The sequence below is a fragment of the Macrotis lagotis genome, chromosome 8 (genome assembly GCF_037893015.1).
Source record: "Macrotis lagotis isolate mMagLag1 chromosome 8, bilby.v1.9.chrom.fasta, whole genome shotgun sequence".
Classification (NCBI taxonomy): domain Eukaryota; kingdom Metazoa; phylum Chordata; class Mammalia; order Peramelemorphia; family Peramelidae; genus Macrotis; species Macrotis lagotis.
The window spans coordinates 30,688,645-30,810,540 of NC_133665.1; the positions used below are offsets into that span (position 1 = coordinate 30,688,645).

Sequence of the window (121,896 nt, forward strand, 5' to 3'; positions counted from 1 at the left end):
TAAACCTGGAGGTCATTCCTTTAAGCTGTACAAAATATCATTAAAGAATATCAGTCTTCTATAATGCTATCTTGTCCAAGGGAGGACCCAGTCTTTCCTGGATTAAAGGAAGGCAGGACAAGTGTTCCTTCCTAAGTCTAAAGCACATACATTCCATTACTCACAATACCTAAGAAAATCAACTTTTGATCAGGAATAAAGTTTTGACAAAATTAAACTTTGACAACACTTTTGCAATGTTTATAAGGATGGTTTGAGGATCTTTGGAATTTTGATGGTTTCAAATGAAAGAATTATATAGTTTTACATCTTCACTAAACTTCCCCTCCAAAGTCTCATGTGGAAGTGAGTTATTGCAAGCCTTGGAAGGAGGTCTGTGTACCTGATGACCTAGAACCACTCTGGCTCTTTCTGAGAAAGTAGGTTGTTTTTAAAAATTTTATTATCCATAATAACTAATGAAAACCTGTTGCTAAAATAAGTGTTGAATATTTGTGATCTAGCAGGAATACAAATACTGACAAAAATCACATCTTTCAAAGTATAGATTTATTAGTCTCAGTCAAAATAAAGCCAACATGGGGGTGGCTAGGTGGCATAGTGGATAAAGCACAGGCCCTGGAGTCAGGAGTACCTGGGTTCAAATCCAGTCTCAGACACTTAATAATTACCTAGCTGTGTGGCCTTGGGCAACCCCGTTTGCCTTGCAATAACCTAAAAACAAAACAAAACAAAATAAAGCCAACATGGTGCATTTTATTTAATCTAGTTTCTCTTTTACTCTGATTCTTTTTTCCTATCAGCTAATGTTGTTGAGGATTTTGGGGCCACTGAAAGACAAAAGAATTTAAGCTCTCTGGGATGTCAAAATTACTCAGGATTTTATTATGAAATATAGCAAAGTAAACTGGTTTAAAAACTTTTCCTCTGGAAGGATCAACAAGCACTTTATGACAGGGTGAATAACAAAAGGCTAGATGAGGTTACTTGGTAGACAGAGAGAGAGGGAAATAAAGAAAGACAGAGAGAGCTGACTGAACCAGAGAGAGAGAGAAAGAAAGAGAAAAAGAGAGAGCTGGCCCTGAGTGGAGGTCTAGTTCAGATTTATAGCCTTGCCTCTTATCTGGACACTGAGGGCAAAAGTGAAAGGCCTCCCCACTTATGTGACCAGAAATCAGATGGAAGGGTGGAAGGTGGAGGTTGGGAATGAGGAGACAGTATACAAATTTTATATTAAACAATTAAACAAAAGGAGTTAATTTACATCTCAAAAGCAAAGATCTTCTACCCATTTAACAAGATTTAACAGCATTTAAGATACAGAATTTGTTTCTATCTATAAATTTTTACATTCATAGTTCTATCACTAAGACTCTAGTATTTATGTATGATGTCAGTATTCACAGATTTAGTGCTTCTATTTTCAAAGAAAGTTATTCACAAAATCTCTAGCTTATTCTATTTGAAGAGCCAATAATTCAAAGGAAAATTGATAATTCTACTCTCATTCCTCCTTTATTTTCATTCTCTTCCTCCTTTTTTTCTTTTTCTTCTTTCCTACACAAATGTGGTCCTTCTTCTTGCATGTAGGTGGTCCATAGGAATGTAATTTTTGGTTACATATTTTGTAAGCATTTTGGGTCTTGAGGCTTAGATTTTTAAAAATTTATTTCTATTTATAATTATTATTATTTTCTTTTTCAAAATGTTAGGACAATTTACTTTCTTTCCTGTGCAGTTTTCATATTTGGTTTATTGAAATATAGCTCTGAAAAAAGAAGCAAAAACAGTCCATTGCATTACATATGGAGCAACTTGACTAAGCCTTTAAGCCCAAATCACCCTAGCTCTCATAGAATGGCCAGTAATAGCCCCCAACCCAAGCCTCTGTGGCTCATTACTTAGGTTTTGATGATTTAGAATATGTAAATGGAAATTGTTTTCTGTTTAGACTAGAAACTAAGGATCTTGATAGTTTTGTGATGGTAAATTGAGCCAACTTTTGCCTCAATTATTACTTAATCCTTAGTCACAGAATGGATGTTGCCTGAGACAAACTGAGACCTGATTTTGAAAGGCTAAGGTCAGTCACTGAATTCTAGGTGATTGCCAGTCATTTCTGAAGCCTAGAGAATGGTTGGGGGTAGGTGGGTGGAGTGGGAGGGGGGAGAAGGGTCTTTCAAGGATCTATAGGGATTCTTTTTATCAATGAAGAAATCACAAGACCATGAATTTTAATTCACTGGTTACTATAAAGAGTTACAATTCACAAAATTCTTTAGTGAGACAGTAAGATAAAGAAAGCAGATTAAAAATAGTAAAATAAGAGAAAAAGTAAAGTCAGTTAAAGGAGTAAAGGTAGCAGCAAGCAGCTGCATGGCCAACATAAGTCTCCAAGAGAGCATGAGCAATAAGGAAAGGTATAGGGGCATGAGAAGTTACCTGGGGAATCATGCTCCCCAAGAATGGACTAGCTTCCCAAAGCTTTTTACTTCCACAGCATCATTCCCAAAGGAAGACAAGCATTCAGGAGATAAGTAGTTAAGGAGGGAATAGGATAGGATGTGAGATTATTTAGGGGAATCACTCTTCCCCAGAGCAGGGTGTTCTTCCAAAGAAAGATGAGCAATCAAGGGGATGAGTAGTAAAGAAGTTATAGGGGTGTGAGAGGTTATTTTAGGGAATTACTCTCCCCAAGAGTGGGTTGCCCTCCCAAAGAAAGACAAGCAACTCAGTTGAGGAGTGAGCATTTAAAGGGACAGGAAGATATACATTGATGGGGTAATAACTCAGAGAGCAGAAATAAGGTAATTAGAGATATGTAAATGAGGAGTAGTAGGTGAAACACTTAATCCTTTTAGGCTAAGGCAGTGATCCATGATTTTGTTGATAGGGGCTTGTCTTGTGCCTTGGGGACAGGGATTTACCAGGAATCCTTGGAGGGGCAAGGCTTCTTCCAAAAGTTCATTGATCTCATCTCTTAACTTGGACAATGGGATGGAGTCCAGTGTCAGTGTTAATGTGAGGTACATGGTGAGTACAGAGGAGCACAAAGCCAGCTGAGAGGACACTTCTTACTGAGACATAATGTTTTTGTTCATCCTTTGTCTACAAAGAGGACCATTAACAACCTGGAGTGATATCTTGACTCATGTGTGAACTAGATTTAAATGAAGCAGATTTCAAAAAAGTTGTCAACCTCATTTTCTCCTTTAGTCATCTAAAGTGCAGTAGTAAGAATAAAGTAAAAAATTGAAATAGGGGGAAAATGTTAAAAGATATATGTTCTATAATTTGTTCCTCTGTAATTTTTGGCAACTGACAGGAAATGAATGAGTTTGGAAGGATTAGATCATTAGATCTGTAATGAAAATTATAATTTATTCACATCTGATTATCTTATATGATTCATTCTGTACCACCTAAAACAAAAGTATTAAGGAGGAGATTCTTATTCTTCAGTAACTCATTCATTTCCTGAACTTCCCTATTACTGTCAATTGGTCCATTATCTTTCCAGGCACCCATACTAACAATCTCAGTGATATCCTCAACTTCAAATTCATCCTATACATCCAGTCAGTTGCCAAAAATTGTTGTTTTTACCTCCATAGCATCATTCACATTCATCTTCTCTCTAATCATGAAATCACCACCTTTAGGCCCTTATCACCTCTTTCCTGGTTTATTACAATAGCCTATAAATCAGTATCCTTACCTCAAATTTCTCCCCTCTTCAGTCTATCCTTCATCTAGTAGCCAAAGTGATTTTTCCTAATATACCGTCCTAACTATATCATCCTGCTGTTCAATTAAATCCAGTGGTTCCTTATTGTCTCTAGGGTTGACTATTATCTTCTTTTTAAATTCATAGTTTTCAATTATTTTGTATTTTTATAATGTACCTAAAATTAGTGTGGAAATATCATATATGTAACATAAATAGTAAACATACATGGATGAGGAGTGTGCTCAAAACTTTCTTATTGAAGGATATGTGATCAAAAAAATTCTTAACCACTGCTTTAGATAGATAGGACAACTTGTTATCTCCCAGTTATATTGACCTCTCTTGCTTCTGTTCCTTTCCTCCATGTTGGATCCAGGCCTAAGTTTCATTGTTGCCCAGTAGAGCCCATTGATTATCCTTTCCTTAGGACATAAACCTAACCTTTGTAGAAACTCCAAACAACACATAATATCACCTGGGTGAACCTCCCCATAGAAACTATACCACCCTTCCTCCTGTATCCTATATCCTATAAAAAGACTTGCCCCAATTACCCACTGTTGAAGTCTGCTTAGACCCAGCCTGTACCTTCCTTCAATAAACAATTTTTAATTTATTTTTCATCTTCCTTTTTACCCTAGGTTTACCTTTTGACCTTTCACTCATGTTCTTTTCTATGTCTGATATATTCAAACTCTCCCCACCCCCCATTCTACTCATTCAGTCTGTAAGTTAACAAGCATTTATTAAGTGCCAAACACTAGGAATGCAAATAAAAATGAAAATGAGTCCCTGTTTCAAGAAACTTACATTCTAATAGGGAAGATAGCACATAGAAGGAAGCTGAATGGGGTGGAGGGAAGAGAAGGTAACTAACTTCGAAATGTGATGGAGTAATCCAGGGAAATGGGAGATGGCTGGCCTGAGTGCCCTCACTAAAATAAAGGTTCTAGGAGAAGGAGGCCTCCTCTTAGAAGAAGGAGCTCCAAAGGCAGGAGGAATGGGTTTCTGGGACATGGTGGAACAGTCTAGAAGAAAGCAATCAGATGCACTCTTGAATTCTCTTCCCTTTGAATTCCCATCTATACACCAGAGCACAATTCCTAATTTATAAACAAAAGACACTCTGATCCTCTGATCCCTTTCTCTCCCTCTGTCTCTCTCTCTCTCCTCTGTCTCTCTGTCTCTCTCTCTCTCTCTCTCTCTCTCTCTCTCTCTCTCTCTCCAGGGGTTCCCAGGGGTAACTCTATGGATATCTCACTTCATGAGCCCCCAATATACTATTCTCTTCCCCAATATAGAATCACCCCTCAAAATGTTAATGTCTGTTCTTTCAATCTGGTCTTTCAATTAATTCCAAGTCCATTTAATGTACTAATATCCAACCCATACTTCACCATCTTTCCTACAAGATTAGCATGAGATATATGATAATATACTTTGCTAAAATTTCTCAATTGCTTCTGCCTCTGATTGGAGAGCAGAGCAAAAAAATCCTTCCATAGTTTAGCTATTCAAGCCTTCTGACTTGAATTGCATTTTGCAATTGAAAACATTAATCACTCCCCCCCACCAACTCACAATATAATCAATGAAAGAATTCTAAGAGATGGAATAAGAGTACAATTTTCCACTCTAAGCATAAATCTTCTTTGTGGTAGCAACCCATTCTTCCTATAAATATATCCAGGAACAAGAAGCTCACTACTGGGAAAAGCTCATTTGACTTTGAGATTGCTCTGTTATCAGGTTCTTTCATTTAGCCTAAATTTCTCTCTCTGTAAACTTCCCTGCATTTATCTTTGTTTTGTTTTGTTTTATTCTCTGGAGTCATATAGAATGTCAAAATATAATAAGTTTTTCAAAACTATATTCCTGGTCAAAGGTTAATTTCTTAGCTATTGTGTGGAATGGAACATATGTATTAGAAAGAGTTTGTATAGAATGCTATTCTATAGGGATTCTAAAAGGATGATACTCTTTGATGAGATTTTGTGCAACCTAATAGAATGACATTCAAGAAACTCAAATGCTTTGTTTTTTCTTGTTTATGTATTAAATATCCCTATCTTCCTCTACTTTAGGTAGTCATCTTAAATAAATAATTTCCACTTCTAGGTTTCTAGGTAAGTTCTAGAGAACAAACTTCATGTCTCATTTGCTTTCTGTCATTTTATTTTAACTCTAAATTTTTAAGATGTACAAGAATAAATCCAATTCATCTTCCACAAGACAACTCAGAAAATCGAAATCACAAAAATGTTAAAGAATTTTAGATTTGAAAGAGACCTCAGTGGTCATCTATCTAGTCCAGCATATAACTTGAAAAAAGAATCTCATCTCTACCTACCTACTAGGTGGCATCTAGCCTCTGCTTGAAGACCTCTAGACAGAAAGCCTACCACCTCCTAAGGGACTCTTAAAATCTCTTCTTTTGCTCCTGCAAAACAAAGCCAGTTCTTAAATGATAGACCTTTAAACATGTGAAATAGCTCTCATGTCCTTCCAGAGTTTTCTTTTCTCCAGGCTAAGTATCCCCAATTCCTTCAATCTATCCTTATGTGGCAGGAATATAAGATCCTTCATCATCTTGAACATACCTCTGAACACTCTCCAGTGGTCAACCTAAATTGGTACTGAGAACTGAACACAGTATTCCAGATATGACCAGGTTCAAATATAGTAGACTCCCACTTTCTTATTCTTTGAAATGGTGTCTCCCTTAGCTAATTTTACATATTCACACTACTGATTCATATTGAGGGAATAGTTCATTAATATCCTGTGAACATTTTCAGAAAAAAAAATTTAACTATGCTTTCTTATCTTATAACTATGAAGTTGACTTTTTTTTACCTATGTCTAAGATTTTAAATTTATGTCTATTTTATTTCATTTTAATTTATTCAAACCTAGTGATCTGGCCTGTTAAGATCTTTTTGGATTCTGAATTATCTGATAGATCAAATTATCCCTTCTAGTTTTTAGGCATTTGCAAATTTGATAAGTATTGGGTCATTGCCTTTTACTCAAATTATGAATAGAAATATCAAGCACCAAGGAGTAAGGTGTAGTTCCCTGAACTACTCCACTGGAGGCTACTTCCAAGTTGAGATGAAATTAATGATCATTATCCCTTCTTTATTTTCTTCCTCAATAAAGAACCCATCAAAAAATGTTAATTTCTACTCTTTGAATCTGGTCCCTCAATTAATTCAAAATCCCTCTAATATACTTTCATCTAACCCATACTTCATCTCATCTTTCCTACAAGAATTGCATGATACATGATCATATACTTTGCTAAAATCCCTCAATTGTTTCTGTTTCTCTGATGGGAAGGTAGAGTAAAAAAACTCCTTCAAGAGCCTCCCTTTATAGAATATAATAAATATCAGTCATTTCTTCATTTACTACTAGCTGCTCTGCTTGGTTTTCAACTCAACCATCATCTTCATTATGCCTCTAAGTCACTAAGTAACTAACAATCCCTCTACCTGTTCAGATTATTTTTGAATATTGTTTCCTCCTGTTAGATTGCAAACTCCTTGAGAGCAAGAACTTTCCTTTTTTTCTTTTTTGTATGTTCAGTAGTTAGCACTATGTCTGGCACATAATAGGTGAATTCTATTTATATTTATTCTATTGTTTAATATCTAGGTAACTTTATGTCTTTTCTTTTTTTTTCTTCTTTTTTTTTTAGGTTTTTGCAAGGCAAATGGGGTCAAAGTGGCTTGCCCAAGGCCATACAGCTAGGTAATTATTAAGTGTCTGAGACCAGATTTGAACCCAGGTACTCCTGACTCCAAGGCCGGTGCTTTATCCACTACCCACTACGACACCTAGCTGCCCCTTATCTATGTCTTTTCTTGATTTCACAATTTTGTAATCCTATCAAAAAAGGAAAGAAAATGTTTGGTCTAATATGAACTGGTTTGTTGTTTGGGTTTTTTTTGCAGGACAATGGGGTTAAGTGACTTGCTCAAGGTCATGCAGCAAGGTTTTATTAAGAGTCTGAGGCCAAATTTAAACTCAGGTCCTCCTGACTCCAGGGCTGGTGTTCTATCCATTGTGCTACTTAGCTGCCCCCATATGACCTGTTCTTAATGAAGACATACTGGGGTTTTTTTAAGCCATTAATTCCTTTTTACACATTAAGCGTTTATTAAGTGCTTGGTTGTTGGTTGTTTTCTTTCATACTTGAAGAGGACCAAAATATCACTATGTTAAAGTCATTATAGAATATCTGACTGTGACTGATCAGACCTTTCATTTTTGAATTTCACATACAACTCTTGTTTGATCTAAGGTATGTATACCATTATAGTGATGGCGTTGGTAGACTGGTGAAGCAAACTGATTACTCCCTCTCACTTACCTTCACCTTCATGTCAATAGCACCACTCTTTCTCAGTCATTTCCTCTGTCTTCCCTTTTGAGCAGAATTTTTTCTCCATTCACTTCCTCAGCTCTGTTTATCAGATATTGTTGTCAGTGATTTGTTTCTTGGGTTGGGTTCTGCCCCCAAGATGAATTGTGACTCAGACTTGGGAATGCAGGTTTTGGAAGAAAATACTCATTTGTTGAAGGAAGTTACAGCATATTAAGAAAGTAATAGAAAGGCTAAAAAGAGTTTAAAGAGAAGACCATGTGGATTGCTGATTGAATTGGCCAAGCCAGTAGACCAAGGTTCAGCAGGAGGCTGGAAGGTGAAAGAGATGGAACCCCTTCCTTGATCACCTTAAATTCTCCCTCAGAGTCCATGGGAGGTGTGTTGATCTGAGAGTGACCCAACTACCACATTGGAGATTTTGCCTTTGGGGGAGGGGTCTCTTTTGGGTGGTCTTGGGTGTTTCCAAGGCCTATGCTCCCTGGTTTCCCTACTAGAAGACAATGCAATCCAAATCAGGTATAAGGTCAGGCCCTCAGGGGTAGCCTAAATTTGATATAAAGGAAGAAGGAAGATTCCCTTTACAATGACTATTTCATTTTTTTTTCATTTTTTTTTGTTTTTTTGCAAGGCAGTGGGGTTAAGTGGCTTGCCCAAGGCCAGACAGCTAGGTCATTATTAAGTGTCTGAGGCCGGATTTGAACTCAGGTACTCCTGACTCCAGGGCCGTTGCTCTATCCACTGCGCCACCTAGCCGTGCCCCTCCCCCTTTACAATGCAAAAAAAAGATTTACAAAGTTTGTCTCCAACTGATCTTTGGTTTCTCTACTTCAATATGACCCAAAAGACACTGAAAAATAAACAGAGCCAAAACAAAGTCTCAAAGCAGCTAGAATGCTGGACTTGCAGGTAGATGACCTGAATTCAAATCCAACTTCAGACACTTCCTAGCTATGTGACTCTGGACAAGTCACTTATTTCTATCTATCTCACTTTCATCAACTGTAATAATAATAATAATAATAGCACTTACTTCCCAAAGTTGTAAAATGCTTAGCAAAATGCCTGGTGTATATCGTAGATGTTTAATAAATGATTATGCCTTCCCTTCCCTTTCATATTAGTACCAACTAGTCACAGCCTTTCCTCAACTCCATAACCTAGTGACTTCTTGTTGGTTAGCAAGTTCTATCCCATCCCCAGTGTTCATGGTATTCAGAGAACTCTTTGAAATTAACTGGCTATAATTCCCCAATGGTTATATAGTTAAAGGATGTGAACAAGTAGTTTTCAAAGGAAGAAAAATCCAAACCATCAACAACCATAAGAAAAAGTGCTCTATCACTAATTATTTTGTGGTTCATTTGCTTCAATTATGTCTGGTTCTTCATGTCTCTTTTTCAGATTTTCTTGGCAAAGATATTGGAGTGGTTTGCCATTTCCTCTCCAGTTCATTTTACAGATGAGAAAACTGAAGCAAATAGGGTTAAGTGACTTGCTCAGTTATACAGCTAATAAATATCTGAAGCTGGGTTTTGAACACATAACTTCCTGATTCCAGGTCTAACACTCTATCCTGCACCACATAGCTATCCTCATTAATTATTAGAGAAGTGCAAATGAAAGTTATCTGGAACTCCCACCTCTCACAGATTGCCAAAGGTGACAGAGGAGAAAAATTACAAATGTTGGAAACAACGTGGGGAAAAAAGGCAAACAAAGTAGATGGAATTGTGAATTATTAGTCCAATCAAAGTCATTGGAAATATGCCCGCCATAGTTACTAAATTGTTTATAGTCTGCAACCCAACTATAGTACTACTAGACTTGTGCCCCAAGAGAGATATACAAAAATATTTATGGCAGCTCTTTTTATAGTAATCTAAAATTAGAAACTAAACGTGTCCTGCTATTGGGGAATAACTAAATAAAGCATGATATTTGAATGTAATGGAATATTATTGTATCATAAGAAATGATGAAATAAATAGTTTTAGCAGAGACTGGGAAGACCAGGAGTTAGGTGTCCCCTAACTAGGATGAGATGATATAACCTTATGGTTAACTGCATGCTTAGTTGGAGAAAAGGCATTGCAAATGTGGAGGATGGGATGACTGGATTGTAGAACTGGATGATACAGAATCATAAAAGTCCTTTTGTCAAAGGGACAGGAACCATTTAGCTTAGTGAGTGTTGGAGGAGACTGTCTGGGAAAGTCAAGAAGGTACCCAAGCCAGTATTTCTTGGTGGTTGTTGCTGATTATCCTGCCCAAGTTTGACTACCAAGCTCTTGACTTTTAAGGACCATATAAGAAGAGCAGAGGAGCAGCTAATGGAACTAGTGGTCACACAAGTGAAGGGATGGTTTCTGATGGAGTGGGGACTCAACAGGCCAAACCTCCATATAGTCTCTGACCCAGAGCTTCTAGTTCCCATTGAGATCAAAGCTGTGAGATAGGGGAGTGATAGTGAAAATGATAAAGAAACTTGAAAATTGCTGGAATTATTATTATTATTGCTCCTAGGAGAAAAGTGATGCCTTTCCCAGGAGTGGGTGGATTGCTTTTTCCACCAGAGATATGAAGGTTGTTCCAGAAGAAGTTCTAACAAAAATCTAATGAGACATTGGAGCAATGGCTACTGATGTTATGGTCTAATGGAGCTGATGCTGAGAAACTTTAATTTTCTGATTTCCATAGGTTGGAAAAGCTCTCTGAAGACTTTTACAGATCAGATACATCTATTAGAGCCTCTAGATAGGAATGTTCTTTGTCTCTTTTTAGGTGATTGAGATAGGGAGTTATTCATACCTGGCCCAATAAAGATGAATACCTAGGAGGCTCCTTATGGTAAGGGTGCAAGATAAGGGGTGAAGTTCTTAAAGCAAATGAGGAGAAATGAGTTTGATAAATTGAATTTATGCCTCGCTGATATTTAGATCCTGTCTTCTGGATAAAGTCATGCCAGAATGATTTTAAACTTTAGCTATAGGTCTCTCCCACCATAACTATACTGTTATAGACTAATCAGTTGGTGAAATTTGAGCAAGAGTTTGGGACAGTTATGGCTTAGATAAAAAGTGCTATACATATGAGTAGGTGCTTTGGAAAGGGGCAGGCAAAGGTCACAGAGCCCTCAGAGATTCTCCATAGGAAGAGAACAATGACACCCTTTCCTTTAGGAATAGTTGAGAAGGGCTTCTGAAAATTGGGAGTCATAAGAAAGAAGCTAATAACCAGTTCAAGGTAGTGCTAGTGTTGCCACTGATTCGTTTCTTGGGTTTGGTTCTGCCCCTGAGATGAATCTCAACTCAGACTCGGGAATGCAGGTTTTGGAAAGAAAACAGAGATTTATTAAAGGAAATTACAGCATATTAAGAAAGTAACAGAAAAGTTAAAAAGAATTTAAAGAGAAGACCACGTGGATTACTGATTGAATTGGCCAGGCCAGCTGGTCAGGGGTCAGCAGGAGGCTGGAAAGTAAAAGAGGATGAACCCCTCCCTCTTTCTGCTTAAATTCTCTCCCTGAGTCTGTGGGAATGGGTGGTGACCTGAGAGTGACCCAAGTCCTTCATTGGAGATTTTGCCTTTTGGGGAGAGGTCTCTTTTGGGTGGTCTTCCAGGACCTGTGCTCCTGGGCTGCCCCACCAGAAAACAATGCAATCCAAATCAGGTTGAAGGTTAGGCCTCAGGTGTCGAAGGAAGAAGGAAGATTCCCTTTACAATGCAAACAAAAAGATTTACAAAGTTTGTCTCAAACTGATCTCATCACTCCCATGTCCAGGTTTCTCTGCATCACTAGTAAAATTGTAGAGAGAAACTGAGCATCAGAGCTGTAGGGACCTTGAGTTTCACCCAAGCATTGGAAATCTACTGCGAATCATTCAGGGGACACTACAGAGGACCATGAAGGATACCAGTTTCATGAGATGAATCTTGAGAGTTATGTGTACAAATTCTTCCAAAGACCTTCATATATATATATATATATATATATATATGTATGTATGTATGTATATATTACTGTAGCTAGGACCAAGTGGAAACCTTGAGAATTATCCAAACTATTCTATATAATTAACATCAAATAATTATCTGGTCTCTAGGTAAGGGGAGAGATGAAGGAAGCCATAGTACTTTGTTATACCATCTCCCTTTGCAACAATACTGTGTTTCCTATTAAGAAAGGAATCTAACATCTGTCAGCCTACAGTGGACTCCAGAGAACTGAACAGTCATTATATCTTAACCTTGTCAACATTGTAAACCAAATAACTAGGTCTAGGATCAATAATATGGTATTATTGACTTCACTAATGCTTCTTTCTCTAATCCTGTGGCTAAGACTAGTCAATATGCTAAGAATAGAGCAACTTGCTTTTAACTTGAGAAGGAATCTGGCTTATTTTTACCATCCTTCCCCAGAACTACTTGAATTCTTCCTCATTCAGTTCAGTTCAATCATTTTTCAGTCCAACTCATTATGACTCTATTTGGGGTTTTCTCAGATACTGGAGTGGTTTGCCACTTCCTTCTCCAGCTAGGGACACAATTAGTAAGTATCTGAAGCTGAATATGAATTCAGACTTGACTCCATATCTGGTGCTTTGTTCACTGAGCCACCTAGCTGCCCCTACTCTCCCTTAGACTTCCACATTATGTTAAGCAGAGATCCCTGAAGGAAATCTTCCTTCATGAAGACATAAATATGGAGCACTGCATCAATATCATATTTGAACAGGCTAGAAGAATTCTCAGTGACAGTTCAACATTAGATGGTGGGCTATATAAGAGTCAATGAATAAGAAATAAGCCCTAAAAAAAAAATCCAAGGTCAAGTCCCTCAGGAAAGTTTTGAGTAATATATGGGTGAGGAAAACCCAGAGGATTCCAGGCACAGTCCAGAATAAGCTCTTAATGTTTATTTTTCTAAGATCAACACCACCAAGATGGTTCTAGAAATATTATATCTCCATTGTTAGGAACTGTTAAAACTCAGGGAGGATTTTATGTGGCCATCATTCTTTTATAATATGAATATGGAAATCCTGGGGTTTTTTTTAAAAGAAAGAAAGAAAGAAAGAATGGAGAGCAATTTGAAATTATGCCCAAAGGGCAATAAAAATGTGTATACCCTTTGATCCAGCAATACCACTGCTGGGTCTATATCCTGAAGAGATCAAGAAAAAAGGTAAAAATATCACTTGTACAAAAATATTCATAGCAGCTCTGTTTGTGGTAGCAAAGGATTGGAAATTCAATGAATGTCCATCAATTGGGAAATGGCTAAAGAAATTGTGGTATATGTTCATTATGGAACGTTATTGTTCTATTAGAAACCAGGAGGGATGGGAATTCAGAGAAGCCTGGAAAGACTTACACAAACTGATGCTAAGCGAAATGAGCAGAACCAGAAGAACATTGTACACCCTGACAGCAACATGGGGGTGATGATCAACTTTAATGGACTTGCCCATTCCATCAGTTCAATAATCAGGGACACTTTTAGGGTATTTGCAACAGAAAATACAATTTGTATCCAGAAAAAGAATTGTGGAGTTTAAACAAAGACCAAAGACTATTACCTTCAATTAAAAAAAAAAGTCATCTTATGTATTACATAATTTTGCTATCTCTAATATTTTATTTTTGCCTCAAGGATATGATTTTTCTCTCAACACATTCAATTTTGATCAATATGTAGTATAGAAATAATGTAGAGATTATCAGACTGCCTTATGTGGGGGGAGGAGGGAAGGGAGGGTGGGGGAAAAATGTAAAATTCAAAACTTTACCAAAAAATTATAGGCAGAAACTACTATTGTATATAACTGGATAACAAATAAAATATATAATAAAAAAGAAAGAAAGAAAATTAGTTTTTTGTTAACATTGAGAGAAGCTCCCTTCAAGAATAAATTTTCTTACTATCTCCTCCATGAAAAGGGATTCTGTAACAGAGGCTTAATCTTAAAAAGAAGATTCAGAAAACCAGAGGTGAAGAGATTAATTGCCTCTAGAATAAGCCAAACAACAGAAACGCTGTAGTAAACATATGCAGCAGGTAAAGACCAGAACAGCAACAGAATGCTGAGACCTATTGGAGACTTCTTTCTAAATGTACACAAGGAGACCAGGGTGAAGGCAGAAATTTGGTAGAGATTCAGTTGAAGAAATGAGCAAGGGTTTTTAAGGCAGACCCTGGTAATACCCTATCTAAAGCTGAATCAATGTTTTAATCTTTGTGGAGCAACTTTATCACAAAAGAAGGCTGTGATGTTGGGGGAGAGGACCAAGGGTATAGAGACTAATGAATGATGTGCTAGAGTCTAATCACATGCTAACAAAGAGGGAAAGGTGACCTCTATGGTCTCAAAAAGAGAAGAGCCTACAGGGGAGTGGGTAAGGAAGAAATGAGAAAGACTAAAAATGGGGGAAAGGGAGGAAGGAACCCTTATTTTTGATGCCACTAGTGAATGCTTCTATAAGTGAAAAGAGATGGTCCATGAAAGAAGATAAGGACCTTACACTGATGGGAATTTGTTGATTAAAAAGCCTACTTTACCAGGGAAAGGGGAGGTGGAGTTGTAGTCCCTGGGAACAACTGGCACCTGGAGGAGTTGGGGAGCTTGGGCACAAGGAGGAAATAGCAAATATAGATATAGCAAATGTGTGTATGGGGGAGTCTTCATGAGAGAGATAGAGATCTGTGGTGGGAAGCCTTATTAGGTATGTAGTATGGGGTGGGGAGGAGGACACCACCTTGAGGCAGCATCCTCTCTAATAATAGTCATTGTTTTGGAAATGGGAAGAGAGGAATCAAGCTCTAAAAGACAGTGACAGAAATTGCCTACAGGAAAAAGTTTAGAATGCATACCTTGGGAGCTTTGATTTTCTTGAAGGATAGAGAGAAAAGAGAGAGACCAGATAATTATAGGACTCATGATTCAGAGAATGAGAGTCTAGATTAAACAAAAAGAGAATGCTGGAGTTTAGTTTTGGGATTGAGCAGAATGAAGAATTAGAAGACTCAGAGACAGGGGCCGCTAGGTGGGTAGTGGATAAAGCACCGGCCCTGGAGTCAGGAGTACCTGGGTTCAAATCCGGTGTCAGACACACCTAACTGTGTGGCCTTGGGCAAGCCACTTAACCCCATTTGCCTTGCAAAAACTTAAAAAAAAAAAGATTTATTCTTGAACAAAGATGAAGCTTGTCCAGTGGGGCTGAGGTCTAATAACTAGCAACATGTAGGATGATAAATAGAACTTTGAAAGGAAAAGTTAAGGAAGGAAGTGAGCTGGGAAGGAGTCTGAAGGGCTGTGCAAGGTTTGTTCAGAGAATTGTGTCAGAAAAAAACAAGGTTAGTTTGCTCATTAGGTGGATAACATTGTTATCTCAACATTTTTTGTGTCCCTCAGTGGACCAGATGGTTCTGGTCCTTGTCCTGGTTACAAGATACAAAATATGTGATGTGGGGAAATTTCTGATCAGATATAAAATTTGTGAGACAATCTCTCTAGTAGCTCAAGGAGAGGCACAAAACAAGTTTTCCCAGATGTTAGAAAAACATAACATTCCCTTAAGTTACACAAGATGGAGTCTGTAGGGAGAAAGTCAGTATAGAAAAATACAAGTTAACTATTTGCTTTCTGTCCAGTATTTCCACTTCATCAAAAAGGTAAACAATGAAGAGTGAAAGAAATCTTTTTTGTTTGGGATGCAAAAAATTAAATTTCAAAATTAAGAAAGATGTCTAGCTGAAGAGATGAAGGAGAAATCAACTTGACAGAAAAAGGGGGGGAAGAAATATATTACCAGATAAAAGAAGGAAAGAAAAAGGAACTAATAAACAAAATCCTGAAGGAAAAGGGATATCAGATAAGAAGTGGGGAACAGGGCTGAGGCGGGGGAAGAGAGCCAGTGAGAGGAGGGAAAAATTTTGAAGTAAAATAACTGAAGAAATATAATACTGTATTTACAGAGAAGAGAGAACTTGAAACTAAAAAGCTTATTCTAAGTCAACAATTTATTTGGAATAAAAAGGGAATTAATCAAATAGGAAAAAGTCTTTGTTATCAAATGTAAGGGCTTGATATCAAGATACATGATCTTCACACACACACAGTGAACAATAAATTTTGCCCTTTTAAAAATATTTATTTTAAACATATTTCTATAAATAGGGTTTGAAATTTACCTTTCCAATTAAGCCTCCTTTTTAAAGAGATCCAAATTAGAGAACAGTGGATGAGGTCCAATTTTCACTTAGATACCTTTAATCAAACCAATTGAGCAAACAGAACAATGGCTTGCCTTATTGGTCCCAACATGTGTTCCACCAGCTGTACTTTTGCTTTGAAGGTTTTTTGGATGATCTCAGTTTCCTCCACCTCTTCCCAGATTGACCCTTCCTCTCATCCTAAGATTGGAAACCATATCCTTTTTTGATTGTAGTCAGAGATGACTTTTAGATGACATCTTCTGATGAGAAGGGCTTTTTTAAGGACAATAAAACTTCATTACTGGCTCTCTAGCTAGATTCTACAATTCCTCCCTATTCATACTGGTAAAGTCTGTGACTTAGAGAATTATCAATAAATGTGTTAACTTTTGCCCCTGATTGGGACAAACTCTGGGAAGGTTAACAAATATTTATTTCCAATGTGAGAAAATTTAATGAAGATACCTCGTCATTTTGAGAAGTCTCACAACGCATATATGTATATATATATATATATATATATATATATATATAAAATATATATATATATCAACCACAATCAAAAGATAGGAACAAATATTTCTCAAGAGAACTGCAAAATATTCACAACCATTTGAGATAATTGCACTAAATCACTTATAATAAGAGAAATGCAAATCAAAATTGCCCCAAGGTTTCACCTCACACCCTGCACTTTTGCAAAGATGACCCTACACAATGGCAACAGTTTATATTGGAAGAGTTGTGGGAAAAGGCACTAATACATTATTGTTGGAGCTGTGAAATGTACAACCATTTTGGAAATCAGTTGGGATTTATGAAAATAAATTGACTGAAATGTCTAAACCCTTTGAAGCGGATATTCTATTACTGAGCTAATACACCAAGGAAGCCATTGATGAAAAAAAGTCAAGTAGATAAGATTTATTTTTTTTTTAATTTAAGGCAATGGCATTAAGTTAAGCCCAAGGTCACATAGCTGGGCAATTATTAAGCATCTGAGTTCAAATTTGAATTCAGGTATTCCTGACTCCAGGGTCTGTGCTCTGTCCATTGCATCACCACCTAGCTGCCCCACAAATAGCTAAAATTTAGAAACAAAGTAGATATCCATAAGTTGGAAAAAGGGTAACATTGTTATATTGGAATGAAACTGGATTGTAAAAAATGTGTGTCTAAGAGAAGCCTGGAAAGATCTACAATTGAAGAATGAAGTAAACAGAACAAAGAAAATAAAACACACAGTAATACAACAATATAAATGAGAGAGAGATGAGAATCTACATCTTTATGGAGGTGGTAGGTCCACAGGTATTACACAATGCACATGTTTTCAGACTTTTGCAATGTATCAATCAATTGTGCAGATTCTTTACTCTCCAAAAAATACTATTTGTCATAAGGGATGACTCTCAGGAATAGAGAGACAGAGAAGGATACATGAGATCCTATGGTAATTTATTATCAGTTAAATATCAATTAATAAAACATTTAACTTTTTTATTTAACATGTTAAAAAGAAGTGTAAGAATCGAAAAACTTTAAATCAAGATACAATTATTTTTCACAAATCAAATTTCTCTCCCTATGACAATGCATATAAGATTAATACCTTGTAATCAATCACATTGCATCATTTTTTGAAGTGCTTAAAAGCACTTCAAGTTTTAAAGGCAATGTAAAAGTTATGAGACACTAAATTATAGTACTTTTATGAATTGTACATACAGAATCTGGTTCTGCATGAAGGTTGGGAAATGGAGGCCCATTGGTTAAAAAAATATAAGCAGAGAACTAATAATTTTCCTCTATTCTCAGTTCCTTCTGTCTATTCTAGACATTTCACTAGACTGCAGCAGTTTCTTTCTACTTGAGGAACATTTAGGACCAAAAATAAAAGAAAAAAGAAACATTTAAAGTCTTTTGATGCGCTGAAGCAAGAGAGTTGTTAGTTTTAGGTAACTATCCTAATGCCATAGGTAGATAAGACTTCTTGAAGTTTATTAATAATATTGTAATTTAGAAAGAGATTCCCTGAATGCAAACCTGCACCTTCAGAAAAATCAGTTGAGATTTGTGATAAGCCACTTTAAGGAGGACACAATTTTCCACAGAAAATGACATTTCATGTTTGCTTTGGGTTTATGAAACCAATAAAGAAGTGGTCAGCACTTAATTTATCTTTGTGTTGCGGGAGTCATGACTGTGACAACCTTAAAGAATTGCCAATAGCTTGTTATAAGGCTGCAGGTTTTTATCATGAATCATTTCTGAAGTTCAAAGTGGTTTGAGAGATCACAGGGACAACTTCTGAAGAATAAGATCTGGTGAAGACTCAGATCAGATCATTTATCTCAACTGTGATTCCCATTCTGGGCCTGGCAGTCTTCTTGACTGGCAACCACTTAGATGGAAAGTTCATTTGAAAATAGCATAAGGGGCAAATTATTTCAACTCAGAAGGAGCAAAATTCCTGTTTGGTTGACCAAGACCCAAGAGGAAAGAGTTTTGAATTTTAATTTATGTGATCCTATATGCAACCCAAGTAGAATTTAAATCAAATATATTTATAAGATTTTGGTTTTGTTTCATATAGATATCTTTTAAAAATTAAGTTCAAATTTAAACTCAGGTCCTCCTCACTTCAGGGCCAGTACTCTATCCACTGCACTGTCTAGCTGCCCCTATATTGATATTTTTACATACTTTTATTAAGTATCTACTAACCAGTTCAAGTATTGAAGGAGGGCAGAGGGAAACGGTATAAACTTTTGCCTCTCTGAACTTGAAGGTCATGCCTTTTGGGACAGGAAAGACTAGTATGTAGAATGCCACCCACACTCAGTGAGTACTGTCTTAACCATTCCTTGGGGATCACCCCATGGCATAGGCATTGGAGAATACCTGGAGTCAGGTGCTAAACCACTCCCCAAGTACCACTCTTATCCCACTCACCATGGAAATGTATTTAAACAAAGATCCACTGGGTGGCAAGTCTTTTCTCTGGATTCTTGGCAGCATTACTATTTTTTTCCTCTCTCTCTCTATGTTGCTGGAATAATATGGGCCTAAGCTCTATGTCGTCAGATCCATGTTGATCTAAGCTTCTCCTCTTTTGCTCTCCGGGTTCCTGGCCATTTCTTCTCCCTTCTTTCCTCCTATGTTAATCTAGGCTTTTTCTCTCTCTTTTTCAACAAGACTATTTCTATGGACTCAGTTCCAAGCTGGACCAATGCAGTGCTAAGCCCAGTCATTTCTTATAAATGTTTTCCTATTCCTTTCCTCTTTCCCTCAAGCATTCTTGCTCTTCAGTCTATCATTAAGTAGCTCTCTTTCCAGGTGAATTTAATCTGTGAACCACTTGTGGTTTGTAATATATGTGAACTTAGCAGACCTGAGAATATAAAAAGTCTGGGTTTTTACACCTCTAGGGACAGTTGTGAGTTTTTCACTCAAATGAACCCTGATCTTTGGGATGGCACTCCCCCCTCCCCCAATTTCCCCCATCATCTGTATGAAAATCTGAGATCTAAATTCAGATTAATTTGCATTAGAATTCTATTCAGTGTGGTTTCTAATACTTTGACCCATCAGAACTCAATCTTTTTCTTTTTAGTTTTTTTTGCAAGGCAATGGGGTTAAGTGGCTTGCCCAAGGCCACACAGCTAGGTAATTATTAAGTGTCTGAGGCTGGATTTGAACTCAGATACTCCTGACTCCAAGGTAGTGCTGTATCACTGCACCACCTAGGTGCCCTGAAATCAATCTTTTAAAGAAATATATTGATATATTTTCCACCAATACATTCCTGCCCTTCCTACCTACTAAGCAACCAATTTTCTTGTTAGAAAGAATAAAAAAGATAACAAAAAGCAGTTCCACAAAACTAGCCAATACATGCACAATACATAATCCTTCACATCTATAGTCCTCAATCTCTGTACAAAAGGGAGTGATGAATTTTCTTATCATTTTTGGCCTTTTCATTTAAGCTGTCACAGTGATAGTGTATATTATTTTCCTGAGCTCATCTTACTTCATTTACAACACTTCATATGTCTTTTTTCAGGTTTGTCTCTGTTCTTTATAATTATTAGGTTTTATGGTAGATTAATTTTCCATTTATATATAGTACATATATAACTGTATATTTGTACCATAATTTGTTTAGCCATTCTCTAATTAATGGGCATTTACTTTAATTCCAGCTTAATTCACTTCAGCACAATGAAGATCAAAACAGATAGCTTCTAAATAGGTCAGTAATTCTCAATTTGTCTAAGCTATTTTGGAGGGAGGCAAAGAAGTTAATGCAAATAACTATTTCAGAACACAAATCTATTTTAATATGGACTTATTAAAGCACAGTAAAAATATGAGTTGTTATTATTGAGTATCTGGTAGCTAGGTCTCATACAACAGGGGATACAGAACCTCCAGAAAGTCTTACTTTATTATATTACTTTTCTCTTTTAAAAAAAAGTTTTATTAGATACAATTTCCCAGTCCAAGACAACTTAGAAGTTCTGCAGGAAAGGTCTGTTTCACTGGGATGGGGGGTTGGAAAAAGCCCCAGCCACAGCTCAGCAGCAGCAGCAGCTGCAGCAGCACAGCAGCAGCAGCACCCAGAGCAGCTGGGCCCGGTGCCTGGGTTTGTGGTAGAGGGAGCGGTTGATATCCAGGTATCACCAGGGACAGCTGCAAGGGGTAGTGAGAGAACTCTTATACCAGAGTGGAGCGTCAGGCTCAGAGCAGCCCTGTGGTGAGAACCTGCAGCGGGAATCAGCAGAGCTACCTAGCACTTCCAGAGCTCTCAGTCCACAGACAGTGAGGGGGTCGGGGGGAGACTGCAGAGAGCTCTCTGCTCTTCCTGAGGCAGGACTCTGCTGTATTCCCACACTCAGATTCATGTTGCAGTCGGGGAGCCCCCCACAACACCACCATAGCTGAGCAGGGACTCTCCTCATAGCTCCAGGGCAGAGGGGAGGCCTACGGTCATGCACATCCCAGAGCACAGGCAAGAGAGCAGTCAAAGCCTCTCATAAGACCTTGAAGGAATTAAGGTACCTGTGGACTGTCCCCAAACCCCACCCCCCAAAGCCTTGGAAGTGCGGTAAATCAGTCATAGGCTAAGGAAATGAGCAAACAAAAGAAAAAGAAGAATCTGAACATAGAAAATTACTTCGGTCCCATGGAAGATTCAGAAGGTGACAAACTTGAAGCTTCTGTATTGAAAGCCTCCAAGAGAAATAGAAGATGGGCTCAGGCTGTGGATGAGTTCAAAAAGGACTTTGACAAGCAATTAAGTGGGGTGGCTAGGTGGCACAGGAGATAAAGCACTGGCCCTGGAGTCAGGAGTACCTGAATTCAAATACAGCCTCAGACACTTAATAATTACCTAGCTGTGTGGCCTTGGGCAAGCCACTTAACCCCATTGCCTCGCAAAAACCTAAAAAGAAAGAAAGAAAGAAAGAAAGAAAAGCAATTAAGGGAGGAAGAGGGAAAATTGGGAGGAAAAATGAGAGCAATGCAGATAAATCATGAAAACCAAATCAGCAGCTTGGTGAAAGAAATAAAAAAAAATGAAGAAAATAATATGTTAAATACTAGTTTAGATCAAATGAAAAAAACATACAAAAGGTAAATGAGGAGAATGCCTTAAAAAGCAGAATTGGCCAGCTGGAAAAGGAGATAAAAAAGTTCTCTGAAGAAAATAACCTATTCAAATATAGAATGGAACTAAAGGAAGCCAATGACTTTGCGAGAAATCAAGAAGAAATAAAACTGTACCAAAAAACCCCAGCATTAGAAGAAAATGTGAAATATTTCATTAGGAAAAACAACTGACCTCAAAAACAGAACTAGGAGAGATATTTTAAAAATTATTGGGATACCTGAAAATCATAACCAGGAAAAGAGCCTAGACTTCATTTTTCAAGAAATAATACAGCAAAATTGCCCTGAGATCCTGGAAGAAGAGGGTAAAATAGAAATTGAGGGAATTCCCCAATCATCTCCTGAAAGATATCCCAAAAGAAAAACTTCCAGGAATATTATAGCCAAATTCCAAAACTCCCAAATCAAAGAGAAAATACTAAAAGCTACCGGAAACAAATAATTCAAATACTGTGGCTCTATAGTCAGAATTATACAGGATCTGGCAGTGTCTACATTACAGGCTTGTAGGGCTTGGAATATGATATTCTGGAAGGCAAAAGATCTTGGTTTACAACCAAGAATCAACCACCAAGCAAAACTGAACATCCTCTTTCAGGGGAAAAGATGGACTTTCAATGAAACAGGGGACTTTCAAACTTTTCTATTGAAACAACCAGAGCCAAACAGAAAATTTGGTTTCTAAGTACAGGACTCAGGTGAACCATAGAGGGAGTGGACAAGAAGGACTAATTATGAGGAAATTAATGATGATGAACTGTTTGTATTCCTGCATGGGAAGAAGATACTGAAAACTCATGAACTTTCTCATTTATAAGAGCAATTAGAAGGAGTATATATATATATATATATATACACAAGGCCACAGGAAGGTGCTGAATATAATGGTCTAGTGTAGTAAAAAGATGGAGTCAATGGGTGATGGAGGGAAGTACTGGGAGGAAGAGAAAGGGGAGGAAGAAGGGGCTAAGATATTTCACATAAGAGTCAAGAAAAAGCTTTTACAATGGAGTGAATGGGGGAAGGTGGGGGGTGGGGGATGAGTGAGCCTTCATTCTCATCAGAAATGGCTCAGAGAGGAAATAACATACACACTCAATAGAGTATAGAAATCTATTTTACCCTAGAGAAAAATGAGAGCAAAGGGATGGGACAAGGGGGAATGGGGGGAGAGGGAAGGGGGGAGTAGGTGATAGAAGAGAGGGGAAAAGCATGGGAAAGGGTACTCAGAACACATTTCTGAACAGGGACAGGATGAAAGGAGAGAGAGAATGGAATAAATGGGAATGGTGAAATACAGCTAGTAATAGCAGCTGTATGAAAAATATTGAAGCAACTTTTCTGGTGGACTTATGATAAAGAAGGCAACTCATCCCAAAGACAAAGCTATTGGAATCTGAACACAGACTGAAGTACACTTTTTCCTCTCTCACTGTTCTTGAGGTTTCTCATCTTTGTGGGAGGGGAGGGTGTTTATGTTTACTCTCACACCAAGATTATTGTAATAATATAAAATAAATAAACTAAAAAATAAAAATAAATTTAAAAAACACCACTTTTTCCAAGATACTGCTGAGATTTTAGTTTTCTTAGATTTTAAAATTTTGAATATTACCACTAAATAAAAAAGATATGTACATATGCACAGAACAAAAAAGAGGATTATAGATGACATTACAAATCTCTATTATGTATAACTTGCTTTTAGTATATAAGTATAATATAATAAATTATATATGATATTTGTTATTACATATTATGTAATATATATCATGATGACTTGACAGAATATATGGTGATTTAATTATTTTAATAATGTCAAAGCTGTCCTACTTGTCTATGATTCTTTCTGGCCCTCTGTATACTTTGGTATATTTTAAAAAAATATGTTGATGACCTTCTTTTCTCTTTTATTTCTCTGAGATTTAAAACTTTTATCAAAAATTTCAAGAAATCCAAATATTCTAAAAAAGTTTTATTAAAATCTTTCTATATATATATTATCTCATTTGATCCTCCCAACAACCCAGTGTGATGGAGTCTATATATGTAAAGTATAAATGTAAAGATGCAAATATAATGACCCTATTGATTTGTATGCTTTATTGGATAGTATTTTTTATGTTTTTTAATTTTAATTTTCTTTTTTATTTTGAGTTCCAAATTCTCTTCCTCCCTCCAGTCCCTCTCCCACCAATTGAGAAGACAAATAATACATCACATTACATTTCAAGTAACTTGTAAAAGATTCTTTCCTAGCCTCATTATACTTTTTTTTCTTCCTATACTTATCATCTGTTCAAATTGGCCTTCTTGCTGCTCTTCACATTTTATATTACATCTCTCATTTTCATGTCTTTCCACTAGTAGGATTCCATTGTGGGAATGCACTCCCTCCTCACCTCCACCTAATGTTATCTCTTTTCCATCAAATCCAGATCAAAGACCACCTTGAAGGCTTTCCTGATGCCTTTTACCATTCTGCTTCCCTAAACTGTCTAGTATTTACTTTGTACTTCTTCCAAATGCACTTAACAGGGTGTGAACAGTGATTTTTGCCCTTCTAATATTCATATATGTATAAATACACACTTGAATTTATACATAAATGGGTGTGTACACATATAAAATCTATCTATCTATCTATCTATGAATTATTTTTATAGGTCTTTAAGAGCAGTGTTAGTAGGTAAAGCAATTTCCCCATAGACACTATAAAAGGTTTGCTTTTACAAAACAATTATAAAAGTTGCTTTGAGAAAACCTCCACAATTGTAAACAGATACAAAGTCTGGTCTTCTTAATCCCATCAAGCCCCTACAGTTATCTCCAAGATTTGAAGGTTTTTAGGACAACTGATAAGGTACTCCTTTTACTGGAATGTCTGATGATCCTCTCCCCAACTTCTTTCTGGGTTGGGTGGGGGGGAGGCAGAGGGGGAAGGGCATACTCTTCTTTGATTAAATAAACTGGAGGTAATGTTTCAGATCCTACCTTCTATTAGTCAAAACTATAAAACCCCCTCCACTATAAAGCTCCATTTTGAGAAGTTTGGCTCTCTAGCCACCACCATCCTGCCCCCAAACACCTGTGTAATCCTCAAACTTGAAGAAATATCAATAAATATGTTAACCTTACCCTGTTTTGCTTTCTCTTAAGGCTAAAACTGGTTATGTTTTTCCCTGATTAGGAAAAACCATGTAGTTGAAAGTTGAATTTTTTTCCCTTTCTCTGCCTAGCCCGAATGATTTTTAAAACAAGACCTGGGAGAATAAACAACTACTAACTAAACCTAGCATTCAAGTCTAGGGAATCAAGGACTCTTTTACTCATGATAGTTGACCTCATTCAGTGAGGGAGGAGGCCTTACCCTGGCTCTACTCTTCCCTTAGGTCATTTGGACCTGAAATAGGTTAGGGGATTTTACTTTTGTACCTTTGCCCTTGTTCTAGGTATAAGGAGTAGAGTTCTGACTCTAAGTTCCTGAGATGAAAGGATCTTGAGTCCGGATTCCTGGCTGATGGTACAAGTTGCCTTGAAGGAAAGACCTGTGAAACTACAGTCCCAGAACACTGGCCCTAAAAGACTTAGATTTGAACTTGATGGGACCAATACTGTGTAGAGACAGAACCAAACCAATCATATGAGGAGAACTATCCCCTTTTCCCCCTCTTTTCCCTTCAGAAGATGAAATATTTGAATGTTTGTTCTTGTTATATTTTTGAAGCAAATATTCCTTTACAAAAGTTAACCTGATAGTTCTTAAATGGGACTGGAGTGCTAATTGCTGACCCCTTAAAATGGACAGAGCACAATCAATAGAATCTCATACCAATGACTGAGAACAGAGAGGCTACCCCAAACTCCTTCAGAGTACCAGAAAACTCTGGGAGCCTGGAAAGAGAGGGAGAAGGATGTAATAGTCCTGCTAAAGCCAATTCACATTGTTCTTACAGCACTGCCTGTTAACTCTGCTGATAGAAGGTAAGCTAGTGAAAGGAAGGGCTATTTCATTTTCATCTTTATTTCTCCAAGATCTAGCACAATGCCCAGCACATTGTAATAGTTGATTATTGATTGATTGATTGATAAGATCAGGAAACTGGCAAGGGTAACTCAGATAATACCACAATGAGATATCTTCTTTATAATTTTTTTTCAGGTTACAGATTCTGCTTTGGGGAAAAATGCAAAATGGAATAATTTTCATTTGATATAACAATTAAAATGACTCATACTGAAACCGATCATTCTCTTATACAATTTGCATAAAAGAATATTGCATTTATGATTAAAATTGTTAAGCCATTTAAAATTTTTTTTCCTCAACTCTTCCTGTGTTTTCAGAATTCTCACACTTACTCTCCCTAGGCTTCTTAGTTAACTAGGTTAGGTACTGATATAATTAGTGACAGATAGACAGGCCTGAGGGTAAATCTTGCAGAAGTACTATAGCCTAACTTTGCTGGAATCATAGATAACCTTGTGAGAAAATATTTTCCTAAGTCAGTTTCAAGCTCAAAAAATTATATTCCTGAAAACAGAATCTTCATGGATCTTTTAACTCCTAAAATAAAATCCAAAACAATTTTATTTCAAATATTTTTCAAGTATGTTATCATCTCCAGAAAAATTATTGTTGTTCAAGAGATGCAAAGAAAGGATTAAGTATGGGCAATGTAATTTGAGTCATGCACAAGCCTTTGTGACCCTATTTGAATTTTCTAGGTAAAGATACTGGTGGGGTTTGGAACTTCCTTTTTATGTTCTTTTTACAGATGAGAAACTGAGGCAAATAGGGTTAAGTGACTTGCCCAGATTCACACAGATAATAAGGGCCTGAGACCACATTTGAACTCAGATCATCCTGACTACAGATCCAACATTCTATCCCCTGTACTTCCTAACTGCCCCATGGATTTATAGATAATTCAATTAAGAAGCAGCTAGGTGCTGAGTTGAGTAGAATGCTAGGTCTGGAATCAGGATAGACCTGAGTTCAGATGTGTTCTTCCTTCCTTCCTTCCTTCCTTCTTTCCTTCCTTCCTTCCTTCCTTCCTTCCTTCCTTCCTTCCTTCCTTTCTTTCTTTCTTTCTTTTCTTTTTATTGCAAGACAATGGGGTTAAGTGGCTTGCCCAAGGCCACACAACTAAAGTAATTAATAAGTGTCTGAGGTTGGATTTGAACTCAGGTACTCCTGACTCCAGGGCTGGTGCTCTATCCACTGTGCAACCTAGCCACCTCCTCAAATGTGTTCTTTTTTTTTTTTATTTAGGACAAATGTGTTCTTTTTTCTTCTTTTTTTTAAGATTTTTTTTAAAGGTTTTTATTTTTTGCAAGGCAAATGGGATTAAGTGGCTTGCCCAAGGCCACACAGCTAGGTAATTATTAAGTGTCTGAGACTGGATTTGAACCCAGGTACTCCTGACTCCAGGGCCGGTGCTTTATCCACTGCTCCACCTAGCTGCCCTGACAAATGTGTTCTTAAAGATATTTACTTGCCATGTGACCTAGGGTAAATCTACCTCCACCTGTCATAATTTCCTCATTTGTAATATGGGGATAATAAGAGAACTTTTCACAATTGTTGTGAGAGTAAAATGAGATAGTATTCATAAAGTATTTTGATGACCTCAAAGTGCAATATAAATGTCAGCTGTAATTATTATGATTATTAATTGATTCCATAGAAAAACTTGCAAAATGGAGTTTTTCTTTTTGGGAGATGTTTTTTTTGTAAATTTAAATTTTATTTTATTTTTTTGTAATTTCATGCAAAGGTAGTTTTCAGCATTTATCCATTTGCAAATTTCTAAGTTCCATATTTTTCTTTTTTCTTTTTTTGAAATACCCCCCAGCTACATGCAAAAGCAAGTTTCACCATTTACTTCAAAATCTTGAGTTCCAATTTCTCTCCCTTTTTCCTACCTTACTCCCCTCATTGAGAAAGCAAGTTACTTGCTATAGGTTAAAAATGTGTATCCAAGAAAAACATAACTACAATAGTCATGCTGTAAAAGTAAACATAACCCCATACACATAAACAAAGAAAGGAATCTTTTTTTAATTTTTTTATTTTTATTAAAGATTTTATTTGAGTTTTACAATTTTCCCCCAATCTTGCTTCCCTCCCCCCACCCCCCACCCTACAGGTAGCACTCCATCAGTCTTTACTTTGTTTCCATGTTGTACCTTGATCCAAATTGGGTGTGATGAGAGAGATATCATATCCTTAAAGAGAACAGAATTCTCAGAGGTAACAAAGATCAGACAATAAGATATCTGGTTTTTTTTTCCAAATTAAAGGGAATAGTCCTTGTACTTTGTTCAAACTCCACAGCTCCTTATCTGGATACAGATGGTACACTCCTTTGCAGACAGCCCAAAATTGTTCCCAATTGTTGCACTGATGGAATGAGCAAGTCCTTCAAGGTTGAACATCACTCCCATGTTGCTGTTAGGGTGTACAGTGTTTTTCTGGTTCTGCTCATCTCACTCAGCATCAGTTCATGCAAATCCCTCCAGGTTTCCCTAAAATCCCGTCCCTCCTGGTTTTTTCTAATAGAACAATAATGCTCCATGACATACATATACCACAGTTTGCTAAGCCATTCCCCAATTGAAGGACATTTACTGGATTACCAATTCTTTGCCACCACAAACAGGGCTGCTATAAATATTGTACAAGTAATGTTTTTACCCTTTTTCCTCATCTCTTCAGGGTATAGACCCAGTAGTGGTATTGCTGGGTCAAAGGGTATGCACATTTTTGTTGCCCTTTGGGCATAGTTCCAAATAGCTCTCCAGAAGGGTTGGATGAGTTCACAGCTCCACCAACAGTGTAATAGTGTCCCAGATTTCCCACGTCCCTTCCAACAATGATCATTATCCTTCCTGGTCATACTGGCCAATCTGAGTGGTGTGAGGTGGTACCTCAGAGAAGCTTTAATTTGCATTTCTCTAATAATTAATGATTTAGAGCATTTTTTCATATGGCTATGGATTGCTTTGATCTCCTCATCTGTAAATTGCCTTTGCATATCCTTTGATCATTTGTCAATTGGGGAATGGCTTTTTGTTTTAAAAATATGACTCAGTTCTCTGTATATTTTAGAAATGAGTCCTTTGTCAGAATCATTAGTTGTAAAGATTGTTTCCCAATTTACTACTTTTCTTTGATCTTGATTTCATTGGTTTTATCTGTGCAAAAGCTTTTTAATTTAATGTAATTGAAATCATCTAATTGGTTTTTAGTGATGTTCTCCAACTCTTCCTTAGTCATAAACTGTTCCCTTTTCCATAGATCTGACAGGTAGACTAGTCCTTGATCTTCTAATTTGCTTATAGTATTGTTTTTTATGTCTATGTCCTGTAACCATTTGGATCTTATCTTGGTAAAGGGTGTGAGATGTTGGTCTAATCTAAGTTTCTTCCATAATGACTTCCAATTATCCCAGCATTTTTTATCAAAGAGGGAGTTTTTATCCCAATGGCCTGACTCCAAAGAAAGCAATCTTAAGAAAAACAAAGTGAGAAACAAAGTATGCTTCAGTCTATATTCAGAAACCATCAGTTCTGTCTTTGGGTTGGACAGCATTTTTTTTTATCATTAAGTCCATCAGAAAAATTGCTTCAATATTAATTTTTCTCACAGTTACTATTGCTAGCTGTATTTTCCTTAATCTTATTGCTCCCACCCTCATTTATTCTATTCTCTCTCCTTTCACCCTGTCCCTCCTGAAAAGTTTGTTGCATCTGACTTCCTTCTCCTACAATCTTAAGTCTCTTCTATCATCTACACCCCCCCCTCCTCCTGTCTCCTTTCTCCCATCCCTTTCTTCTCCTATTTTCCTCTAGGATAAGATAGAATCTATACCAAATTGAGTGTGTATATTATTCCCTCTCTGAGCCACTTCTGATGAAAGTAAGGCTCATTCACTCCCCTTCACCTTCCCAGTCTTTCACTCCATTGCAAAAACCTTTTCTTGCCTCTTTTATGTAAAATGACTTAGTCTGTTCTACCTCTCCTTTCCCTTTTTCTGAGTACATTCCTTTGCTCCCCATTAACTCCATATTTTTAATATCTTATACCTTCAAATTCAACTCCCTCCTGTGCCTTGTCTATATATGCTCCTTCTAACTGCCCTAATAATTGAGAAGGTTCATATGAGTTATCAGTATCATCTTCCCATATAGGAATACAAGCATTTTAAAATCACTAAGTCCCTCATGATTTGTCCTTCCTGTTTACCCTTTCTATGCTGAGTCCTGTACTTGAAAAATCAAACTTTCTGTTCAGCTCTGGTTATTTCATCAGGAAAGTTTATTCATTGAATGTCAAGCTTTTCACCTGAAAGAGTATGTTCAGTTTGGCCATTAATTGATTCCTGGTTGTAATCTAAGCTCTTTTGCCTTCTGGAATATCAAATTCCAAACCCTACAATCTCTCTCTCTCTTTTTTTTTTTTAGGTTTTTGCAAGGCAATGGGGTTAAGTGGCTTGCCCAAGGCTACACAGCTATGTAATTATTAAGTGTCTGAGACCGCATTTGAACCCAGGTACTCAGGGCTGGTGCTTTATCCACTGTGCCACCTAGCTGCCCCCTATAATCTCTTAATGTAGAACCTGCTAAATCTTGTATTATCCTGATTGAATTTCCATAATATTTGAATTGCTTCTTTTTTGGATGCTTATAATATTTTCTCCTTGACTTGGGAGTTCTGAAATAATATTTCTAAAAATTTTCATTTTGGGCATCTCCTTCAGGAGGTGATAGGTAGATTATTTCAATTTCTATTTTACCCTATGCTTCTAGGATATCAGGACAGTTTTCCTAGAGAATTTCTTGAAAAATTAAGTCTAGTGTCTTTTTTTTATTCATGACTTTCAGATAGCCCAAACAATTTTTTAATTACCTCACCTGGATCTGTTTTCCAGGTCAGTTGATTTTCCTTTTTTTTAAAAAATTTTTTTTAAAGTTTATTTATTTAAAGTAATGGGGCTAAGTGACTTGTCCAAGGTCATACAGCTAGATAATTATTAAGTGTCTGAGGTCAGATTTAAAATCAGATCCTCCTGACTCCAGGGTCGGTACTATATCATTGCAGTACCTGGCTACCCCTCAGTTGATTTTTCCAATGAGATATTTCACATTTTCTTTTAGTTTTCATTTTTTTTTTGTTTTGTTTTATTGTTTCTTGATTTCTCACAAAATCATCAACTTTCCATAGCTCCATTCTACCTTTTAAGGAATTATTTTCTTCAGAGAGCTTTTATGTCTCCTTTTCCATCTGACCAATTCTGCTTTTTAAGGCATTCATTTCCTCATTCGTCTTCTGGACTGCTCTTTCTATTTGACCCAAACTGGTTTTTAAGATGTTATTTCTTCAGTATTTTTTTGCACCAAGCTGCTGATTTGGTTTTCATGCTGCATCACTCTCATTTCTCTTACCAATTTCTTCTCCACCTCCTTTACTTGATTTTTAAAATCTTTTTTGGTCTCTTCTATAGCCTGAGACCAATTCATATTATTTTTGGAGACTTTGGATGCAGAAGCTTTGACTTTGTTATCTTCTGAGTGTGTATTTTGATCCTTCATAAGCAAAGTAATTGTCTATGGCTGGATATTTTTCTTCTGATGTTTGCTCATTTCCCCAACCTATGACTTGATTCAACTCTTTCTTAAGGTGGGTCTGCTTCCAGGGTAGAGGATGCACTATCCTAAGCTTTTGAGGGTTTATGTAGCTCTTTTCAGGACACCCCCAGAGACCTGCAAGTTCTCCATTCCTCCAAGGTCTTATAAGAGGCTATGACTGTTCTCCTGACCTGTGCTCTGGTTTGTGGGTGACCACAAGCACTCCCCTCTGCTCTGGAACCTTAAGGAGAGTCTCTGTTCCACATGCAACTGATTTCATAACATCAGTGTGATAAAAAGAAATCAAAGCAAGGAAAACTTTGGTTAAAGATGTCACAATATATGAAATGGTTGGTGAATTTGGCAGTTGTTGTATCTTGACAATAAGTGAAAGGTTCTGCCAAATAAATGAGTCTCAAACATCTGAAAGTTTTACTGGAATCTTAGAAGGCTTGAAAGTTTCAGAAGCTTACATAAAATATCAACTACTATGTCCTTTCTGAATATCTTTCTCAAATACACAGGTAGAACTAGAGTGAGATATATATGAAGAAGATATATGTGAAGCCTCTTTCTGGGTGAGGGCTTGCCAAGCCATTTTCAGAGCTGTTCATCCACGTGTCACCCCACTCTCACCTGTGATTCCAAAAAACTGTAGTTTTGGCAGCAGCTGCACCCTGAGTAAAGTCTCTTTGCAGAAGAGTTAAACCATGTTGAAGGGAACTGACAGATCTCACACTTGTTGGTGAGTTAAGGGTATGAATATCCCAAGCATGTGAAAACTTTACCTGATGGAAGAGGAGGATGAGAATAACTTGTTTCAACCTCCATGAAGGTGACTGAACCAGATGTTGTGGGAGTGATTAGAGCCTGGTCAGACACTGAAGACACCAAGATCATCTGTTGCATCCTGGACCATCACAGATGTTTTTTGTTTTGCTGGACTTCCATGACCCTAAAAGAGAGAGTGAGTCTGATGACTTTGTTCAGCCTCATTTTAAATCCATTTCACTCAGAAAACTCATCATGATGTCATTGGTCTTCTCTAAAAACAAAAGATGAACAATAAGAATTAGAATAGTATCTGTTAAAAAAGAAAACAAAGGGGCAGCTAGGTGATACAGTGGATAGAGCACTGGCCCTGGATTCAGGAGGACCTGAGTTCAAATCTGACCTCAGATACTTATTATTACTTAGCTGTGTGGCCTTGGGCAAGTTGCTTAACACCTCCCCACCCCCCCCACCCCCAAAGAGGTCAGTTTGCTGTTGCTTACTCTGTTTCATCCAGGAACTCCTCTGTCCCTTTTTCATGGTCAATCCTGGAGGGTTTCATCTTAGAAGCTCTTGCTCCTTGCTGAGGGATCTCCCAGAAATCTCCTCTTATTATTATTGTGGTGCATTCTCCTAATAATCCTACTTTGAACATGTATCTTCTGACATTTGCTTTTTGGAAAATGAAGTCTTTTCCTTTCAGGTCTAGTTCTGTTACTAGTATTGATGCTTAGTAAATAAGTTCTAATAATAACCAGTGCTTTAACATTTGCGAGGTGCTTAACAAATATCATTTCATTTTATCCTCACAACAACCCAGGAAGGTAGGTGCTATTATTTTCCTTTTATAGATTAGAAAACTGAGGTAGGTAGAAGTTAAGTAACTTTCCAGATGCCTCATTGTTCCATAAAGGTGACTGTAGGGTCCCAAGGGTTATGTTAGTAGAGCACAAGTACTGTAATTCCTACCATGCTGGAAAGGTTTATTGACATACTATCTAAAGATTGACCTAAGTTTACTTCCAGTTTGGATACCAAGTGATTTTTTTTTTTTTTTTTTGCCATAGCAAGTCATGAAAAATCACCTAGAGAAACAAGGAGGGGTTATGAGCTATGTTGGTAGAAAGAGTATTCATACTGACAGGGTCAGGATGTCACAATGAAAAACACTTTGGCTCTATAATCAGAGGACCTGGGTGCTCACTACCTGGGAGCTTGGACAACAATGGAAAAGCACTCCAATGTAAAAGAGGACTTGACATCTGTTCTGCTTGTGTGACGTTGGACAAGCCATTCAATCCCTCTTGGCCTCAGTTTCTGTATCTATGAAATAAAGAGGTGGGATTAAATAGCTTCTAGGATCTTTTCCAGCTCTAGATCTATGAACTCATAAATGAAATCATGGATCTAAAGCATTTAGGTTACAATGATCTTGCTTAAGTAATCCTTAGGTCTCTTCCCTACCCCCTTATACCTGCCAGAGGTCTAATATGAACTTACCCTGCCCCTCCCCCAGGGAAGGGTAGGACCAACCAAACACAATTAATGTTACATTGGGTTTTTTTTCTCTGAAACATACCATATTAATCTTTATTAAAAAGTCTAGAAAATGAACTGATAATAATTATTAACCTTTCTCTTTATTATAACCTAAATTGTTTTTGAAAAGTTTTAGGTGACTAGGTTAATATGGAAATGAATAAATTTAATTTGATTTATTACTAGATTAGACTGGGTTCTAATAAAATGTCTTCCTTCTCTGTTCCCTTAAGAAATAAAGAAAATCTATGACTCTAGGTTTGTTAATTGAGCCAAATATATCTCCTGACTCTGGATTTGTAGGTCTTTAAGTTGTTTCTGTAAGTCAAAAGGTAGGGAGTTCCTCAAGCTGAAAAGAGAATGAAGTCTAAAATAAATTATTTCAAAAGACCCCACTAGAAATGAAAGACAGAAATTAAATAATTATTGAGAAAGGTTGTTGTTTTTTATTCATTACATAAGATAACTTTTCAGGTAACCAAGCACATCAGTTGTTAATGTTATTTTGCACCATTCTCTTGTTTTTGCTCATTTCATTCTTCATTATTTCATGTAAGTCCTCCCATGCTTTTCTTTTCTTTTCTTTTTTAGGTTTTTTTTTTTTTTTTTTTGCAAGGCAATGGGATTAAGTGGCTTGCCCAAGTCCACACAACTAGGTAATTATTAAGTGTCTGAGGTAGGATTTGAACTCAGGTACTCCTGACTCCAGGGCCAGTGCTCTATCCACTGCGCCACCTAGCCACCCCTCCCATGCTTTTCTAACCCACTCATCATTTCTTATACTTCAGTTATATCTCATCATAATCATGCACCACAACTTATTTAGTCATTCCCCAATTGATAGGCATTCCCTCAATTTTTAGTTCTGTGCCATCACAAAGAGTGCTGTTATAAATAGTTTGTAATAAATTCTTTTCCTTTTATCCTTATCACTTTGGGAAAATAGACAAAATAGTGACATTGCAGACTCAAAGGGAATACACAGTTTTATAATTCTTTGGATATAATTTCAGATTGCTCTTCAAAATGGTTGGATCACTTCAGCGTTCCATCAGCATTGTATTAGTGTCTCAATTTTTGCACATCTCCAACATTTGTCATTTTTCCCTTTTTTCATTTTAACCAATCTGATAGTCTGAGATGATATTTCAAAGTGGTTTAATTTGCCTTTCTCTAATCATTAATGATTTAGAGCATTTTTTCATATGTATATATATATATATATATATGATTTCTTCCTCCAAAAAACTATGTTTGTATTCTTTTACCATTTATCAAATGAGTATTAACTCATAGTCTCATATATTTAATAAAATTCTCTATATATTTGAGATCTGTGGCCTAAATCTAAGAAACTATCTATACATTTTCCCCCAAATTTTCTGCTTTTAATTATAATCAAAATTGTCACTTTTACATCTCATAGTGTTCTTTATCTCTTGTTTATTCATAAAAATCTCCTATCCATTAATCTGATAAGTGATATGTTCCATCTTCTAATTTACTTATGATGTCTCCCTTTCTATCTAGGTCATGCATCCATTGTAACCTTATCTTGGTCTATATGTAGTTTCTGCAAGACTTCTTTCTAGTTTTTCCAACGATTTTATTTTTATCAAACAGTAAATTCTTATCCTGAAAGTTTAAATCTTTACATTTACCAAACACAAGTTTACTATAATCATTTACTACTGTGTATTGTATATCTACTTATTTCACTGATTCACCATTCTACCTTTTAGCCAGTACCAGATAGTTTTGATAATTACTGTTTTATAATAAAGTCTAAGATCATGTGTTGCTAGACCTCCTCTATTCATATATTTTTCATTAATTCCTTTGGTATTCTTGACCTTTTTTCTTCCAAAAGAATTTTGTTATATATTTTGTTGTTCAATAAAATAGTTTTTGGTAATTTAATTGGGATGGCACTGAATAAATAGTTTAATTAAGGTAGAATTATCATTTTTATCATATTGGCTAGACCCACCCATGAACAAAGAATATTTCTCAAATTATTTAAATATTACTTTATTTGTATAAAAAAGTATTTTATAATTATGTTCATGTAGTTCCTGGGTTTGTCTTCACAGATATACTCCAAGGTATTTTATATTTCTATGGTTATTTTATATGAACTATCTTTTGCTACCTCTTCTTGTGGTCTTTTGTTGGTGACAAATAGAAATGTTGATGATTTATGTGGGTTTATTTTATTTCTACTAATTTGCTAAATTTATTGTTTCAATTAGTTTTTAATTGAATCACTAAGTTTTTCCAAGTATATCATTATATTGTCTTGCTCATTCTGATTCCTTTGATTTATTTTTCTTTTCTTATTACTATAGTTAGTATTTTAGTACAATATTGAAGTCTTTTGTTTATTGATATTTTTATTTCATTTTTCTGATTAAATGTTATGAAAAATTTTCAACTTTTATCTACATGCATATTTATGTAACATAATTTTCTTCCATCCTCCCTTCCCATTCCTCTCCCTTCAGCAGTGAATATTCTAGTGAACATTTTACATGTACATTTCTGTTTAACATGTTTACATATTAGTCATTTTCTGTATAAGGAATTAGGACTAAGGGAAAAGAAGGAAAACCATGGGATAGGAAGGAAAAACATAAGAAGTGAAACATAATGGTAATTAAAAAGTGAACATAATGTTCATTCAGATTCTGTAGTTTGTTGTTTTTATTTTGTTTGGTTTTCTTTCCCTGGATGTAGATGTCATTGTCCATAACAGGTCTCCCAAGGTTATCCTAACTCTCTGAATTGCTGAGAGGAGCTGCATCTATCAAATTTGATCAACTCACAATGTTGTTGCTAATGTGTACAATGTTCTCTTGGTTCTGTTCCCTTTGCTCAGCATTAATTCATGCAGTTTTTTCCATGATTCTCTAGAGTCTGACCATTCATGGTTTCTTATAGAACAGTAGTATTTTATAATATTCATATACCATAACTTGCTTAGCCATTTCCAAATTGATGGGAATATCCTCAATTTCCAGTTTTTTGCCATACAAAAAGAGCTGCTATGACCATGGGAGTCTTTTCACATTTTTAATGATTTCTTCTGGATATAGGCCTAGCATTGGTATTGCTAGTCCAAAGGGTATGAACAGTTTTCTTGATCTTAGAATTGGATAAATAGAAACTAATGAATCTATGAGATACCAAGATTTCCTAAAACAAAATCAAAAGGCTGAAAAAATTTGAAGACAACATAAAGTACCTTTTAAGAGGAAACAAACAACCTGGAAAATAATTCAAGGAGAAATAATTTATGAATTATTGGTCTACCAGAATGGTAGATCAAAACAAGAGACTACAAATTATCAAGGACTTATCAGATTCAACATTAAAGGATCAGAGGGTCTGGGATATATTTTGAAGGGCAAAGGACCTTGGATTACAACCAAAAATTTACTACCCTGCAAAATTCAATATATTTTGTCAAGGAAAAGCTAGATGTCCAATAAATTAGATAACTTCCAAAATTTCTTGATTAAAAAAGACTAGAACTAAACAGAGAATTTGATTTTCAGAATGAAGACCCAAGAAATACATATAAAAAGCCAATGGTAAGGGGGAAAAAAATAAATGTTAGTTGAGAAAATAAGTGTATACAACCCTACAAGAGAAGATAACACTTGTAATTCTTGAGAACTGTATTTCTCTTAGGATAGTTAAAGGTTTAAACATAATTGCAGAGACTGTACTTAGAGGATATGGCTATGGCTGGTTCTTCTTCCTTATTAGAGAAGATCAAAATGACATCACTATGAGACAAATTAGAGTGTCTGATTGTATTTGATCAGAACAATATGAGCTCAGAATGCTGTACCACAGATCAGGCACAAATAGTCCAGGTAAACACCTGGGGTATTTACTCTAAATTAATGTTTCTAATATTTTCTTTGAGCTAATTTAATATTGCCTTTCCTCAAAGAGTTCAGTTCTTTCTCTGAAGAGGGTACCCTAAGCTGGGGGGTCCTATGCCAATGTCTCCCATGCCTTACAATCAATTATAAAGTTTTTAAGAGAGACCTTTGGGGTGTCCCAATTTTTAGAGTACTTAGAGGCTCTATAGATAATTAAATCAGAAGTGACCTTACTTTACTAGATACCTAGAAGCTTGTAGTATAGGAGGGGTAGAGGGTAGGAGCATACTTAAAACAGTTTGACATGAAGGATTAGGAAATGATTTTTTTTTTTAGGTTTTTGCAAGGCAATAGGGTTAAGTGGCTTGCCCAAGGCCACACAGCTAGGTAATTATTAAGTGTTTGAGGCTAGATTTGAACTCAGGTACTCCTGACTCCAGGGCCAGTGCTCTACCCATTGTACCACCTAGCCACCCCTAGGAAATGATCTTACTTTAACCCATACTTTAGTTATTGAAGATTTTAGTATCAGGGTTGGGGTGTTAAAGGGAGAGAATATACTTAGAGGGACTAGACAGGAAAATATATGAAGAGATTTTGCTTTTTTGACACTTTGCCTACAATTGGAGGGAGTGTGCCCTCCCCCCTGCCCCCAGGGTATAAATGGTTCATGAAATGATTGTGTTTTGCATGATGCTTTGCCTCATGAGGATTGGTGTTCAGGGAGGGTACTTGAAAAGGGGGTAATGTATAGAGTGATTATAATTTGGTGTGATTCATTACTCTTGAGAAATATATTTCTAATGAGACAGAAGTGGAGAGGGTACTTAGTGACTGTGAGGCAATGCTGTTTATCAATCAAGCAAGCAATTAATCAATTAGTCCTTGAGAATAATACTTCTATCAGGTCAGATAGATACATTTTGATGAAGGGGATATAAGTATAAGACAGGGTGAAAGCAATAAAAACATAAAAAGGACTATACTAGGTGAAGGCTAGGGATTATTGTATAAATAACACCATGTGAAGAAGTAGAAAGAACTATTATAGCAGAGAGAAAGAAGAGAGGGTGTGAACACTAAGTAAATCCTACTCAATAGATTTGGTCCAGAGACTGGGAATAACATACATTCCCAATTGGGTTTAGAAATATATACTATCCTACAGGGAAGTGGGGGAGAGAGTAGGTAAAGGGGAAAAAAGAGAAGAAAGGATTCATAAATGGGAAGGTAAAAGTAAACATACAATAAAATTTTAAAGAAAAGTTAAAAGGAAAAGGGAGCAAAACATTGGTGAAGAGTAATAAGAGCAAGGGAAAGAGAAAAGTACAAATGAGGAAAGATAATATGGAGGGAAATACATAATTAGTAATCTTGACTGTAAATGGCATGAACTCTCCCATGAAACAGAAATGGATAGCAGAATGGATTAAAAACCAGAATCCCATAATATGTTACTTACAAAAAAAAACACATTTGAAGGAGAGAGATACACTTAGGGTAAAGGTAAAAGGTTGGGGTAAAATATATTATGTTTCAGTAGAAGTAAAAAAAATCAGGGATAGTTATCCTGGTCTCAGACAAAGCAGAAGCAAATACAGATCTCATTCAAAGGGATAAGGAAGGAAACTACCAGAGGCAATGAAGCTATATCATTATTAATATATCATATATATATATATATATATATATATATATATATATGTATGTATGTATGTATGTATAGCATCCAAATTCTTAAAGGTGAACCTGAATGAATTACAAGAAGACATAGACAGCAAAGCTATAATAGTTGGGGACTTCAATCTCCCGCTCTCAGAATTAGATAAATCTAATGATAAAATAAGCAAGAAGGAAGTTAAGAAGGTGAATAAAATCTTAGAAAACTTAGATATGATAGACCTCTGGAGAAAATTGAATGGGGGATAGAAAAGAATATACCGTTTTTTTTTCCTGCAGTCCATGGTACCTATACCAAAATTGAACATGTATTAGGGCATAAAAAAAACCTTACAATCAAATGAAGAAAGGCATAAATAATACATACTTTTCAAATCATAATACAATAAAAATTCCATGTAATAAAGGACCATGGAAAGATAAACCAAAAATTAATTGGAAACTACATAACTTAATTTTAAAGAATAAGTTGATCAAACAACAAATCATATAAATAATCTACTATTTCTTCCAAGAAAATGATAACATTGAGATATCATACCAAAATTTGTGGGATACAGCCAAAACAGGTGAGGTTATGGGGAAGAGGAACTATATGAGGGATGAGAAAGGATGAAATGGTTTGGAAAACCTTTGGTAAAGAGTGGGATAGTAAATTGATAAGAGAGGTGCTGAAAGATTTACCTAGTCAAAATGAATATCCAGTTGAGGTTATGTAACATTTTGGAATTGGACTCAGAGAAATTATATGATTTTCTTCACTTAATTCAACAGTACTTATATAGGAGGGAAGGCAGATGGTGGAAGTCATCCAAGCTTAAGGAATGACAGGGTATAGTTAACAATATGATAAGGGGGCCAGGGACTCAAGAGGACAGTATAGAGTTAAACTTTCACCAAGAGTTCATGATGGGAAAAAGAGAAAAAAATGGGCAAGTGCAGAGGATATGGCCTGTGTTAGATGCAGACCTGAGTTTCACTCTTGCCTTGTAGAGTCCTGTTGAATATTCTTTTCTGAGAAAATGTATCCTAACCTCCATAGAAACTCCAAACAACTCCCAATCTCACCTTGGTGATGCCAAGAAAATATATTCTCCATGGAGACTCCTAATGACTCTTAGTCCCTATAGAAACCACCCTGCTTCCTATATCTCATATCCTATAAAGGCATGTACTTCCCAGGACCCACTGCTGGAGTCTGTTCTGATCTAGCCTGTTACAATTTGGTCACTTCAGAAGACAATACTAATTCTGGAGTTAAGACTCTTCCTGGGCACCTCCCCCTTTCTTCTTGCCAGGACACCCAGATGTTCCTTCCAAAATCCTAGCTAGGTAGGGAACTGTCTCTAATCAGAGAATTGGAACAGAGATACCTGTCTCTCTCTTTAAATCAGAATGACACAATGGGTGGAGACATATGCAGTCATACCACCCCTCCTCCTCCCCTTGTGGGTCTTAGTCACAGTCCCTGAGTTACTCTGGGATCATCTCTAGTAATACTTTATGGGGACCTGGAATTCCAAAAATTCCCTGACATCCTTGCTGACCTGAGCAATTTGTGTCAGCAGCAAAGCAAGTGGAACAAAATCCCATATGTTCAAATGTTTTTTGCACTAAGGCAGCACTCCCTCCCTTTGCCACTCCTACTCTGCTTCTCAAATTCTCCTCCTCCATTATCCTGTCCCTCTCAAAATGAGTCTAAATCCCTAAATTACACCACACATCCCCTGCCATCCCTGCCCCACCTGTCCGACAACTCCTGACCTCCCATTTTCTGGATTGTACACTCACTCCAGCCCATTCTTTGCTGAACCCCAAAGAAGTGGGAAAAATTTTCAGGACAGAATTTGAGGAAACATCATATGGTCCTTTTTTTATACCACCTGGCCCCAATTTAGTTTAGAAAGTCAGGAAAAATGAACCTTTAACAGGTGAATAAATAAAAAATATCATTTTTCAATTAGGAAAAATCTTTCTCCCTCTGGAAAATCTACTCCCTCTGAGAATCTCTTGCTCTTGGTTTTTTCCTTGATGCCTCTTTTCCTTTGCTGTACAGCTAAGAGAAGGGAAGATTACTCATCCTTGATCATATTACCAGCAGGTAATATTTACCTGGATATTGTCACCTTGAAAGGGGATAGTTTACCCTCTCATTCCTTGCTCTAGTTTGGATCCCATTTTGGGAATTCTTCTATACTCAACCCTTCCTCTTCCCTTCTTCAAGTTTTTCTCAGAGAAAAATTGCTATCAAATCCTGCATAATCTAAGATTTATCCCATTCTGGGAATTAGGCCAACAGAAATCTCTCAAGAGAAAAGTCTTATATTAACAATATGATCATGATATAGCTACTAATAGAAAAAGTAAAGTTTTTAACAGTTATGATTACACATAAGGAAAAATTCTTCCATAAACTAGAACACTGGGAAATTGGAACTAAATTGTTGAAAACAAGATGACTTTTGGAATTCATAAGATTGCTGAGTTACAAAGAAAATATTGAAAGAAAAAAGGGATTTTAGAAACACCTGATCATAAATCTTCCTCAAAAGTCAATTTGGAGATCCAATCTGATGCTTTTTCTAAAGACAAATAGATTTGAAATTTGTTAATTTGTTAGCTGTAAATTTTTAAAGACATTAAAGGAAAAGAAAGAAAAATCAGTGAAGAAATGTTTTTAAGTCCGTAATGTTATCAGCCTTTGTTTTGTAATTGCTGAATTTTCTTCTACTTTTGCATAAAGTTAAGAGGAAGTTTAATATATATATATATATATATATATATATATATAATATTTAACTTTTTTTATTACTAATGAAATAGTAAATTGTTTGACCTCATATTATAATGTTGACATCTAAAGGTTAAATAATATATAGCTCACCATAGAATAGATGGATGGGCAGGCAAAACCAACAAACCAAGCTCTCTTTTCTGAGGTCCCTGTTGATTCGGTATGGGCAAGATCGACTAGCCTTGGGAAATAAACCAAATTTAGTCATGCAGTTTCTAAACAGTGAACTTGGCTTGTTGCAGATCTGCAAGTTCTTGTCTAGTACAGAAATGATTTTTAGGGATTTTTAGGACAGATTAAAACTGGAGAAGAAGAAAACAAAGCAAGTGATGAATTTTAAGTAAAATTTCTTATATATGTTTGAACTGATAAACTTTTATTGCTTATAGTAACCCACAAAATAAAATAGTTATAACGAGCCTTAAGCTGTTACTGATAGAGTTGCTTTATGTGGTAAAAGACTTTGGAACTGATAAAATTCATTCTGATGTTTGACTTTAGGTATTGTCTGATGGATCTTTAAGTCAGTAAGTAATGTACCATTTGAAAGAACTTCTGCAGGCTAAGGTCACAAGCTACTCAAAAGAAATGTGAATCTAAATTGTCAAGAATGGAGGTGTCCAGAAACAGACTGAAAAGACACTCTTTGGGCTCAGTCCAAGACAGGTTCTTTCAGGAATAGTTTCCCATTATATTATATTCCTTGAAAAGGAGTGTTTCCCACCTGATGATTCCTGAGCCATGACTACATAACTGACTATTAACTATGATTCTTATGAAAAGTCAAACAGAGCTAAGGATCTGGCTGTATGTGTATTGAGTTAGTCCCTGGTAACTCATTTAATTATGTCCCAGTGTTTTCTCTCTTTAATGATTTCTACAATCAGAGCAAGTAGCCAAGATAAGGGTGCATGCCTAATATACCCTAGTACCATGCAGTGTTCCCCTCCATACTGAAAAGACCAATGCTGCCTGTACTGGGTCACTACCATGTGATCTATGCTAGATACTTTGATTCAACTATACCAAAGTCATTGAATACCATTTTGTCCTCCATACTTCTCTGTAGTATTATTATTATTATTTTTTTGTTTTGCTATTGCTTATGCATATTATCAACTCCCAAATGGTTGGATTCTAAATTAAAAGTATCATGGAAAAGACCAGAAGTTGCAGACCTTTGTTTTCTCTTCAAAGAGAAAATGCCTGTCTTTGATGACCTCTGCTAAGTGCTTCCTGGTGCTTTTGTTTTTGCTTGTCCTCTTGTTTGTCATCTATTCCCTTGGTCATTTCCTCTTAGTTACTCTTTATCATCCAAAGTTACTGTCTAAAGGTTATTTAGGCCCTTGCATACAATATTATTGCAAACTGACTGTCTCAAATTAAAATTCCAACTGCTCTTCTATACCCTGTTTCCCTAGATCAAGCTACTTTCTTCTTCCAGTCTACAAGCCACCACTTAACTTCCTGTGTACCCTACATTGCCCTTCTTCAACAGGAAGCAGCCACCAAAGACTGGGCCATCAGCCTGATTCCCATGAAGCATCCTCCTATTCCTTTACAGCACCCCATCTCCTTTACAGCTAGGAAATCCCCCTCATGGTGTGACCAGGAGAGCTATAAACAATATTTTTCTACTTGTTTAAAAAAATTAAATATTAGGCCTAAATTACTAGGCCCAGGCATTGGCAATGAGCTGGTTCACTGTCTACATCATCTTCTTTTTTGGACATATTGGGCCTGTTACTCTATCCAGTTAATGACTCTAAAGACCTGGTTTTGAAAGGTGGAAAGATGTTATAGAAAATAAGTTGGGACTTCATGATGGCCCTTAAAAGAAATTAGCAGGAGTCCTAACGGCAGACATTCATCTTGACTTTCTCTCAGTGGATATAGTATGTCAGCATCACCATCATCCTCAGAAAGCTAAGAATCATATAAAAAATAACATCAACATTCTTTAAGAAAGCTATAAAAATTTGGAGTTTTAAGGGAATTGTGGAAGATAGCAGAATAAGGTAGGAAACTACCTGAATATCCACAATTCTCTCAAAAATAACATAAAGTAATGCATCAAAGTAAATTTTAGAGCAGAAAAAATAATTAAAGTCTAGATTAACAGTGGTTCAATTGAAGACTACTTGGGAGAACTTTTGAAAAGATTTGACCTCTCAGGTTAGTGATCTGGCCTGAATGAAGATCGGGTGCTTCTAGGCAGAAACAACCACATCAACAAACATTAAGCTCTGTGGGCAGCTATGTATAGTGGCAGCTTTAGCTTCAGAAGTATTTGCTCCACTGAAGGCACTGGGCTTAGGTGACTGATCAGGGGGATATTGTGGGGCCCTCCACTGGTGCTAGGCTTGGCACAGGTGAACCTATAAGAGGGGATGCCCAAGTTGTAACTGAGGGTGAGAAGGACTGAGCACATTTCGGTGAGTGTAATTGCAAGGGGAAGGACACTGCTGGTTGTAGTCACCAGTAGGAGAGTAGAGTCTCTGGTTTCAGTGCCAGGGCAGAGGGGTGATCTGACACTGCAGCTGTCTGAGAGGCCTAAAGAAGCAAGAAAAGGCCCTGGGTCAGGACAGGGTGGAGAGGAGCACCTGAGGTCACTTATAGACCAAGACATAAGCAGGAAGAACAGTAACCTACTGTGGATTTTAGAACATTATAAGAACTGATAGGTCAAGGGTCCTCAGTTAGACCTCAGAAAAAATAGCATGAAAGACCTGAAGCCTGAAATATTAGGCTCCACACTCCAGGAGCATAGCCCAAATATAACATAAAATTCACAGCCAAGAAACAGATCCTTTAAAAAATGAGGAAAAAAAACAGATTAAGAACCATAGAGAGCTACAATAGTGATAGAGAATATCTAGGTTCAAATTCAGAAAAAGATAGCTTTAATAACAGTTTCTCATAAGGCTTTAAAGAAAAATGTAAAATGATTACAAGCCAAAAAAAGGGGGGGGTTAGAGGGGATTAAAAAGGATTTTAAAAATCAAATGAGAGGTTAAAGAAAATTTGGAGAAGAAAGAAAAGTAATGTAAGAAAAACAAGAAAATTATAAAAAAAATCAACCAACTGGTAAAAAAAGATCCAAAAACTTAATGAAGAAAATAACTTCTTAAAAATTAGAATTGGGCAAGGGGAAGTTAATGACTTAGTAAGACACCAAGAAATAAAAAAAAAACAAAATATAAATTATGAAAAATAGAAGTAAATGAGAACTATCTCATTAGATTCTACATTAAAATACCGAAGATGTGAAGAGCAAAAGAGCTGGGTTTGCAACCAAGAATAATTTACCCAGCAAAGTTGAGTAAAATCCTGAAAGGAAAAAAATGGATATTTAATTAACTAAAGAACTTTCTGGTATTCTTTTGTTAAAATTTTTTTTATTTAGGGGAGGCTAGGTGGCACAGTGAATAGAGCACCAGCCCTGGAGTCAGGAGTACCTGAGTTCAAATCTGGCCTCAGAGACTTAATAATTACCTAGCTGTGTGGCCTTGGGCAAGTCATTTAACCTCATTGCCTTGCAAAAAACCTAAAAAAAATTATTTATATAAGGCAATTTGGTTAAGTGACTTGCCCAAGATCACACAGCCAGGCAATTATAAAGTGTCTGAGGCCAGATTTGAACTCAGGTACTCCTGACTCTAGGGACTGTGTTCTATCCACTGCACTACCTGGCTGCCCCTACTTTCTGGTATTCTTAAGGAAAAGACAAGAACTGAATGGGAATTTTGACTTAAAAAGAATAAGGAGGAATACAAGAAAGTAAATATAAAAGACTAATTATGAGAGATTTAATAAGGTTAAACTGTTTACTTATATGGAAAAATGTCATTTGTAAGCTTATGAATGTTACTAATTCTAGGGTAGTTTAAATTTAAATTTAAATAGTATTTTTATTTTTCTTAATTACTTGTAAAGACAATTTTTTAACATTCAGTTTTTGGTATAAGATTTGAAGGCATTTCCTGGGAGCTTCCTCTTTTCCTCTCTTCCTTATCTCTAATCACTCAAATGCCTTCTGCTACTCTCTTTTCCTTCACCAATCACATGAAAAGCTGATTCTGCTTCTTGGCAAGGTATACTCCTCCATTGACAAAAGAGATCCCATTTCATCTTTTCTCCTCCAGCAGATTGCCTGCTCTATCATCCTTACATTATTATTTATTTTCAATTTCTTCCTTTCTTACTGACTCTTTTTTTTCCTGTCAACAAACTTGCTCATGTCCCCATTCTTAAAAAAAAAAAATCTGTCCTTTCTTCATTGCTAACTATTATCCTTCATCCTTTGTGGCTAGATTCCTTGAAAAAGGTCTTCTACAATAGGTATCTTGCATTTTCTCCTCACTTGCTTCTTAACTCCTTACACCACAGATTCTCATTCATTCATTTTCCAAAATTATCAATGATCTCTTAGTCAAATCATATGGCTTTTTCTCAGTGCTTATTCTTCTTGACCTCTCTAAAGTCTTTGACACTGTTATTCCCCCCTTTTTCCAAAATAGTCTCTTCTCTCCAGATTTTTGGAACACTGGTTCTTTCCCTATCCATTAATTATGTTGTGAAAAAAGAAAGTTTACAAATAAAAAAAGATCATAGTTTTCAGAAGGAAAAAAACACAAAAAAATAAAGTGAGAGTATGCTTTGATCTGTATTTAAACTTCATCAGTTCTTTTTCTGGATGTGGATAATGTTTTTCATCATGATGCTACTAGGCTTCAGGTTCCTCAACTTTTGCCTCTTAAGATTCCAAGAAATCCTTGATTTCATCTTTCATTTAATCTATTTGATTTTATTATTTTTTTTAGGTTTTTTTGTAAGGCAAATGAGGTTAAGTGGTTTGCCCAAGGCTACACAGCTAGGTAATTATTAAGTGTCTGAGGCCGGATTTGAACTCAGGTACTTCTGACTCCAGGGTTAGTGCTCTATTCACTGTGCCACCTAGCTGCCCCTCTTTCATTTAATCTAATCTAGGATAAGGAATGAAACTATTTCTAACAATTGTCCTGGAGGAGATGGCAATATATTATTGTCTTGTAGTTTGATTAATATTTTCTTTATGAATTTAGATTGGAGCATATGTGTTAAATATTGATACTTGGGTGTTGGCAAAGGTTCTGTTTAGCACATTGTAATTTCTGCTTATGTTCAAATTTTTAAAGTGTGTTTTCTTCCTCCTGAGATTTTTGATAAATTGTCTTTTTTCTTTATTGCTCCCCTTTTGACTTTTTTGCTTCAAGGGTGGTTTCCCTGGGGCTAGACATCAAATCTGTCTTAACTTCCTTCCACACTAGGCAAGTCATGTTTCATTAGCCTTAAGTGATTTCTGGGGGAAACAGAACTGGTTTTTTCCCTTTCAGGTTTGGTGGGGTAACATATAACCACAGTCATATGTACTGCCTCAGTTTCCTCTGTTCCTCAGTTTTCTGACTGAACTCCTTTGCACTCCAGGACAAGCTTCTGTCTTTTGATTTGATTTTTCTTGTCACTGAGAGAACAGAGTTGAGTTTTATTGCAAGTGTGTGGGTCGAATTATGCAGCCCTGCTGGAACATGGTGGGCAGTTGGGAAGATGGTTCTGAATATGCTTGCTAGGAAGTAGGGATTAGTGTTCTTTGTTGTTCATTCATTGGATTATTATCTTAGAGTTTTTGGTTGTCCTAGGTTATGGAGATGGATGAATTTATTTTATCTCTTACACATAATTCCTGTTTTTGAGAGGTCATGAGGTTTGGAGGAAATGTCAAGTTTGCTTCTTGCTGGTCACATGATCTGAATGTTTCCTCTTTTATAAAATGGGGACAATAATACCTTCATTGCCTAATAGGATGTTGTGAGAATAACATAGTTAAGGCCCGTTCTATACCATAAAGCACTATATAAAAGTCAGCTAGTATTATTGTTTTTCTGATTGGACTTTACTTGTCAGGGGCTTCTTAAACGTTTTTTTGGTGTGTGATAAGAATATTCAAACACAGATGAAGGGGTTGGGAGAGCAGGTATCAGCTGATATAAGTGTCTGCTGAGCTCCAAGGGTTAGTGTTTTCCTATCATCCAAGGTTAACACTTTTCTCTGCCACAAAGTTCATGCTCCATGAAGCTGCCTCTGCTCAGGATTTGTTCTTGGTGTGTCTCTCCACTTCATTGTTTATACTTCTCCTATTTTCTAATACTTCCACTTGATGGTTGGTGCTGATATTTAGTTCCATCTCATGATAAAATATCTGGATATTCTAAATTTGTAAGTTTACTTTGACAGTTCCTTCCCAGAATACATACTTGCTTAAGATAAGAAAACATAAAAACAAAGAGTCAGAGATGGCTAGGGGGCCAAAGCTATGATAGCCAGGAGAGTGAGAAGTTGACTTTTCCATCCTCCTTCCCCCACCCTCATTTGGTTCTTTGGTAGGCAGCTCAAAACAGGTCTTCCACTTCAATTCAAAATGAACAGAACGGTAAGCAGAAGACATGGCTGGGTTACCTCTTTTTGTATGCACACTGAGTTCTGGTTCAAGTGATCATTGGGAAATCATTCAATCATTCAATCATCACACAGTACAAATGTTTGATTCATCATGGGCAAGAAATAAGTTCATCTTAAACTAGGCAGGGGATAACTATGAAATTTCTAAGGACTAGTTCCTATAGATAGATACTACATAGGCAAGAACTTTTTTTTTTTTGTTAATAGTACTTTCCACTCCAAGTACACAATAATATATTGCCATCTTCTCCAGGACAATTGTTAGAAATAATCTTAGTCCTTTTCCTAGATTAGATTAAATAGAAGATGAAATCAAGGATTTCCTGGAATCTTAAGAGGCAAAAGTTGAGTAAGCTGAAGCCGAGTAGTATTAAGTAAAAATGCTTCACCTAATGTAAATTGTAGCAATTCTGCCAGGACACTAAAACAATCCTAAAACAAAATGCCTAACAACAAAGAGGTCTTTGCACTAGATTTCAGTGTACTTGGAACTTGGAAAAGAATAAGATGTAAGGAGATTGGGAAAATGGGAGGGGTGGAAGTGGAGCAGGTGATGAAAAGCTTTGAGCCCCAAAAAGAGAATTTTATAATTGATCCTGTCAGGAATTACTGGACTTTATTGAATAGGTTAGTGAAAAGACCATACCAGTGCTTTTCTTTTCACAAAACAAATTAAGGCATTAGTAAATGAAAGAAAGAATGATTGAATGAAGAAAGTATTAAGTGCTCCCCACTATGCTAAAGGCTGGGGATGCAAGTAGAAGTAAGTTCACACTGCAATTAAGGAAGACAACAAAAGTGAGAGAGTCAGTTGTGCAGATAGAAAGAACCTGTGTCCAAGTTGATATTTTCCATCTCCTGTAGAGTTACATGTCCTCTTTAGGCAAATACTATAACATATGCATTGTTCTCAGTTCTTAGTTTCCTGTATTATTTTAAAATAATACTTTCCACTGATAAACCTCAGAAATAGTAGAATTAGTTATTATTTTTGTCCAGTGAACCTAGAATGCCCTCTAAAGTGGAAATAGCGTATCTTATCCTATTTGTTTATCTCATAATAGTATATGGGCCTGGAATATATTAGGGATGCAATATTCATTTATGTGATGTAATAAAGTCTAAGAATGAAAATACAATTGATTTCCTAATTGTTTTTAAAATGAATGATTCCAGATGCAGACATCTTTATAGTTTGACATTCTCAATTAAAGGTGGCTTAGGCAAAATACTAAGGAATATTCAAGAAATGAATGGAATAATGAAATCTTAAAGTAAAAAAAAAATGTAGATATTTTAAGGGAGAGGACTAGTAAAAATGTTTCTGACACATTTATAAATATTTACATTTACTAAAGCAAGTGACAATTAGGTAATAACCTATCCTAAAGGTAACTTTAGAGAAATTTATTGTATAAATAATTACAAGTATATTTTAAGAGAGGTCAAGAACAGTTACTAAAGAACAACCTCCCTTAAGTAGAAAGCAGTTGGAAATTTTAGAATAGGTGGGTGACATAAAGTGCAAAATATTTGTTCATCTCCTGACACCTAACAATATGGTAATATTTCACCATGTATTATAATAGCCTATATTCTACTTTACTATATCTCCTCTACAATAAAATGGACTTGCTCAATAAATACTGGTTGACTGATTCAATTCCTTTGAGATTTTTTTCATGTCTTGATTACTTTGTTTTGGAAGGCTGGATTTTTCCATTTTAGATTTCATAAAGTTGGATGTGGTTATATTTACTTTTTTTTTAGGTTTTTGCAAGGCAAATGGGGTTAAGTGGCTTGCCCAAGGCCACACAGCTAGGTAATTATTAAGTGTCTGAGACCAGATTTGAACCCAGGTACTCCTGACTCCAGGGCTGGTGCTTTTATCCATTTGGATATGTATATGCAATAGAGTATTTTTCTTTAAGGTCCTTTAGACATATTTCTAATCTCACAAAACTCTTACAAGCTAGGCTACTGAAATTTTTTAAAATTAAAAATCAGAAAAAATAGACAAAAAATGAACAAAATGCAATTTTCAAGGGGAAAAAATTGGAAGAAAAAATGAGTACTGAGATTAGCTCTGAATTTTTTACTGTCTTTGTTGTCACTCTGAGTTAGCATTGCTACAAAATTTCTACTCCATCCAAAATGGTTAGTAGAAGAAAGTAGTATGGACTGGTGCTCAAGTATTCCAAAGACCTTGGTTCTTGTGTAGTTTTTGTGACTAATATATATGACCTTGGGCAAATCATTTCACATCCTGGGATTTTAATTTTCAGGGTGGGAATAAAGAATCTTTAAGATTCCTTCTAGGTCTGTAATTTTTCCATATGTTGGAAACTCGAGAAATGTAACAATGGTAACAAGCACGGTTGCCAGCATCACCATATGCTGATTCTATATTTTGTTTTGATTTAAAGTGAATTAAATGAGTGGTTGACTAGCAAAAAGTAATCAGTCCCTAGTTTGTGCCTTTTGATTCAGAGGCTAGATTACTGCCAGTACAAAATATGATGTCTATTTGAGACAAATACTATAGTATTTGTTAGTAGAAATGTTAGAAAGGGAATAATATTTTATTTATTTATTTATTTTGAAGTTTACAATTTTCCCTAATTTTTCTCACTTCCCTTCCCCCACACCTCACAGAAGGCAGTCTATTAGTCTTTACATTGAGAAAGGTAATATAATGATCGAACCAAAATATTTTCCATGTTTTTGCTGATGATTTGTCAATCTATATTTGTAGAAATTCCAACCTTTTTCCTGTAGCTTTCCAACTTTATTACAATTTAATTCAAGAAGCATTTATTGAGTGGCTAATATGTGCAAAGCACTATGCCTGGGGCTAACACACACACACACACACACACACACACACACACACACACACACACACACCCCAAGATCAATAAAACATGATTTAGTGCTTTGAATGTAGGAGGACATTCAATAAATATCGATCAACTGATTTCTTCATAGTGCTTAAATCAAAAGGACAGTAAATTACAGTTATGCCTTCCAACATGTTGCTATCATTCTTTTAGGTCTATGTATTACTTACTCTCATATTTCAAAGCAATATTGTAATTCTGCTATGATATAACTATAGTGACCATGACCTCAGGCCAAAATAACTAGCCTTAAGCTGGCATGAATAGCTTAGGAACAGAAATATGTATTCTATGATTTGTGATAAATATTGAGTGTCTGTATTTTATTTTATTTTTTTTAAGGTTTTTTTTTTTGCAAGGCAAATGGGGTTAAGTGGCTTGCCTAAGGCCATACAGCTAGGTAATTATTAAGTGTCTGAGAACGGATTTGAACCCAGGTACTCCTGACTCCAGGGCCAGTGCTTTGAACTCCAGGGCCGGTGCTTTGATTCCAGGGCCGGTGCTTTGGTGTCTGTATTTTAGAATTATTTAATCTTTGTAAATTATATTAAAAATTTTCTGTCAAACATATCAAAGGCAAGTTGATTTATCCTTGTGGATCGAATGAGGAAGTCTGGGCGGGTAGAAGTCCCAATTCCCTCTAAGGGACTGAATTAAAAAAACTTACTTTGGAACCTATTACCATGAATAGAGGTTATACCTTTCTTATTTAGTATAACCAAACCAACAATGAAGATACTATCATCCTAACCTTTACCTCTGTTACCATGGAACTCTTTCACTCAGTTTTCCCAAGAGGAGTTTGTCACTGTCCAGTCATTTCATTTGTGTCTGACTCTTTGGGATGCTTTTCTTGGCAAAGATTTTGGACTTGTCATTTCCTTCTCCAGATCTTTTTACAAATGAGTCAACTGAAATAAACAGGGTTAAGTAACTTGCCCAGGTCACAGGTCAGTTTTAACTTCATGAAGATGAGTCTTCCTGATTCCAAGTCCATTCTTTTTTAATTATGCCATTCAGCTACTCTCACAAGAGGAGACTGAACTAGACAATCACCAGGAGAAAATGAGGGCCAGGTAGATGGTGGCAGATTGCAACATGTGGTAGAAGAACCTGTTCTACCTTGTGCCTCCCAGTATAGTCTACGACAAAACGTTTGTTTGTTTTTCCTCACAAGGGTTAGGCCTGTCTCTGACAAAGATCCCCTTCCTCCCCCATTCAGAACCTTTTTCTTCCTTCATCATTTCTGGACCAAGTCTAGTCTGTATCTATCTCTCTCCATTCCCATCATATACTCCCTCTCTCTCTCTTTTTTTTTTAAGATTTTGCAAGACAATGGGGTTAAGTTGCTTGCCCAAGGCCATACAGCTAAGTAATTATTAAGTGTCTGAGACTGGATTTGAACTCAGGTACTCCTGACTCTAGGGCTGGTGCTCTATCCACTGTACCACCAAGCTGCCCCCTCCATCATATACTCTTGCAATCCCTATTCTATCATTAAGGAATTGCCCTTCATCTTTCATCTAAGACATTTCCTATTACCCACTTTCCATTTTCCTGAATTCATAAAAACTTGGCTTTCTCTGAAAGAAATTATTTCTTTTCTACTCTTGAAAAAGAAAACCCTCTCAAAAAAACCTATAATAGTTTAACAGTACTCATCAATACATCAATTAAATGTAATGGTATTTGAATTGCTCTATAGTCCTTACTTCTATAAAAAAGGGATAAAGATGCATTCTTACATTTCTTCTTTGGTGCCAAGTTTGGTGATTATAAAAATACAGTATAGTTTTAATTTTTGCTGTTTTCTTTCCATTTACATTATTCTAGTCATTATGAATATTGTTTCCATAGAATGTCTTCTATGCCTAACATATTCATTGTTTCTTACAGAGTAGTAGGATTTTAGGATGAAAAATTTAAAACTGGAATGGATCTTAAGAGTTCAATCATCTTTCTTCATCTAAATCATCATTTTACATCTAAAGGAATTGAAATGCAGAGAGGTAAAATTTATCTATGGTCACACAACTAATAAGGATCTGCGGTGGGATTTAAATTCAGGTGTTCCTGATTGCAAGACCAGCATTTTATCCATTATACCATATTCATTGCCTCCAAGTAATCCTCTATTATGTAATTTCAAACCATTTGCCAGAATGACAGCTCCACCAAATAGTGCACTAATATGCCTCCATAGCTCCACCACTGATTATTCCCATCTTTTTTTCATCTATGTTCTATGCATCCTCTCCCAATTTTCACTTTCCTCAGATGAGCCTCAAGTCACTTGAATTATCTCTAATATCTAACTCCTCACTGGTATACTTCCCCCTAAGAGAATCATTTAGTCAGCAAGCTCTAAGTAGTTTTAGAAAGGGGCTATTTACTAAGACAATACACTAAAAAATTGTTGGTATAAATATCTCCCCCAAAGTATGTGATGCTCTTCCACAAATGCTTATAGAACCCAGGATAAAGTGAGATCAAGGTTAGAAAGCATCTATGGCAAAGGGTATCTCACTATTTTGTTGCTCAAAGTTTTTTCCTCCCTTTTCTGAGGTGCTTATGAAGTTTCCCTTAGTTGCATCCCATGATGAATCCCAAGCATGTCTTAGATTCCTAATGCAGATGAAGCTAGGACACCTATGCAAAGAAGTCCAAAATCCTCTGAACTTTTGAAGCTCATATTGTCCTCCTCTGGTCAAAATCTGGGGGGATGGTCAGGCTAAAGCTGGAGCTGAACTTCTTCTATCCTCCCCCTTTCTCCATTAAGAGATTTTTTTTCATGTGGTTTAACTAAATGTCATATTTGCTTCAAGTTTCATAATTGATCTGTTCTCAACTAGCTTGATAATATGTAGACAATAAATATATAGATAGTATATGGGGTGTCCAACTTCTGGGTCACATCACCCAGCAAAAACTTGTCAAGGTCTGCATATAGAATTCAATATTTAGAATATTCATAAATAAATATTAAATAACTATTCAATTTAGTTATTAATTGGACACTCCTGCTACAGGGTGTGGTCAAGATTCCTTAATCTATCCAAATAACATGATGAAACCTCATTCTAGTTTAGATGCCTTTTCAGGCTTAGGCTAAGGCCTGTGATTGTATTTGATTGATTGAACTTTATGGCTTTTACTTTAAATGATGTGGGGTTGGATTTATAAATCATCCCATTCTTACATTTGTCAATTTGCTAGGCGAGCTGAAATCTTAAGATTATTTTAATTTGTATGTCTTATTAGAGATTTGGGGCAATTTTTCATATGGTTGTAAATTGTCTTATTCTTTTAAGCAATCTGTCCTTTAACAATTGGGAAATGACTTTTGGTCTTATATATTTCAATTAGATGGCTGTAATTAATTGCCTATAACAATGGATATCAAACACTTATTAGAGTTATTTAATGAAAAGTTTTTTTCTTATTCAACTACTTTTTTTCTTATGCTAGTTGGGTAGTCAATTCACTAAATGCTTCTTAAGTGACTAAGAAGTCCCAGACACAGTTCCTGAATCCAAATGAAGGAAGACAATATACATAAAAGGAAACTGGAAGGTGTCTGTCTGCATGTGGCTTTCACTCTTTTGGGGGTTCTCTGGGCATTACCTTTTGACACATAAAACTGAGGACAAACAACACAGAATAGAGACACTTTCCCCACTCCCCACCTCAATTTCTCAGAGCAGACCTGGTTCCAAAGTCTTTAACTCTTTTGGGGGTCCTCACTCCCTACCCCACTTCTCAGAGATTAAAAAAGGGATAAATAAAAGTCCTTCCTCTCTTACCAGCTTAGTTCTGACTTGTGAGCAGCAGACAAGAGTTAACAGAAGGAGAGTAGTGGAAAATAGGTGGCAGAAAGGGATATAGCCAAAGAAGAGAGGCCAATAGCTCAGGTTCACCAGGTTTAAAGAGGCAGGTAGCCAATCAAAGGCTACCACATTGTAGGGGACCTAAAGCATTCCATGGGAAGCAATCCAGATATGCTCCAGAGGCCCTTCATGTTAAATGAAGAATTATACTATCTTTCCAGACATTTCATATTATTCTCCTTTGCATAAAGTTCCTGTCAAACCAATGTATTAAATATTCCTAGTAATCCTGTTTCTGCTTTCAGTCTGTGGGACCTTCCTGAAATGCATACTCCCTCCACACCTCTGCCTATTATTTTCTCTAAGCCTTTCCTTTTGATTTTAATTGTCAGAGCTTGCTCTTTTTAAATTCTCTTTTACTTACTTATCTGTATACATTTTATATTCCATGTAAGGAAGGATATGGACTAGAGGTATGGATTGTTTAAATTTTGTCTTTTTGGCATAGTATCATGCACATTATAGAGTTCAATGTTTATTAAACACTGTTCAGTTGAATAGAACTGATATAAAGATGAATAAGAAATGATTCAATGCTTTGCAAGAAGATACATTATTGATCAGTTGACATACTAGAAGGCAGAAATTTAGGTGAAATCAGTAAGACCAAATTGCAATTCATGTCTTTGAAACACATCGCTATCATTTTCTCACTTTCCTTTTGGTTAACCTCTGAAGCTCTGCAGCATTTTTCACCCGAGTTGCTCTGGCAGCATTGCTTTGGCAAAGCAAAATAACGCTGTTATTTTTTTTTTTTTAAAGCGGGAATGGAAAGGTGAGATGTATGGAGAATGCTTGGATTAAATAAACTTTTTTTCTTAGAATTGGTTGTCTCTGGTTTGCAAGAAAACTTTTTTTTTGTCAAGCTGTTAAAAGTACCAGAAGAAAATGAAAATCTCAGAAATTTACTCATCTATTTTTAATATGCATCCTTTAATTTGCCAAGAAAGATGCAGCCGCAACTTTGTTGCTTCAGAACCAGGCCAAGAAAACAGCAGCTGATCCAAGGGCGTGGACAAAGCCAGGTCACTCCGGTCCCCCCGGGGAGCCCGAGCTGTTGGCTCGGTCAGTCTTAGAGACAGGGATGAGCGGTGGAAGCGGCGACAACAAATCCGCGGCGGGGGCGAGCGGCGGCCGCTCTTTCAACACACGCGTGGCCTGATCGGCTTGACCAACCAGGGTGGGAGGATAAGGAGTCTTCTCCGTGGGCCGGTTGCGTAAGGTCGGGGCGCAGGCCTTCACGGCGCCCCTCACCCTCGCCGCGCGGCCCCCTTAGGACGCCGCAAGCGGCCAGGAACGCGCTTCTCTTCTTCTATTGTAAAAATAAACCGGGCGGGGACGGGCATCCTGTGGGCGGGGGAGAGGCGTAAAGCGCGGGCATCCGCGGGCACCGGGGGAGGAAGACAGCTGGGAGAAGACCGGCGCAGGCGCAGGCGCAGGCTCGCCCGCTCCGCCGCCCGGACCAGTTCCCTTTCTAGCAACTTCCCCGGCCCCGTGACGTCATCGGCGCGCGACGCTACGGCGGCTGGCAGGGTCATTTTTGTGCGATTGCCCACGCGAAGAAAACCAGCCCTCGGGCCCGCGCAAAACGATCCCCAGCTGTCAGGCCGCGCTCGGGGAAGGGCCCCGCTGCGCCGGGGCGGGGGTCCGCGCGGCCATCGGCCCGTGCGGGGCGCGGGGGCGAAGGGTCCCTGACGGCCCACGGTGACTCGGCGACTTCGTTTCCCGGCAGACCTCGCGCGGCGCCGCTGAGGGCCGAGGGGAGGGGGGAGAGGAGGGAGGGAGGGGGCGGGGGATGAGGAAGCGGCGACGGCGGCGGGTGTCGCGCAGCGAGTGAGTGTGCGAGCGGGTCGGAGCGCCGAGCGGCGGCGGCAGCAGCAGCGCCGAGGCCCGGGCCGGCTGCGCCCCCGACAGCGCCTCAGCCGCGGGGGGGGCTTCTGCCGCTCCCCCCTTGGTCGCCCTCCCTCCCCTCCCCCACCCTCGCCCAGGCCCGGAGCCGCCGCCGCCGCCGCCGCAGCGAGGCCTCGCGCCTCGCCTGAGTCAGCGCCGCCGCCATGGCCGAGAGCGGCGAGAGCAGCGGCCCCTCGGGCAGCCCCGCGGCCGACGGCGCCGCCGCCCCCGCCGGCGACCCCAAGATCATCAAAGTCACTGTGAAAACCCCGAAGGAGAAGGAGGAGTTCGCGGTGCCCGAGACCAGCTCCGTCCAGCAGGTGAGGCCCCTGCCCGGGCCGTGACCTCCGCCTCCCGCACGGGCGGACGTGGCGGGGCGGCCTCCATCCGCCGCGGGCCCTTCGGGGCCCCGCGCCCCCGCGCCCCCGCGCCCCCGCCGCACAAAGGAAGCGGCCGGACTGGCGCCGGGCTCCCCGCGGGCCCCGGGCCGCCGCGCCGAAAAGTTTCATTGTTAGGGCCGAGTCCCGAGCCCGCGGGGCCCGGGCAGCCGGGGGGAGCACGTGTGCCGCTTTGCCTTGCGAGTGCTGGAATCGCTCCACTCCTCCACATCTTTCGTGGGATGACGTAGAAATTGCACCCGGCCACATTTGAGGAGTAAATACCGCCGCCGGCCTCTTAGAGAAAGGCGAATAATTTCCGTTCACCGCGGTGTTGCTTTTTAAAAACATTTCTTTGAGCCTAGATAGCGATCTGAGAGATGAACCCGTTTTTTATTAGGTAGTATTTGGAGGTATGAATTCATCCCGAATAGAATTGGATAAGGAATTTTTTATCTGATTTCTGTTTTATCTAGATGCTAAGTTGTTTAGGTTTCACCCATTTAGTTCCAGATTACTTTTGAATAAAACTAAAAAAACCCCCAAAACAAACCTTAACTTTAATTTATATATATATATATATATATACATATATATATAGCTCCAAAGAACTTAGAGACCATTCATTCACTGACTGAAGAAAGAAATTAGTTGACTGCTTGCTCCCAAAAGTTTTAGGGAACCCTAGCTGGATATTTGTGAGGTATGGATTTACATTTCCCCAAGGTGTTCTTTACCCTGGAGAGATGAAATCCATATCTACTTAAGTGCTGTGTGCCACCTATTGAATATTCAAATTACTGTTTTCAGTCTCCAGGATTTTCTTTGCAGTACTCTGGACTAAGTTTGGTAATTCCTTTAAGCACTTTACTGCAGGTTATTCTTTTTAACTACAGCATAATTTTACACTTAAAATTATAATAAGCTGGAAACTCCATTTTAGTCCATTTTTGACATTGAGTCTTTGAGACTCCTATTTTCAGTGTAAGGGCATACTTGAAACTAAAACTTTAAAATCTGTGAACCTTTTTTTTGTGTAAAAAAAGCAGTGTTAGCTTATATGAAAATTCACTGATCTTTGATAGTTGTCAAGACTACAAATAACATTCCCTTTAAGACTTAAAGAGTTTTACAGACAGTAGAATTCTTTCAAAGGTGAAACTGCTCTACAAAGTCAATGTACTTATAATGTACCTGTTCAATAAAACTGGATGAAATTGTAGAATAGGATAATTTTTTGGTAAAGTACATAAGAGTAAAATTTGCAGCTATTCATTAGAAGTAAGTGTTCTCTTTTAACATCTTGAAATAAAATATTTGTTAATCTTGGAGCTTTTACATTTAATTATTAAAGAAATATATCTTCTGGTTGTTAAAAACAAATCTACCTCTTTTTTTTTTTTTTTTTCAATTGCACTCTAGGAGGCAGTATAGTGTTGTAGTGTAGTTTAAGGAGTACCAGATTTGAAATCCATTCCTCAATCAGTCCTAAAAATATGCATGTTCACTTGGAATGCTTCTTTTCTGTACATAGCCATCATTAGTTTAATTACTGCAGTAAAATATTATGAAAAACATTGTTTGACATACCTGGAACCTTTAGGATAAAAATTGCACCAAAGTGGAAATGGCTACTTGCCACAGGTTTTTGTCTTTTTTGTTTTTGTTTTTGTTTTTGACATTAGGGAGACAATCAAAAAAATGAGATTTTTAAGAAAGAAGTTAGGCTTATTGCAATTCAGCAAATATTTATTAATCACCTACAATATACAAGGCAGCTGGGGATTCAAAGACAAGATACTTGTCTTTCTTTCAAGGAGCTTACATCTAGTAGAAAAGGTTAAGACAGGGACACAAATAACTATTGCAGATTATCATGTGATATGTTCATGGGAGAGGAACAAAGAAGTGCAATGTACAGATCCAAGAAGTGAAAGAGACAATAAAGTTTCTAGGTTAGGTATGATAAAATAAAGGGTATTGTCTCCTGTATCTCAATTTTTACCTCAAAAATTTCTTGTCTTGGCGTGGGAAAAAAGATCAGAGAAGGGACTTGTAAGTTGTAAAGCTTTCACATGTTAATAAGTAAATAAGATTATATAAAACTTAAAAATTGCTAGACATCAATGGTTCTACATAATACTCTTTATTTTGTATTTATAAAATAGTGTCATGTAGATGCCTACCCCTTTACCTTTATTTAAAAGCAAAGGGAAGAAACTTTAATTTTCTATATGATGCTTTCTGTGGATAGAATACTGACTTTAATTGCTGCTATTTTGATGATGGCATTTACTGTTGTGTGCATTATTGAGGTGGGTGTTAATTTGCACTAAAAAAAAGAGAAGCAAGTATAGTTTTCACTGAATCTTGCAGAATCCAAAATGGATAGTTTTTTGAATGTCAATTCTCAGTGCACAGTTGTTAAATTTTAAATTTGACAAACTTTAAGGGGCTTTGACTACCACAAATTGCAGTCTATTTTTGAGTATGACTTTGGGAGATAAAATGGTTTCCAAAAAAATCTTTCATTCTAGTACCTAGCACCAGTGCATTGCATTTGATAGGTGTTTGATAAATATTTGTTATAGAAAATATTTTGCAAAAATGTTATAAATTTTCTTGCTTTGGTAAAAATAGATAATATACTTTTAATTCATAACTCATATCTAGAGCTGGAAGGGACTTAAAAGACCATTATTTTGTGATTTTACAAGTGAGGAAAAAGACCTTAGGAGGTTAAGTGACTTCCCTGAAGTCTTACAGATAATGTTTACTAGTTGGGTTCATTCAACTTGTCCTTTGACACTAAAACTAATACTCTTTACAGCTGTTTATAATAATGGTTGACATAATGCAGTTTGTATAGTACTTGATTCACAACTACCCACTGAGATTTTGGGGAGCAAATGTTTTCTGAATTTTGCAAATGAGACATCTGAAGCCCTGAAAAGCTAAGTGGCAGACTGTCATTAAATTACTAGTAAAAGACCAAATGCTACCTGGGACCTGGAATTCAGTTTATCTGTTTCTTTCCTGTGCCCTCTATATTACTCTGCTTTGTGCTTGTGATAAAAAGTTTAGGTTGAATCCCTTTCAGCCCTAGGGGTTTATCCATTAATTTGATTTGAACCTGAAAGTCATCTTTTCTTTTCATTTGCCTTTGACTAGAAATTGGAGTGCTGAAAAAAAATTATCAGGACTTTATGACCTAGAATTTAAACCCCTGCCTTAAATTTTAAAGCGTTCTTTTTTAGAGGACTTTGTAATTAGTTTAGAATTGAGTTAATAAAGCATCTTTGAAATGCCTAATTTCAAATTCCACTAAGGTTTATTTTTTTAAATATTGGAAAATACATTTTTTATATGTGTTTGGGAGTATTTCACCATTAACTGAAGATTCATGTCAATATTTCAGTTTTTTTCAAAGCTAGCAGCTTTCAATGAAAAACTAATCCTTTAGAATGAACTATTTTAAATAAGTGGACATTTTGCAAAAACTTGTAATAAATCAGTCATTATAATGATGAATAAAAGCTTTATTTCTTAGTTGGGAAGTATTCATAGTTGCCAAAGTGAGATTACTTTTGTTTAGATGTTCATGGTTTCCAACCTTTGCAAAAAAACCTTAGGTTTAAAACCCCTCTGTTACTTTATCAAGTGAATTTAGATGTAAATTACTTAGTATTTATGGTTTTATTTTGATTTTGAAGTATTTAGAGTCTAAAATAATAAAGATTGTTTTGCACTGATATTTGGGATATCAGAAAATCAGCCTGGAATAGTAGATAGTCTGACTGGTCTTGAAAAGACCCTGGGCAGGTCATTTAAATTTCTCTAGCCTAGGAACTCTTTCCTACTGAAAATTATAAGTGAATTGCTGCTCTATATTATTAAATAGTTTTTATACTAGGAATTTGCCACAATGCATGAAATGACAAATCCAGATTAAAAAAGTAAACAAATGAGTTATAGAATTTCTATGGTTTGATTAAAATGATGTAATTTAAACTACATTTTATAGATGTTTATGGCATTCTGCATATCTGTATCTTCTAGAATATTTTGTGAGGAAAAATGTTTTGGCATTTTGGTTAGAAATTCAAGTATATTGAAATGTGGCTTTGTTTGAATCATTTTTCAATTCCAGTACAAAGGCAAGAGTATTGTAGATGAGTGGTGAAAAGTGCTTTATAAGCACTATATAAATTATTGAAAATCCTTGTAATCAGAAATACTTGAGCACTTTTACTTCTTTCTTAGTATGCAAATACATTGTGGTATAATAGTTGAGAAGTCAGGTTTAAAAGAAAAATACAAAATGAATTTTCTGTTTCTTAGGATAACTTTTTTTTTATACTTGGTATAGGTAAATTGTACTTTGTAAAGATGAGCCGCTACTTTTGAATGTTTTCTTCACCAGCTGCCTTCTGACCATTTTTACCTTGATGTGTCATAGGCATCTCAAAACTCAACATATCCCTAAGGAGAAGAACTCATTTTCCTTAGCCCCTTTGACAGTCTGGTGAAGTTTATGTAGTTAGGATGTTTTTAAATGCCTAAAATAAAATATGTAGGATCACAAAGGAGACCAATTACATTGAAATGTATTTATCAAAATATTTTTAAAAGTTCAATAGCCCGTTTAAAAATCCTTACTCTTTGATAAAATTAGAGATTTCTTGGTGATAAGGTATCATACCAGACTGTAATACACATTCTCCCCCCCCCCCCCCCCCATATTTCTGTGTTCTGGTTGAACTGACCTATTTGCTGTTACCTGTACACAAAATTATCTCCCTTACTCCTTGTTTTTGCTTAGACTGTCCTCTCTGGTTAGAATACTCAGCCTCAGCATCATCACCTCTTAGAGTTCCCTAGCTTCCTTTTAAAGTTCAGCTCAAGTGGTGAGACCTCTAGTGAGGTCTCACCAAATTCAAACAACCTCCCCATCATCATTACTTGTAAGGTATCTAGGTATTCTATCTAACACAGTGCCTGATACATTTGGAGCACTTAAAATTTAAGCTTGTTGGAAATTTCAGGTATTTGAGAGAACTTATATACTGCTCTTAACTGGGAGTGGGGTGGTAATAATATCTTGTACAAATGGATTGTTTATAATGTAGTGATCATTATTGTTTTTTTTAGGGTTTTTTTTTGCAAGGCAAACGGGGTTAAGTGACTTGCCCAAGGCCCCACAGCTAGGTAATTTTAAGTGTCTGAGACCAGATTTGAACCCAGGTACTCCTGACTCCAGGGCTGGTGCCTTATCCATTACGCCACCTAGCTGCCTTGTGAATATTATTTTAGAAGAAAAAAAGATTTTTTTTTTTGAGCCAGGAACATAGTTTTTAACTAAATAACAGACTACTATAGCTTAAAGTGGCAAATATTTTAAAAACTTTTATTTGACCCTATTACCTACAAGTGGAGAGCCAAGCTAATAGTAAAAGGTTATGAACATTTTTTTGCTTCACTAAAGCAAAGAAAAGCTGTGATGGGACTGCAAAACCTTTTTTGAGAGAGACCTAAACCAGATCATCCCAAGAGCAGTTATCAGAACAAACAAATTGGTTTACCAATATTTCTATAGTATTATTGAAAGCATTGATAAGTGTGAATATTAAATTTGAACTTTCAGCATCTGATATAAGCATTTATTTAGGACTTTGTTTATACATTAGCATGGAGGTGGTACAGAAAGAGGCAAAAGACCTGCCTTTAGGAGGCTCAAATACAAATGTAGTATACCAACCCCAGGACAACAGCACATGATGGACATACAGGAAGACAGAGACATATAGTGAACCTGGAGTCAGAAGATGATGAGTGTCTTGTTCATGGAATTTCCTGGAGGTCAGTTACTGAATTGAGGAGGCAATAAGGAAATATGGGAATTTATTAAATATGGGTGATTACTGTCAGAAGAGAGAAGGAGGCATTCATATTAGAAAGAAGTATTTAAGGTGGAAGTGGCAATTATTAGCAAGATTAAAAAAAAAGAGTTCAGACATTCAAGAAACTTTTAAGATAACTCAGAAGAAAATACCATATCAGTCAATAAATATTGTTTGCTATGTGCCAAACTATTCGGCAAAAATGGAAAAAACACCATGGGTGATATTACAAAATGAGAACAATTAAAATAATTGCCATTTATATAGTGCTTTAAGTTTTACAAAGACTCTTATAAGCATTTTCTCATTTGATCCATACAGAAAAATTGTGAGGTAAATTCTAGGGGTAATATCCCCATTTTCCACATGAGGGAACTGAAACTTAGATCATTCCATTCTCTTGCTTTTTGCTTTCATCATGCCAACTTTCTCACCTCAATCATTCTGAATCCTTTGTTACCTCTAAGGTTCTACTCTGGTACCCTTTTCTGGAAATTTTTCTTATCCCCCTAGATGCTAGTATTATTTTGGCCCTCAGCTTTCCTTGTACTTGGTGGTTGGATTTACATTTTCTGGCACTTTGTGATTTTTGTTAGCAAAGAATTGAGAGAAGCATAGACAAAATTCTTTTTGAGGGACAAAGATAAATTTGACCACATCATAAGTAATAATCTTCCATTTCAGGGTACACTGAGAATTAAATGGGACATAGGTATATTTTATTTTGCTTTTTACCATTTTACTGAAATGTTTTATTTTTTATACCTCCCAGTCTAATAGATTCCATTTTAGTTTTAAAAAAAAGGAAGTAAAGCAGTTTAAAGCAACAGTCTTCGCTAACAGAATATGTAACAGATTGTGTGCAAAACTCTGAGTTGAAAGGACTTGGTGGTGTTAGTTTTTGCAAGGCAATGGTGTTAAGTGGCTTGCCCAAGGACACACAGCTAGGTAATTATTAACTGTCTGAGGCTGAATTTGAACTCAGGTCTTCCTGACTCTAGGGTCAGTGTTCTATCCACTGTGCCACCTAGCTGCCCATAATATATTGTTAGTAATCTATAAATAGGTTCAATCACTCTAGGGGGAAAAAATTGAAATTGTATAAGAAGTTATTAAACGTTAGTTCATCCTTTGTGTTTAATGATCATATTTCAAGGTCAGATAGAAAGTTCCATGTATAAGATATTCAGAAAGGAACACTTGGTTATAGTACAAACTAGAAATGAATACAGTGGGACCAAAGAATGGCTGAATAAATTCCCATATATAAATGTAATGTTGCTGCATAATAGGAATGTTGCATATAAAGAACTCAGAAACAAGAGAGCCCTCATATGAACTATGGAAAACATTTACAAGTACTACAATAAAAAAAAATGAAAGCAGAAGTGAGATTAAATGTAATGATCAAAGTAGGGTCCAACAATTAATGGGGTTTTTTTTGCAAGGCAAATGGGGTTAAGTGGCTTGCCCAAGGCCACACAGCTAGGTAATTTAAGTGTCTGATATGGATTTGAACCCAGGTACTCCTGACTCCAGGGCCTGGTGCTTTATCCATTGTGCCACCTAGCCACCCCAACTACAATTAATGTTAAAATACCAAGTCCTTTGAGCACCGGCCCTGGAGTCAGGAGTGCAGGTCACTTAACCCCATTGCCTTGCCAAAAAAAAAAAATCTGAAAAACCAAAACAGTCTTAATGCATCTCCATCATTGTACCTTTTATTGTCTTTATCAGAGTGCTAGATTTGAGATAAAAATCTCACAATCATTTGAAAGTCTTTTTCATGTGGTTTAGTTTGTCTTTTTATGGTTCATTTTATTTAGATTACTTATGCTTTTGGAGTTTATTGTATGTGATAATTATATAAGGATTGTCTAAGTATGTCGCCTTTGAATTTCTTTCTACTTTTCTCAGTAGTTTTTTTCCTAGTAGTTTGTGTACTAGGATTTTATCAAATTGGAGTACTGTTTACTTGCCAATGAGTCATGTTTACTGAGTTTGCTTTTCCCTGTTTTTTAGTTAGTATCAAGTACTCCCCCCCCATCAGTCCCAATTCACTTTCTTCTCCCTGCCTTTTCTTTAAGTGATCTTAAGTATTCATTGTTATTCCATAATCTCCCATTTCCTTAATTCTCTTTTAGCGGTTTCCAACATTTATAGTAAAAGTTGGAGATCTGGACATGAGATTATTTATGATTCCTTCTTTCTTATTAGTTATTTCCTTTGAAATGCTTGACTTTTCCTAATTATTCATCCAGATATATAGAATAAAATTAGGTAGTGTTAAATTTGTGGTTTGATATAGTGTCATTTTTTTTATTGCCATGGCACAGCCTTAAACAATGAACATTCTTTATTTTTATGAAGAATATTCTGTAATTTAAAAATCTAGACACCTACATATAGCTTGGTAAGTTAACTCTTAGATATTGTAGTTATTTTAGTGGTATTTCTTTCGTTTATTCCTGAATTTTGTTAGTACTTTATAGAAATCCTTATGATTTTGTTGAAATTTTTTTTGTTGTTGAATTTCTTTTTTTTTTTTTAAGGTTTTTGCAAGGCAAATGGGGTTAAATGACTTGTCCAAGGCCACACAGCTAGGTAATTATTAAGTGTCTGAGGCTGGATTTGAACTCAGGTACTCCTGACTGCAGGGCCAGCGCTCTACCCACTGCGCCACCTAGCCACCCCATGTTGTTGAATTTCTTGTATAATAAATACTTAGGACACAGCACCTCACTGTCTACTTTTCTTCCTACATTTGTTCTTACTTCTAGGTAATTTAAATGTCTTGTCAATTCCTCAGATCTCTTCAAGGGAATTTCATCTTTCATAGTGATATATTCTCTAACTTAATATTTACTCTCTTCAGATCTGACCATTATTTTGATCAAAGTTTCTGACATTTGTCTTAGTGAGAAATCTGGGAGTTTCCTCTTCTAATAATAAACAGGTATAGTTCCATTTACTATATAGGTTTAAGTTTATATCTTCCTTGACCTCTCTGCTGTATTTAGCATTGTTGACCACCCTCACCTACTGGATACTCTGAACTTTTCGGGGTTTTGTGGCTCTAATCTCTCCTGGGTTATTATCTCTTATCTGCTTGACCATTCCTTAGTATCCTTTGCTGCTTTAAGGGTTCTCTGATTCATTGTCCTGGGCTCTCACTTTCCTTCTCCACATTAGTCTTGGTATGGATCTCTCAGTTAACTATATCATCTTATAGATGACTCCACCTCATTTTCAGTCCATTTTCTCCCCTGAGCTTCAATCCTGCCTATTAGGTATTTTAAAACATGTTTCAAAAGCATCTCAAACTTAACATGTTCTAAACAGAATTTAGTGTCTTTCCTTCCTAACTTCTGTATTTGCCTGAGATAGCACTAGTCTTCTGGGTTCTAAACCTCAATGTTATTTTATCCTTAACAAATCTTTACATTTTCTTACCTCAGAGATTTAGCCCTCTGCCACATCTCACTTTTTCTACTTCCAGAACATTTATCCCATCTGGCCTCCTTCCCTTCTCATACATCTGCTACTTGAGTTCAGACCTCACATCCTCATCTCTCTCTCTCTTATCCAGAGACTAATAACTGCATTCATTTTCTAATTAGTTTGCTTCTCTCCAAGTTGTTCTCATCCTAGACCATTCATTCACACTGTTGCTAAAATGTTTATTTCTTAAGCATATGTATCTCACCAGTTCATTCCCTAATCAGTAAAGTTTAGTGACTTTTTCAAACTGCCTTTAGGATAAAATAAAGCTTCTGTTTTACTTCTCTTGTCCTATACTATAATCTAGCTAGAGTGTCCCTTCCCTCTGCTGCTCACACTTGGCACTCCTTTGTTCTTTTTGTATGTATTTTCTTCTCATCTCTGCTTCTTAAAACTTCTTTTCTTCCTTCAGGACACAGCTTACATCTCACCTTTCTACAATGAAGCCTTGTCTGAGTTATCTTGTACTCTAACAAATATTCTCTCAGTATTATTTTGTATATATTTATATATGTACATGATTATGTTGCTATAATGTAAGCTCCTTGGTGGTAGGGATTGTTTCACCTTTTGTATCTGTATCTCCTACGTCTGTCACAGTTCAGGACATAGTAGGTGCTTAGTGTTTGTTGATTGATTGTGTGTCCTGCTACATTGTTTAAGGTAGCAAACATTTCTGTTACTTGAAAATATTTTTGTCTTATTTTTATGGTTAGCTTTTTAAAGACTAAGTCTTTTGATGTATTTTAAAATATGAGAACAGCACTAAGTAATGGGTTAGTGGTGTAACATTTTCAGTAATTTTGAAGGTGTGTGGAGAACAAGATTTGTTATAGTCTCACCCCAGTTTTGGATACCTGTCCTACCCAGAAGATATTCAGAGAGCATGTCTGTCTGTTTTTCTTCTAAGTTCTGAAATAAAGACTTCTCTTTCTGTTCCCTGAAAGGGGGAAAAAAAGCATCAAACCATTTAGGAATAGGAATGTGGGGAGAGAAATATGAACTAGAGATAGCGATTTAGGAATCATGATAGAAGCAAGTTTCTGTCATGGAAATCTGGGAGATCATCCAAGGATCATAACAGAATTAGAACCACAAAGGATATCTAGTCCACCCCCCCCCCCTTATTTTACTGGTGAGGAGTCTGAAACCCAGAGAGTTGTAACTTTTCCAACATCACACAGGTAATAATGCCAGTATTCCTAATCCAGATCCTCTTGATACCAGATCCAACAACAAAAATTTTGGTGGCTCTCAGGACACAGCTTCAATGGAATGTTGGAATGGAATTAGTAGTGTCCTTAGTTTAAAAGGAGTGGGTGGTGAAAGAGGTATAGGTGGCAATTCTACAGACTTTTTTCAATAAGTTTTCATAGAATAATGTAAGGGACTTTTATTGTTAATAAATTATATGTATCAGGGGCTCTAGGAATTCAGAGCCAGATCATTATCATCCAATGAATTGGACAGAATGATTACAAAGGTATTTATTGTTTAAGATGATGAACCCTTACTAATGTTTTAGGTTGGGGGGAAAGAATAAGCAGAGAAAGAATTGAAGAAAAATGTAAAAGATAAATTGATTAAAAAATCAGTGAACCAAACTCTAATAATGAACCTTTGAAACTGATGAGGTATTTGCTTAAGAAAGCATCTACATTTCAACAAAACAAGGCACCTCTCTACCTCATCTTACTAAGATGAAACTTCTTTACCTATACATTATTAAAATGACAGAAAGCACTTAACTTAGGTTATATGCCTCTATATAATCTAAATGGGGTGACAAATGGCTCTAGATTCTTGCGTTCTTGACCTTGATCTATATGCTTTTTTCTGGATTTGTCTTCAAGTCAAAAACTATAACAGTAAGAGTGCCAAGTGTGAGCACCCATTTAGAAAAAGTAATATAGAACTTTTGTTTTTGTTTTTTGTTTTGCAAGGCAATGGGGTTAAGTGACTTGCCCAAGGTCACACAGCTGGGCAATTATTAAGTGTCTGAGGTCACATTGCAACTGGGGTCCTCCTGACTCCAGGGCGGATGCTCTATCCACTGCGCCACCTAGTTGCCCCTATATAGAACTTTTTAATGAATGTCTTTGGAAATACTTGTCATTGCAAGTTCTTAAAATTATTTTTTCTTTCTCAGAGTAACTTGTATTGAAATATTTGTGCTAGAAGTGGTTTTAAAAGATTAAAGCTTTTTTTTGGGGAATATTTAGACTTTTTAACCACCTGCCCTCTTACTGCCTTTTCAGTCTCTACATTTTACTCAGGGGCAACTAAGTGGCACAGTGTCAGGATTAGAGTGGAATCGGATCCATTCCTGTATTCACATCTAGTTTCAGGCACATAACTTACTAGCAAATCACTTAACCCTGTTAACCCCAATTTTCTCATGTGAAAATGAGTTAGAGAAGGAAATGGCAAACCATTTCAGAATTTCTGCCAAAAACCACCCCAGTTTTGCATTGAGTATCATATTTATACCTGGAGGTAGTGGATAGCATTTTTTCTCATGAGTCCTGTGGATCTCTGTTTAGTCATTGTGTTGATCAGAATTTCTAAGTTTTTCAAAGTTGTTGGTCTTGATAATGTTATTATTGTATAAATTGTTTTCCTGGTTTCACGTACTTATCAGATAACAGTTTTTTTAAAAATTAAAGTTAATTCAAACTCCACAATTCTTTCTCTGGATACAGATGGTATTCTCCATCACAGATACCCCAAAGTTGTGCCTGATTGTTGCACTGATGGAATGAGCAAGTCCATTAAGGTTGATCATTACCCCTGTTACTGTTAGAGTGTTCAGTGTTCTTCTGGTTCTCTTCATCTCACTCAGCATCAGTTCATGCAAATCCTTCCAGGCTTCCCTAATTCCACTCACTTATCAATTCGCAAAATTTTTTCCAGGTTTCTGTGAAACCATCCTCCATTTCTCCCCCCTTAATTATTTTTCCAGTTACATGCAAAGATAGTTTCAACATTTATTTTTTATAACTATTCTCCATTTCTTTTTTCTTTTTTTTTGTAAGGCAAATGGGGTTAAGTGGCTTGCCCAAGGCCACACAGCTAGGTAATTATTAAGTGTCTGAGACTGGATTTGAACCCAGGTACTCCTGACTCCAAGGCTGGTGCTTTATCCACTACACCACCTAGCCACCTCCTTATTCTCCATTTCTTAAAGCACAATAATACATCATTATATCCACATAACATAATTTATTCAACCCTTCCTCAATAGATGGTTTTCAGTTCTTTGACATCACAAAAAGAGCACCTATAATTTTATACATCTAGATCCTTTCCCCTCTTTCTTTGATCTTTGTAGTATAGACCTAGTAGTGGTATTGCTAGGTTCAAATGGAACTAAGGGTTTAAAACCTTTTTGGAATGCAAACTACTTTTCTTGGTTTTTTAAAATTAATTTTTATTAAAGATATTATTTGAGTTTTAGAATCCCCCCCCCATCTTGCTCCCCCGCCCCCCATGGAAAGAACTCTGTCAAGTCTTTACTTTGTTTCCATGTTGTACCTTGATCCAAATTGGGTGTGATAAGAGAGAAATCATATCCTTATAGAGAAGTCTAAGAGGTAACAAGGTCAGACAATAAGATATCTGTTTTTTTTCTAAATTAAAGGGAATAGTCCTTGCACTTTGTTCAAACTCCACAGCTCCTTATCTGGATACAGATGGCACTCTCCATTGCAGACAGCCCAAAATTGTCCCCGATTGTTGCACTGATGGAATGAGTGAGTCCTTCAGTGTTGCTGTTAGGGTGTATAGTGTTTTTCTGGTTCTGTTCAGTTCATGCAGATCCCTCCAGGCTTCCCTGAATTCCGTCCCTCCTGGTTTCAAATAGAACAATAGTTATTCCATGACATAAATATTCGACAGTTAGCTAAGCCATTCCCCAATTGAAGGACATTTACTTGATTTCCACCACAAACAGGGCTGCTGCTATGAATATTTTTGTACAAGTGATGTTTTTACCCTTTTTCATCATCTCTTCAGGGTACAGACTCAGTAGTGGTATTGCTAGGTCAAAGGGTATGCTCTTTTTTGTTACCCTTTGGGCATAGTTCCATTTGTCACCAGAAAGGTTGGATGAGTTCGCAGCTCCACCAACAGTGTTAACTATGCCCCAGATTTCCCACAACCCTTCCAACAATGATCATTATCCTTTCTGGTCATGTTGGCCAGTCTGAGAAGTGTGAGGTGGTACCTCAGAGAAGCTTTAATTTGCACAAAATAGAATTTATTAAAAATTGATCAATTTTGGGGTGGCTAGGTGGCGCATTGGATGGAGCACTGGCCCCAGGGTCAGGAGTACCTGAGTTGAAATCCAGCCTCAGACACTTAATAATTACCCAGCTGTGTGGCCTTGGGCAAGCCACTTAACCCCATTGCCTTGAAAAAACCTAAAAAAAAATGAACTATTTTATCTTGTATTAACCTTTTTTTGTTCTACACAATATAGTAATAGACTCACTCATTGATGCTGTTAACTCTTGTCTATTTGTTCAGATTACAATTTTTATTTGCCTGTTTATCTTATAGTTTTTAAAAATGGCTTTTTCTCTCTCTTATTATTTTTACAATAAAAATCTCTTTTCTCCTTCCAACTCTTCTCCCCTTTGAGAAAAAAAAAACCAGCCAAAGAAAACCCCCTGTAACAGATATGCATAACCCAGCAAAACATTCCTTCTTTGGCCATTTAAAAAATAATTCTATATCATAACTCTGACATTGTCAGGAGGTAGGTTGTAGGTAGAACTCCTCTTAGGAGTTCTTTAATGTTATTTGGACAACAGTGCGGCATTCAGATTATTCAGCTATTATATTTGGTCATATACATCATTGGTATTTTTTCTCCCCTGGATCATTGTTGGTGATACTCTTGAGCCTACTTAGGTCCAGTGTATTTCCATTGTTTTTTGAGTTGCCTGCAAGTATATTGAAATTGTAATGCTCTAGGATATACAGCTACATTGGAATTGCTAGAGGAAATTTAATGTTTAAAAAATTGTCTCCTATGATAATAAGCAAATTGGGATAATTGAAAGTACTATAGTTGACCACACCTAGGGAACAGTCATTAATGATGTGATAGTGTTTTGGAAGGAGGACTCCATGGATATATGCTTTGCTTTTTCCAATTAGCATTTCTACCAGTATTGTGGAGAAAGATGGCATGCTTCCTAACTTTATAGGTAACATCTGGGAAGGGTAGCAAAACACTCTGAATAAAAAATAAAGTAATATTTAATAGGGAATTTTGAGTTTTACATTTAGGTAGTCAACTTCATAGGTATAAGATGGGGAGTTGGGGCTAGACAGTTCATCTGAAAAAAAGCACCTCAGTATGATACTGTGATTTAGAACAGGAAAGAACTCTTCAAGGTTACAGCTAATCCTAATTCCATCATTTTACAGTGAGTGGAATGAGGCCCAGGACAAGTAAATAATTTTTTCAAGATCACACAAAATGAGACCAATCCAGAATTTTAATCCAGGTTTTTGCCTTCAAATATTATATTCCTGGCTAATTCAGTAGCCAGTTCAATTCTATGTTATAACCTGGGTAAAATAAATAGAACCTACTTATTTTATATTTCTAGCCTGTCTTTAGATTTCATTGAGATGATCCCTTCACTATTCTAGAGTTTAAAGAAATTAGCATAATGTTTCCTATAACCAGGGAGTATTCACAATTTCTCTTCTGATAAGGAGATCCAATCCTATTTGGATTCTGCTTTAGAAAACTCTCCATGGTCCTGTTAAGTATGTATCTTAGATAAACAATTTGTTGAAGGATTATTTTGATCATTAAATCTGTTCATATCTTTGCATGTTTTTTAAACTGGAAAACACCTTGATGTTGGTTTGAATAGATTTTAATCCAGATGTATAATAGCATTGGGAAAATAGGGGTTAAAATTTTCTGTGAATAATCAAGAAAGAAACAGTTCGTATATCTGTGTATATCTGTGTGTGTATATATATGTATATGTGTGTATATATATATATATATATATATAGAGAGAGAGAGAGAGAGAGAGACAGAGACAAACAGACTTAAATAAAGCCTCTAATTAGCCTCTAATTTGAATTACTTGATGGGAAAGGTTTATCTGAAGTCTTATAAATGTTAAGTTACAGAATAGGGATTCAAATCCAGGATTTCCACATGTCTTGAATTTAGGGGAAAATTCTGATTTGGGCAAGATTGTTATTTTCTTTTATTTTTATGTCATTCATTTTTGAATTTCTCTTACTCTTCTAACCAGCTAGTTATATCTTAAACCAAAAGAAAAAAATAGCAATTCAGTAGAAATAACTAACCTAGTATATGTAGTATTCCATGTGCAGAATCCTTCCCCCTTCCAATGAGAGGGAAAAAAGTGTATTTTCTCATCTTCGGAGCTAAGCTAGGTCATTATAATAGTAGCATACAGTTTTTAGTATTTTTTTGTTCTTTCTATTTTCTGTTGTTCTATGTATTATTTTCCTGGTTCTTAGAGAATGTTTTTAAAGAAACATTTTAAAGAAAATTTTTTTTTGTTCTTTCAGGAACAAAACTACCTAAAGCTGAGCAAACTACGTGTTTGTTTATAAATAGTGATCTTCTGGGGGCACCCTGACATAGGAATATCATAATTGGTAAATACATTTATATTTAAATAGCTTTTTATAAATGGCAGTTTGTCAAGAGTAGTTTATACATTGCCTTGGTAACTTCCATAATATTACTTGATTATTTCTTTACCAGGCAAGGGCAAATTTGCCCTAAAGCTTAGAGATGGAAAGGACTAAAGAGGTCATCCTCTATTAAAAGACCTTATTTTACAAATGGAAGAAACTGTAGCCTAGAGAGAAAATTTTTTACTTTAGTTAACTTGGGTAATCTTTTATAGAACTGGCATTCAAACTTAAGTCCCCTATTTTCAGATTCTTTGTTGTTTCCTCTATGCCACACTGAGGAATCCAGTGTCTAATCTAGTCCATTTGCTCACTTGTGAGATCCTACTCAAAGAAAAACATCCCAGGCAGGTAATTCAGACATATTAATTGACAAATCTTTCTTAGGGAAATGTGTAGGTTTTTAAAAATGATCTGTATACAAGACACCTACCTTCCTTTTAAAAATCTATGGTTCTTTTTAACTGGAATAGGTTAATTAACAGTGTGCACACTTTCTCCTCTGTCAGTCAGCAGGTATTTATTGAGTTTTCCCAATGAGCAGAGTTCTGCAAATCCCAAGTGACAAGTCACTATGGCATCCTGTGTAGCATAACAGGACAATAAAGGAGTACGTTTCATTTTTCTCCTCATATACTATGGATGCTGGTGGGGGGGGAGAGTAAAGAGAAAATAAAATAGATCAAGCAAACACCTCAGAAGGAGAATAAGGAGAGAGTAGTTAGGGACCATGGGAGAGAGAGAGCCACCTGTAAAATGGTGGTATGCCTGAAAATAGGAGTTTCTGTAAAGGGGGTGCTTCCTTTCAGGTGCCAAAGACCACTGGATTTGTTGATTAAGAAAGTCATCAGTAAATCTTCTGAGAGAGCCATTTTCCTGTTATGATAGATACACAGAAGTCAGTCATAAGATTTTTTTTTTAGGTTTTTTTTGTAAGGTAATGGGGTCAAGTGGTTCTCCCAAAGCCATACAACTAGGTAATTATTAATTATAGGTTGGATTTGAACTCAGGGCTTGTGCTCTATCCACTGTGCCACCTAGCCACCCAAGTCATAAGATTTTAAAACGTGAAATGGAGCCGGGGTGTGGCATTTGAAAATAGAGAAGGGACACTTTGTTGGAGCAGCTTCTTGTAAGAGGATGGGAGTGTATTCACTTAAATTGAACATGAGATAAAACACTTGCAGATAAATTAGTCTTTATAAAGGCTCTGCTTGGTGAAGTTGCAATTCTAGCTTCCCATTATGGATTGTTCTCCCTTCAAATGAATGCTCAGTGAGGGGAAGGACTCACTTCCTTATTTTTGCAACCCCATATAATTAATTCTTTGTTTTTTATTTTTTATTTTTGTACAAGTGTTTTTTTTAATACATTACTAAAATATTCTTGTTTAAGAGTTATGTTTACTCAAATATAGACTCTTATGAGAAGTAAAAGAAAGAGAAAAAAATGTTTCAGTTCTGATACAATCAGCTCTGTCTCAAGTGGATCATATTCTTTATGATAAGTCCATCACAAAAGTTAACTTCCATATTTTTCCACTGTTGCTGTTGCTGATTGTAATTCCCTCCATCCCTACTTCCCCACTACCACATGTTATAGTTTTTCTCTCCTTTCACTCTGTCCCTCTTCTAAAATGTGTTGTAGGGGAGCTGAGTGGCACAGCAGCCCTGGGGCCAAGAGGCCCCCAGCCTACATACCACCCTTGAAACTAATTAATTCTTAATAGATGCATTTTCATTCATTCTCTGTGATTTGAAAGTATGTCCTCATAGAGGAGAAAAGAGATCAGAGTTATAGATACATAAAGTATTTGATACATGCTTATTATATGTTGCCCTCCATACATTCTAATAGAAGACAGCATCATGAAAGGTAATTGGGAAAAGAGCATGTAGAGATGGGTAGGAAGTGGAAGGGAAGCCTAGCTCCTGAAAAATAAGGTTAAAAGATACTAAATACTTAAGGGGTGAGTTGGTAGAGGGGAGATGAGTGTGGTGACCATATATATATTCAGTAATTTAGGGATGGTTGTTAAGGATTCATGCCATTAAGCCTTAATCACCTCATCATTGCATTGAGTATTCCAATTATCTAATATAAGTGTGAGCACTATTGGGTATGTAGTTAGGAGCTTCAGGAATGGAAAAAAAAGTTTAGAACAGTAAATGGAATGAGAAATTTTCAAGAATATAAGGGATTACAAAGCAACAGTGAAAGATCAAGTGAGTTTATGCATCATAGATTGATGGGTGAAATTAGTTTGATTTTCATAACTTTATTCCTATTTAATTTATCAATCTAGTAGAGCTGGAGTGGAGAAATGAAGATTGGAGTAGTCTAGGTTTGAGGGTTAGCAAGTGGAAGAATTAGGGTGAAGTCAAAAGATTGATGGGTTTGTAGATAGTGTTTAAAGTAGCAAAAATCTGGTGTTAATCTGGGTTGTGGAAATAGCATGGGGAGAATAAGGAAAGACTAAAGAACCAGAAGATAAAGCCTAGGCAATGAAAGTAAGAAAGAAAAAACATGGTAGATATTTGTGATGGAGAGAGAATTTCAGTATTTAAGATTTTCAAAGTGTGTCCCTGGGATTACCAAAGCTGGTGTGTAGCTGTAATGGAGTGGAGAAGGAAATTGTTGGAATTGAGAAATTACGTGTTCATGATTTGAAAGTAGTCACTCTGAATATTACTGTGGAAGTTTTGGGGTTTTTTTTGAGACAAATATTAAAATAATTGAAAAAACTGAATGATAATAAAAATGGACAAAATGATAACAATGCTAGATGAATAAAGCAATAAAGATAGAAAAGTCAATTAGAAATTGAGTGGAACTAGAGATTCAAGAATTGTCTAGGATTTAATTTCTTAAAAACTGAAGGCAGTTAATGTTTACCTGGGGATGGAGGTAAAAGTGAAATCTTCATAAAGGAAGCTTGTTTATTGTGGGAGGTTCTTGAACCCAAGGCCTTTGAATTGGTTTTTAAAATATTTTGATACCTGTATGTCAGTATAATTACTTTCCTTTATAATTTTGTAATTTTGATTTAAAAAACATTCTTTTTTTTTAAGGTTTTTGCAAGGCAAATGGAGTTAAGTGGCTTGCCCAAGGCCACACAGCTAGGTAATTATTAAGTGTCTGAGGTTGGATTTGAACTCAGGTACTCCTGACTTCAGAGCTGGTGCTTCTATCCACTGCGCCACCTCGCCACCCCTAAAAACATCATTCTAAGAAGAGGTCTATAGATTTGATAAGACCCTCAGAGAAATTCAGGACAGAAAAGGTTAAGAATTCTTTTTGTTGAAAGCCTTCTGGTTCTTGGACTCTGGTCTTTAGCTCAGCCAGGTACTGGCAGACTATTTTTTGTAAGTCTGAGTTTAAAATTGGTTTCTCAGATAAGTTTTATTGTATTTAAAAAAAAAACATAAAAGCCATGCTTAACTGAGGTTGATGTGGTGGTGGGATTTGGCTCTTAGGTTGTAGTCTGCCAACTCTTGAAAGATATTGTTGTGCTTTGAAACCATAATAAAAGGAGTTATTAGCTGTTATACTGATAGCCAGGAGATTTGCCTAGAGAAGACCTAGGGAACCAGGTGGATTGGTTAAAGGAATGCTTTTGTGACTTGAACCTAATTCATTATGGTTATGCTCCTTTGAGAAATGGACAGGTAGTAACTGTACAAATTATATATCTATGGTCCTCCCTATTTGAAGGGTGAAAGGTTTGAGGAGTGCTCCATTTTATTCTGGCTTAATAAGGAAAATGAAGTTTTCCCTGGAAAAATAGATGTTTTAAACTAAAAACAGGGATAAAAAGGGTCTGAAGATACCAAGAGGAATCAAAACCTCTATTAAAAAAGGTTATGGGTAAAAGACCAATGAATGCCAAGGAGAAGGAGTAGAAGGAATACTGAACCTCTAGTGCTATGAAATACATTGTCTGATTCTTTTACATATGAAGACTGGGATCCAGAGAGGTTCAGTAAATATCCTGAAATTTAATTCAAATATAATGTTCCTTAAAATGTCCCTCCTAACTTGAGGTCCTAGTTGAAGTTGCAATTGAAGTTTTGATTGCCATTAGACTCCTTTCATGTGACCAAACCACTGGTGCTGATTCTATTCCAGCTGAATTTTACAAGGAAAGGGAAGTGGGAAGTCCATTGCTCATACAAAAAGCTGACTTAAAATTTTTTATATTATATGGCAAGAAGAGATTATCCCCCTGGGAGTTTAAGGACACCTCCATTGTTTATCTCTATAAAGGTAAAGAAAATAGATTGTCCTAGGAATCACAAGGTAGTGTCTCTCTTGGTCATTGTTGCAAGATTCTTGCCAGAGTCGTCCTCAATAGACTGATCCCTCACCTGAAAGGTGGTTGGTCAGCTACCTGAGAGTCAGTGTGGCTTCAGAAAGTGCTGAGGAATGAGTGATATGATGTTTGCTGCCAGAACTACTTCAAGAGAAATGCCAGGGGCAAAACAGAGGTCTGTATACAATGCTTGTAGATATGACCAAGGACTCTGATATTGTTAGTTGGTAGAGCTTATAGAAAATCCAGTTAAAATTTGGTTGCCCCCAGAAGTTCATCAGTATTAAAACAGTTTCACAACAGTCCTTCCCCAGTTTCTGGATAATGGACAGTGCTCTTGCTATTTTCCCAATTACCAAGGCAATGAAATAAGGTTATGCTTGCTCTCATGCTTTTTTTTTAGCATGATTCAACCATGTTGTCAAATACTTCAGTGAGGATAAACGTGGCACCAAAGTCAGTTACATCTCCCTGTTGGTCAGTTTTTCAACTCAAAGACTACAATGTAAGCCAAGACCAGAGTAGAGTGAGCATTGGTGCATGATTTTTTTGTTTCTAGATGATTGTGAACTCTTTAAGCTGAGAATGCAACGAAGTATGGATCAAGTAAGTCTCTGCTGCTTTTGCTAATTTTGACCTAACAATTAATACCAAGAAAGCACAGTTACTTCATCAACCAGCACCACACCATATATGGAACCATTGTTCACAACAAATGAAGAAGTTGTTAATACTGTAAATAAGTTCATTTACCTTGGCAGTATACTTTACAGGGAGATACATGTTAATAATTAGATTGACTCACAATATTGCCAGAGCTCTAGTACTCAATGTTTGGGAGACTCCAAAGGAAACTGGGAGAGACTGACTACCAAACTGAAGGGCTACAGAACCTTTGTGCTGATCTCATTGTTGTATGCCTATGAAACCTGGACAGTATAGTAGTGCCATGCCAGGAAACTAAATTGATTCTATTTGAATGTCTTAGGAAGATTCTGAGGATCCCCTGGCAGCATAAGATAACAGAGACACTGAGGTCCTTTCTCGAGCTGAAATGCCAAGCATTCAAACTCTACTGTAGAGAGAGTGCAACTCTGATGGAGCTGGCCATGGTTATTCAAATGCCAAATGTATGTTTGCCAAATAGACTATTTTATAGAGAACTCACACAGGGCAAGTGCTCACATGATGGTCAGAAAAAGTGACAGAAGGACACTCTTGGAAGAAGAACATTAGAATTGATTATGTGGAATGGTAGACACTGGTACAGGGCCTGCCTAGCATGGTGAACCCTCTTCAAAGAAGGTGCTGTGCTCTATGAGCAAAGCAGAATTATAGTAGTTTAAAAATCTGTAATACGCAGATTTAGAGAATCCATCCCAAACGTTCACATGACCTATTTGTGCCTGACCTGTGGTAGAAAATTCTGAGCTCATATTGGTCTGATCAATCACAGTTGGACACTCTTGTAATTTGACTTTAACATAGTGATATCATTTTGGTCCTCTTCTAGAACAAAGGACAATAACCAGCCAACTAAGATTAGGAATTTGATTCATATTCTTCCTCAGAAACTCACTAACTTGTAACTCAGGTTATGTAATTTCTTTGACCCTCAGTTTTCTCGTTTTTAAAAATGGGGATAGTAATAACAAACACAAGGTTATTGTGAAAATCAAATGGGATAATGCCTCCAGCATGATTCAGCCATGTTGAATGTTTGCCAACCTCAAAACTTTAAACTTTATAGAAATGTTAGCTCTTATTAACATTATAATACTTCCAGGAGAAACAGCAGGGTATGTGAAGACAATATTTCTGGGAGGAAATACTAGTAACAGTTAGGGGAAGGCAGTGTGTACCAAGGCTTTGAATGAAGATAAATCAAGAGAAACAGAAATAATCTCTTAGTGGCAATGTAATAGAGACTGCTGACCCAGCAATTAAAAATTGCTAAGTTCTAGAAACCATTTCCAAAATTGGCAAAACAGTTTTATAGTATTGGAAAATTATAATATTTAGGTATGTTCTAGAGTGTTCTTGCTGTTTAAGAGATTTTGTTTTCTAACATGTTGACAATTCTTCATAAAGATGGAAAAGAGAGGGCAACAATGTTCTTCTGGACTTGATATACTGCTCTACAAGTAAATTTGCTCCGCTTGTAGAAATAGCAGAAACCTTGGTACAAAAAAACATTTTGACTAAAGAAAGAATACTGCTCAAGATTTCATAGAGCTTAACCAACTCAAGATGTAAATATAATATAGTAGGTTCTTGAGAAAAGATTTTTTTTGTGGCACAAATAAAAATTATTTCTATGAGAAATAAGGAGGGGAATGATAAAAAGATAAAGATAAGTGAGAAAGTTTTCCTCTATCTTATGAAAACAGGAACAGGTAACTATATTCTAATACAAAAATCACGACACTGTAAGTATAGATTCTGAAAAGTTTAAGTTCAATATCTGCCCAGGCTGGCGATGAATACTGAAGGTTTAGAGAAGATCACAGAATGAATTTGAAATTTTTATGGGAAATTGTTAAGATAGAGAAAAGGAAGAACTACTTATCTCTTACCAAAGTGATTAAAGTGATTGTTCTTTGGATGGGGAATAATAATTTGAAAAGGATCATCATCATCATCATCATCATCATCATCATCATCATCATCTACTGCACCACCCTAGCTTCTCCTTAAATTTAGATTAATTTTCTTTTTTATTTAATATTTATTCTCATTTTGTACAAATAATTTTTTTACATTAATTAAATATTCTTGTTTAAGAGTAAACGAAATACCCCCCATAAATATAGACTTGCTTGAGCGATAAAGGGGAGAGGAAAAAATTTAAAATTAAAAAAATAATAGTAATAATTGTAGGTATGGCCAAGTGGCGCAATGGACGGAGCACCAGCCCAGGAGCCACAAGCACCCGAGTCCACATCTGGCCCCGTACACCCAACAGTCACCCAGCCATGTGACATGCAAGCCACCTGAACCCCACTGCCCTGCAAAAACCAAAAAAAAGAAGAAAAAGACCCAAAATAAAATCAAATAGTAATAATAGTAGGGGTGGCTAGGTGGCAGACAAGAGCACTGGCTCTTGAGCCATGAGCACCCGGGTCCAAATCCGGCCTCAGACACCCAATGATCACCCTGCTATGCGGCCCCAGGCAGGCCACCCAGCCCCATTTGCCCTGCACCCCCCCCCCAAATACTAATAATAAAAAATGTGCTTGAGTCTTTGTTCCAACACCCAACAACTCTGTCCTGGGTGGGTCACATTCTTTATGATGAGTCCATGGCAAAAGTTACTCCCATATTTTTCCACCATTGCCATTGCTGATTGCAACTCCCTCCTTTCGTATTTCTCCACTACCATGTACTATATTTTCTCTCTCCTTTCACTCTGACTCTGCTGTAGGCTAGCTGAGCGGCACAGCAGACAGATCCTCGGTTCTGGGGCCAAGAAGCCCTGAGCCCACATACCACCCCTTAGGCCCAGCATCCACCTGGCCCTATGGCCCCAGACAGGCCATCCAATCCCAGCCCCTTGCAAGAAGTAAAAAAGAAAATGTGTTATATCTGACCACTCTCCCCCCATGGTCCATCCTTTCCTCCATCACTCACATCACCCCCCCCCCCCTTCCCCCTGTCCCCTCCATTACTCCAGATGTCTATACCCCATTGAGTATATATGCTGTTTCCTCTCCTAGCCACCTCTAATGAGAGCGAAGTTTCCCTCATTCCCCCTTGCCTTCCCCCCTTCCATATCATTGCAATAGCTCATTGTAATAAAGAAAAATCTTATTATATGAAATATCTTGGCCTATTCCCCCTCTCCTTTTTCTTTCTCCCATTTCCCTTTTTTCCTATTGACTCCATTTTTATACCACAGTATATCTTCAGATTCAGCTTTCTCCTGTGTTTCATCTATAAAAGCTCCTTCTACCTGCTCTGTTAATTGAGAAGGTTCATATGAGTATTATCAGTGTCATTTTTCTATACAGGAATACATGCAGTTCATCATTAAGTCCCTCATATTTTCCGCTTCTCCAATCTCTATGCTTCACCTGAGTCCTGTATCTAAATATCAAACCTTCTGTTCAGCTCTGGCCATTCCAACAGGAACATTTGAAATTCCCCTGGTTCATTGAAAGTCCCATCTTTTTCCCTGGCTGGGTAGTTCATTCTTGGTTGCATTCTAAGCTCTTTTGCCTTCCAGAATATTATATTCCAAGCCTTACAAGCTTCCAATGTAGTTGCTGCTAAGTCCTGTGTGATCCTGACTGAAGCTCCATGATATTTGAATTGTGTCCTTCTGGCTACTTGTAATATTTTCTCTTTGACTTGGGAGTTCTGGAACTTGGCTGTAATATTCCTAGGGGTTGGTTTTTTTTGGGATCTCTTTCTCTGGGAGATCGGTGGATTCTCTCCATTTCTATTTTGCCCTCTGCTTCTAGGATATCAGGGCAATTTTCCTGTAGTAATTTTTTGAAAATGATGTCAAGGCTCTTTTCCTGATCATGACTTTCAGGTATTCCAATAATTTTTAAATTATCTTTCCTAAGTCTGTTTTCCATATCAGTTCTTTTTTTAATGAGATATTTCACATTTTCTTCTAATTTTTCATTTTTTTGGTTTTGAAGTATTGATTCCTGATTTCTGGTACATTCATCAATCTCCCTGAATTCTATTCTTTGTCTGAAGGATTTGTTCTCCTCAGAGAGTTTTCTTATCTCTTTTTCCATGTGACCAATTTTGCTTTTTAAAGCCTTCTCCTCAATAACTTTTTGAACTGTTTTATTCATTTGACCTAAGCTGGTTTTTAGCATGCTATTTTTTTGGATCTCTTTGACTTAGCTGCTGACTTCATTTTCATGTTTTTCCTGCATCTCTCTCATTTCTTTTCCCAGTTTTTCTTCTAATTCCCTCATTTGATTTTCAAAGTCTTTTTTGAGCTCTGTCATAGCCTGAGCCCAATTTCTGTTTTTCTTGGAGTCTTTAGATGCAGGAGCTTGTGCTTCCTCATCTTCAGACTGAGTATTGTGATCCATCTTGGGCTCATTTGCGAAATATTTCTCAATGGTCTTCCTCTTGTTTTTCTGCTTGCTCATTTTCCCAGCCTGAGCCTGGTTTTGGGGTGCTTCCTGAGCTTTTGGGACACTCCCACAAGGGTCTCAGTGTGTCAGGCTCTGTCCTCCCTCCTGGTCTATGAATGACCATATGCGCCCCCCTCTGCCACAGGGCTGAGGTGGAGGGGCCTCTGCTGTTTTATAGGGGTGGTCTGGACTGTTATCAGGATCTGAATGTGGTCAGAGCCCCAGAGTCCTGTTCCAAGGGCAAAGGACAGAGCTGGGCAGTCTCTCTTCACTCCCCTCCCTCATGCCCTGGGGGCTCTTGCTTACCAGCTCAGCCTGCTTCTGGTTGCTGGATCTGGGCTGCTGTGGCCAGGCTGCTTGCTGTGTGCCCTGAGGGCTGGGCTCCAAGTGCTTGCTCTGGCAGAGGTCCCCTGCCCCCTGCTCCCCCACCTTGTTCCTGGTGCTCCCCTGGGAGCTGCCTCCGGGAGGCTGAAGCTCTTTGGCTCTGGCAGGCCACCCCTCTGGTGGGGCACCCCTCCAACCCCAGGGAGCAGAGCCTTTCTGCTCTTTTCCAGGTTACCTGGAGTAGGTGAACTGCCTCACTGGGTCCTTCTGTGGGTTCTGTCTCTCGAAAGTTTAGTTAGAGTCCTTAGCTTATGAGTTTTATGAGAGAGCACCCAAGACAGGATCGTTCTTGTTGCCATCTTGGCTCCGCCCCACCCTCCCCGATTAATTTTCTAAAAGAATTTATGGATGGGATCAATGAATGGTAATGGTTCCTCCTTATGGTAGGTGTTGAAAGTACAAATTTAAAAAGAAATAATAGTCTATGGCTTTAAGGTACGCTGCTAAGCAACATTTCTTGGAATTACTCTGAAGCAATTTGTTAATTTAATTGGTGTTAATCTAGTGCTCACCTAACATTTAATGCAGCACAAAAGTGGAAGTCCTCTACCTCCTCTGGCATTCAACTTCCCCCTTTCCCATGTGATTTAACCATTGACTCAGGCTGTGAGACTCAAATTCTGAAGGACCAAGTCTATTTTCTCTAGCGTCTTCAGGAGTTTGTATTTCTTAACCTTTCCATCTCCGAGTGACCAAACAAACACAAAGACAACTTGATTGAACACTTTGAATATATATCATTTCCCTTTGGTCTATGAAGTTGTCTGACTAGGTTTTTGCAGCTCAGTGAGCATTTTTTTTGAGACTCATCTACCTTAAGCTGGTTTTATTTTTTTCCTGGTACTGAGTATACTATTCTAACTTAGTTTAGAAGGTCCTGACCTATCTTTTGTTTGCCAAATGGTGAAATTTGAATTTAACATGCATTCCTGAGGGACATTATCTTCACTCAAAGCTTAAATGTATCCTCCTTTAAGCCCCAAATATCAGATACTTTACTTCATAAATGCTTATTTTTCTCTTTTTAACTGCCACTTTGCTTGAAAAAGAATCATTTGCTCTGATGATCAAATGATGTTGAAGAGGGGATTTGAAAAGAACTAAAACTGGTTCATATTTTTACTCTTTTCTGTATACATCCAAATCCATAGTAGAATTACTAATTCATTATGAAGGCTATGAAGAGATGAATCTCTCTATTCTTAAGGAGAGTCATTCCTTGTAAACCAGAGGAAAAAAGAGAAAGTAAAAATAGTTACTCCAGCAGTGAAATCTGACCACATCTGCATTATTTTTCACCTATAATCCCTCCTTTTGCAAATAAGGAAGGGAGATAACATTTCTTCATTTCTAATTTGCAGTCCAGTTTGGTCATTATAATTATATTGCTCATTTTTGAGTTTTTTGTTGTTAGATAATATTTTCCTAGTTCTGCTCATATTGCTTTATACCTGTTTGCATAAATCTATGGTTCATAGAATTCTTCATATTCAGCATTATTAGCATAGCTCTAGACATAGAAGAAATTTGAGACACCAACTGTCCAATCTTCTCATTTTACAGATGAGGACATTGAAATCCAGAGAGTGACTTGCCTAGAGGTGAGAGGTGGGATTTGAACCCAAGTGCCCTGATACTAGAGCCTGTGATTTATTTTTCCCCATGTTGCTATTATTATTATTCATGAGAGTGTAGAAAAGTTATTGAGATCCTCCCCTGACAATAGGAACATCCCTTGGAAGCTGTGCAGTGTAAATTAAGTCATGATTTTGCCATTAAGACCTTCATTATTGATATAGTTGGATAATTTTTATCTCCCTCAATAAAAATTGATCACCCCCCCATAATGAATGATTAGGAAATTTATGGATCATTGATTAAAAACAAGGTGTGTAGAAATCTGGGAAAACTTGGTGTCTTAGGAAGGTTTTAATGAAAGATTCAGGGTTTTTTTAAATAGTGTATTTTGATGTTAGGAAATTATCAGGAAAAAGGTAAACACAATTCAGTAGACAAAAGCTTATTTGAGAGGAATGGAATAGATGTGGAAAGAAAAATAAGAATAGTGTATAAACAACCACATGAAGGACATGCTTAGAAAAAGAAGAGGATGTTAGAACTGAGTGAATAGCTATTTTGGGATCAAGAGGAGGGAATGGACTTAGTTAAACTTTCTAAAATAATTGATTTTTGGTAGCAATATATGTTGATTAGTGGAGGAATAGTGCTGTGGGTAGGAAATGAGAAAGAGGTCTGAGAAGAAAACAGTTTTTAGAATATGAGATAATTAGAAACTTAGACTGCAGCTATGGTCATCAAAATTGAAATAACAAAGTTAATTGTAATTGTTGAAGTGATAGATGTTTTTGAGATTATAGTTGTGATTTCAGAGATTAAGGAACTTCAGTTGCCATTTGATTCAAATTCATATTTGAAAAAGAAATACCTCTGAAGACTTGAACAAGTAATCTTTTATTCTTTGCTTGAAAAGTTGGAACTGAGGTAGGATGAGGAGGAGAAGGTGCTCTTCTTCCTGATGAGGCAGCTTGACTTTTGGTTAATTCTGATTACTTAGGAAGTTTCTGTCAATCTCTGAAGTCTGCCTCTTTGTAACATTTTTCTTTTTTCTTTTTTTCTCCTGGGGACAAGTAGAACAAGTCTAATCTCTCTGTTCTGTGACAATCCTTAAATTATCTAAGGATGGCTAGCTCTCTCTTTCTTTTCTAGGTTAAACATAGAACATCATTATGGAGCAGTGGATGGATTACAGTAGTTGTAGTCAGGAAAATCTGGGTTCAAATTGTTTCTGACAATTAATTTCCTTACCTACAAAATAAGGTTAATAGGCTACCTTACAAGGGTTGTTGTAAGGAACAAATGAAATAAAGTTTGTGAAATGCTTTGCAAATTTTAAATCTAGATAATATTATGGTATTATTAAACATCCTTTTTTTCTACTAAGCATCCTTTATTCTTTCAGTCAATCCTCAAAATAGTATGAACTCATCCATTGCTATCCTAGAATATTCTTAAACTTAAAATCTTTCCTAAAATGTGACAAGCAGAACCAAACATATTATTGGTAATGGATTAAAAATAGAATATAAAGTTCTATGATGAATTGAAGAATTATACAAAATTCCTTGCTTGAAAGATCAGAGAAAAGGTTAACATTTTCCAATTTCTTAAAATTTTTAAAAATTTTGACTTGGTTAACATCAACAAATATGAACATGTATTTTTAAGAGTATCGTATGACGTAAATCTCTGCTGTCTATTTCATTTTTGAGGTATATATTAAATATAACTTGGTTGTTTGAACATTGCTCTGCTTACTATGTTTCCTCCTATTCTCTGATTCATTTTCCTGTTTCATTCCTCCATTATTTCTATCCTCCCCCAAAACTCAACTTGTCCTTTATGACAAGTAAGTATAATTAAGCAGAATACCATGTCTGGAAACGCATATCTTGTTCTGCACCTTTCCTTCATCATATCTCTGATAAGAAGTGGGAAGCATGAGTCATCAGTCTTTTGGAGTCATGATTTGGTCATTGCATTGATCCTAGCTTTTAAGTCATAGAAGGATATCTTCAAGTTTTTCTACTATCTTTTTTGAAATCACATTAAATCTTGTAATGCATATTAATTTCACTCTTTATTTTATTTAGTTTAAGGAAAAAATCTCCAAACGATTCAAGTCCCATCCTGATCAACTTGTGCTAATATTTGCTGGAAAAATTTTAAAAGATCAAGATACTTTGAGCCAGCATGGAATACATGATGGACTTACTGTTCACCTTGTCATAAAAACACAAAACAGGTAAGTTTTGAACAAACATTGTAGGAATATTTTTATTTCAGTATGTCCCTATTCCTGATAATATATATTTTCCTGAAATAAGCGACTATTTATAAACTCTTTTGAGAAATTCAGTTCCTTTTTTATGACTGTTGATTAAAATTAATGTGTCATAAGAACAAAGTTGGTTTTTAATAAAATTATAGATGATGGTTAAAGAGTTAATTTAATTAGTTTTTCTTTTTAGCTCCCCATGCTGTGCTACATTGATTTTCAGTATAGTAATAATGAAACTCAATAATGTCTTATATTTCTGAACTTGGACTGATTATAGAATTCATACTGTTCAAAAAATTTTAAATATTGTATTTGTTTTTCTAGTTACAAACAAGTGGGGTTTTTTGTCTTTTTTTTTATTTTTAAGGTTTTTGCAAGGCAGTGGGGTTAAGTGGCGTGCCCAAGGCCACAGAGCTAGGTAATTTGAAGTGTCTGAGGTCATATTTGAACTCTTCCTCACTCCAGGGCCAGTGATCTATCCACTGCGCCACCTAGCTGCCCCCATACAAGTGGTTTTTATCGATTATTTTTTGCAAGGTTTTGAGTTTTACAATTTTTTCTCTTCCTCCCTTCCCTCCCCCTTCTCCCTGACAGAAAGCAATCTGATATAATCTCAGTATTTATGACCATGCTAAACATAGCTCAATTTTGAACATGTTGTGAGAAAAGAATCAGATCCAAACAGAATAAAGAAAACATTAGAGGGGAAAAAATGATTTAATACATAAGAAGCTTTTAAAAACTGAAGATAATAAACTTTGGTCTTCATTTAATAAACTCCACAGTTCCATCTCTGAGTGTGGATGGCATTTTTTTATTTTCCACCATTTGATTATTGAACTGCTGAAATGAACAAAGTCCATCATGGTTGATCCATGAGCCCATGTTGTTGTTCATGTGTATAATATAGAAGACTGGTTCTGCTCATTTCACTCAGCACCAATTCATGCAAATCTTTTCAAGCTTTTCTGAAATCTTGTCCGTCACGATTTATTATAGAACAGTAGTGTTCCATCACATAAATATACCAAGATTTGTTTATCCATTCCCCAATTGCTGTGCAACCCTTCAATTTTCTATTCTTTGCCACTTGAAAAAGAGCTTCTGTGAATATTTTTGCACATGTGGGATTTTTACACTTTTTCATGATCTCTTCCAGGATGCAGACCCAGTAGTGATATTGCTGACATTTTTATTACCCTTTTAACATAATTCCAAAATGCTCTCCCGAAAGGCTGAAACAGTTTGCTACTCTACCAATACTGCATTAGTGTCCCAGTTTTCCCATATCCTCTCCAACGTTGATCATTTTCCTTTCTGAGAGGTGTGAGGTGGTACCTCAGAGATATTTTAATTTGCTTTTCTCTAATCAATAATGATTTAAGGGGCAGCTAGGTGGTGCAGTGGATAGACTACCTGCCCTGGAGTCAGGAGGATCTGAGTTCAAATCCAGCCTCATACACTTACTAACTACTTAGCTGTGTGACCTTTGAGCAAGTCTCTTAACCCCCATTGCCTTGCAAAAAACACCAAGTAATGATTTAGAGCAATTTTTCAAAAGTCTATTTATAGTTCTTTGTCTGAGAATTGCCTTTCCATATCCTTTGATTAATTATCAATTGGAGAATGACTTGTTATAAATTTGACTCAGTTCTCTATATATTTTAGAAATGAGTCCTTTGTTAGAGACTCTAGTTGTAAAGATTGTTTTCCAACTCACTATATTCCTTTTAATCTTAGTTGCAGTTGTTTTGTTTGTACAAAAATGTTAATGTAATCAAAATTGTCCAGTTTTTTTTTTAAATATTCTATTTCTTCTTTGGTCTTAAACTGCTCTCCTTTCCATAGATCTGGTAGGAAAACTATTCCTTGTTCTCCTAATTGGCTTATTACCTTTTATGTCTAAAACCTTCACCTATTTTGATCTTATCTTGGTGTAGGGTGTGAAATGCTTGTGTATACTTAGTTTCCCATTATCTTTAAAAAAAATATTTATTTATTTAAGTCAGTGGGGTTAAATGTGAGTTGCCCAAGGTCACAGCTTAGCAATTAAGTGTTGAGGCCGGAGTTGAACTCGGGTCCTCCTGATTCCAGGGCCGGTACTTTATCCACTGCACCACCTAGCTGCCCCTCTGCCATACTATCCTCCAGTTTTCCCAGCTTGTTTTATTGAAGAGGAACTTATCCTGTTTTAAACAACCTGAAACAATAAAATTGAGACTGGAATCCTGACATTTGAAATAAGCCAGTGGCAAAAACTATAATTGCCACTAACCTTCTTAAGGGCTGTTACATTTGTCAGTTTCCAACAGTATATTTAGTTTTCTGTTATCCATAAGAAAATAACTATTTTTGAAAGTGTCTCTAAATAAATTAATAAATGCTTAATTCTTCTGAATATTAGCAACCAGGATAAATGTTCTTATTTGAGACAAAATTCTTAGTTTAGGGTACAGTAGTTATGGATCTGATTCATACTGTTGATTAAAGAATTCTTTTGCAAGACAGTCTTTGATAAGGATAGCTACTGTTCTTTGTAATTGTGAGGTTGTATTCTTAAACATTATAGGTGACATTTTTAAGTTTTTTGCAAGGCAATGGGGCTAAGTGGGTTGCCCAAGGCCACACAACTAGGTAATTATTAAGTATCTGAGTCTGGATTTGAACTCAGGTACTCCTGACTCCAAGGCTTGGTGCTTTATCCACTACTCCACCTAGCTGCCCCGACATTAATTTTCAATAGTAGATTATGGTATTATTAAACATCCTTAATTTCTTTCATCATTCCTTACATGGTATGAACTCACCCTTTACTGCTTTCCTCCAGAAGCATTAGTAGTTTCCTCTGATTAGGGTAGACTTTCCCACTTAAATTGATAACTGATTAAGCACAATACTATTCTCTGTTCTCTTCATCTTTACTAGTACCCTTGCTCCCATTCACTCCCTGGCAAACACCATCCTGAATTACTACTGTCATTTACCTCCCTTGTTCCTACTTAGCTACTGCTGAAGAGAGGTAGAGGAAAATTGAACCATATTTAATTCACAACAAATTTATTTTATCTTACCTTAATGGTAGTAAGATGATTCTTCTAATTCACAGTCCTTCTTAATTTACTCATAATATCAAATAAGATAAATTTGAAAAGTGATTAATACATTAATACATTACGCATTTAATAAAGCTTCTAAATCAAGTCCATTTTTATGAACTCCCACTTCTTGTTATTTTACAACCCTGACTCAGTTTCCAGGTAATGGTCATGTGGATGTCAAATGCCTTAAGCCAAATTTTAGATTTATCCGGTGAGACATTATTCAAATGTCACATTTGGGGAAGTCAAGTCAAAAGGGTCCAACTTCAGGATGCACTGAAAGTCTCTCCTTAAGCTTTTTATCCCAATACACCTGCCACCTGTTTAGTCTCCAAACCTCCAAAGGGTTTCCAGACTTCAGGAGAGCATTGACTCAACAGCATTGCTTTTGCTGATTATACCTGAGATCAGACACAAAATAAAAGCCAATTAAAAGTCCCGTGATCTAAAATAGTAATTCCATCAAATTAGATCTCCAAGTGAATCCACTTCACAAGGACTAAATGCTCATTCTAATCTGGATGGGGGGCGGGAGGCTCACAATCATTCCTCTTTCCTGCACATATATCACATACCTATGAGTGTCCCTCTCATCAGAATACATTAAATAGGGTTACTTTCTAAACTTAATTCCAAAAAGCAGTCAAGTTCCCTTAGCATCTGGAGTATTCCTTAACATATAAAAATATTCTTCACATTTATGTTCCATAATTTAACTGGACCAGGCTATCCTTCTGGTGGCATTAACTTCTGATCTCTGGACTCAACATCCCTTTGCCTGAAATCGTATCTGTTTTATTTCTGGATAAAGATGGTATGTTAGAGGCCTTTTGGCTAGGAACCCTTCTAGCCTGCTGTATTACACAATAAATAAACACCTCTTTTGACTTGGAGATTATTCTCAGAATTCTCACATATTGATGAGGCAGAGATTGTCACAAAAAAAACAAATTATTATCATTATTGCTTTCCCATGTTGCTCAGTTGTTTTTACTTCAAAGCAAACAACCATAACTTTGAGATATAAATATAAATATATAAATATATGTTATATATAGTTACATACTTTATATATTTACATACTTGAAACCACAAAAATTTCAACATATATATATATAATTGGCAGGTTCTTATGCAAACAGTTCTCTGTACTAAACCTGTTTACGTATCATTGCTTTCAGAATTCTCTCAATCTATTGGACTGTCTTAAGGGATTCTAAATTTTCCAACATGTCTTATTAATTACAAATGTAACACAACAGTAATGAATATAACAATTAAGTACTAGATTTCACAAAACAATCTTTCCATTATTACGTTTTTACCTGGATTTACAGATCTAAGACACCACACAATATTTAAAAATTTCAGGGAACCCAGAGAGTTGTGACCTTCGATAATTTCTCTCATCCCTACAAAACAACCAGTATCCCTACAAAACCATTACTATCAGGTTTTTTACATTATTACAGTAAAGTAGTATATATTTCCAAAAGTAGATAACATATTTGATTACTGTTCAACATCTTACTCATTGATAAGTCATCTAATTGTGATTACATAATTTTTAATTTCCTAATCGTTTTCCAAAACCCCTCACCTTTATTCAACATCACTGGGTAGGGTATCTTGCAATTAAGATATAACTCCCAATCTCTTATACACTATCCTTCTGAACTGACTTTAAAGTGGTGGAAGAAATCTGCAATTTTACTACTATAAAATTTAAACATTTAAATTTTGTTTTACGGAGGTTAAGAATTTAAAGTTTTCCATGTTGACATCTCATTCTCTTAAAGCAAAACAATAGCTTCTCTTAAGGTTAATCTTATAATTAATTTTATACACAAATTTCTATTTCCCCTTTATTTCATATATACTTCTATTTTCAAAACAATGAAAATAAGATTCTTCATGAATTTAATATTATATATTAATGATTTCAAAAGCCCACTGTACACTTTTTACCCATACCAGTGTTACATTTACATATATAATTTCTTCTTAAATAACAGATATTAAATAAGCTTTTTACATGAGGTGAAAAAAAAACCTTGATTGATATAACCTATTGGTAAGGTAATCTCTAGTTTTCTCATAACACATCTTTACAACTGTGATAGATTAAAATCTTTTCCCTCCTATGACTCTGGAGGAGCCATAAAACATTAGAATAAAAAAATCATTTTTTTCTTTACAAATCTCTTAATTTATATGTATCTTCAGATTACTTTGCACACAAGATTAGCACCTTATAGAATTAGCCAGTTTTAAATTAAAATTTACCTAGCAATTGTTTTCATATCAAACTTTTCACGTTATGGGGTTAATACTTTCCAATCAAGTCACTGCCAGATAATGCAAAAGTAGTAGTTTAATGTAATTAAACTTCAGATTATCCCACCTCATTTAAACACGTATCTCCATTTGAACTTTTAGCTTTCTATACTTTTTTTCTTACATTGATTTTTTTTTAAAATCACCTCCTAAAGCTCTCCAAATCCCTAAATCAATCTTTTTTACTTAAACAACATCAAACCTGCTCAAATCTTCTGCCTACTTGCTTTAACCAATTTCCATACCTAATAAATGGTTCAAAAAACCCAACTGTCTGTATGCCTTGTCTTCCCATTTCTTTCAAAACCTATTACTTAGACTATAAAACTTACATTTTCCCTTAATATACTGTTCCACTTACACTATTCATTTTCATGAACTCTTTTCGACTGTAGTTATACTGAACTAGATCCCCTTAGCTTATTTAATACTTTATTTTGCAACTTTAAAAACCACATACATGATTCCACTTTTCACAATACATTTTCCATTCAAAAGTTTTAATATTTAACACTTCTTGATTTTAACTGCTAAAACTTTTGAGAAGGCAAACAACATCTTAAAAAAAATCCTCATAGCCTAATTGCAATATCCCCTGCTTCCCTATTCAGATAAGGAGGAAGGTCCAAAATCTTTCTGTTCTCAGATCCCGACTTGTTCCATTACTCTCTGTAATAACTAACATTACCAGAATCCACTAACAAACTCCTGAAGCTTTAATGTCACCATATCATTCTGATAAAAGATTTAACTATTTAGTTTCCCTTTTTTGGCATTTCTGTATAGCTAAATTGTATACTTTAGAATTAACCTGATGCTTGTCTTTCTGAAATTTTACTATCCCAAACTTTCTCAAATCAAAATTAAAAACATTCTTTCTATGATTTCTTTATTTAATATATTTGGTAATATTCACTCTCTTGTTTTATTAACTTCAAAATAAGGTCTTATTATTTAATTTACTAAGGCTATATGAACCCCCCCCCCATTAGTCCTTTTTCCCTTTTTGCTTCTGTTTTTCCCTCCCAAACTCGAGAGATAACAAACCAAAAGAAAAAAAAAAGGCAAGTGCCCCAGAGAAAATAAGCAGGGAGGGGGAGGAGGGAGAGGAGGAGAAAGCATTCCAGCAACACAGAATCACAGTGAAGAAGCAGGGAAGAGAAAAAGTCAACAGCATTTTAGCATTTTCTGTACTTTTCACTTTGGATTTCTTCCCCATTATTTATTCTAGACCCTAGAGTTCTCAGCCAGTACCTTAGGACCCTTCTGTCTTGTCCCTACAGCCTCTAACTGCTTGGATTTCTTTGGAATTTCTTCCTGCATATTGCTTGGGAATATTTCCATGCCTGCCCTTTTTCTGTTTCCATCAGACTGAATCTGCAGATTTGAGGTTCGTGGGCGTGGCAAGAGTCGGGATCACTCCAGGGCTACACCTAGGCTTGTATACACAAATTTACAGACCCATGGCACTGTCTCTGAGCCCTCTCCTGTATCAGAGCTCATCTCTCTTGTAGTGCTGCCTTAAGGGGTCTTCTGTTTTTCAGTTTTGCTCAAACTAAGTCTCCCTTACTCCTCAAGGGATCTGCCTGGGCATTAAATCACAAGTTGCTGACATATGGAGTCCTTTGTGTCTGTGTTTAGATGAGTCTTGAGGGGGTTAATTCCTGACCAATGTGCCAAACTGTGTGGGATAAAAATCTACTTAAAATATAGACTCTCCTGAGCAAAAAAAAAAGGTTTTTTTGGCTTTTCTTGAGAAAAGGGCACATCAAAAAAGTCTCACAAAGGTAGTGAAAATCAAGGAGCTGCCCTGAATTGACAGTCAAGCAAGATTATATGACCTAATGTGATCCCCGTCTCTTCCCATATAGTCCCTCTCTGTTTCCTCATTGGTTAGTCTTCAGAGTTACATTCTACTTGTGAAAATCTACTCCAGCAACAAAGAGAATGAAAAGTTTTCATAAAATACTACCTTACCATCCAGATTGTGAAAATAACCTTCAGAATTATAACTTATCTTATTGAAGTAATGTAACTTGTTTTGGAATGCAAGGTCTAGGAACAGTCTACTATCTTCCCATTCAGTACTTAAATCAAACAAGAGGAGGATTATGAGCTTCTTTGGAATATAAGGTTTCTCATGGGGAAAAAGTCTACTATCCCTCTAGTAGTCAGTAAAAGTAGTCTTATCAAAAGAAGACTTCACTAGGAATGTTAACCCTGAAATAGTTTTATTGGGAGTATTCCACTCAACCCTAACCTCATTTCTTGCTATCCTCTTTCACTCTGATGAAGAGCTGACTTTCCTCCTTGACAGGGACATTCCTTCTGCAAATATCCTTCATCTCGCCCTTCCTATCTTGTTTGGTAGATTGACTCAATGTTATTACCAGTTCTCACTCTTCAATTTTTTTCTTCCTATTGGTTCTTTCTCCTACTGACACAAGCAAGTCTCCTTTTTAAAACAAAAAAAAAAAATCACACTAGACTTTATCATCCCATTTAGGCTTTCATACTCTTATCTTTCCTCACTTTAGTTAAATTCCTTGAAAAAAGTCATTATCGATTCAATGATTCTATTCCCCTCCATTCTCCTGTGTATTTTGGCTTCTTATCCTCTCATAATTCAAGTTAAAATGTACATTTAAAAGTTGCTAGTGATCTTTTAAAAAATTGTATTGCAAGGCAATGGTGTTAAATGACTTGCCGAAGGTTACACAGCTAAGCAAGTATTAAGTGTCTGAGTTCAGATTTGAACTTAGGTTCTTCTGACTCCAGGGCTGGCATAATCTACTATGCCACCTAGCTTCCCATAGCAGTCTTTTAATTGCTCTTTGTAATGGTCTAGAAATTCAGTCCTCATTCTTGATTTCTCTGCAGTATTTGACCATTGACCATCTTTTAGTTCTGGATACATATTTTCTCCTTCCTGGGTTTTCATGTCACTATTCTTTTTTGGTTCTTCTGTCTTTCTGACAGCTTGTTTTCATTGCTGGAACTTGATCCAGTCAAGTCTCTCTTCACTTAACCAAAATATGTGTGTGTGTGTGTGTGTGTGTGTGTGTGTGTGTGTGTGTGTGTGTGTGTGTTTTAAAACATAGATCTGAGTATGTAATCCACCACCCCATTGTCTGTTGGATCATTATTTTGTGTTTAAAAGATTTTCACAACTTGGTTCCCCCTCTTACCTTTCTAGCCTTCTTACTTTTATTCCCCTCCATGTACTTTTACATTCTAGATTTAGTGGCATGCTTGCCTTTTCTCTCATATTTCACCTCTCATCCCTTTAACCTTTTTACCAGCTTCCTTCAAGATCAAGCTAATTCTCTACCTTCTATAGTACTTTTTTTCATCCCCTTAACTTCTAGTGCCTTCAAAATCATTATAAATGATGAATTTTGTTTTTGAACGTGATTGGGGGTAAAACTAAGGTGGTGGAATAGGGCTGAGACTTTAAGCCTTTTTCAAATTCTCTTCCAAGCAAATTTTTAAAGTGGCTGAAATCAAAATCTGAAGCAGCTGAAATAAGAAAAGAGCCAGGTGAAACAATTAGGAACATAGGCAGTCAGCAGGAAAGATCTGTTCACTAAGGCAATGGTGACCCAGAACACAATCTAGCATAATCCTTGCTCTGGCAAGTTAGTGGTGAGCCCTAGGCGTAGCAGCAGCTTTGAGAACTCTCAGTCTTCAGACAGCTGCTAGTCAGAAGTCATTAACAGGGGCCCCATTGCCAGCAGTGGGTTGTGCACAACCCTGTTGTATTGCCCATACATAGATCATTGTCTCAGGGGGTAGAAGAAGCCTGGTCTACTAGAGCTAGTGGTGCAGAAGAGTGTTAATCAATTCAGGCACAAGGCAGAGAACTGACACCTACAATCAGGAGTGCAAAAGTCTGAGTCACTTACTGCCACCTGGTCACAGGTATAGGCAGAGTAAAGTCCAAAAGGTCATTCTTAGAGCAGAGTACAGGCCAGATTAGAAGTGACCACATTTCTCTTTAGATCATACTAACCTTAGAAGAACTGAAAATTTTTACAGATCTATAGAACTAGTTCTGAAAATAGAAACATGAAAAGCCTGTAGCTTAAGACAATGTCCCTGCCACCCTGGGAGCAGAATCCAACTTGAACTGAAAGTATTAAGTTAAGAAATAGGCTGAGCAAACAACAAAAAAAGAACCTGAAGGGACAAGCACAGAGGATAGAGCACTGGCCTTGAAGTCAGGAGGATCTGAGTTCAAATCCAACCTCAGACACCTAATAATTGCCTAGCTCTTTGACCCATTGCCTTGCCACCAAAAAAAAAAAAGTGACCCGAGGAACGTTACTGTGGTGACAAGGGTTGGTCAAATCACATGCTCAGAAGACAAGAAGTAAAAATGTCTACATGTGAAACTTGAAAGAAAAATGTGACTTGGTCACAGGTCCAGAAATGATTACTAGAAGAGCTCAGAAAGGATTTTAAAAATTAAAGAGAGGTACAATAAAAATGGGGTAAAGAAATGAGAGTGATGTAAGAAAATTATGAAAAGAGAGCAGATGGCTTGGTGTAAGAGCCCCCCCCCCCCCAAAAGATACTTCAGAAAACAACATCTTAAAAACAGAATTGACCCAAGCTTGCTGAAGAAAAGACTTTAAAAATTAGAATTGTGCAAGTGGAAGCTATTGCTTCCATGAGACATTTACAAAACAATCAAATCAAGAAAATGAAAAAAAAATTATTGGGAAAAACAACTGATTTGGAGAATAAATCAAGGAGAGGGATAATTTAAGAATTGTTGGATTACTTGAAACCATGATGAACAAAAAGGATCATAGAATTAGATTTCAAAACATTTACAAGAAAAATTGCCTTGATAATCATAGCACTAGAGAACAGAATAAAAATGGGAAAAAAAATCTACTGATTATTTTCCTGAAAAAAATCCCACAATAAAAATTCCCATAAAATTACAGGCAGATTTCAGTACTACTCCCCAATCAAAGAAAAAAATATTGCAAGCAACTGAAAAGAAACTATTCCATAGTCACCGTCACATAAGATTTAACGTCTACACATTTACGATGTGTGATTGATATTATGGAGGGCAAAAGAATTAGGGGATATAATTCAAGAATTACCTATCCACCCAAACAGACTATAAGCCTTCATTGGGGGGGTGGGGAATGGAAATTTAATGAAAAGACCAGAACTGAATAGAAAATCTGATTTCAAATACAAGTCTCAAAGGAAGCATTAAAAGGTAAAAATGAAAGTGAGATCATAAGGGATTTAATAAGAGCAAACTGTTTACAATACTACATGGGAAGGGGGCAGCTAGGTGGCGTAGTGGATAAAGCACTGGCCCTGGAGTCAGGAGTACCTGGGTTCAAATCTGGTCTCAGACACTTAATAATTACCTAGCTGTGTGGCCTTGGGCAAGTCACTTAACCCCGTTTGCCTTACAAAAAAAACCTAAAAAAAATACTACATGGGAAGATATTTGTAATTCCTAAGAAGGCTACCAGTATTAGGACACTTAAAAGGAATATACCTGAAAGCATGGATGTGTGATGATAGATGGGATAATTTCAAAAAAAATAAAGTGAAGTAGTGAGAAAGAGATGGTCTGGGGTAAAGGGGGATGGGAGAGGAAGAACTGGACGTTATCATAAAAGAAGGCTCAAAAGGAAGGAAATGATAAGAGTACTCATCAAAATTGGCTCAAAGAAAGAATAACATTCACAGACTGTTGATAAATGAGGGAAAAATAGAATGTACAGAAATATACAGAGCTATAATTGAATATGAATAGAATAAACTCAAAATGGAAGCAGGTAAGAGAATGGATTTAAGAAACAGAACGAATAATTTATTGTTTAGAAGAAACTTCAAGCAGAGTGACACAGATAGAATTAACATAATGGTCTGGAACAGAAGGCAGTAGTAGAAATTATAATCTCAGAGCAAAAGCAACAATAAATCTGATTAAAAGAGATAAATAGCAAAACTTATATATTGCCAAATATACCATAAAGTGTCAATAACAAAATATATATACACCTAATGGTATAGCATCCAAATCCATCCATCCATCCATCCATCCATCCTTCCTTCCTTCCTTCCTTCCTTCCTTCCTTCCTTCCTTCCTTCCTTCCTTCCTTCCTTCTTCTCTCTTTCTGTTTTGGTAAGGCAGTAGGTTTAAGTGACTTGCGCAAGGTCACACAGCTAAGTATTAAGTCTTTGAGGTCAGATTTGAATTCATGTCCTCCTGACTTCAGGGCTGCTGTTCTGTCCATTGTGCCACCTAGCTGCCACTAACATCTAAATTCTTTTTTTTTTTTTAGTTTACAGTATTTTATTCATACCATTTGTGAGTAATGAATGACATAATAGAGCTCTAGATTTGTAGTCAGAAGATGAGTTAAGATCCTGATTTTGCAAAACACATCCCTTTTAAAAGTTTTTTTTTTAAATTTTATAACCTCGCCCCCCATCTTGCTTCCTTCCCTCCAACCCCCCATGGAAGGCAGTCTGATAGTTTTTACATTGTTTCCATGCTATACATATCAAAATTGAATGTGTTGAGAAATCATATCCTTAAGGAAAAAAGAAAATATAAGAGATAGCAACATTATATAGTAAGGTAATTTTTTTTTTTAAATTAAAGGTAATAGTCTTTAGTCTTTGTTTAAACTCCAAAATTCTTTCTTTGGATATAAATGGTTTTCTTCATCACAGATTCTCTAAAATTATCCCTGATTGTTGTACTGATGGAATGAGCAACTCCATTAAGATTGATCATAGGAGGCTAGGTGGTGCAGTGGATAGAGCACTGACCTGCAGTCAGGAGGACCTGAGTTAAAATACGACCTTAGACACTTAATAATTACCTAGCTGTGTGACTTTGGGCAAGTCACTTAACCCCATTTGCCTTGCAAAAACCCTAAAAATAAAAAAAAAGAAGGTGGTGCAGTGAATAGAGCACCAGCCTTGGAGTCAGGAGTACCTGGGTTCAAATCCAACCTCAGACACTTAATAATTAACCTAGCCGTGTGGCCTTGGGCAAGCCACTTAACCCCATTGCCTTGAAAAATCTAAAAAAAAAAAGATTGATCATCAACCCCATGTTGTGGATTATGGTGTACAATGTTTTTCTGGTTTTGCTCATCTCGCTCAGCATCAGTTCATGCAAATTCTAGGCTTCTCTCAATTCCCATCCCTCCTGGTTTCTAATAGAACAATAGTGTTCCATAATGTACATATACCACATTTTGTTCAACCATTCCCCAATTGATGGACATTCACTCAAGTTCCAATTCTTTGCCACTAAAAACAGAGCCACAATGAATATTTTTTGTACAAGTGATATTTTTGTCCTTTTTCAGAATCTCTTCAGGGTATAGACCCAGTAGTGGTATTGCTAGATCAAAGGGTATGCACATATATTTTTTTAAATGGATAGACAACATTTAATTTGCCCTTGAATTCAATGGAGGATAGGGGAATAGAAGGGGAAAGGTGTCCCAATGTTATTTTACTGCTTTCCCAATCTTATTTTAAGACAAAATGCTTCCCTACTTTGGACCAAACTATTTTTATAATCCCACAATCTCCCCAGTAGTGGTATTGCTGGATCAAAGGGTATGCTCATTTTTGTTGCCCTTTGGAAGTAGTTCCAAATTTCTTCCCAGAAAGGTTGGATGAGTTCACAGCTCCACCAACAGTGTAATAGTATTCCAGATTTCCCACATCCCTTCCAACATCGAGCATTGTCCTTCCTGGTCATATTGGCCAGTCTGAGATGTGTGAAGCGGTACCTCGGAAATAGCATCCACATTCTTAAAGAAAAAGTTAAATGAAGTTACAGGAGGAAATCGAGAATAAAGCTACTGGTGGGGGTATCTCAGGATCCCTATTTTAGAATTGGTTAAATTTAATCATAAAATAAATAAGACAGTTAAAGAGATTAATAAATTTTTAGCAAGTTATATATCATAGCTCCCTGGAGAAAATTGAATGGTAAGAGAATGGAGTGTATCTTTTTCTCTTCTGTACAATGCACCTTCACAAAATTTGATAATGTATTTGGACAAAAAAACCCCTCATAAATGAATGGAGAAAAGTCTCATTTCATAGAGAACTGAATCAGATGTCTTTAAGAATGGAAGTAATTAGTCAAAGGATATGAACAGCCAATTTTCAGAAGAAACCAAAGCTCTAGTCAATATAAAAAGATAAATTATATAGCAATAGAACTTCAAATTCATACGACTTTGAGTTACTTCCTCATACTATCAGACTAATATGTCTAATGAACAAAAGTTGGAGGAGATGTAGGAGAAATTGAGACGCTAATAATTCCCTTTGGAGGATTCAGCTTTTCTGAAGATTCATTTGGAACTATGTCTATAAAAGAAAGTGTTCATGCCTATTGATCAAATAGAGAGGCACTATAGACCTAGACCTGACAAGGTTAAAAATAGGGAAAAGGACATGTACAAAAATATTTATAGCCGTTCTTTTTTGGTGGTCAAGAATAAATTGAGGGGATGATCATGAATTGGGGGATTGGCTGACAAGGCGATAATTGATTGTGACGGAAAACCATTGTACTTAAATGATGAGCAAGAAAGTTTCAGAAAAACTTGGGAAGGCTTTTTTCTTTTCTTTTTTTGTAAGTGACTTGTCCAACGTCACACAGCTAAGTAAGTATTTGAGTGCCTGAGTTTGGATTTGAACTCAAGTCCTCTTCACTTCAGTACCAGTGCTCTATCCACTGCTCTACCTAACTTCCCCCTGGGAAGACTTTAAATGAACTGATACAAAATGAAATAAGTAGAACCAGGAGAACAGTGTACACAGTAATAGCAGTATTGTATTATGGTCAGCTTTGAATGACTTCATTCTATTCAGCAATACCAAGGCAATCCAAAAGATTTTTGAAGAACTTAAGAAAATGCTGTCCTGCTTCAGAGAATAAAACATGAACTATGAATGCAGATCAAAGGATTTTACTTTGTGTTTAGGTTTTGCATGAATCTACATGTATAATCTGTTGATTTGCTTTCCTTCTCAAGGAAGAGGTAGAAAAAGAATTTAGAACTCACAACATTTTTTAATGAATGCTTAAAATTGTTATCATGTATAATTGGAAAAAACAAAAAAAAATTTTTGTTTTGTAAATTGTAAACTTTTCCCTCCTAAAATTAAAGTGTACTTCTAACCAGTGACACTAATTTTGGGAGGTGGGATGTGGAGCTTGTTTCTCTTAAAGTTTTCATGAATTAGAATATTTCCTAGTATTTCAGCATCCCTGGAGAAGCCTGAGTTAAGTGTTTGATACCAGTTGGGTGTTTAAATGATCATTTTGAATTGGTTTGAAAATTGACCCTTTTGAAAGTAGGAAACTGGAAAACAGATACTGTTGGCGGAATTGTGAACAGCTTATTCTGGAGAACAATTTGGAACTATGTTAAAGAGCTATAAAAACTTTAACCTAGCAAATACTACTACTAAGTCCTGTAACCTGAAAGAGAACAAAGAAGGAGAAGGGGCATAAATGTAGAAGGATATTTACAGCAACTCTTTTTGTAATGGTAAAGAATTGGAAATTCAGTGGATGCCTGTGAATAGGGGAATGGCTGAAAAAGTTATGGTACATGATTGTGATGGAATAAATATTGTTTGATGTAAGAAATGCCAAAGAGGGATGGTTTCAGAAAAACCTGGGAAGATTTTTATCAACTTATGGAAAATTAAATAAGCAGAATCAATAGAACAGTGTTCATAGTATCAGTAATCTAGCAATGATAATCAACTGTGAAAGATTTAGCTACTCCTTTCAATTATATTATCTATCCACCACAATTCCCAAGGACTTGTGATGATAAAAGCTATCCATACTCGGAAAGAGGGCTTGATTAATAACTTTTGAGTGTAGATCAAAGCTTATTTTTTATATTTCACCTTTTGTGTAACATGGCTAATGTGAAAATCTGTTTTATATGACACCGCATATCTAATGGGTATCATATTGCTTGCCTTTTTACTGAATGTGTAAGTGACCGGAGAGAAATAAATAAAAAATAAAGATATTGGGAAATGTTTAACTCAACAAATAAAAATATACCCTAAAACAACCTTTGAATATATGAATTTCTGAAACTTGTAAAAATAATGATTAATTGTGGTTTAATTTTTTCCCCCCCTTCTTTAGACCTCAGGACCATCCAGCTCAGCAAACAAACACCACTGGAAGTAATTCTACCACATCAGCATCTCCCAGTAGTAACTCCACACCAGTTTCTACAAATAGTAACCCTTTTGGTTTAGGTAAGAGATGCACACACATATGTATATATTTTAAAGTAAGCTTTAGTAGGGAAAAGGGAAAATTCAAGTTTCATGTCAAATGTCAATGAAAAGAGGCAAATATATTAAAATATGAAAAAATTTGATACTTGATATTTTGATACTTGACCTCTTTACAGGGTCAAAAAACAAATGTTATTCCTTCAGACTAAGCTTTCTCTGTCAGGAAGAGATAGAATGCTTTCTCTCTTTATCTACATCATTTACCCATGGAAGTTTAAAATTTTGAAAATTCTTTTGGTGCAATTAATACTATTCAAAATTTGTATTTATATATACAGATATAAGTGTTCTATAAGTGTGTATATGCATATATCTTTAGTCTAGAGCAGGACTGTCCAACCTTACTTTTAAAAGTTTTATTGAAAAAATAAACAATATAATTTGATTTGTCACTTTAGTCAGAGCTCTGCAGTAGCTTGACTTTGTTTACTTAAAGCGTTTAGTAAACCCTCAGAGGGCCACTGCAAGTCCATGGGCTGTATTTTGGTCAACCCTGTTCTAGAAGAAGTAGTGTTAGTAGTTGAGTTTTTTTTTTTCTGAATCTGATTTCATCAATATATTATTCCTTTTTCTGGAAATTACTAGTTTCTTCAAAGTAAGAGAGTTCAGTAGGTCTACAAGATCTTTTTCAACTTGAAAATGATTTGGAAACTACCATATGTCACTTTTTTCTTGAGTCACTTTAAGGGATAAGTTTTTGAATAGATTTAGTTTCTCAGTAAACAATACTAATAGGTGAGTATTATATGTTGCTTTTTGGTATTTTATACTGTTTTCTATGCACATTATCTGTTCTATGGAAAATTCCATTTTCTTGGAATATTATTCCTCATGTACTGATGTTTATAATTTAGGATGCTACTTTACGGAATTTTGTTTTGTCAAAATATATGGTAGCACATTCTTTTTGTAGAAATCTAAGGCAGCTCTTAACAGTGGTATTTATGGTTTTCATGCTTATGCGACCTTTCTAGTTTGGACTAGGCTTTGAGAATAAATAATTTTCAGTTTCCTGACTATCACTATTCCTTTCGTATTAGATGAATTAAGTATTTGATAAAATCACAGAAACTTTAAAAGATAAGATTTTTTCCCTCCTTTACTTTATAAAAGGAGTTCTCCTTTTGATTGTATAAAGTAGAATGCAGAATTATAATATATAATTATATAATTGTCAAGTAACAGGTATGAAACTGACTTTTGCAAATTTAGAATTTGTGAGGTTGGCTGTGTTACACATCTCTAAGTACAGAAAATACTCTTATTTCCCCATGTATAAGATGCAACCGTTTCTGAAAAATTTGGGGTTCAAAACCTGGGAGTGTCTTATACAGTGGTTGTACATTTTTTAACTTGTATTTCCTGTGTTTTTGCACTCGTTGGTTTTTTTAACTTGCATTTCCCAGTTTTCCCACACTTGTCTTTGCACTCATCTTTTCGAATTTGTTACCAGTATATTATTAGGTGATGTTTTGCCATGTTTTGCCCAGAAATGGCTCAGAAAAGATTCAAATTGAATTCAAGTTCAAAATGATCCAATTTGTAAAATTGAATGGAAATCATGCTGCTGAACATCAGTTTGGTGTCTTCCAACTGAGAAAACAATCCAAAACTGGCCATGGGAAGACTAAACCCTACTAAAAATACCCAGCTGAAGAAGGCCATGAGAGGCAAGTCAGCCAAATGGCCTGATGTAGAGAAGGAATTGAGGAGATGGATTCAGCAAAAGGCAGTTGGAATTTCTGTGTCCACAAAGATGGTTCAGCATGAGACAAGAAGAATTGTTGATGAAAAAGAAGTTACTGATTTCAAAGGAGGACACAATTGGTGCTTCATCTACACACCAAACTTGCCCAGGGAATGCTTGTAGTCAACCACAGACCAGAGCACAGGCAGGAGAGCAGTCAGAACCTCTCCTGAGACAGTGATTCTGTCATCAAATACAGATGAGGACAAACTAATGGATGGGAGTTTTGACAGTGATGAGGAGTTGTATGAATTTTATGAACGAGTTTTATTCATCATAAAATTCATACAAGTTCAATATTCAATTCAATAATACATTTCTTTTTCAAATTTTGGGCCCCAAAATGAAGCTGTGTCTTATACATGGGAGCATCTTATACATGGGGAAATATGGTAATTGTTTATCTTTTACAGAATTCATCCATCAGTATTGGCTAAATCAATACATGTAGCAAATTACTAAAGAGAACAAATTTCTTTTTAGATGGCTTATAAAGTACATTAGATCTCAGTATTTGGAGACCACAAGAAAACCTTAAAGAAGAACATGAACTAGCTTTAAAAATCAAAACTAGAGTTCTGATTTTGTATTTATGCTTTCCTCCCTTTGCTCTTAGGTGGCCTTGGAGGTCTTGCAGGTCTGAGTAGCTTGGGCTTGAATACATCCAACTTCTCTGAACTACAAAGTCAGATGCAGCGGCAACTCATGTCCAACCCGGAAATGATGGTCCAGATTATGGAAAATCCCTTTGTTCAGAGCATGCTTTCAAATCCTGACTTGATGAGACAGTTAATTATGGCCAATCCTCAAATGCAGCAGTTAATTCAACGAAATCCAGAGATTAGTCATATGATTAACAATCCAGATATAATGAGACAAGTATGTTAAATTCTTTTTGGTCTACTTAATGCCATTCAAAAGAATTACATTTAAGGGTTTATGTTTATGGATATGTGTGTGTATATCTGGAGAATTCTTATAGATTTAAAGAGTGTTTTGACAGGTGAATATTGTTGATTTCATCAGCATGCATCATTCCTTTCTCTAGAAACCCTCTTTTCTTTACCAATGTAGATAAGTAGACCTAATATGAATTCTTTAAAGTGAGACATTGAAAAAAAAAATGATTTTTCAACCATAATTGACTTAGAAAAATTTGTTAAATTAACCATGAAAATTAATAGAAATAAAGTAGTTTTATCCATATGTACCTCAGTAGATTTTTTTTAGTGAGTTGTAACAATCTTTTACTTGAAGACACTAGAACTTGCAAGGAATCCAGCAATGATGCAGGAAATGATGAGAAATCAAGACAGAGCCTTGAGTAATCTTGAAAGTATACCAGGTGGATACAATGCTTTGCGGCGTATGTACACTGATATTCAGGAACCAATGTTGAATGCAGCACAAGAACAGGTGAGAAGCAGATTCTCAAATTTCATAAACTTTGTCCTACTTATTTCAGATATTGTGTGACTGAGGTGAGGTATATTTCATAAGGTTATTTTTTATAGGACTTGGCAATAGCATTTAAAGCAGAGGTTTAGCTTAAACTTGATGATTCTTATATTTTTTTCCCTTTGTTCCTGCTACAGTTTGGTGGTAACCCATTTGCTTCACTGGTGAGCAATTCACCCTCAGGTGAAGGAAGTCAGCCTTCCCGTACAGAGAATAGAGATCCTTTACCTAACCCATGGGCTCCACAGTCTGGTACCCAGAGTTCAACAACCAGCAGTAATACTACCAGCAATGTTGGTGGCACTGGTAGCAATGTTAGCAGTAGCACTAATAACTCTACTGGACAAAGTAACACTATGCCAAATCTGGGACCTGGAGTGGGAGGTAAGTTCAATTTGAGCTTGTGTTTTTTACTTTTCAACTTTTAAATATTAAAATGATGCAAAGATTTTTCTTTTTCCCCACTTTATTTTCCTTCTATTTATTTCATTTTAAATAGCTTCATTTTGAAAGCTCTTGTAAAATAGAGTGATAATTACCTAAGAACACAATGTTATGTTTTAATTTTTTCAATATCACTATGTGCAGTCCGGTAGATGCTGAAATTTGTGTTGCATTTTCTGCATTATCTTATCTCTCCTATCTTTTGTGATCTATGGGAAAACATGCTGTACTCAGTTATGTGGAGAACCTGATGATGAAAGAAGTGACCAAATTTATGGTAGTCATTAGGATCCTTGCCAATTTAATCATCTGCTTTTAGACATCTGCTCCTGTAGAAGATAAGATTATTCTTTGCATTTTCCTAGAAATATTTTAATGCCACTTGGCTAAATAGGAATGGGATTTAATTCAGTGTCTCATAATATCCGGGGGCTGAAGCTTAATTTAGGTCTAGAATGTACCAAGGCAGGTGAGTAGTAAGGATCCTTTTGTAGGTTTAATTCTGTGTGAATAGAACATTTAAATTCTGGAGAACATCATGTCCTAAAACATTTATATGACAGGTTTCCCAGCAAGAAAGAAAATGAATGGAGGAGGTATAAAAAAAGGCATTCCTAAAAATTTTAGGTTTTAGGGAGGTGCTGCCAGTTTTGCTCCAGTTCATTGAGTCAACTAACATAAGATTCTGCTTAGTAGAGAAGAGAGTATGGTGTCCCAGTTGAATAGATTTGACCTTGTAGAGAAGACCTATAAGTGCCAACCCCTGAAATATAAGAGCATACAGTGAAAACAAGGGTAGAAGCTTTGAATCCACATAGTCTAATCCTTTCATTTGACAGTTGAGGAAATTGAAACCCAGGAAAATGATGTGACTTTAGCCCAGGATTACCATAGGAGTCAGAGATATGTTTTTAAATTGAGGTCCTTTGACTCCAGGACTAGTTGATCTTTTCTTTCTCATGCAGCCTCCTAAATGGCTATGTGACTTTGATGGGGGTGGGGTGGGGGGAATGACATTTAATTTTTCAGTATTTTAGGCAATTCCTCTAAACTTTTAACTTGAAGAAGAGTTGGTGACATTGATAGAAGTGTCATTGGGAATTTCCTATACTTGTGAAAAAATCAGGTTTTTGACTGAAAACAAGTGTACACCCACATACATACATACACAGACTGATAGGTTGTACAGTACTAGGTTAGGGACTGAACTGTACTTGATAGCTAAAATGTAAAGATAAATAAGAACTTGGTTCATGCTTTATAGGAACTTAAGGGAGATAAGACATAAGCTAAGTAATTTTATGAAAATGAATGTGATAATTACTTTCAAGTTTCACTACCTGCACTTTATAGAATTTTGTCTACAAATGGTTGAATGAATTAAGTATTATGGACTTTACTAAGTGCAAAGCACTATGTTAAACCAAATGATAGAGAAATAAGACTATACTTGCTCTCAGAGAGTGCACATTCTCATGTGAAGAAAACACATTGTAGGTTTTAGCTGTGTAGACCAAATGTAGAAGTCCTATGGTCCTTTGTAGTGACAAAGCAAATGTTAATGCCCATTCTTTAATGTTATTGACAAAAATCATAACAGTTTTATGATGGTTGAACATTTTGACAGTAGTAGTACCACATATTTCTAAATATGTAGTCTTAGTATTTAAAATATTGTCTCATACTTCACCTTTTACAGAGGAAATATTGCTTTGTCTTTCTTTTTAATGACATTATAGTGTACTGAATATTATAGTGAGATGATTGCTTATATTAAAGCAATAGTCATAGGATCACATTTTTTAGAGCTATGAGGGACTTTTGAGGCTATTGAGTCAGTCTTCATTTTCACAGATGAGTACACTGAGACTGAATGATTAAGGGACTTGGCCAAAATCAACCAGGTGGCAAAGTATATCAGATTACTTTCTGTCAGGATGAGGGAGGAAGAAAGGAAGTGAGGAGGGGCAAAAATGAACCCACTCCCCCCCAAAAAAATTGGTAAAAATTACCATTGCATGTAGTTGGAGAAACAAATAAAATATTAGAACTTTAAAAAAAACAATTAAAGAAAAAGAAAAAGTAGGTGGCTAAAGCAAGATTTGAATTCATGTCCACTTTTTCCACTTTATAACCCTTCTTAATTTCTCATTCATGATTGCCATATTCTTTTGATACCTACATTACACATTTATATATTTACATGCTTTAAATATGAAAGAATCTTTTAAAGTGCCATAGTTAAACATCGACATATTTAGATAATTCTAATTGTACTAGAATTTGGTGGGTTTCCCTTAGAAAAATTTTTTCAAAATTTTATTTGAAGCTGGCATGTTCAACACACCAGGAATGCAGAGCTTATTGCAACAGATAACTGAAAATCCACAGCTTATGCAAAACATGTTATCAGCACCCTACATGAGGAGCATGATGCAGTCACTAAGCCAGAATCCTGATCTTGCTGCACAGGTATGTTCTAGAAGTTCCTTGTTGCATGAATAGACTTCTATCAGTATAAGATGTAACTAAGGGGGGGGTACATATTGTTAAAATGTATCTTTCCTTTTATCTTCCATCAAGTACTTTATGTATGATTAAAGCAGTAAATTTCTTCTTGAAATGAGACCTGTGTGGGTTTTACTAAAGTTTTGAATTAGTGGTATGCTCAGGTTGGAGGAAATAGGCACCTAATGATTAAATTGGAAATGTGTTTTTCATGCTTCAGTGAAATTTATTTTGTGATTGTTATTTAGCCAAAATTTTTGAATTTGAAATTCTGCTACATATTGTGTCATTTAGATTTAGAGATAGATGTCATCTTCTAAACTAGTCATTAAGAATGGTAGAAATGTAGCCTAAACATGTCTTTCTTATCCTGGCAAAAACAAAAAAGTACTATGAATCCTTTTATTTGAAAATTTTCACAAATTTGATCCTAAGGCTTTTGCCCATAGGTAAAATAGTTTTACCGAATTTCAGTAACTTCTTCTGGTTTCTAAAGAGCTAACAACTGGGTGGAACAAGAATGAAAAGAGAGAATATGTACACCTATCCATGGAATATGAGGCAGTGAGAAGAGCCCTTTAGAAACTTGAAGATTGGGGCAGCTAGGTTGTGCTGACCCTGAAGCCAGGAAGACCCGAGTTCAAATCCAGCCTCAAACACTTAAGCTGTGTGACCTAGGACAAGCCACTATTTCCTTGCAAAAAATAAACTTAAAGATTTTTGATCCATTACTTTTTATTCTTAATACTAAAAATGGTTGTGTTCTAGTCTCCACCCATCCTTTTTTTTTTTTTTTTTTTTTTTAGGTTTTTGCAAGGCAGATAGGGTTAAGTGGCTTGCCCAAGGCCACACAGCTAGGTAATTAATTATTGTGTTTGAGACCGGGTTTGAACCTAGGTTCTCCTGACTCCAGGGTCGGTCTAGCCGCCCCCATCCTCTTTTTTCAATTTTAATCAAAGACCATACCCATTTTTGGTTTGTTTTTAAACCTGATGTGGTACTAGGCCACCAGTAATATGAAGCAATAAGTGTGTGTGTAATCTAAGAGATGGCATTCGTGATTTATTTGGCTTTTTGATATTTCTGTTCAGTTGTAATGATCAAAGGCTAATTTTTAAAATTAATTTATTTTTGAATTTTAAAATTTTCCCCCTAATCTCGCTTCCCTCCCCCATCCCCACCCTCCACAGAAGGCAATCTGTTAGTCTTTACATTGTTTCCATGCTATACATTGATCCAATGTTTTGAGAGAAAAGTCCTTAAGGAAAAAAAATAAAATATGAGATAAGCAAAATTACATAATATGATAATTTTTTTAAAAAAATTAATTTGGTCTTTGTTCAAACTCCACAATTCTTTCCCTGGATACAGATGGTAATCTCCCATCAAAGATACCCCCAAATTGTTCCTGATTGTTGTACTGATAAGAATGAGCAAGTCCATTAAGGTTGATCATCACCCCCATGTTGCTGTTAGGGTATACAGTGTTCTTCTGGTTGTACTCATCTCATTCAGCATCAGTTCATGTAAATCCTTCCAGGCTCCTCTGAATTCCCATCCCTCCTGGTTTCTAATAGAACAATAGTGTTCCATAACGAACATATACCACAATTTGTTCAGTTATTTCCCAATTGATGGATATTCACTCAATTTCCAATTCTTTGCCACCACAGAGCTATGAATATTTTTGTACAAGTGATGTTTTTACTTTTTTTCGTGATCTCTTCAGGGTATAGACCCAGTAGTGGTATTGCTAGAGCAAAGGGCATGCACATTTTTATTGCCCTCAAAAGATAATTTTGAAAGAATTTTTAATAGAGAATTTTGGTATAACCTTCATCTTTGCCTGCCAAACTTTTTTTTTTTTAATTATTTCTGGTACAGCTATATGGCACAATGACTAGAACACTGGCTCTCAAGTCAGGAGGACATGAGTTCATATTCGACCTCAGACACCTAACCAACTACCTGTGTGACCTTGGGCTAGTCACATAACCCCATTGCTCTGTGCCCGTGGCCTGCCACTCCCCCCCCCCCAATAAAAAATTTCATTGGGGGGTAAAATTGCTAAATACAAGTGACTGGGATCATTCCTATACCTTGGTTGGGAATCATTTTTGACTAGTTAAATTTAGAATATTGAAGTTTTTTAAAGGGGAGATTAAATTTTATATCTGTATGTAGTATAAAGAGTACTTCTGTCTTTGTGATTCTAAAATCATGCTTAATCAAGTATTGGAAAAATAGTATGGTATTTTAACATGTCGTTATGTAAAACCTGACATTTAATACATGACCAAACTCCTTTGTCTTTTGCAGCCAGTGTGGTTTCAAGGGAAATAAAGTGAAAATAAGTCTTTTTATCTTACGTCATTAAGTGATTGTTAGTCTACTTTATAATAATAACCTGTTTTAAATAGTAAGATAAATTTCTTTGTCCATTGTTCTCATACAATTTGTTTCTTTTTATTTCTAATCTAGCAAGCTAACATTTTGTTTAAGTTATAGAAAATTAGATGTACCTTTCTTGAATAGTCTAAATTAGGTGTATAAAATAGTTTTTCAACTTAAATGTCATTTAAATGATGTATATCCTGAAGTGTTAGTGGGAAGAGAATCTCATCAATATATTAAGTAAAATTAAATAGTAAGTTTATAGGTTACACATGTATTGATGTATTGTATGATCACAACTGTAACAGTAAGAGAAGTAGCTCTTTTTGGTTAGTTGAGTGTTTTTGATAAAGGAAGAGGGAAAATGTTGGTATGGCTTTGCTTTGATTTTAAACATCTCTGGTCAGAGATATTTACAAATGTTCCCAGCACATCCACTGAACTTACATAAGATAGCATGTTCTCTTTTAGTTTTGTGGTAGCAAAGGTGAAATAGATCTTTATTCCTTTAGGGAGTCCTTTAGGGATTGCTAAAATAAATCTTATTTTAAGCTCTGTTGTTGCAGGGGTAATAAAATGGAAAGATTGCTGAACTTGGAGACAAAGGGTTAGGGGTTCAAACTTGGGCTTTGTAGATTATTGCCAGAGTGACCTTGGGCAAGTCACTTAACCCCTGCCTTAGGTTCTTTATCTGTGAAACAAAGGGGTTGAACTTAATGATTTTTACTTCCTTTATCAGCCTTAAATCTGTAATTTTACTCCGTGATAAGGATCATTTCTTATTTTCCCAAAGGGATAAGATCTCAATAAATTCTTACTGGTTGACTTTAAAACCAATTTTTCCATTAATGAAGTGATAGAAGTTTGTGCTTTCTCAAAACTTCACATGTGTATTATTTTAGTTGTGCATCCTATATATATGTTAGTTGCCTGAAAATTATAGCAGTACTAATTCCCTCATCTCCGATGTAAGGCTTATTCCAAAGGAAAAGTTTAGAATTTTGAGCCTTTTTCTGGAGACCTGATTGCTTAATGGTTAGATTTCCTTTTGACCTTTATAAAGGTCATCTTGTACATTTAATTGCAGCCCTTTTTCAACAACCTAATGCAAATAGTTGGTCCCCAAAAAATGTTCAAGGAATTAACCTTGGAAGGAATTACATACTATTGCCATAGTCACTATTCTCATCCTTTAAAAATTAAATAATTGAGAGAAAACCCTATTGAATTAAGAGACTCAATTTGAGGAAATTATTGTCATACACAAATTCAGCCATCTTTCTAAACCCCACCATAGACTTTGGGGAATAAATTATACTTAATAAGGTCCATTACTTCTTTCAAATATTTCTAGTTACATTGTTTGCATACTTGCCCCATAGATGATGCTAAATAATCCCCTATTTGCTGGAAATCCTCAGCTTCAAGAACAAATGAGACAGCAGCTTCCAACTTTCCTCCAGCAAGTGAGTAAGCTAGCTGTCTGCAGCAACTATCTCTCAGTGATTTTCTAGAAAAAGTTCATCACAACTATGGTTATTTCTTTTCTGGCAGATAGCAAAACACTATAGGATTTGATCATTGCTAATTTGAATCATTTCTCATTGTGGCAAACAGGTCTCTTTGCTTAATTTTTCTTAAAATCTTTAAACTCTGAAGAGATGGAGGTAGTTTGTTTTTGAGTGCTTCCACATACTGGAGGTTTTACTAATATCATAAAACCTTTACACTTCATTGCCTTCGTAACCCTTCAGCAAAGTCTTCTAACTTTAAATTTATTTAATAATTACAGTAATTCTACCATGCTGTAATAGAAAAGAATTATTCTCTCATTGGTTTGTCAGATTATCTAACATGTAATGCCTATGTGACAAAGGAATATGTTTCCTCACAAACTTGGAATTAATTAGATGAAAGTTATATTTGTGTAGTTATCTCCTCACTAAAAGATTGGTCACCAATTTTTTTGACTACAGAATTTTGCAAAGACTGCCAGTTAGTGGCTACTGCCTTTGTATTGAAGGAGGAAACCATGCCATACTGCTTTATCCTTGGACATAATAGAGTTGGTGATCAAGATTTTAAGAGTCCTGTCTTAGTCTGAACTTTGATTGCTTTTCTCCGAATTTGACACAGAGAACCATAATGTGACCTATAATTGTTATTATTTTTCAGCATGTTTGCTTTTTTCTTTTTTCAAAAAAGAGATTTCCTTTTAGAGGTACAGTCTTTTAGAATAGTCTGTTTAGCTTCTATAGTGTTACATTGAGAACTGGATGGATTAATAATTTGATCAATTGGGTTGTAGTTTTACTGTCTAATAGATTGTGTGATAGAGAAAAACAGTTATTCATAATTTTAAATCAGGCTAAAGAAGACTCTAAAATCTGTCTTTACTTATTTTGATTCACGTTGTTAATATTGGATTTCTTTCTCTTGTTTACTTAGATGCAGAATCCTGACACACTATCAGCAATGTCCAATCCTAGAGCGATGCAGGCCCTATTACAGATTCAGCAGGGTCTACAGACATTAGCAACAGAAGCACCGGGGCTCATACCAGGGTAAGATTATTGGAGAATAATTTTTAAATATTTTTCACCCTGATCCTTGACCTATAATTATCAAAGCATTTTCAGACTGAGAGTAAGCTACTTAAAGCAGTTCTGTTGGCCTTTGATGTTAGGTACATTTAACACTTTGTTGACTAGACTCAAAGTGCAGTAAAAGAAAATTCAATTTGAGTCAACAGGGTGACATAACTTAAAAAGAGATCTTTGTAGGTTATGTGAAAGGAAGAATAATGTCCAAATTGGTGGATGTACTACATTCCATGGAAGCATCATTTTGAAGATTTAGGGATACCTGAGAGAAGACTTCAGGGAGGTTATGAAGGATTGTCTTAATGTGAAAATGGAATTATACTTATTCTGCTTAGTGTGAGGCAGATTTAGGTTCAGTACAAGGAAAAAACTGACTTAACAGAGCTAATCAAAAGTGAAGTAGCCTTGTTTGTATAGATGGTGTTGTAAAGGAAACTTCTCTTTAAGGAAACTAGATGATCCCTTAAGGTTCTTCCAATTCTGAAATTCTGTGTCTTTAATAGAAATTGAATCTTTTAAAAAGCCATATAATGCCAGTACCCCTATTTAAAGATAATGGTGAATCATCAGATCTTTGTTTAGGCTACATGACTTTTATTTTATATGATTTTCTCAGGTTTACTCCTGGCCTGGGAGGATTGGGAAACACTGGAAGCTCTACAGGAACTAATGTGTCTAGTTCGGCACCTAGTGAAAACACAAGTTCGTCAACAGGCACTACAGAACCTGGACACCAACAGTTTATTCAACAAATGTTACAAGCTCTTGCTGGGGCAAACCCTCAGGTAATACTGCTTTCTTGTTTTTCCAAAACTATGTTGTGTTAGTACCAAATTTCAAAAACTTTACAGTGAAAGTCAGCATTTCAAGAATATTTTGTTAGCATAATAAAGAATAGTTTTCGGTTGTAATTGTATCTAAAACACCTCTAGATCCTGGTTTATTAAAGTTGATATAGATCCTGGTTTATTAAAGTTGATATTATTAAACACTGGTTTTTGACCTACATTTTAAACATAACTCAATTGAAGAAAAGTTTCTGGGAATTTATGCCTATTAATCTTATTACTTAAAAACGTAGTCATATAGAGAATTTGTAAAATTCTGAAATACTCACCAAAGGACTTTGGATTTTCATACGTAAAGACGAGGGTGCTGATCTACTGACTATACAAAATTTTCTTGGAATTTTTTTCAATTCAGAGTTTTAGAAATATGTATTTAACATATTGTAAAAAATTTTTATTAAGAGGTTTTGAATACTCACTTTTAAGGTATAGCAATTTGCATTTATTGTGTTTTTTCTTATATACACACATTACATATATGTATACATATACACACAAATGTATACATATGTGCATACATGCATGTATATATATATATATAGTTTTCTTGCTCATTGAAATGTGAGTAGTTATTGTTTCATACTTTATACTTGAATCTTAATTGCCTAACACAGTGCCTGCCAAATAATAGGTGATTTCTCCATGCTGTTGATTTTATTAATATTTAATATGCTCAAATTTCAGTATAGCATGAAAGTTAATGTTCATATGAAATTCAGTGTAACAGTGTTTTACATATTGCTGAAATTTTTAATATTTCTAGTCTTCTCCATCCCTGATGTGCAAGATGGTTCGTTGGTGTTAGGTGTTCTTACTGGTTTATGATCATTAAATGGACTGAGTGAGAGAGTTTGATATGTGTGAGCAAGGAGAGAGTATGTGAGAGAGAGACACAGAGAAAGACATCAGCCATTTTTAAAATGAACTCCTTGGGCCTCTACTACTATTGTGATATATATATATATATATATATATACACACACCAAATATATACCAATTAGTTAACAAAGGTCTTTTTTTTTTAAAGCTACTTTTTACTGAAACTTATTTAAATGAAATTTGTTCAAATACCATTTTTTTAAAAAAGCATCTTTTCTTGGGGCATTAATGGAATTTGCAATTTTAAGTAGTAGAGTTATTAAATCAAAGGATTTTTTTCCCTTTGGTAAATTGCTAACTTTTTTTCCCTAGCAGTTACAAAATCCAGAAGTCAGATTTCAACAGCAACTGGAACAGCTCAGCGCAATGGGTTTCTTAAACCGTGAAGCAAATTTACAAGCTCTCATAGCAACAGGAGGAGATATCAATGCAGCCATCGAAAGGCTACTGGGCTCCCAGCCATCATAGCAACATTTCTGTATCTTGAAAAAATGTAATTTATTTTTGATAACGGCTCTTAAATCTTTAAAATACCTGCTTTATTTCATTTTAACTCTTGGAATTCTGTCCTGTTAAAAACTAAACCAATGCAATGCATTTTAAGGTGGAGTGCAGTAGGTTTTTTTTTCCAACAGTGGGAATCAATGCTTTTTCACTCAAAGGTGTTGCATGCATCAAACACTTCCTCTTTGTTCTGCATTTATTGTGATTTTTGGAAACAAATATCAGCTTTTACAGTTGGGTGAACAGGTTTTGTCCTGCAACTGTCCAATTTATTTGCTTTTTAAACATTAGTCTATGGTAGTAATTTATGTAGAATAAAAAGTATTGAAAAGAAACAAATTATTTGATGCTATAATTTGTGGTACAATATCGCGTATTGTGACTTAGGCATGTATTTTTGCTAGCAGAGTGCTGTAAGATTTATACGACTTAATGAACATTTTTGCTTCATTTGTATAAAATACAGTATGCACATCTGAAACCTGTGCATTTTGAGAAATATCCATTGCAATAGAAAAACAGCAGGACATTTGCAACCAAAAGTAAGAGAACAATTAAATATGAAAACAGATATTTCCCTAATTGTGTAGAATCTTACAGCAACTTTGATAAACATCTCAGCAAAAGTGCTGTTTAGGCAACTTCATTTAAAATATAGTAAAAATGCTGATCTTGATTAGCTCTTTAAGTATACATTTAATTGTACAGAAAACTACATTGTAACATTGTCTTGACATTCACAGATCAACTGTAAATTACCTTTTAGTCTTTGTGCAGACTGAAGAAGCACTGTATTATTCCCAGAAAGTGCTTTTGCCTAAGGCTTTTCAGCTTTATTATAGCGATTCTAACATGCATTATGATTTGTAATTAGAAATGTTACTTTCACTGAAAGTGTTGTGATATTTCAATTACTTTTAACCACCATGTAAAAATAAAACTTTCTTTTGGGTTTATCAGCTACTCTTGTGCACAGGTAATAAATGAATTAAAAATGATTTGTGAGCCACTTGTTTCCGAAGTGTTTTGGTAGTTCGATAAGACTAGTTGAACATTTGCTTTTCAGAGGCTCAGAAAAGGAGACATTTTGGAGGAAATCTGCCTCCAAATTGGTCCAGGATTATGCCTGGTAACCAAGAATCTTATTTGAATTGAAATGGATATTGCATAGTATAGAAATATAATTTACAGTTGAAAGATCAAGAGCTGTTCTAACTATACAGTAAGAACATTTGTCTTTTCTTTATACAGCCTTTCTTCCAGAGAACTCCTATTTGCCTAATTCTCAAACTGTTAAGGGTGGTACATTCCTTTAGGACCAATTCAAAGATGACCTAGAAGTTAGTCATACATTTATTTGACTAACGAGTTCAGTATTCTCTTAGGTCAGTTTTTTTTCCCTTGTGTATAGTTTTAAAAAACTGAAATATGTTCAAGTTAACATGGGTGCAGACCAATAAAATCAAGGGAAGTTCAATTCTATTACTTCTGTAACTGCTTGCTACAAAAAAGGTTGTGGAGGCCATATTGCCCCATTAATCTGTTCAGACACTTTTCCTTAGTGGGAATAATGTGCAGTACATAGGCACAAAGAGTGTTAAGTTGAGATAGCAATGATATTCACATGTCTGCTCTTTCTGCCTTGTTCCTCAATATCGTTAAGTACCAACTTCTGTACTGGTGAATGGTGGTATTTAGTTGTGGGAAAGTGTCATAGCCAATTTGACAATTTATTAATCACAAAATAACAATAAATCTCTAGCTTTTACACTTCATTTGTCTTGCTTCTTTATTTTGTGAGAAAGGATGACTTTAATTCTCCCATCCCTATCCCCTGCAAAAAAAAAAAAAGCAGTAAGGACAATCAAGCTTATTTTAAAGTTTTCCACGTACTTTTCCCTCTTTTTGAAAAATCTCCCTGGCCATAAATTGAATACTCCATTAGAACTTGATTGCAACTGGATAGGGTTAGGAAATCTGGGTTTTATAAGGGAAACTGCTATTTACCAACTGTGTGATCTTGGGTGAGACCCAACTTATTTAGAGCAACAATTTAGTTTTCTATTAAAACAAAAAGTTCAGATTAGTTAGTTTTTTCAATCCTTTTTCAAAACTGAATTCTGTTTTTTTTTTTTTTTGTTAGCTTTAGCTTAGTAAATGACACTCCTTTTTATGTTGCTGTTACATTGTGATGAGTCTGTTAATATAGTTGTTCCAAATGTAATTCCTCATACTCCTGAAGTGAGATTGTTCAGTTTAAAATGATTTCATTCTTTAGTTTTGCCAAGGGGGTAATAACCCTCCTTCCCCAATTTATAGGATTTTGATTCCCACATTAAATTTGTATTTCACTCTTATTCTGACAAAACTTCACTAACAGACATTGGCTTGGTACCCTTCCTGTGTGACTACATGAAATAGGGTTTCATTTGTGGATCTGATGTTTAGTTATACAAATTTTTGTGCCCCATTATGTGGTTTTCTTGCCAAAATATTTTGCCATTTCTTACTGCACTGTATGAAATAAATAAACAGTTTTCCCTGTCACACAGTTAAATGAGTGTCATACTTAAATTTGGGTCTTCTGACTTGGCCCAGTGTACTCTGAGTCACCTAAGCTGCCCTGCTCTAGTACTTAGATCATCTTAAGAATAGAGTAAAAAACACAGGTTGAAATAGCTCCTTCTCACTTCTCCCCCTCCCCCCCATAACCTAGCTCAGCATGTTTACTAGATATTAACCAAGGCATGGGAGACTATGAAAGGGTTGGGGAAGGACAAGCTGCAAGCTCTCTACCAAAACCACTGCCATGAATCAAAGTTTAGGTCGTTGAGGGGAGTATCTTTAGTTGCAAAACTGCCAAAACAACAGCCATATAGAATAGCCATAGTCTCCCTCCCCCATTGATTTTTTTTTTTTAAGTTTGAAGAACGGCAAATCTATTTACTGTCTGGCTTAATAGAAGATAATTGTTTTTAAAATTCATTTTTATTTTTGTACAAATGTTTTTTTATACATTGCTAAAATATTCTTAAGAGTAAACATAATACCCCCTCTCCCCCAAAAATAGACCCTTTAAAGAGGAAAAAAAATAAAATTTAAATAAAAAAAACAACAGCAATAATAATAGGGACAGCTAGGTGGCGCAGTGGACAGAGCACCAGCCCTGGAGTCAGGAGCACCCGAGCCCAAATCCGGCCCCGGACACCCAACCATCATCCAGTTGTGTGACCCTGGGCAAGTTACCCCAACCCCATTGCCCTGCAAAAAAAAATAAAGTAAAATAATAATAATAATAATAAATGTCAACCTGTGTTGTTCCAACACCTCAAGGTCTGTTGCGGGTGGATCACATTCTTTATGATAAGTCCATCACAAAAGCTACTTCCATATTTTTCTTCTGTTGCAATTGCTGATTGTAACTCCCTCCATTCGAACTTCCCCACTACCATATACTACATTTTCTCTCTCCTTTCACTCTGTCCCTCATCTTAAATGTGCTGTAGGGTAGCTGAGTGGCACAGCAGACAGATCCCTGGCCCTGGGGCCAGGAGGGCCTAAGGCCCAGCAACCACCTGGACCTGTGGTCCTGGACAGGTCATCTAATCCCAGCCCCTTGCAAGAAGTAAAAAAGAAAATTGTTATATCTGACCACTCTCCCCCACGGTCCAACCTCTCCTCCATCACTCACATCTTCCCCCTCTTCCCCCGTCCCCCCCCCTCTCCTTTCTCTAGATGTTTATACTCCATTGAGTATATATGCTGTTTCCTCTCCTAGCCACCTTTGATGAGAGCAAAGGTTCCCTCATTCCCCCTTGCCTCCCCCCTTCCATATCATTGCAATAGCTCATTGTAATAAAGAAAAATCTTATGTGAAATATCTTAGCCTATTCCACCTCTCCTTTTTCTTACTCCCATTACATTTCCCTTTTAGCCATTGACTCCATTTTTACATCATATTTTATCTTCGAATTCGCTTTCTCCTGTGCTTCAACTATAAAAGCTCCCTCTACCTGCTCTATTAACTGAGGTTCATATGAGTATTATCAGTGTCATTTTTCTTTGCAGGAATACATGTAGTTCATCATCATGAAGTCCCTCATATTTTCCCCTTCTCCAATCTCCATGCTTCACCTGAGTCCTGTATCTGAAGATCAAACCTTCTGTTCAGCTCTGGCCATTCCAACAGGAACATTTGAAATTCCCCTGGTTCATTGAAAGTCCATCTTTTTCCCTGGAAGAGGACATTCAACCTTGCTGGGTAGTTCATCCTTGGCTGCATTCTAAGCTCTTTTGCCTTCTGGTATATTATATTCCAAGCCCTACGAGCTTCCAATGTAGTTGCTGCTAAGTCCTTTGTGATCCTGACTGCAGCTCCATGATATTTGAGTTGTGTCCTGGTGTCCTGGCTGCTTGTAATATTTTCTCTTTGACTTGGGAGTTCTGGAACTTGGCTATACTGTTCCTGGGGGTTGTTTTGTTTTGGATCTATCTCTCTCTGGGAGAGATTGGTGTACTCTCTCAATTTCTGTTACCCTCTGCTTCTAGGATATCAGGGCAATTTTCCTGTAGGAGTTCTTTAAAAGTGAGTTCAAGACTCTTCCTGATCATGACTTTCGGTATCCCAATAATTTTTAAATTATCTTTTCTGAATCTGTTTTCCAGATCAGTTGTTTTTTCAATGAGATGTTTCACATTTTCATTCTTTTGGTTTTGAAGTATTTTGTTTTGACTTCTCATAGTCATCAGCTTCCTTTAGCTCCATTCTACATCTGAAGGATTTGTTTTCCTCAGAGAGCTTTCTTATCTCCTTTTCTATCTGGCCAGTTCAGCTTTTTAAAGCATTCTCCTCAATAACTTTGAACTGTTATATCCATTTGACCTAAGCTGGTTTTTAACATGTTGTTTTCTTCAGCATTCTTTTGGATCTCCTTGACTAAACTGCTGACTTCTTTTCATGTTTTTCCTGCATCGCTCTCATTTCTTTTCCCAACTTTTCTTCTATCTCCCTTATTCGATTTTCAAAATCTTTTTTTGAGCTCTGTCATAGCCTGAGCCTGTTTTTCTTGCAGTCTTTAGAT

At 36.2% G+C, this 121,896-nt stretch overlaps 1 protein-coding gene across 2 annotated transcripts; it reads left to right on the forward strand.

Annotated features, from left to right (window-relative positions):
- The first annotated feature begins 57,651 nt into the window (after positions 1–57,651).
- On the forward strand, positions 57,652–118,590 carry UBQLN1 (ubiquilin 1). 2 transcript variants are annotated; one of them, XM_074196646.1, is made up of 11 exons: positions 57,652–57,822; positions 87,452–87,603; positions 103,273–103,388; positions 105,794–106,056; positions 106,435–106,593; positions 106,773–107,019; positions 109,409–109,551; positions 113,364–113,447; positions 114,430–114,545; positions 115,201–115,369; positions 116,624–118,590. In XM_074196646.1, the coding sequence occupies exons 1-11, from the start codon at positions 57,667–57,669 to the stop codon at positions 116,777–116,779; spliced, it is 1,761 nt and encodes a 586-aa protein (XP_074052747.1). In that variant the 5' UTR covers positions 57,652–57,666; the 3' UTR covers positions 116,780–118,590. The 2 variants fall into 2 exon arrangements, with proteins under 2 accessions (XP_074052747.1, XP_074052748.1); XM_074196647.1 differs by having other exon boundaries at positions 116,627–118,590.
- The last annotated feature ends 3,306 nt before the right edge of the window (positions 118,591–121,896 follow it).

Excerpts from the sequence above, each read along its gene's own strand:
- UBQLN1 (XM_074196646.1), top strand. The coding sequence starts at position 57,667 with ATGGCCGAGAGCGGCGAGAGCAGCGGCCCCTCGGGCAGCCCCGCGGCC. Across the intron at positions 87,604-103,272 it reads GTCATAAAAACACAAAACAG|ACCTCAGGACCATCCAGCTC; the intron begins GTAAGTTTTGAA and ends CCCCTTCTTTAG. Across the intron at positions 109,552-113,363 it reads ATCCTGATCTTGCTGCACAG|ATGATGCTAAATAATCCCCT; the intron begins GTATGTTCTAGA and ends CTTGCCCCATAG.